This window comes from Pecten maximus, chromosome 4 (genome assembly GCF_902652985.1).
Source record: "Pecten maximus chromosome 4, xPecMax1.1, whole genome shotgun sequence".
Taxonomy (NCBI): domain Eukaryota; kingdom Metazoa; phylum Mollusca; class Bivalvia; order Pectinida; family Pectinidae; genus Pecten; species Pecten maximus.
The window spans coordinates 26,215,722-26,352,789 of NC_047018.1; the positions used below are offsets into that span (position 1 = coordinate 26,215,722).

At 37.5% G+C, this 137,068-nt stretch overlaps 3 protein-coding genes across 3 annotated transcripts; 1 reads left to right on the forward strand and 2 right to left on the reverse strand.

Moving 5' to 3' along the window:
- Positions 1–14,238: 14,238 nt before the first annotated feature.
- On the reverse strand, positions 14,239–81,539 carry LOC117325637 (regulating synaptic membrane exocytosis protein 2-like). The gene is made up of 22 exons (XM_033882025.1): positions 80,254–81,539; positions 64,959–65,123; positions 62,436–62,872; positions 59,720–59,939; positions 51,271–51,429; positions 45,284–46,253; positions 37,532–37,600; positions 35,182–35,298; positions 33,684–33,804; positions 30,033–30,079; positions 28,973–29,064; positions 28,453–28,634; positions 27,857–27,950; positions 26,594–26,948; positions 26,259–26,309; positions 22,286–22,390; positions 20,649–20,756; positions 18,682–18,784; positions 18,497–18,576; positions 17,334–17,447; positions 16,742–16,884; positions 14,239–15,795 (listed from the first exon to the last, which is right to left on the reverse strand). The coding sequence occupies exons 2-22, from the start codon at positions 64,986–64,988 to the stop codon at positions 15,625–15,627; spliced, it is 3,768 nt and encodes a 1,255-aa protein (XP_033737916.1). The 5' UTR covers positions 64,989–65,123; positions 80,254–81,539; the 3' UTR covers positions 14,239–15,624.
- A 3,746-nt stretch (positions 81,540–85,285) lies between these two features.
- On the reverse strand, positions 85,286–86,410 carry LOC117326471 (ribosome-binding protein 1-like). The gene has a single exon (XM_033883219.1). It carries the CDS (start codon positions 86,408–86,410, stop codon positions 85,286–85,288), a length of 1,125 nt encoding a protein of 374 aa, XP_033739110.1.
- Positions 86,411–119,100: 32,690 nt separating this feature from the next.
- LOC117325638 (peroxisomal membrane protein PEX13-like) lies at positions 119,101–131,179 on the forward strand. The gene is made up of 4 exons (XM_033882026.1): positions 119,101–119,216; positions 122,889–123,613; positions 124,547–124,669; positions 128,200–131,179. Exons 1-4 carry the CDS (start codon positions 119,131–119,133, stop codon positions 128,655–128,657), a joined length of 1,392 nt encoding a protein of 463 aa, XP_033737917.1. The 5' UTR covers positions 119,101–119,130; the 3' UTR covers positions 128,658–131,179.
- The last annotated feature ends 5,889 nt before the right edge of the window (positions 131,180–137,068 follow it).

Genomic DNA, 137,068 nt, shown 5'->3' on the forward strand with positions numbered 1-137,068 from the left:
GTATTGTCGTATGATTAAATCATGTTTTACTGTATAACATTGTATGTGTTTATTAAGGTGAAAATAAACACAGCAAATCAGCTGAAATACTAAACTATCACTTGTTTATATGGTGTTGATAAAAAATTGTAGCATGGAAATAACTTGAGACAGGTGAATTTGGATGATGTTTCAACAACTCCTGTGACATGTTCCTATTCTACTTTGTAGTACACTTTTAGTGTTTTGACATGTCTGAAGTGACAATCTTTGTATTATTATCAGTGAAAATAATAAGCTTTGAGAGCTTTTCACGAAGGGTCCAAAATTACTGAGAGACAAGGTATCCATATGGTTATCCAAGACAATTATGAATTCCTTTGAAGAATATGCAAGAGAATCAGATAAAAGATTACATTTCCTGTTTACAAAAACAATGCTTGATTGATAACCAAAGTATTCCTGTCGACACTGTCTGGGTTATTCTAAAGATGAAATAATGACTAATCATTCTTAAGTATTGCAATCTCGCAAAATACCAGATAGTAAGGAGGGCATGGATCTCCTTCGTTTTTATTGGATTCCTAAACTTCAGTTGACTTTATATTGAAGGACTTGTTCACAGTATCATTCACGAATTCTGTGATTAATGTCGACTAAAACTCTACTGACGAAAACATGAACACAAGGTTTCGAGAGATGCAGATTGTTGAAGATTATGGTGGAGTTGTGTGGTCGACATCCTGATCTCATGTTGGGATGTTCTATGTCCGATTCTTGTTGATATGCCTGGTAGTCCTGTTGTCACTACAATAGTTTTCATTTAGCAAATGTGATTTAGTCCAGATTTGACCTAGATTTGTATGGCAGACGTCGTCGTTACCTAGATTTGTATGGCAGACGTCGTGACCTAGATTTGTATGGCAGACGTCGTTACCTAGATTTGTATGGCAGACGTCGTCGTTACCTAGATTTGTATGGCAGACGACGTCGTGACATAGATTTGTATGGCAGACGTCGTCGTTACCTAGATTTGTATGGCAGACGTCGTCGTGACCTAGATTTGTATGGCAGACGACGTCGTGACCTAGATTTGTATGGCAGACGTCGGTGAAGCAGAAGACGCTTACTCTCTGGAGCGCCTGGTCTTATTATCTTGTACTTTTTCAGTAGTCTGCATGCAAATCAATGTTTTTGTCTTATTTTGGTATTGTTTCATCGATTTTGAGTTGAAAATATGGTTTTGTTATTATGTCGATTGTTTTGATACATGTTTTACATTAATATCAAGAAGATTTTTGTTTTATTCTTGGGTTTGAATTCCTGTCCAATACCTATAAGCAAGTGTGAGTTCTAGGTATGTACATATATATAATATCTTTATGCATTTTGATTGATGAGATTTCAAGCCACAGAAAAAGTTTATGGACCTCCTTTTAAGGAACAAATACTTCAAACCTAATATTCAAAACTGCCGTATCTTCCGATTTGATTAAAAAATTACATTAAAAAAAAGGTTTTCCGGATAATCCTTGTCTGAATCTTGTCCTACCTAGGGTTGGAACTACTGTCATTTTAACTTTTTTGTGTGATTGTATCGATATATACTGGACTTATCAATTAAGATTAAGTATTCTAGCGAAAATGATGAGATTTAGAATGAAAATACAACTTTAAATGGAGTATGATGCCTTCTACAAGGCAGGTTAAGGGGCTAATGCTTGGCCTATCTAGGACTAGTAAACTGTGGTGATGTCAGTGTATGAAAACTATCGGATGTATCCTACGATTTTACCAATTCTCAAAGTACTGTTATCATGAGATATGAAGGAAAAGAATCATTTAGAGAGGAAGGAAAATAAATGATTAAAACATACATTTTAATACCGTCGGTTGAAATCCAGAACTGCGCAAAAAAAAAAAAATAGCTTCAAAGTTACTGTAATTCTTGAAAATAACTTGAGCATGGACATCATTCCATTTGATAAAATACCACTACACGATACTAGATTATGTTGTGAAATAGGAAGACAATTCTATTTTCTTAGTAATTGTGCATTTCTGGATAGTTACAGATGATGCTCATGATATTTTCAGGAATTTTAGTGATGGCCAGGACATTATTTAGCCTGTTAACGACTTTTGTAACTTAAGTGACGACAGAAAGTGACAAAATAATTCGTCGTTTTTCGATTGGTTAGGACATGTGACATACACTAAGCCCATACAGAAAATATAGAATTCTTTTCTTATTTTGTAATAGCGGCTTTCTAGCAGTCGAGTAAAATTAACAATTTCTAGTAAAAAAAGGATGTGCAAATTTGAAAATAAACAAACACACCTACCAGTCAGAAAGGTTGACTACCTCTGGTAACATTTTAGGAGAGATTTATTAAAATCAAGACTAAACACCTGCCGTCTGCCAGACAAGTTAACAACTGGTACCAAGTCAGGGACAAAGTTATATAGCGACAACAAATGAATTATTTTCTTACCTGAAATTGAACAGCAGAAAATATAGAATTCCTTTCTTACCTGGAATTGAACAGCAAATTTCTAGCAGACGAGTTGAATTAACAGTTTCTAGCGAAAAAAAAGATGTGAAAATTTGAAAATAAACAAACACATCTGCTTTCATTCAGAAAAGGTTGACTACCTCTGGTAACATTTAAGAAGAAATTTATTAAGATCATAGTTTGTCTGCCAGAAAAGTTAACAACTTGTACAAAGTCAGTGACATATAGCAACCACAAATGAATTGTTTTCTTACCTGATTTTAACTCCCGGACATCTGTCTGGAACTAAATGCGACCTAAGGCTGTTAGTTTGAAAGAGCTTTCTTCCATAACTGTTTTATTTATCAAGGTTTAATTATAATTGCCAGCCATTTCGACCTTTACATTTTTGTGGATGTTTTGTGCCGATTTGGAAGATACTACAGAGCCATAAAGGCATTATACAACTGTTGCGGTCTTCATGAAGTTAATTCTAGGAGCATCCTGAACTCGTCGGGTTTGTCCCTCGAGGAGTTCTGGATTACCTAGGAGGCGACGATGAAACGATGTCCAAATCTTTAAGTAGAGCAATAATGTTCTAGCGATTGGATGCGATCCCGTAGATTCGAATAAGGGTATGATAATGTAAAGAGTGAAATAATGAAAATAATGAAAAGCGGACGTTAAAGATTACAAGAGATCATAGAGTAATCTTGGCGGCCACCATTCATTGAATAGTCTTCATTTGTTCTATGTTAAACTGATCTTTTCTCTCCATTTTTCATTCGTTTCCCGTAATAATTTGATATCGAGGAAAACATTCATAAGAAAGATTTCAGAACAACTATACGAAATAGTGATAACAAACTTGCCAAAATGGCTGTCTGTCGCCCAATTTGTTTTTCCCGATAATAGACCAGGAATTGGATGGGCATCACTAGGAACAAAGAGAAACCTACAAGCGAAGTTTGAAAATTATCCTTCCAGTTCTTCTCATGAAATGGCGAAATCCATGATGGCTGCCTGTTTGCCATTTTGTTTTTCCTCTCGGACCTCAAATTGAATAGGCACCACTGGTAACCAAGGGGAACGTAATGTTATATGTAGTTAGAGAAATACATTTACGTTTCAAGAGAAAACGATATCAATTTTTAACGGTCAACATTCAGTGCGGCGCTTGTGGGTCATTTTTCCGGTACCATACTCAAAATTGTATGGGCACAACTCCGGACCCAGGGAAACCTACATGTGAAGTTTGAGAAAGATAATTAATGTACTTATCAAGAAACGATTGTAGGGGAGTTTGATAGACCACCATCTGATGATGGTGGGATTAAAATACATTCCATAAACTCCACTTTAGGAGACCAAAAATATAATAGCGGAAAAAAGTTTGGACAAATGCTAAGTTGAACAACCAAATGGGGCTGGTTTGCCCCTAGGGACTAAGAGGAGGAGTCCCAAGAGGGGAAATACGCTCATTTTTGCCTCTTTAACTTTACCCAAATGTTTTGTAATTGCATCATATATAGCTAGGAGTTGATATGTTGTTGAATCTTTGGGTAGAAAACCTTACTGATTTTTGGAAATAATTTTGTTATCTTTGATTAATGTTGAAACATTAAAGTGAACCCACATATATGTATGAAAATAAAGATAAGTGCACTACCCCCTAGTTTAGCCATCTTAGTAAAATGATGATATACTTTGAACCAATAGAAATAGGGTCATCAGTACAAGGTCAAGGAATAGTGTCAAGGTGAAATGGTAAACTTTGATATTTTTATAGCTAATGTACCATTTAATGTTGAAGTATTGTCGTATGATTAAATCATGTTTTACTGTATAACATTGTATGTGTTTATTAAGGTGAAAATAAACACAGCAAATCAGCTGAAATACTAAACTATCACTTGTTTATATGGTGTTGATAAAAAATTGTAGCATGGAAATAACTTGAGACAGGTGAATTTGGATGATGTTTCAACAACTCCTGTGACATGTTCCTATTCTACTTTGTAGTACACTTTTAGTGTTTTGACATGTCTGAAGTGACAATCTTTGTATTATTATCAGTGAAAATAATAAGCTTTGAGAGCTTTTCACGAAGGGTCCAAAATTACTGAGAGACAAGGTATCCATATGGTTATCCAAGACAATTATGAATTCCTTTGAAGAATATGCAAGAGAATCAGATAAAAGATTACATTTCCTGTTTACAAAAACAATGCTTGATTGATAACCAAAGTATTCCTGTCGACACTGTCTGGGTTATTCTAAAGATGAAATAATGACTAATCATTCTTAAGTATTGCAATCTCGCAAAATACCAGATAGTAAGGAGGGCATGGATCTCCTTCGTTTTTATTGGATTCCTAAACTTCAGTTGACTTTATATTGAAGGACTTGTTCACAGTATCATTCACGAATTCTGTGATTAATGTCGACTAAAACTCTACTGACGAAAACATGAACACAAGGTTTCGAGAGATGCAGATTGTTGAAGATTATGGTGGAGTTGTGTGGTCGACATCCTGATCTCATGTTGGGATGTTCTATGTCCGATTCTTGTTGATATGCCTGGTAGTCCTGTTGTCACTACAATAGTTTTCATTTAGCAAATGTGATTTAGTCCAGATTTGACCTAGATTTGTATGGCAGACGTCGTCGTTACCTAGATTTGTATGGCAGACGTCGTGACCTAGATTTGTATGGCAGACGTCGTTACCTAGATTTGTATGGCAGACGTCGTCGTTACCTAGATTTGTATGGCAGACGACGTCGTGACATAGATTTGTATGGCAGACGTCGTCGTTACCTAGATTTGTATGGCAGACGTCGTCGTGACCTAGATTTGTATGGCAGACGACGTCGTGACCTAGATTTGTATGGCAGACGTCGGTGAAGCAGAAGACGCTTACTCTCTGGAGCGCCTGGTCTTATTATCTTGTACTTTTTCAGTAGTCTGCATGCAAATCAATGTTTTTGTCTTATTTTGGTATTGTTTCATCGATTTTGAGTTGAAAATATGGTTTTGTTATTATGTCGATTGTTTTGATACATGTTTTACATTAATATCAAGAAGATTTTTGTTTTATTCTTGGGTTTGAATTCCTGTCCAATACCTATAAGCAAGTGTGAGTTCTAGGTATGTACATATATATAATATCTTTATGCATTTTGATTGATGAGATTTCAAGCCACAGAAAAAGTTTATGGACCTCCTTTTAAGGAACAAATACTTCAAACCTAATATTCAAAACTGCCGTATCTTCCGATTTGATTAAAAAATTACATTAAAAAAAAGGTTTTCCGGATAATCCTTGTCTGAATCTTGTCCTACCTAGGGTTGGAACTACTGTCATTTTAACTTTTTTGTGTGATTGTATCGATATATACTGGACTTATCAATTAAGATTAAGTATTCTAGCGAAAATGATGAGATTTAGAATGAAAATACAACTTTAAATGGAGTATGATGCCTTCTACAAGGCAGGTTAAGGGGCTAATGCTTGGCCTATCTAGGACTAGTAAACTGTGGTGATGTCAGTGTATGAAAACTATCGGATGTATCCTACGATTTTACCAATTCTCAAAGTACTGTTATCATGAGATATGAAGGAAAAGAATCATTTAGAGAGGAAGGAAAATAAATGATTAAAACATACATTTTAATACCGTCGGTTGAAATCCAGAACTGCGCAAAAAAAAAAAAATAGCTTCAAAGTTACTGTAATTCTTGAAAATAACTTGAGCATGGACATCATTCCATTTGATAAAATACCACTACACGATACTAGATTATGTTGTGAAATAGGAAGACAATTCTATTTTCTTAGTAATTGTGCATTTCTGGATAGTTACAGATGATGCTCATGATATTTTCAGGAATTTTAGTGATGGCCAGGACATTATTTAGCCTGTTAACGACTTTTGTAACTTAAGTGACGACAGAAAGTGACAAAATAATTCGTCGTTTTTCGATTGGTTAGGACATGTGACATACACTAAGCCCATACAGAAAATATAGAATTCTTTTCTTATTTTGTAATAGCGGCTTTCTAGCAGTCGAGTAAAATTAACAATTTCTAGTAAAAAAAGGATGTGCAAATTTGAAAATAAACAAACACACCTACCAGTCAGAAAGGTTGACTACCTCTGGTAACATTTTAGGAGAGATTTATTAAAATCAAGACTAAACACCTGCCGTCTGCCAGACAAGTTAACAACTGGTACCAAGTCAGGGACAAAGTTATATAGCGACAACAAATGAATTATTTTCTTACCTGAAATTGAACAGCAGAAAATATAGAATTCCTTTCTTACCTGGAATTGAACAGCAAATTTCTAGCAGACGAGTTGAATTAACAGTTTCTAGCGAAAAAAAAGATGTGAAAATTTGAAAATAAACAAACACATCTGCTTTCATTCAGAAAAGGTTGACTACCTCTGGTAACATTTAAGAAGAAATTTATTAAGATCATAGTTTGTCTGCCAGAAAAGTTAACAACTTGTACAAAGTCAGTGACATATAGCAACCACAAATGAATTGTTTTCTTACCTGATTTTAACTCCCGGACATCTGTCTGGAACTAAATGCGACCTAAGGCTGTTAGTTTGAAAGAGCTTTCTTCCATAACTGTTTTATTTATCAAGGTTTAATTATAATTGCCAGCCATTTCGACCTTTACATTTTTGTGGATGTTTTGTGCCGATTTGGAAGATACTACAGAGCCATAAAGGCATTATACAACTGTTGCGGTCTTCATGAAGTTAATTCTAGGAGCATCCTGAACTCGTCGGGTTTGTCCCTCGAGGAGTTCTGGATTACCTAGGAGGCGACGATGAAACGATGTCCAAATCTTTAAGTAGAGCAATAATGTTCTAGCGATTGGATGCGATCCCGTAGATTCGAATAAGGGTATGATAATGTAAAGAGTGAAATAATGAAAATAATGAAAAGCGGACGTTAAAGATTACAAGAGATCATAGAGTAATCTTGGCGGCCACCATTCATTGAATAGTCTTCATTTGTTCTATGTTAAACTGATCTTTTCTCTCCATTTTTCATTCGTTTCCCGTAATAATTTGATATCGAGGAAAACATTCATAAGAAAGATTTCAGAACAACTATACGAAATAGTGATAACAAACTTGCCAAAATGGCTGTCTGTCGCCCAATTTTTTTTTTCCCGATAATAGACCAGGAATTGGATGGGCATCACTAGGAACAAAGAGAAACCTACAAGCGAAGTTTGAAAATTATCCTTCCAGTTCTTCTCATGAAATGGCGAAATCCATGATGGCTGCCTGTTTGCCATTTTGTTTTTCCTCTCGGACCTCAAATTGAATAGGCACCACTGGTAACCAAGGGGAACGTAATGTTATATGTAGTTAGAGAAATACATTTACGTTTCAAGAAAAAACGATATCAATTTTTAACGGTCAACATTCAGTGCGGCGCTTGTGGGTCATTTTTCCGGTACCATACTCAAAATTGTATGGGCACAACTCCGGACCCAGGGAAACCTACATGTGAAGTTTGAGAAAGATAATTAATGTACTTATCAAGAAACGATTGTAGGGGAGTTTGATAGACCACCATCTGATGATGGTGGGATTAAAATACATTCCATAAACTCCACTTTAGGAGACCAAAAATATAATAGCGGAAAAAAGTTTGGACAAATGCTAAGTTGAACAACCAAATGGGGCTGGTTTGCCCCTAGGGACTAAGAGGAGGAGTCCCAAGAGGGGAAATACGCTCATTTTTGCCTCTTTAACTTTACCCAAATGTTTTGTAATTGCATCATATATAGCTAGGAGTTGATATGTTGTTGAATCTTTGGGTAGAAAACCTTACTGATTTTTGGAAATAATTTTGTTATCTTTGATTAATGTTGAAACATTAAAGTGAACCCACATATATGTATGAAAATAAAGATAAGTGCACTACCCCCTAGTTTAGCCATCTTAGTAAAATGATGATATACTTTGAACCAATAGAAATAGGGTCATCAGTACAAGGTCAAGGAATAGTGTCAAGGTGAAATGGTAAACTTTGATATTTTTATAGCTAATGTACCATTTAATGTTGAAGTATTGTCGTATGATTAAATCATGTTTTACTGTATAACATTGTATGTGTTTATTAAGGTGAAAATAAACACAGCAAATCAGCTGAAATACTAAACTATCACTTGTTTATATGGTGTTGATAAAAAATTGTAGCATGGAAATAACTTGAGACAGGTGAATTTGGATGATGTTTCAACAACTCCTGTGACATGTTCCTATTCTACTTTGTAGTACACTTTTAGTGTTTTGACATGTCTGAAGTGACAATCTTTGTATTATTATCAGTGAAAATAATAAGCTTTGAGAGCTTTTCACGAAGGGTCCAAAATTACTGAGAGACAAGGTATCCATATGGTTATCCAAGACAATTATGAATTCCTTTGAAGAATATGCAAGAGAATCAGATAAAAGATTACATTTCCTGTTTACAAAAACAATGCTTGATTGATAACCAAAGTATTCCTGTCGACACTGTCTGGGTTATTCTAAAGATGAAATAATGACTAATCATTCTTAAGTATTGCAATCTCGCAAAATACCAGATAGTAAGGAGGGCATGGATCTCCTTCGTTTTTATTGGATTCCTAAACTTCAGTTGACTTTATATTGAAGGACTTGTTCACAGTATCATTCACGAATTCTGTGATTAATGTCGACTAAAACTCTACTGACGAAAACATGAACACAAGGTTTCGAGAGATGCAGATTGTTGAAGATTATGGTGGAGTTGTGTGGTCGCCATCCTGATCTCTTGTTGGGATGTTCTATGTCCGATTCTTGTTGATATGCCTGGTAGTCCTGTTGTCACTACAATAGTTTTCATTTTGAATTGTGATTTAAGCCAGATTTGACCTATATTTGTATGGCAGACGTCGTCGTTACCTAGATTTGTATGGCAGACGTCGTGACCTAGATTTGTATGGCAGACGTCGTTACCTAGATTTGTATGGCAGACGTCGTCGTTACCTAGATTTGTATGGCAGACGACGTCGTGACATAGATTTGTATGGCAGACGTCGTCGTTACCTAGATTTGTATGGCAGACGTCGTCGTGACCTAGATTTGTATGGCAGACGACGTCGTGACCTAGATTTGTATGGCAGACGTCGGTGAAGCAGAAGACGCTTACTCTCTGGAGCGCCTGGTCTTATTCTCTTGTACTTTTTTCTGCATGTAAATACATGTTTTTGTCCTATTTTGGCATTGTTTCATCGATTTTCAGTTGAAAATATGGTTTTGTTATTATGTCGATTGTTTTGATACATGTTTTACATTAATATCAAGAAGATTTTTGTTTTATTCTTGGGTTTGAATTCCTGTCCAATACCTATAAGCAAGTGTGAGTTCTAGGTATGTACATATATATAATATCTTAATGCATTTTGATTGATGAGATTTCAAGCCACAGAAAAAGTTTATGGACCTCCTTTTAAGGAACAAATACTTCAAACCTAATATTCAAAACTGCCGTATCTTCCGATTTGATTAAAAAATTACATTAAAAAAAGGTTTTCCGGATAATCCTTCTCTGAATCTTGTCCTACCTAGGGTTGGAACTACTGTCGTTTTAACTTTTGTGTGTGATTGAAATATACGGGCATTATCAATTAAAACTAATTATACTAGCGAAAATGATGAGGTTTAGAATGAAAATACAACTTTAAATGGAGTATGATGTTGTCTACAAGGCAGGTTAAGGGGCTAATGCTTGGCCTATCTAGGACTAGTAACTGTGGATGATGTCAGTGTATGAAAACTATCGGATGTATCCTACGATTTTACGAATTATCAAAGTACTGTTATCATGAGATATGAAGGAAACGAATCATTTAGAGAGGAAGGAAAATAAACGATTAAAACATACATTTTAATACCGTCGGTTGAAATCCAGAACTGCGCAAAAAATAGCTTCAAAGTTACTGTAATTCTTGAAAATAACTTGAGCATGGACATCATTCCATTTGATAAAATACCACTACACGATACTAGATTATGTTGTGAAATAGGAAGACAATTCTATTTTCTTAGTAATTATGCATTTCTGGATAGTTACAGATGATGCTCATGATATTTTCAGGAATTTTAGTGATGGCCAGGACATTATTTAGCCTGTTAACGACTTTTGGTAACTTAAGTGACGACAGAAAGTGACAAAATAATTCGTCGTTTTTCGATTGGTTAGGACATGTGACATACACTAAGCCCATACAGAAAATATAGAATTCTTTTCTTATTTTGGAATAGCGGCTTTCTAGCAGTCGAGTAAAATTAACAATTTCTAGTAAAAAAAGATGTGCAAATTTGAAAATAAACAAACACACCTACCAGTCAGAAAGGTTGACTACCTCTGGTAACATTTTAGGAGAGATTTATTAAAATCATAATTTGTTGTAAAGACTGAGCACCTGCCGTCTGCCAGACAAGTTAACAACTGGTACCAAGTCAGGGACATAAAGTTATATAGCGACAACAAATGAATTATTTTCTTACCTGAAATTGAACAGCAGAAAATATAGAATTCCTTTCTTACCTGGAATTGAACAGCAAATTTCTGGCAGACGAGTTGAATTAACAGTTTCTAGCGAAAAAAAAGATGTGCAAATTTGAAAATAAACAAACACATCTGCTTTCATTGAGAAAAGGTTGACTACCTCTGGTAACATTTAAGAAGAAATTTATTAAGATCATAGTTTGTCTGCCAGAAAAGTTAACAACTTGTACAAAGTCAGTGACATATAGCAACCACAAATGAATTGTTTACCTACCTGATTTTAACTCCCGGACATCTGTCTGGAACTAAATGCGACCTAAGGCTGTTAGTTTGAAAGAGCTTTCTTCCATAACTGTTTTATTTATCAAGGTTTAATTATAATTGCCAGCCATTTCGACCTTTACATTTTTGTGGATGTTTTGTGCCGATTTGGAAGATACTACAGAGCCCTAATGGCATTATACAACTGTTGCGTTCTTCATGAAGTTAATTCTAGGAGCATCCTGAACTCGTCGGGTTTGTCCCTCGAGGAGTTCTGGATTACCTAGGAGGCGACGATGAAACGATGTCCAAATCTTTAAGTAAAGCAATAATGTTCTAGAGATTGGATGCGATCCCGTAGATTCGAATAAGGGTATGATAATGTAAAGAGTGAAATAATGAAAATAATGAAAAGCGGACGTTAAAGATTACAAGAGATCATAGAGTAATCTTGGCGGCCACCATTCATTGAATAGTCTTCATTTGTTCTATGTTAAACTGATCTTTTCTCTCCATTTTTCATTCGTTTCCCGTAATAATTTGATATCGAGGAAAACATTCATAAGAAAGATTTCAGAACTATACGAAATAGTGATAAAAAACTTGCCAAAATGGCTGCCTGTCGCCCAATTTGTTTTTCCCGATAATAGACCAGGAATTGGATGGGCATCACTAGGAACAAAGAGAAACCTACAAGCGAAGTTTGAAAATTATCCTTCCAGTTCTTCTCATGAAATGGCGAAATCCATGATGGCTGCCTGTTGGACATTTTGTTTTTCCTCTCGGACCTCAAATTGAATAGGCACCACTGGTAACCAAGGGGAACGTAATGTTATATGTAGTTAGAGAAATACATTTACGTTTCAAGAAAAAACGATATCAATTTTTAACTGTCAACATTCAATACGGCGCTTGTGGGTCATTTTTCCGACCATACTCAAAATTGTATGGGCACAACTACGAACCCAGGGAAACCTACATGTGAAGTTTGAGAAATATAACTAATGTACTTATCAAGAAACGGAGACCATGATCGTAGGGGAGTTTGATAGACTACCATCTGATGATGGTGGGATTAAAATACATTCCATAAACTCCACTTTAGGAGACCAAAAATATAATACCTGAAAACAGTTCGGATAAATGCTAAGTTGAACAAAAGAAATGGGACTGGTTTGCCCCTAGGGACTAAGGGGAGGAGTCCTAAGATGGGAAATAAGCTCATACAACAATGTTATTAATATGCTTAAAACTATCCCTCAGAATATCACGGAAGGAAATGATGAGCTCAAAATGTCCATTTGTGAATTATATTATATATCATGTCTAAATGTTGTCATATACTAGGTCATTCAAGTTAGTATCGGTACCTTTCGTTAACGTTTTGTCTGGTTATCAGTAATATTTTAAACCAAAACAAAATTGTTTATATGTTACACAATTTTATTACATCAAAATATTTAATCAAACTTAATCAAAATTACGTATTAACAAACAAAAAACAAAACAAAAATATTGAAATACATTTCATGTTGCAAGTCTTAAAGTACGCAGACATATACACCACCACGCAGACACAGTCAAAACGTACTGACGTAAATATATACTGATTTTACTGTCGATAGGAAACATAATGAACATAATGGAGATATTGTCATACAAATGTACTTTCCGGCTGATATATTATCAAAGGCAATTAACCTCGGCTTTGAATACACTGTCAGAGAAATATACTGACATATACACTATCAAAGTATACAGTACAGTTAAACATTAACATTTTATGTTTTTACAATTATTAATTAAATTTTATTAAATTTTTATTATTCATTCTTGTTGGCTCGGATTGTAGCGCGCACTACCTTAATGTTGGGGGAAACCGTAGTACCTTAAATCATTTTACTTTCTAGAATCAAAATGTGGCCTGCAGGTTACGTCACGCCTCGACGGCAGTACTCGAATGTTCGGGCGTCTCTTATGTATCCTCTGACATATCCTTATTAGTCCTTTATCTGTCTGTTTTCCAGGGATATTCAACATAAGTCTGCTATGTGTTCTAATCAAACCTTTTCGAAACTGCCCAATTAAATCGCATAGTTCAAATACTAATAAATAACTCGATAACATATTTCTATTTCCAACATATTGACTTTACGAATCGCCTTGTAGGTAACCACCATTTCCAACGTATTGGTTGTAATCAGTTGTTATGTATTTTTTAGTGATGTCAATAAATGATTTTGTAAATATTTCATTATTTTGCTCTGGGGGAACAGCGTGGGTTTATGAGGAAAAAACATATCGGAATCTTGGGAATAGCTCAGTCTGTTAGATTGCCGGCCACATAACCTCAGGTGAAGATCCGAGGTGAATGGTTCGACGCTCCCTACCCATGTCGGTTGGTGTTTCTCTGGAAACTGAGAAAAATACAGGTCTCTACTGTTGTGATTGTGTCCTTGTGAAAAAACAACCTTTACCCTAATTGCTCTGGATGGCATGCGACGGGCCTCTCGTGTGTTGTTCAGTGAGGTAGTCACCAACTACTACCAGGAGACCGCCACCTCAAAATAGCCCTGGCTGTTCATTGGGCGATTAATCCAGCAATCAAACAAACAGATAACGGTATCTCCAGAAAAAGACCTTGAATTGAACATTTCATTAATATTTACCAACACAGCATGCCTGTTTAACTATTTTTTATATTTTAAAAGGACCATTTGTATCAGCTTTATCAGGCCTGCATGGATCACTCGGTTCGCTTCATAACCTCCACTGAGCTGAAGGAGGCTGACGTTGAACAGTTTTCAGTCAATTATTTGGCGCGCGAACTAAGTCTTAATTACAACACGTGGAATGTTAAAATTCTATCGATATTGGAAACTAAATGAACTGAAACTCACCTTTATGTGATGTTGGAAATGTGATAAGATATTACAGGTTTGTGCGAGTTTATTTGAGAGATAAATTAAACAGAGAATCTACAGTCTAGTACAACCCTCGTTTGTACATCTTAACGCTGTCTGTCTCTAGTAAGATATCACCATACAGGTTAACATGGTAGATTACATAAGAAACAATTCACATAATTAGAAAGTTTCAGACAAATATACATAAACGTTAAATGTTTAGTAATGTATTTGATAAAAAGAAGTTTTGAAAGTAAAATCCATATATAATGACACACGTATCTCTCTTGTCCATCTGGGAAAAGTAGTTTCTTATCTCTAGTACTTGTTTAGGGACCTTTTCAAGATATATATAACACAAGCCAGTAACTTCCGTAATAAAATAATCAAAGATAGAACACAAGAAGAAATAAATAGTATTAAACGATTCAATATTACACGTATAGGTACTTAGGTATTGGAACCAATTTCCAACTAGGAAGTCTGTACATTTTCATTTTAAAAGTTAATGCAGGAACCGCAGAGCTGTGATTTCCAGGTAGTCACGTCCTGTGGGTCCATCACACCCGGTCTATTTATATCGGTAGCTACTGAGTGGGAGCCTTGACGACCAGCGCTGTCAGTTCCATCACACCTAGTTACCAGGTAAACACATTAGCACCTATCAGCTCGGACATGATCTCTGTGTTACCTCCATGCGATCACATCCGTATGAGTAGCGTTCTTTTTACAACACAACCAAAAATCTGCCAGTATACAATATATCATCGGTATTCCAAATATGTTTTATCAAAATAAAATGCTAGCACATAATGGGATAATGTGTCTCATGCAGTACATACACTCTATGCTCTCTTCCTAGGTAGTATCTGTTACATACCCAATCAATGCCTCTTAAGGTTTAGATTGACTTTAAATGTGCGTGTATAGCCAGGTTTGAGTTAAAAGTCATATGAACGAAATTTGGAATACCAGGTACCCATGTTAACAATCGGCTCACCTTCAAACTCGTGTCGTGATTTAAGGCAATCTGTCTTTTGGCTTCTGTTAAACATAACATTATTTCACCAAATATATTGATTAATGTTGAGCACTTTGTATATAGTGATATATATAATATATATATATATATTTATGTAAATAATATGGAAAATATCATATCCAATCGAAACATGACAAAAGAACCTCTCATACAATATTAAAAATATTTAAGCATTACAATTCATGGTCCGTCAAATCCATCAAATTAAATACCGCTGTTTATGTAGAAATCCTCTTTGATCATAACGTGCTCTAGACAAAACAAAACAAACAAAGAAAAAAAAACAATCACCAACACTAAAATATATGTCGAAGGTAAAAAATAATAACTATAGAAAAAAAAAATTAAAAAAAAATACATCGCCTTTATCGATCAAAAACTGAGAGATTCGTTAGAACTGAAGTCCGTAGCACCCTGGGGAAATAGCTTGTACCAACTCAATGTGTGGGAATGTTGACCTAGGTCGAGTCCGTCCAACTTAATAACGGTCTCCCCAAGACATAACTTCTTGTCAAAAGCACCTTGTCTGGCCCAGATCTTCACCTATAAATGAAAAAAAAAAAATCGTCCAAAAGTCAAATTCGTATAAACTGGGACATCCAAGGAAGCACAACCAAATTATTTAGTAGCTTTTCGTGCACTGATTTTCCGACAACGGCAGAAAAACGTTTAAATTCCGCTGATCAGTACTTTCAAAATGGCGCTCTCAAGTTCGTGGAGTAACGTCACAAAGAGACGACCTCATGAATAGCCACTTTTTTTGACACTATTAACTTTTCGATGTTTTATTTATTATTTTTAGAACAAAAATGCAACGAAAAGAAAATTGAAAGGTTTCCCGTTGAAATGAACACATATTTCACTCGTATAACAGAATATATCGATATCTTTCATTCGTGCTTCGCACTCCTTAAAATATCGATATCCTATCATACTTTAAACGGGGAACCATTCAATATACTCTATCTATTTACGAGGAGAACTAAAACAAACTGTTTAAGAGATAAACTAAAGCAAACAATTTACGAGGGAAGCTAACATAAACTATTTATGAGGGAAACTAAAACAAACTATTTACGAGGGAAAACTAAAACAACCTTTTTACGAAATAAACTAAAACAAACTATTTACGAGGGAAAACTAAAACAACGTTTTTACGAAATAAACTAAAACAAACTATTTACGAGGGAAAACCGAAACAAACTTTTAACGTTGTAAACTAAAACTATTCCGAGATAAACTAAAACAAACTATTTAGGGGGGGGGGGGGTAAACAAACTATTTTTTAAAGGGAACCTAAAACGAACTATTTCGGGGGAACTAAAACAAATTATTTTACCAGAGACACAAAAGCATTATTTTTACAAGCGATAACCATCTAAATACAATCTTTATCTTTATATGAGTGGTAATAAACTATGTAAGATAAACCAAAAACAAGCTATGGTGCTATTACAAAACTGGTTTTGTATGAAGCCTGAAATCATACCTTTATGTGCCTGCCGTGAATGTTACAGGCAGAATATTTGATTTTACGATCAAATGAAGGCTCATATGATGCTTTACTCGTTGGTGTTTTCTTTTTTTGAATGACCTTTGATCCTTCTACTAAGTACGTCTTCACATATGTATCTGAAAGGTTAGAAAGGATAACAATGTGTTATATACAAGTTTTTCACTCTTCAGAACATTTTTTTTAAAAATATTTTACATACAAATGGAAGCGGATAACATAAAGGAACCCTCTCTTTAAAATATAAAATATGCTTTTGGATAACGTTGATTATAATAACATAAATATTAATATGTGATTTAGATATTGATATTTACATATTATTGAAGACAATATTGTAATCTGTAATCATTTGTTACATTGTTATTGGCACAATCTTCAGTCCGAACATTTCCTGTATATAACCTTATCACATACATAATTCACGTTGGACAAGCAGGCTAAGCCTTATGCAAAAAGTCGTTCACAGAAAAAAGGGGCTACAATGAGAGGACTGGTAAGGAGGGGGTGAGACACCAATTACTTGTGAAATATGGGTCTAAATCCGTGGTCTAAAGTTTACTCTTACCTGGAGGGGAATTTTCGCTCTTCCTGAGAAGTCCTGTCACACATATGATGTCAATCTCCAGTTTACCTTGAGTCACCATCAGGCCGAGACGAATATCGCCACACACCGATTGTTCTGCAAATACATGTATCTTATAGAAAATGGCAATATATACTTTCACTTATCATACAACAATGTCGAAACACGTTTGATCTTTTAACTTATATTAAAACTAATTATCATTTCTGATGGTCTCGTAGTTCTCTCGAGTTCTTACTGTGGCAAGAAATCGGAGGTCCCAACGGAAACCCACGTAGACCAGCAAGTGACCAAAGGTGGTCGGGTGGCACAGTGGTAATACACTTACCTTTCACCTAGGCGGCCGGGGTTCGACTCCCCGATTGGACGTGATAAGGAATGGGGTAGTGATGGGCCAATCATCGGAAATAATCAATTGATCAGTAATGAAATCGGTGTCAATCCGATTGTTTTTATCGATAATCGGTTGCAGTTTTTTTTATAGTACAATATGCATTAATGAAAGAATATTATAACTGATGCTTTATTATTCTTTGTTATTTTATTAAAAACACCTATTCAATGATTTTTAAAAAGAATCAATTTCGTTTTCAAATTTTTGTTACAAAAATAAGTTCCGAACATAGAAGATATGGTTTCACATGTGGTATTTTTTAAAGCAGAGAAATTATCTGATTACAGAATTGATGATCGCATCGATCTGCATCCAACTGATGTTCGATTTCAAATATTGTCCAATTATACAACACTAGAATGGGGTCACCTGCCCGATCACGTGGGTACTCCGATGAAGGACGAGCATGTTACCTCTACACCACCCAATCAACAAAAACTTTGTAGAAATATTGGAACATTTTCAATTTTAATGATGAATAAGACAAATATTGTCCACAAGTACAGCATAATGTATGAACAGATTTATACCAGGAATGGTAAGTCAACATAATCTGTTTTACTACAAAACCCTCTCTTCAGGATAGAATCAAATACAATAGCCATCACAGCTACGCGGTACTAAATATTGTCGCTCAATATAGAAAACTTATATTAACATATTTTGGTCTAGCACTATATTGTTAGTCATTAGGATATAACCAAAATGATTGAGTCTAAGATACCACACCTAGTATATTAGTTGGTATTACCTGAGGCAGGTTTGGGTGGTACTTGAGCCGGACCTAGCATTGAAGTTATATCATCTCCATCTGGGGAAGATGATCCAAATCTGAAAAATCGTAATGTGTAATAATTATTATTGTCACTTGATGCTATGACATCACGAACACAACTCCAGTCAATGATTTAGTATATTGAGCAATTTGTGACATACCTTTTACTCATTTCGTCCAAATCTGAGTTGTCCTCATAAATGCTTGCCCCAGTTTCACTACATGTGTGTGAACGTCCGGAGTTGGTTAAATCTAGCAGTTGCCCTGAAAACACGAGCATTCATTTTCAACTTACATAGTAAAGATGTGCGACATGTTCGTTCAGCGTCACACCGATCGATGATAATGGCGTAAACGAAAAGTCGCAAAAAAGAGACTTATAAAGTTACTTTTTCCGTTGCTCAAAAGTAATATAGTCCAACATAAACCATATTTTGAATATAGTTGGATATAATGTACATCTCTACACACCCTTCACTTACGGAATATCATCCGGATTTATGCTTTCAGTTTCTCAGTTTCTCAAAATATATCAGTGTGATTTCATCCAAACCTGGAATGTAGTTGTCTGGTAGTACGGACACTCACCACACTGGTCACATTGGTCAGTCGTGTTGTATTACCTTTGTATTGGTCAGTCGTGTTGTATTACCTTTGTATTGGTCAGTTGTATTAACTTTGTATTGGTCAGTCGTGTTGTATTACCTTTGTATTGGTCAGTCGTGTTGTATTACCTTTGTATTGGTCAGTCGTGTTGTATTACCTTTGTATTGGTCAGTCGTGTTGTATTACCTTTATATTGGTCAGTCGAGTTGTATTACCTTTGTATTGGTCAGTCGTGTTGTATTACCTTTGTATTGGTCAGTCGTGTTGTATTACCTTTATATTGGTCAGTCGTGTTGTATTAACTTTGTATTGGTCAGTCGATGAGTGGTATTACCTTTGTATTGGTCAGTCGATGAGTTGTATTACCTTTGTATTGGTCAGTCGAGTTGTATTACCGTCGTATTGGTCAGTCGAGTTGTATTACCTTTGTATTGGTCAGTCGATGAGTGGTATTACCTTTGTATTGGTCAGTCGATGAGTTGTATTACCTTTGTATTGGTCAGTCGAGTTGTATTACCTTTGTATTGGCCACTCGTGTTGTATTGCCTTTGTATCGGTCAGTCGAGTTGTATTACCTTTGTATTGGTCAGTGGTGTGGTTTAACTTTTGTATTGGTCAGTCGAGTTGTGTTACCTTTATATTGGTCAGTCGAGTTGTATTACCTTTGTATTGGTCAGTCGAGTTGTATTACCTTTGTATTGGTCAGTGGTGTGGTTTAACTTTTGTATTGGTCAGTCGAGTTGTGTTTCCTTTATATTGGTCAGTCGAGTTGTATTACCTTTGTATTGGTCAGTCGTGTTGTATAACCCTTGTATTGGTCAGTCGTGTTGTATAACCCTTGTATTGGTCAGTTGAATTACCCTTGTATTGGACAGTTGTATTACCTTTGTATTGGTCAGTCGTGTTATATTACCTTTGTATTGGTCAGTCGTGTTGTATTACCTTTATATTGGTCAGTCGTGTTGTATAACCCTTGTATTGGTCAGTTGAATTACCCTTGTATTGGACAGTTGTATTACCTTTGTATTGGTCAGTCGTGTTATATTACCTTTGTATTGGTCAGTCGTGTTGTGTTACCTTTATATTGGTCAGTCGAGTTGTATTACCTTTGTATTGGTCAGTCGTGTTGTATAACCCTTGTATTGGTCAGTTGAATTACCCTTGTATTGGTCAGTTGTATTACCTTTGTATTGGTCAGTCGTGTTATATTGCCTTTTGTATTGGTCAGTCGAGTTGTATTACCTTTGTATTGGTCAGTCGTGTTGTGTTACCTTTATATTGGTCAGTCGAGTTGTATTACCTTTGTATTGGTCAGTCATGTTGTATAACCCTTGTATTGGTCAGTTGAATTACCCTTGTATTGGTCAGTTGTATTACCTTTGTATTGGTCAGTGGTGTGGTTTAACCTTTGTATTGGTCAGTCGAGTTGTATTACCTTTGTATTGGTCAGTCGTGTTTTATTACCTTTGTATTGGTCAGTGGTGTGGTTTAACCTTTGTATTGGTCAGTCGAGTTGTATTACCTTTGTATTGGTCAGTCGAATGTCTTGGCGACATAGCTTTAGGTGGTACTATATAACCCAGCATGGCGTCGGCACTAAGGCTCAAATTTGGAGTTACCTTTTCTTCCTCTGTAAAACAAGAGTAATGAATTGTAAGAGAAAAGAGTTCACTAATAAAGTGAATTTTGGCATGGTAAAGACAAAAATACAAGGATAAACTTACTAAAAATTAGTATATATATATATATATTAATATTTTAGAGTTAAAACAAATAAAACCGGAGTGTGCTCTCATCATAAACCGCTTTGCGGCTTACTTAAACTACACTCCATTTTTGTGTTATACTTCCATAACATAAAAATGAATCCAAGTTAATCCTTGAATATATATTGGCCTTTGAATATGAAACATTTATTGACCCAGTCGATCGTATAAACTTTAATATTCATGGACACTATGGGGTCTTAAACATTAGCCGATCTTAACTTAAACGTAACAAGCATGGGCAGCTCACAACTACCTTGTATCATTACTCTACCTAACATTCAAGAAAGTAATTAACCAGGATTTGACCTAATGATTTGTATGGCGGTCTTCATGTAAACCTTACATATTTGTTCATATTTTGACCTCACTTACTCGTTTTTGAATTAGAATTACGATTTCATTATAATCTTGATTTTCTCTGCTTCTTTTTCCTACGCTAATTATCAAAATAACTTGTTACCTGTATCTGTCTGAGATTAATACAATCTTACATGTGTCTGTTCCGTGGACAGGGAAATCTCAACCCAAGTGTAAGAGTTTGACTGCTCAGCTCGAGGCTTGTCGAGAACTGACAAGCCAAACTGTTAAAGTCGGGTTTATATATTCATGACCATGTTTGATTATTTTTCTCATATACTTTCTATAAAAAAGAAGCAAATTGTAAGGTGTTCTGAATCTTTTCCATCACCAAAATGTGCGTCGAAATTGATGACGATATTAATCTGCGACGTGGCAACGCTTCATAAATTGATGACGCTACACTTTTGTGAGTGGCGCCATAGCGAGTGCCATTGGTCTTTCCCTACCCTGTGTGAGATCGATTTATACTATCCCTAGTAACCACGGGATCACCCTTTGAAGTTTGTGAGAACAGTTTATCTCAGTCAAACACTGATTTTTCATAACGCAAACACTTCTTTCGAAGGAGGTACAAGTCTTCTACTGACTATTGGACATTTCAAACATACAATGTTTGAAACAATAGAACACTAGAATGGAATGTTTAACGAAAGGCCACCACGAGATTGTCCAGAAACAAAAAGATATCTTATTTGAAATTTCATGCCAATTCTGATATTTTGAATAATATAACTATATTTTGCTATATTTTACTTACGAGCTTAGTGCTGTTCTAATCAGGAAAGACTTATTTAAACAAACAATCACCAAAGGATTATTTCACATCATTTACCTTATCTACACAGTGTATAACCCTAGAACGAACTCTTTTTTTCTCGTGTATTATTTAGATATTGATTTTTCTGGATGCCGTAGGATTTGATCTCATCAGAATGAAATTATCCTCCCATTAATACACAAGAGAATAACTCCTTAATATGCATGACTTAATAACAACCAGCTACACATATGACAGGGGTATAATACATACGTAGACTTAACCGTCGCTCGCTGCTAGCAAACGTTGATGACATTCTCGACACAGCCACTACCAGTTTCTGTTTTATCTTTGAGCTGAAGCTGCCACTACGTGGTACTGAAACAACAATCATTCCACCGATAAAAACAGCCACTAGTTGGCTTACTGGTATCAGGGTGAATATCTTTGTTACCTGATGAAGCAGCTGACTGTTTGTGTAAGCATAATGATGGCATTATATATATTACTTAAAAGCTATGAGAGATTACCTGATAATAAATCAAATATTTTATTCTTACATCAAAAGTGTGTTTTAAGCCTCATTAGACCGGCTATATTGACATTCCATATAAAACATGTCATTTATAATTGATACAAATACATTAACAAGCGAACATTACAGCACATACTAGAACACGGACAGGTCACCAAGAGCTCCGTCGTGTGACTACATATCCCTCAATCATCAATAAAAACCTTGCCTATATCACAGGTTGACGATTAATGTTTGGTCTTCGATATCAATCGCAAAGAAGCAAAATATACATTATACATGTACTATAATGTGTCTCGTTTCTTTCCTCCTCCTTCCAATACTAATTGGGCTAACGAATGTGTAAATCTTAAACACTCTCTTCACATGTCAGGGTCATTGAGAGAGATGTGGATTAATTTAAAGAATTTTGTTTGCTTAGTTATACAGCAGAACACACGCTACAAAATGGACAGAACACACCCTCTCATTCTACATATGACCAAACGACTTTTACCTTTGGTCTGTTGAATTCTTCTTTAAATATGATCCATTATGTCATTGTACCTTTGTATCCAAACGACAAACTTTAGTCTAGTGACTCACTGTTTAATTCCGACCAGCTTTGTGTTTTTGTCTTAACAAATTATTCGTCAGTGAATATTTTGACCTTTGACATTGATTTTGTGACCTCAACATTTTGTTGTGAACTGGACATCTTGTTCAAATTTTATGTAAATCGGTCAACAAATTCAAAAGTTATCAACCTGGAGCTAAATGTGTGGATAGATGAACAGACAGATAGGCATACAGACAGACAAATCGACAGAGTGATTACTATAGCACACCGTTATCTCCGATACGGAACCCTAATATTGAATATCTTCGCAAAATGCCTTTTGAAATTCAATGTTCAAGCTGAATAGAATTCGATCAAGTCGATAAAAGGTAAAGGGTACACGAGATAAAAAGTTATAAGAAACGACTTCCATCAACACAAACCTCCACCACCAACAAACACAGAATATACTGTGTAAGTAATATAATGTAGGGGGATAGGGTCATGCAAATCCTATTAGGTATTGCCTGCTTTAACCATTGGAGACCACGTATTTCATTTCTAGTTTTAGATAAAGCTCTCATAATCAAAGAATTTCTATTAAATTTATCGAAAATTTCGATTCTGTGAAATGTAACGGATCACCAAAACACCTGGTTTTGACATTGGTATGCTATTAAATGTTATAATTTCTACAGACGCTAGACCTCAACACGGGAAAAGAAACATCGCCTGTGTATGATTATGCATATCTTGACACCATTCACCCATCAGTAACCCGCTATAGTTACAAATCTATGGCGCGGGAAGGATGTCATAATTAAATATTTTTGCCTAGGCAAAATTATTTCTGCCTAGGTAAAAATCGAATATTGCTTAGGCAAAAATACTTCTGCCTAGGCAAAATTCGATTTCTGCCTAGGCAAAAATATTTAATTATGACATCCTTCCCGCGCCATACAAATCCACCATATCATGTAATCCACCACAGATAGTATTCTACCATAGACGCTGACATGTACTATCCTTAGTTAGTAAGTGTTGAAGTATTAACGACTACATCTTATATGGTGTTACATACTGTATAAGGACATGTTTTGGAATCACGGTCTATGCTAATGACACCCTTTGACGGACTATATGTATGGACTAGAACAAGCTCTAACATCTAGTCACCAATGGTATGTTCTTAAAATACACCCGGGTTTAAACAAATGTATAAAATTGAAACCTAAGGATTACAAATTGCCTTGTCGATCTCGTGCAACTTCAATTCATCACATAAGAGGTCAAAACAAGAGATTATGTCCTTTATTGAATTGTGCTTGTCCACGATATAACTATAGATAATTAATGACATCTCCCCAAGACGACGTCAGACGACGTTTCTTAGTGTCATCAAAAAAAGTAAGCGGTCAGAATCCTTAACAGCATCAACTATTGGCTATATAATTATTATCACGAGAATGACAAATTTGTACAGGTGTTGCCGACACCTGGGGTGACAGTAAATCAAGAAAACAAAAAAAAACAATACTGAATTCGTGCAAATACTTGATATCTGACCCAACAATTCTTGCATATATCTACACTATAGAAATGTGTTTTCAAACAGGTCCATATAGTAACCAAACTCTTATATCAAGACTAGCATGTCTAAACAGCAAATGAAAAATTAATTAATTAAACAGAAATGAACAAGATAATCCTAAAGGTAATTGCTGGCTACCTGGAAATAACCTTACTTCAAATCTTGCATCGTGATTTTTAAAAATACCTTGTCCATCATAGAGGAATAATACAAAAGGTTACAATTTTAAAATTAATTGTGTGTTGGGGGTACTTGAGCGGATACTGCAGTTTCTAACTTAAGTTTGTGGCGTTTTTTAAGTATAATATTTACCCAATGTTGTTGATTTTTCGACAATATTGTTTTTTCCGTTTTTTGTTTGTTTGTTTTTTTCTAGCATAAAACAAAGCAGAGTTCACACCACCGCCACCTCACACATACCTCACCTCCCCCCTCATCAATACAAATATTCAATATAATGTATATAATGTAACCCAACCCCAACCCCAACAACCCCCCCAATAAATACAAATATAAAATATTAATATACAAATATTCAACACACCAAAAATCAGTTAAAAAGATAGATATGTACATTTGATTATATAAGTTTACATTTGATATGTGACCCGTGTGGTTTTCTAAACCTTGAAATACGTCACCCACAATGGCATCTTATATTATATTAGACAATGAAATAAAAATTGCGTACCGCTTACATGTATCCATCAAACGTTACTATAACCAATGAGACATATCTTATTACCTCCCCTGTTTTGTGTGTATGGTCCTTTTCTCGGCATCTTGTTACGAAAGATTTACAATAGTAACTTTGGAGAATACAGCACGAACAAAATTAAGTTACATTACGTCGTTGTAATATTTTCATAGTTTTTGTTTTATTTTCAAAGTGTTATAACTATATGTTTGAAGTGTCATGGGGATATGACCTGTTTGTATTCTACATATGTCACTACTTCTGTTTTTATTTCAGAGTACTTTTTCGGACGTAAGACATTATCGTTCATTTAACCATGGGTTTCTTGTTGTCTGTACAGCTGACAAATACAACCAGTGATGTTAGCTTTGACGTCCAAGATTAAAACGTTTGAAATATGAGCATACTGAACCAAGATAAAACACGTCAAACTACTGATTTATTGATATATATACGCTTAACAATGAATTATATTTATATTATTTATTTCAAAATGTATGTCAGCGATACAAATGTCTTAATAGAAGTATCAAATGGCCGTTACAAAATAGTAAAACTAGAACTATCACCACAATATAGCACTGAGCATTGGTCACATTTCTATATAAACCACCTAACAGGGAAACACGGTATGTTTAACTAACATATCAAACGTATTGATGCTGTTTTGTGCAAATACATAAGTCAATATCATTTCCTTGTCTTATGAATATTTGTAAAAGAAATAGTACAAACAAAAACTATTGTTGTCTATATCGGATGGAATGGGGTGGGGGAGAGGGGGTAAGGATTGTTGGATACAAGAGGTTTCAATAAAGATAAAGTTTTCGTTTGGGATATAAATACATTGAGATACACATAAATATGTCCTTTCTGAATACATACACCTCTTAAAATTCCTCGATAGCAGAACTGTATCTTCTTCTTTACTATGACCTGCAATGGATTTATTTAACAAACGGATTTCTCCCTGTGAATCAGTTCTAATTCTTTCCCTACAGATCCACAGGGACATATATTACGTATTTCAGTTATATCACGGTATATACTCGCTGTAAACTGTAACGAGGGAACAGAAACAATATTTCCAGAATCTTTCTACACAGACATAGAAGTAACCATATAAATACCATAGCCAGTGCATCGTGTAAAAGAAAATCGCTTATTCCCCCAATGTTGTGATTAAACTTTTTAAATTACACATAAAGAATATTACTCACGTGAATGTCTATTACGTGACGGGGAAGACCAAGAATTTCTATCTTCGTTCAACTGTCTGCCTTCAGTGTTCAGATTTTGAATAGACAGCCGACTGGGACTAGTTGACCAATTGCTGGACGTATCGATAGTTGTTGTCATGGGACTTATTTGGCTGTTTGTTGTGGCATCAGAGCCCGATTCCCTCCTCCGTCTACGTGGGAGAGGGGAGCTATTTTCGTCGTGGTCCTCCAGATCGTAGGTGATAATCTCGTCTTTCGTGTTGGCATCCACAAGGTCTAAAAGTACTTCTCCAAGGAACATGTCTTCTGACCGTTTCCGGTCCCATAGTGTAATTTCTACAGATTTGTCGTTTACCTATGTAAAAAAAACACACACAAGTAAGCATCACGTTTAATCAGGAATTCCGCTAGATATACTGTATTACCGAATAACGAATTTCCCAAGGGTACACAGTGATAAAAAGTATCTGACTTTTGGAAATGTTGAAGGGAAGCAAGGAAGAGCAAAGAGAGTCTAAAGATAGATTTATTTATGTGTTGCTCTGTTATAGTTTGATGAAGAATACTGACCGCTGATTAACATGTATAAATATTCTACTTGGTTTTCTTAAAAGTTTGTTTCGTTTTTTTGTTTATGCATCTATTTTTTGCTGGTTGGGGTTGGGGCATTTTTGCTTTCCAAGGTCTTCTTGCGTCTCGCATTACAGATCATCGGTGATGTTCACAAACACACACAGGGGCTTGTGTCATTTTGATGATATATATGATCAATAACGTTTATCAATTTATCGGATCAAGCACTCTGAATATTTCCCCAAATATTGTTCGTCTCTGTTTTCAAATAAAAAGCCATAATATAGTCGACAAGGTAGCTTTGTACTGGGCATCGCAATTTTTGTTTATTGCGAAACCAAGCCTTAATGTAAGATGTGATTTGATTGGATGTCCTGGGATTCCAGGGCGCGACGGTTTTAACACGACTACATCTGACAAGGGTTCGTGGAGTGTAACGCAATCAGAACCCTTGGCTAGCGAAGATGGGAATTTGAGTAAAGGAGTGGATATTTTTAATACTTTCCCATAATAAGAAGGAACTAGTCAGATACTGCAAATAACCTTATATTTCGGTAACTGAATCTCTGTCGAACTATTCTAATCTGTACAGCCGTGTCAAAATCTACCACGCTACATGAATTGACGTAGTGATACATTTTCCTACAAGATATTATACCTCAGTGGTACATTCCCTACAAGATATTATACCTCATTGGCGCTGATTTCAAGTATGTTAAACGTTTCGTTCCACCGAGGTGATGACGTGTTGAATTGTGGTATCGTTTCGTATGGTGGATAGAAACTGAAAGGAGACGAAGTCAGTGGAGGGACATATCAATTTAACAATTGATAAAGAATGAAAACGAACGATTAAACGACCATAACATGTTTATACAAATCTCCACACACAACATGACTATTCAAATCTCCACGCAGCAACTTGATTGTACAAATCTCTACACAAAAACACAATTATACAAATCTCCACACAACAACATAATTATACAAATCTCCACGCAGCAACTTGATTATACAAATCTCTGCACAAAAACACAATTACAAATCTCCACACAACAACATAATTATACAAATCTCCACGCAGCAACTTGATTATACAAATCTCTGCACAAAAACACAATTACAAATCTCCACACAACAACATAATTATATAAATCTCCACACAGCAACTTGATTATATAAATCTCCACATACCATCTTGAGTATACAAATCTCCTCATATCGGCATGCGTTCAGTAAGTGGGTTACATGCATTCTCTGTCTACAAAGTGTAAGAGAAGACTTACCCTCTGCCTGGGAGTAGGTGAACGAGAGCTATGGGATTAATGACGGAAATTTCAAGGTGACCAGGCCATCGAAGGTCGTCTGCCTGTACTAGTGTGACCGACAGACATTCTTCATCCTCAGAGTATGCCACGCTCATCTGTAACTTTCCACTCACCAAACGCTCGTCTTTCTTCATTTCAATCTAAAGATACACACATTTACAAAAGTTAGTTTTCAGTTCTCAGAAGAGTGAATTACAGCAGACCATCCCATTACCCTTGGTTTTTAGCAATGTCAGTATTTCTCAGATATCAAAACATCCTTCAATAATCCCAGGAGTCAAAAAGGATTTTGGGCAGCCAAAAACATACTCTCAAGGGTTTACTGGATGTACAGATCAGGTATAAAAAAAATGCTGGATGACTTGTCTAATGTATTTTTTCCGAATCAATCAAATCAAACGTTAAATTAATTGATGAAAAAAGTCCGTACAGAATGTGAGTCTCGATGAAATCTCAGCAATGGCCGTGTATTACATACCGGTGTCTTGGGTAACATCCGTCGCTTTGGTTTATTTAGCGTCAACCTTGACGGTGGAAAGGGAATAGGCTGGACAATGGACGGATTGCCCTCTGAAAACGGTATGTGTAATAATAAATAATAAAACACTGATAATTGATAATGAACAGCTGTATCATAATTTCGAGAGGTTAGAAAATAGAGATATCTCACGCACATAATAATAAAGGGGAAAATATTTTCTAAGGCAGATCAAAGCAAGTTTAAGTAAAGAAATAAGACCTATCTAACGATTATGTAAAAATCAATCAATCAGGTAAAAAGGATACATTCAGTAATAACAACTGCAGTTTGCACAAAATAGCAGTGACTATAAGCCGCGATAGCTCTGTCGGTTAGAGCGCTGGACACGTAACCTCAGGTGAGGGGCCGTGATATCTCTGTCGGTTAGAGTGCCGGCCACGTAACCTCAGGTGAGGGGCCGTGATATCTCTGTCGGTAAGAGCGTTGGCAACGTAACCTCAAGTGATTAGCTCCCTCATCGTGTCAGTTTGTGTTTCTTGGGAGAAACATACCCATTTGTGCTGCCGTGAACCTAATTGCACTAAATGGCATGCGATGGGCCTTCAGTGAGGTAGCCATAAACTACTACACGGAGACCACGCCTCAAAATGACAATTGCAGCCAACAGGGCAATAAACCCAGCGAACAAACAAACTACAAGTAAATAGCCAAGTGTAAATAACACCAATATAAAATTGAAATATGATTTCAAAGAAACCTCACTTGAAACGTAATATGCAGGTTTGAAAAAAATGATGTACACAATTGACACAATATTGAATATTGGCACAATATGTTGGATATTTCACAAAACGCGCATAATTCATAAATGCTTCCTCCAAGGGGACCATCAGAAAGGGTACAGCATATATCGTGGCAACATTAAAGTAATAAAGACTAGCCTCAGCTTCTTGATATTACGGACAGACGGTCAGGGAGGTACAAATATAGGCACTCGTCTGGACCGCACATGTTACAAATAAAGGTTCATTTTAATGGCTCGCAATATCAAACCAACCTTGTTCTGTGTCGTCTGCTGTCTCTGTCACTTCCAACATACCATAACTGTAAACGTCATAAAAAAAACCTTTAATGTACCACGGCAGCAATACACATTTCCAATAAAAAGAAGACAAAGATGATAAAACCACATAAAATGATACGATATTGCTTTTCATTTTTTTTTTTATACATTTATGAATATATATCAACCTTCATGCCAGTAGCAGTGTGATAGAAAGGCATTAAAGAGTGAATTATGTAAATGTCAAAATAATATTGATTGGATAGTCATAGTGTTAAGATTTCAGACACGTGGGCACTGATGAGGCCACCTTACAGCAAACTCTCTAGGCAATGGACAGGAACCTTATCTACCCAACTATATGCACATTCTCAGGTAAGCCGAATGGTATTGAAACTGACATAAAACAATCGGGAAACATAATTCATTATGCATGCCAATTTAATACATCCAATTGGCGATAAAACTTGAGATTTGTAAAACGGTTATTACATGGAAACCAGCCTTCCAATCAAAACCTAATAATTTGTTTTCCATAAATATGAACACTTTACACCGGCCATTCTGTATGTAGTGTAATGCTGACTGTGTATGTATGGTATAGAACAGAAAATAAGGAACGAAAGACAGCTGGAAATAGAAATACACAAAAACACGTGTCTGATCCCTGGTTAACTCCAAAAATTAGAGAATAGAAAGGTTATGTATGTATCTTAATTTCTAAAGATGGCATTGTAGTAACGTGTATAACACTGAACAACGTATATTAATCTATTAAAGTAACAATTCAGATTGAAATGACTAACTTCCAACTTTATATTTGTGTAAATGTTTGTACATTGTGGTAGATTTACAACAACGTAGCTGTTAGACCTGTGATTTATATAGACAGTGTGTACATTATCTCGGTCAGACGTGTGATTTATATAGACAGTGGGTACATTATCTCGGTCAGACCTGTGATTTATATAGGCAGTGGGTACATTATCTCGGTCAGACCTGTGATTTATATAGACAGTGGGTACAGTATCTCGGTCAGACCTGTGATTTATATAGGCAGTGGGTACATTATCTCGGTCAGACCTGTGATTTATATAGACAGTGGGTACATTATCTCGGTCAGACGTGTGATTTATATAGACAGTGTGTACATTATCTCGGTCAGACCTGTGATTTATATAGACAGTGGGTACATTATCTCGGTCAGACCTGTGATTTATATAGACAGTGTGTACATTATCTCGGTCAGACGTGTGATTTATATAGACAGTGGGTACATTATCTCGGTCAGACCTGTGATTTATATAGACAGTGGGTACATTATCTCGGTCAGACCTGTGGTTTATATAGACAGTGTGTACATTATCTCGGTCAGACCTGTGATTTAGATAGACGGTGGGTACATTATCTCGGTCAGACCTGTGATTTATATAGACGGTGTGTACATTATCTCGGTCAGACCTGTGATTTACATAGAGTGTGTACATTATCTCGGTCAGACCTGTGATTTATATAGACAGTGGGAACACTATCTCGGTCAGACCTGTGATTTATATAGACAGTGGGTACATTATCTCGGTCAGACCTGTGGTTTATATAGACAGTGGGTACATTATCTCGGTCAGACCTGTGATTTATATAGACAGTGGGTACAGTATCTCGGTCAGACCTGTGATTTATATAGACAGTGGGTACATTATCTCGGTCAGACCTGTGATTTATATAGACAGTGGGTACATTATCTCGGTCAGACCTGTGGTTTATATAGACAGTGGGTACATTATCTCGGTCAGACCTGTGGTTTAAATAGACAGAGGTACATTATCTCGGTCAGACCTGTGGTTTATATAGACAGTGTGTACATTATCTCGGTCAGACCTGTGGTTTATATAGACAGTGGGTACATTATCTCGGTCAGACCTGTGATTTATATAGACAGTGGGTACATTATCTCGGTCAGACCTGTGATTTACATACACATTGGGTACATTTTCTCGGTTAACAACACGGACATAACATTAATAAAGCCCATCCTTTTGCTACAGTTTATGGCTTTCGTAAAGGATTTTCACTTAGTTGTTACATGTGTTAGAAGCAGCGACTAAAATAAAACTTTTGTAATCAATTCCTCGAGTGTCACATTGGCAACAGACAACAACAAACCATACACTTCTTCAGGTTGAGTTATCAAAGTATTGGCGAGGAAGATGAAGTCAGTATAATTTAGCTGCTGGTTGCCCATCTCAGATTGAATTAGACAAATAAAGCAAACACCAATAAAGGGACTAGTGTTTGGTTAACGCTCGCTACTTAGTATTAAGTCAGAGTATTTCATCCTTTACATACTGTCCTAGCTAAGCGATATTTACATGGCTTGGTAAGGATTAGACAGATTACCTAAAAAGGAATACAAATCATATGGAATATTAACACTAGATAGTACCGTTCTTGTGTGTGTTTTTTTTATTCTCGGCACAAGATGTAACAGGTACAAATCAATACAGTATGTATTTCAATGGTAGGAAATTGATACATCGCTATGAACGTCTCAACAATGGTTAAACTGGTTTTCCTTATTTGTGACAGTTTTTAAAGCAATCTTATATCAAAAGGATAGAGTTTTCTTGTAAGCTATTCATATAGGACATTTCCAAGTTAAATGCTGTAGAAACAAGATTGTTTGTTTCTAATTTGAGAACAGACTTCTTGCGGCAATAGGTTAGGCTTCATCACCAGATACGCCCACCTCCATTATAGCATTTTGCCCAAAGGATACTAATTAATTGTCTCCAATTCACCTGCATTGCATATATATTGTTGAATATCATTCACTACGAAAAAAACAAGAATTGAAGTGCCAAGTCGGTAGCAACGACAGAGGTAGGTTGGTGATAGATCAATAGCCGTGATGATATCAGCCTAAAACAACAACAACAGTCCAAACCTGTCACATGATCCCCGGGCTTTGTGGATAAAGAGACGCTAAGCCGGAAAGAAAACACAGGCTTATTTTACATTAATGGGTTGTTCTAGGACTCTGTTATAAATCCGTTAAATCACCGCCATTAGGCAGATAACATTTTCATTATTATTTTATTCGCCGATAAACGAGCCAGTTCCTCGATAACCCAGGAAAACCATCCTATTTCATACATGACGGGGTCAGTAATTAACTACTGGATTTGCAAAATAAAATTTTGGCGTTGTGAGAGATACGCTTAGAGAAAGTTGTACAGTTCAAGAAACCAGAATATTTTGATGTGTTAGAATGATTTCCTTTCCCCAAAATAAACAAGTGAACTATTTCAGTTAGTACTGATTTTAGCGCATTAACCAAATTTAACAGGGAAGCACTACGAGAAATTGGCGCATTTACATTTTCTTTAGTAATATTATACAGAAAAGTAAATTAACGCAATCATAAATAAGCGCAATGCTTCCAGGACTTAAATATTTACGTTTACAGTTAATCAAAACAGATTCGAGGAATTCATTCCTACTAGTAAATTCGATTTCTCAAAATTTGCTATAATTTACTGAATTTTACAATGTAAAGATGGGAAAATGACTTTTCACAAGGAAATTAATAGTGAATGAACTATACAAGGAGAGCTTTAATGAAGTGGTATACAAAAAGTGATTTACTTTTCTTCATGATGGACGACGACCAATTGGACGATTTCTGAAGTTTGATTGACAATCCTCTTGGTCTCCTCGAATGTCGTGTCCACTAGGGACTTACCATTCCACATCAGCACTTGGTCACCTGGCAACGGAAAATCAAACCAGATGTCAATCGGATATCTCAGACATCGTACCGCTGGAGTATCACAATGACATTTGTATGCCCTTATAATAACTCATTTATTATCCAATTCTCCATCAATAATTCACATAAAGAGTTAATGATTATTGTCTGTTTCCATACATAGTTCTAACGTAAACAGCGCAAAAATAGGTTAGTATCAACGTCAAATTAACCAGTATTCTTACAAGTGGATGATTATAGAATGACTTTGTAACTGGTGTATGAGACAAAGAAGTACTTCCAACAGTATGGAACACATAGTTTAGGAGGGATCAAGTCTTTATTAGAACATAGAGAAACACTTTACAGCCAGTGTAACTACTATTATCGGCTAATTACAAGACGCGATAGAAACGCTTTCATGTTTTCCTTTTTTGATACGGAATTTCCGAGTTTTGGCTCGCGCTTTCCGCGGGAGATATCATCCCTGAAATTTAGCCCCTCTTTTGTGAGGGTAGGTACCGCGTCAACACAGGAGTAGGGCTAGAATCAGAAGAAACGCTGTTGTCTCATTATTCTCATGGTGTCGGCACTTTTCTGCTTGTGCCGGTCTGCAATGCGGCAACGAGAAATCTTAATAAATTCGTCGAATATCCATTGATTGAAGGCATAAAATTATTTTCGCTGCCAAACAGGCAAATATTAATTTTAGAGAAAGTGGATATCGCTGATCGTGACTGGCCCCCAAACAAAACTTGGCTAATTGTTCTTGTCATTTAGTGGACGGGAAACCATCCCTGAGACGAGTGCCGTCCCAACGTTGTTCCTTTACATTAACTGGAGTTTATCAACACGTACATGTATGCAGTACTTACGAAGCTTACATATTTGATCATTTTCTAATATCGTTTTGTGTACCGGGTTTTGAAGACAAACAACTATTGATATTGTTTAGTATGCAAGACTTGAGATATGTTACGCAAGTCTGAAACGCACCAAGCTAGTAGTTGTACTTCTACTGGGTCCCTGCCTCATGTATATTGTTCTGGTCCTACAAAGCGGAGAATCGGAAGAGTATCTTATCTACGTTTTTGAAGAGATCGCAAGGGGAGACTAACTCGGAAATTCTGTCTTCCAAAAGTATTGGATTTACTTCTTTGTGTTGTATATATATATATATCATTATACATGGAACTTCTTTTGAATTTTGTTCAATAGACACATTTTGGAAACGCTAAAAAGAAATATAGGAAATTTTAGAATATTACATAAACACTATGTCATGGTGAAATAGTCTCGGTTAGGCACCTTGTGATAAAATGGAAGACAAGGTTTCTTTGTGTAGATGTTTTCACACCTGTTATTCATTTCAATCCTATTGTGATATATACCAACCTTCGACAATACCATAGGAGTCAGCTGGTCCATCGGTGTCGACGTAGGTTACAAAAGCTCCAAGTCTTTTACCATACCGACATTGGCCTCCCACAACACGCATGCCCAGACCATTACCTGTACAGAGATCACACAAAGTTGCAGTACGTGTTAACTATTAGAAATTAAATGGTCAATAGCCATACAATCTCAGATAATATTTCATTGATAAGCGTTATTTCCTAATATCTAAACCCTGGTGGTCAGGTAGCTCAAATGGCTAGAGCGTCAGTTTCGAGTTAGTAGGTCCAGGGTTCGAGTCCCAGTCTTGTCGTTGCGTTTACCTCTCCTGTTACATTTGGCGCCGAGCTAACAATACCCACGGCATTGGTATAGTGTCACATGTGTGTCTACGAGGTCGAAAACGTTGTTGAAGAAGGGAGGAATATAGCGGAACTGGACTGGGCTGAACGCCGGTGGCAAGGCAGCTCAAATAACGAGAGCGTCCGTCTAGAGTTAGGAGGTCCCGGGTTCAAGTTCCGGTCAGGTTTTTGCATTTTCCTCTTCTGTTACATTTTCCCTCTTCTGTTACATTTTCGTCACCCTTGAATTGATGCTTTGCACATGTGTATATCCCTTATACTAACAGTGGACGGGGAATCCCCACCCAGAGTATTCATACTAAAATATACAAATAACGGATAATGTACACACTAAGTGTGATATTATATATCATGGCATATTTATTTTGTTCTAAATATAGAAAATATATCACTTCCGTTTTGAGATTCATGTTATATTCCATTCCGAGATGTTTCTTTGTGGTAGCCATGCCAACAATATATTGGATTTTGCTATTTGCCTTTAGGTATTGATGATATCTGATTTTACTATCTTGTCTTCCTGTCAATGCTAGAATACCTGTTTTAGATACGATTGCAAGTAAAACACTACTGTATAAATAAAGAAAACGAGGGCGTAGTTGAGGTGATATCTGAGAAATGAACACGAAAGATTTTTTAATCAATAACGAAACAAATCTCCAAATATAAACACTACACACAAAACAATGTGATTTATGATATTAGGATTTATCCCTGAACACTACATACTTTATCTTGAGCATTGTGATAGCACTATTCTGGAATAAAATGTGTTACGTAGATCAATGTGTAGGAGTGCCAAACTGCCATTTTTCTTTTCTTTTTGACATCTACTAGGTATCAATACTTTTGGTCCTTAACATGAGTGATGAGGCCTAGAAGGAAGAAACAGCTGTATGATGCCGTTTTATATTTACATTTTGGTGGCAAAGCCATACTAAGCATACACTAAGTAAAAAGATTTGCAGTCTATGTGAGCATAATTGACACCCAAAACGTGACATCAATCCATGCCGCGCATGAATATATTCACCCATCGAAACTACTTCTATCTAACGTAAACAATCATATGGCTCTATGAAAAAAAAGTCCTAGGACTACGTCGTTTTTTTATGTTAATTAAAAAGTATCAAAAAGAAATTTTATACAATATTTTTTGTTGCCAATCTGCACGTGACAAATGAATTTTGAAAATATAGGCTGTTCCATTTGTCGAACCCCATTGACGAAGTCGCTGAATATTGGCATTTTATGCTAACTCAATTTTAATTTTCAAAAATAACAAAATAGTATGTCGAGAATGTTAATAAAAGCATTAAACTGTCTTTTTTAGTGTCTATGGTCGATATATATGCCAGAGCTTTCCTAACAATATGACGTTTGTTGGCAAAGCTCTGGCATCTATATCGAACATAGACACCAAAAAAAAGACAGTTTAATCCTACTAGTGAAACCGGGGGACTTTCGGTTTCTTTCCCGTTCATCTGTCTGTCCGTCTGTCTGTCTGTCAGTCCGCCCACATTTTCCTCAACCATTCTTCAAGATATGTTGATGGAAGTTGGTCTATTTCAATATGAGAAGCTGCAGATCAAATTGAAGTTTCAGGGGTTTTGGGTCCATGTCACTGTTACTATTTTTAGCGGGGACATGTATTGCTAAGCATTATCCAGCATGCCTGATCATTTTGGCCCTATTGTATCTAACTGTCAATTTCTAGAGTGTACGATCATTCCCGCCATATGAGGGAGACATTACATGCTAATGACAGGTATACTCTATGTTACACATGGATCCCTGATATAATTGATATAATGATATAGAGGAACTATATCCAATGCTATTGGCACAAGTGTTCACATAGAATCACACAATATACGTTATGTGAAACTCAAAACACCTGCATACAATGTGTAGTTATATATGTTAGATAACAGTTTGGAGGGTTAACACGAAATAAATAGCATGCAATATTAGTGTTGTATACTTACACCGACAATTCTGATCGTTCTTATCTCGGTATAGTAACACATCTCTTGTTTTCAAGGAGGCAAGGTATTCTGTTAGGGAAACAACAGTAGATATGTTTAATTTATATAGTAAAAATATGTTAAAATGGCAAAACTTCAGATAAAACACTGGAAGGTACAAAAAAGTGTCATCTACACGATCAAATCAATCGTGTTCTACATGTATATTTGCATGAGAAAAAATTGAGAGGATTCCAAAGCTTCTGAACATTAGATATATTAATATGACATCAACATGATTACATGTACGATAAATAAACCAGTTTAAGGTGATGATCATCACACATGACCTATTCTGCTCCGTAATTATTGAAATGTGTAACAACGACCAAGTGTTAGACAAAGTGACAGTTAACACAACAAACGTTTTTTTATGTAATGTATTAAAGTAAGAGGCAACACGCTATAGAAGAATTACAAAAGCAAACAAAAGTGTATAATGAATCAGCAGTGTTAACTCTGTGATTGGTGATAACATGGTCAGAAACATTAAGGTCCGCAGTGATCTCTTACATAAAATATCTGATTTATTTAAGGAGGTGATTGAAAATAATTCATTTCTCGAATAGGTTGTGTACATATAAACCATTGATTCGTGATGATATGTCAGTAATATTTAATGGTTCGTTAATGATTGGCAAATATATTCCTCGGGTAGAACACAGGCAAAATTGTACTGGATGAAATGCAATGAATATCCCATCTTTGGAGAATGCTTACTCTTGACAGCAATTGTACGGCATTTTTGAAGGATGAGGGTTATCAGTTCTGTGCTGATAGGATTTACATACAAATATGTTACAAGCATGTAACACTAGCATACTTAATACGTATACGTATATTGTTTCAGATGGACCATACCAACAATTTATCATATTATCTAACTATCTGGGGTAAATTATGGTTTAGAATGCAGTAAATAGAAAGTATCTGCCTGATTGAACCTGTTATCCTCCCACTCTCTTATGTAATGATGCACTGTTGGCAATTAAAAGTTAATATATGTATCGAGTATATCTATAAATTATATGTTATGATATACCACTACTGTATCTAATACTACGGCGAGCATGTATTTTATAACTACCTTTAGTGTAATCAGCGGAGTATACCTATACATTACCTAATTAATGGTAATATGATAGGACACTATCGCCGCATCTCTTACTTATTAATCTATTGTGTTTCTATTTGCTATTAGCCTATTGTGTTACAAATGCTGTGCCATTGTCATTGACCTTCATTATCGTATATTACTGTTTTTAACACAAAGTCCTACATACATGCCTATGGTACCAATTTAGACTTAATCTTATATTGATATACATGTTTTAGTTGCCAATTAATGTACATATCGTATGGGTTCTAATAATTATATAAGGTCTATTGCCGTACGTTGAAATATGCAATCGCATTGCTGATATTTGTTAAGTAAGCGAACCAGGTGAGTGAATATGACAGGGATATAGGAGAAAATGATCTTCAAACATAGAAATCGCACCTTTTTTATTTAGAAAATATTTATTTTGCTTTTTCAGTTAACGTGTTTTTAAAATTTTGTCAGAAAATAAAATGAAATTGTTAACGTATCTCCTTGGTAAATTAACAACGTTTTTAAACAGAAAATCGAGCTGGCAGAAGATCACAGTAAAACGACATTGCTTCTAATAGAACTCCTGGTTTGTGAAAATGATTCTAAAATTAATCGATATCTTCGTTTGTAGAGAAAAATAATTAATAACCATTAGCGACGTAAATGTGGACAGTTGTTAAGGAGTATTGTGGAAATTTAATATTTGAACAAATCAGTTATGTTTAAATTAGCTTTGTTTGTGTGTATTCAAACATTGAACATCCGAATTCGTCACATCTACGGCTTTCTTTACCAGATTGATTGCCTTCTACTGAGATGAATAGTTAACATCACCAAAAAGATTACATTTTACGTAAAATAACAATCCGTGTTCCTACCCGGTATTTATGAACGGAACATTTGCAATCCCTAGCCAAGGTATTAGCTACAGGTAAAACTAAAAAAGAACACAATACGTGGAATAGAGTTTTAGCATTTCCGGATTACGTTGGGTAATTACAGTGGCAACAAATAATAGCAAACGGCACACAAATTGATCGATACCATAAAAACTTGTGGTGACAAGAAAACGAAAAACACCAATGGCGATATAAAGAGTTGTCTACCATTACAGCTCAAGGAAGGTACATAAATATATGCAAACAATCTGAAGCACAGAGTCTAAGAATATTTAATTGGAGAGGTCACAGCTGCCACGTAGATTGATAAAATTCAACGGTATAAACTCCTGAATAATAAATAGGCTATTAAAAACCAGCAGTTTATAATCTTATTTAAACAGTATTTCAAATGGAAAATAAAACTCCTATATATAAAATCGGATTGACGTAAGACAATAGCCCGACAATAATAGCTGTAGAACTTGATTTGTGGAACAATAAGTTGATAAGTAACTCGACTCCATTCTCTTGAGACGTTAGTCGGTAACACACAAACCTTATAGGGATTCTCACGCTCTCCTTGACAACAGTATTTGTAAGTCCGTATATTGATCAGGGGCTTACTAGTGACATATGCTGGACCACATCAACTCAAACATAGCGGGACAAAGCAGTTTCTTTATACTCAATACATAATCCTAAACTATTTATATTTGTGATTTATGTACACATTCGTCTTATTATGAACAGGCGGAATTAAAATCAGGTAAGAGAGACTAGTAAACTGAAAATAAATAGGTATCCATGGTAAAATAGATATATAATATTAATACTTTTACATGTAATATCTAGTTACCAGAACTATGTATGTGTGTGATATCTAGTTGTCAGTACTCTGTATATGCGTGATATGAAGTTGTCAGAACTATGTATGTGTGTGATATTTAGTTGTCAATACTCTGTATGTGTGTGATATTTAGTTATCAGTACTCTGTATATGTGTGATGTGTGTGATATTTAGTTGTCAGTACTCTGTATATGTGTAATATTTAGTTGTCAGAACTATGTATGTGTGATACTTAGTTATCAGTACTCTGTATGTGTGCGTGATATTTAGTTATCAGTACTCTGTATGTGTGTGATGTGTGTGATATTTACTTGTCCGTACTCTGTATGTGTGTGATATTTAGTTATCAGTACTCTGTATATGTGTGATATTTAGTTGTCAGAACTATGTATATGTGTAATATTTAGTTGTCAGAACTATGTATGCGAGATATGTAGTTGTCATTACTCTGTATATGTGTGATGTGTGTGATATTTAGTTGTCAGTACTCTGTATATGTGTAATATTTAGTTGTCAGTACTCTGTATGTGTGTGATATTTAGTTGTCAGAACTATATATGTGTGTGATATTTAGTTGTCAGAATTATGTATGTGTGTGATATTTAGTTGTCAGTACTCTGTATGCGAGATATGTAGTTGTCAGTACTCTGTATGTGTGTGATATTTAGTTGTCCGTACTATGTATGTGTGTGATATTTAGTTGTCAGTACTCTGTATATGTGTAATATTTAGTTGTCAGTACTCTGTATATGTGTAATATTTAGTTGTCAGAACTATGTATGCGAGATATGTAGTTGTCATTACTCTGTATAGATTAAGTTACACATTATGACATCAGTCCTCCTTACTTCCATATCGTATTTCATTAATATGTCATTTCTAACACAATTTGATCAATGCAAAAACAAAACAAAACAAAAAACTATCGCCGTTAGGTATATGATGATTTGCTTTGGTGACATTATACTAGCATCAAAACAATAACATTTTTGTAAACAATACCCCTGGCATATTTTGATGAGTTATTCCTGTCGCACCAGGAGGTATACATCGCCTATGTTATTGACGGGGTTTTTCTGTTAACCTTATTCAACCTTCCATTACAAACAATGCGCCAGCCGTTAAGTCCACTTAACACCCATTCAATAATATCGATTTTCACCATTAAGATAGTCTATAGTTTCTCAAGGAGACGACACACGTTCTATGTAAATGTACTAAATCATCCACAACGATAGACAATCACTATTATATACTAGACTCTTTCATCAAGACGGTGAAAGCTTAACCTTGAAAAAACAATGTAGATATGTCTTTACTATGATTTAAAATACTCTTTCCTTATCAATTCTTTATCCTGATTTTCAACCAGAAAAAGAATTGTCCATATTTGTATGAATTGGTCAAGATATCTTTCAAGGTTGATAAGATATTAATTGATATAACGAGTACCAGGAAACTGACCAAACACATCGATAAATACCACGTACGTATGTCGCACACCCATAGCATCGATCTAAAATCTCAATTCTCACAAATCTATGCATAGGGGTACCTTATAAGTATGAACTTCGGTGTGACGGAATTACATAAGTCTGACTATAGAATGTGGTAGATTATACAATTGTTGTATGTGTGTGAGGGAATAGCACTTTTATTGTCACCCGAGACCAGCCTTTAAACCATTCCATTTTTTCTTTCGAACCAGTGTTCATATCCTCAACTATTCCTAATGATTTTCTCGAAGATAGTCTTTCGACATGCTAACTGCAATTTTCATTACTCGCGGTGTGTAAGCGCTGACTTTTTCAGAACAAAAATCCTCTCCAGCACTTCTTCATCCAGATTATCGAAACTTGTACAATGTAGATGAAGAAATTTTCCGAAATGTTCCTGTAGCATTCCCTTGAACGATTTCAGTAAACAAACTGTGTCTGCTTCATCTTGGTATGCATTGTCAAATCACAATGAACGAAAAAAAAAAAAAAAAAAAATCTCGCGAAAATATGAATGCGCTCATTCCAGGTAAATAGCACTTTTGACTCATTTTTGGAGGATGTGGTTCAAATGGCATTCCTTTTGTCCACTTTTTATATGGTGTAAAATAAAATAAGTATAAGTATAATAAAATAATGTATCTCTTAAATAATTTGACTGTTTATAACTTAAGAAAGAAGAAATATCCAATCCATATATTTAAAAAAAATTACCACCGTTTTTAGCTTTTTTTTTGGGGGGGGGGGGGGGGGGGGGGGGGGGGTCAGTTTTTGGAAAGCTTCTACGTCCAAAAGTATACACCTCATACCCTTCTTATTTGGTTTATACATTCATTAGAGGCCTGGGAGTGATATTATGGCAAAATCATGCATTTTACATTTTACATGCATTTGGTATTTTACTAATTAGTGGCACCAAAACCCACTTTAAAGATTTCTGGGGTAAGTTTTGGAAATCTTGTAAGTCCACACCCTTCTTATTTGGTTTATGCATCCATTAGAGGTCTAGGAGCGATATTATGTGATATACAATTTCAAAATGACCTGCTTATACAATCATTGATTGCACTTGTTTTCCGAGCCCTAACACTTTTTATTATACCTTTCCTTATGTTACACTATATCAAAGGTAGACGATAGAAATGCTATTTGAACCACATCCTCCAAAAAATCATAGTGATTTGACAATGCATAAGCGTTTTCGAGACGAAGATGAAGCAGATATAGTTTGTTTACTGAAATCGTTCAAGGGAATGCTACAGGAACATTTCGGAAAATGGCTTCAGAATTCAGGGTTTTTTCTCACTGGTTTGGGAAAGGGGCTTTTGGTCTCATTTTGGGAAGAAAATTGGTGAATTGGGAAAGATTTTTCAGGAGTAAACTGCATTTTGGGAATTTGGCTTAAATATGAAATGGTTTCAATTGGGAATGGAGTCCATTAACGGCCCCAAAAAGCCCCCCCAAAAAAGCTTGCATCATCTACAAGTTTCGATAATCTGGATGAAGAAGTGATTTTTTTCTGAAAAAGACTAACACACAACGAGTAATAAAAACAGCAGTTAGCATGCCGAAAGAATAGCATTCGGATTAGTGGCGGATGTGAACACTGGTTCCAGAGAAAAAAAATGGATGGTTTAAATGCTGGTATAATAAAACATTTATTGTATGGGTATTTCTGGGAAAAGCACTTTTATTTTCCCCTTGACATTAACTATTTCCCCCGGCTTCGCCTCGGAAAATAATTCATGTCTCGGGGGACAATAAAACTGCTATTTCCCTCGCACCCATGCAATAACTGTATTCTACCATCACCTTTGAAAACTTTGTTCCACTTTGAACCCTTTACAGAAACCTCATGTCTACCTTACACCAACTTATTTTGTTACTTGATATCCAGGTTGTATCCTATGTCACAACACTGTCAGTATCTTACCTTGTTATTTGATATCCAGGTTGTATCCTATGACGTAACACAGTATCTTACCTTGTTATTTGATATCCAGGTTGTATCCTATGACGTAACACAGTATCTTACCTTGTTATTTGATATCCAGGTTGTATCCTATGACGTAACACAGTATCTTACCTTGTTATTTTATATCCATGTTGTATCCTATGTGACAACACTGTATCTTACCTTGTTATTTGATATCCAGGTTGTATCCTATGACGTAACACTGTATCTTACCTTGTTATTTTATATCCATGTTGTATCCTATGTCGTAACACTATATCTTACCTTGTTATTTGATATTCAGGTTGTATGTTGTATCCTATGACGTAACACAGTATCTTACCTTGTTATTTGATATCCAGGTTGTATCCTATGACGTAACACAGTACCTTACCTTGTTATTTGATATCCAGGTTGTATCCTCTGACGTAACACAGTATCTTACCTCGTTATTTGATATCCAGGTTGTATCCTCTGACGTAACACTGTATCTTACCTCGTTATTTGATATCCAGGTTGTATCCTCTGACGTAACCTCTATATCTTACCTCGTTATTTGATATCCAGGTTGTATCCTATGACGTAACACAGTATCTTACCTTGTTATTTAATATCCAGGTTGTATCCTATGTCGTAACATTGTCAGTATCTTACCTTGTTATTTGATATCCAGGTTGTATCCTATGACGTAATACAGTATCTTACCTCGTTATTTGATATCCAGGTTGTATCCTCTGACGTAACACTGTATCTTACCTCGTTATTTGATATCTAGGTTGTATCCTATGACGTAACACTGTCAGTATCTTACCTTGTTGTTTGATATCCAGGTTGTATCCTATGACGTAACACTGTATCTTACCTTGTTATTTTATATCCAGGTTGTATCCTATGACGTAACACAGTATCTTACCTTGTTATTTTATATCCATGTTGTATCCTATGTCATAACACAGTACCTTACCTTGTTATTTGATATCCAGGTTGTATGTTGTATCCTATGACGTAACACAGTATCTTACCTTGTTATTTGATATCCAGGTTGTATCCTATGACGTAACCTCTATATCTTACCTCGTTATTTGATATCCAGGTTGTATCCTATGACGTAACACTGTATCTTACCTTGTTATTTGATATCCAGGTTGTATCCTATGTCATAACACAGTACCTTACCTTGTTATTTGATATCCAGGTTGTATGTTGTATCCTATGACGTAACACTGTATCTTACTTTGTTATTTGATATCCAGGTTGTATCCTATTACGTAACACTGTATCTTACCTTGTTATTTGATATCCAGGTTGTATCCTATGACGTAACACAGTATCTTACCTTGTTATTTGATATCCAGGTGGTATCCTATGACGTAACACTGTATCTTACCTTGTTATTTGATATCCAGGTGGTATCCTATGACGTAACACTGTTTGTTACATACCTTGTCCTTTAGTATCCTCATTGCAGTCAGTACTCTCCGCTGTCTCATTGTTCCCGGAAGATCTTCGCGATGACCAGGAATCGGATGACCACCTCCGACACCGCGTTCCAGGACTTTCCGGTGGCATAAGGTACGTTTGTTTAACTTTGTGTCCAGAAGATTGCTGATCTACAGAAAATCGTTTACGATCCGACTTGAATCCAAGAACACTGGATTTTGAAATATTGTGTGAGTGGCGCCTGCGCTCACTCGGACTCTTTCTGCCATCAACAGTCAGAGTGTTACAAGGGGACCTCGATCTCAATCCCGGAATCGACATACGATGGCTGGAGCCTATCAGGGGAGGACTTTGTGATCGCTGGACACTGTAGTTCCATGAGTCACGAGGTATGCCAGCTTGCAAAGGAGTAAAATAACAGTTGTTGGGATTTGATTGTGTAATGCTACCTTTCATATGTCGTTGAGGAGGAATATCCGTTTGTGGGTCATCAGGTTTGAAGTACCCAGAGACCGACCTACTGTGGACGGACTCGTCCGAATGACGTCTCGCTGTAGCATTGAGGTCACTTGCCACATTCAGACGTTGCATAGAATGAACATGGCCACAAGGACTAATATTACCGCCATTCACAACATAACCGGATGTTAAATCACCATTGTAAATATTATCCTGATCAGGTACATCCGTAAATAGTTGTCTCTGTTTCAGAGACTTCCGGCGTGAACTGTTACGGCGCTGGGCTCTTTTTTGTTTAGCATGAGTCCGTGCTCGTTCTGCGGAATCGTCTGTTTCACTATCGTTGTCTGAAGGCGACGACCTAAGTAAGAGAGAACCACTTCGTCGCCTGTTCCGGTTCTGTAAGTTTTTGGAACCACTACCACTCATAGCAAAAGCTTTGCTTAGTTTCCACAGATCAGAGCATGGTTCTGATGCAGAAAAACATGACGAAGAATCTACGCTTGTTTGATTCTGTAACATAAGAAAAGAAAGGCATACTCGTTAAGACTGATACTGTCACCTCGGGATAACAATGTGACTCAATTATACGTGTATACGAGGATCGTGACAGAACGACTCATAGCAGCTAGAGAAAACGGCAAACGAGGATAACGTTGTACATAATCTGTAATCAATGAAATCCAAATCGATAGTAAAGCCAAATACTATATCCTCAGACAGGTTACATGTATGTCTTCGGCACAAAATACCACACAGACTGGCTCTTTGACAAGCGGACTCTGGCAGTGACAGTTCCCTTGATAGCCCAATTTATCAATCATAATTCACAAACACGTTAAACCCGTCAGATTGTCTCCATCTCTTTATACATAATCTATATATAACCGATTTTCTGTCAAGTTATTAGTTTGGTCAAGTTAAGTAGAAAATTGTGATTGGACTGACAATCCACAAATTATGTAGATGATCTGACCATTTCATGTCGCCTCTCCCTAGTGTCTCCCGTCACACAGGCTGAGGGGAATTCGATTTTAACAGTCTGGCGTTGTTATTTCGTGACTATAGTTCGGTAAATCACAGAGAACAGTTTTACAAAGGGATTCGGTGGTGTGATATCGTCTTTAATTATAATAGATCTCGTCTCTTATAGTTTTCTACAAGGCCTCAGACTCTGTGTACATAATGTGTACGACAGTGTTCAGCACATCGATCTAGACCATGTATGTGTCTGTATGTGGTATTGTCAAAAATCAAATCAAGCTACAGAAGTTATGGTTCCAACAGCTGTCGTTTAAAAATATTCTACCTATTAAATAGGCCCCGTTGTCAACCCTGCTGATGTATATTTCATTTATTGATGCAATACACCCGGCGGGTGAATGTTAGCGTTAAATAGCAGGTGTTCCGTTCCGGTAATGGTGTTTATTGATAATTACTAATCATATATATTGTACACCATCTTCCAAATCAGATGGGAATGACTCGTTTACCAAGAGAACCTGTTTCAAACCATCACATGTATAATTATATATATCGGTAAAGACCATAGGATCATAAGCGGCAATATCCACGCGTGATTAAGTTTAATTACGGAGATCCCATCTGGGTTTTTACTTAAGACTTATACATATGGTGACATCTGTTTGGGAAAACACCACTCGTACAGGTTGTGATATAGATACACATCATTAGCGGTAATAGTTATATTGACAATTTACTCGTCCGCGCTGGCGCTATTACTTCATCGATCTCATTATACACTCGTACGATAGAGTTTAATTACCCCACGAATCAAAGAGAGGGAACACGTATCGAACCTGTCTGATATTGGTGTTATACTCGTAACGACAAAATTCAGAAAAAGAAGAGTGCAGATTTATTTACCTAAACTTAGTGTCATGAACGCAACGCCATTGAAAACGTTCGTAAGACGTAGGTTATAAACAATGGCCCTAGTTACTATATTTCCCCCGACCACAAATCAATGCGTGTCAGTGACATAATAGCGTAAACAATAGGGATTAAGTACAGGTAGAGTATCAATACACCTGACACAGATCTAGGTTGGGGAATTGTGTCCCAGGTGCTACCCGTGATAATTGATACAATACCTGGTGATTAGTATTAGAAAAAGGTAACGTTACAGGAATATGCTATTTATGACACTGTATGACAAGCGGGTAAAAACGTTTACATTATTGACTAAAGATCATGTTTTGTCGCATTTCAACAACGACACATGTTATCAGCTCACAGATCCTACACTGTATAATGATGATTATATAAAATGTTGTCCCTGTCACTCAACATTCTTGTCGTCAAATTAAACTCTCACAAACGAACGGATTTAGTATTTGCGTGAATTTAATATATTACACTTTTGATTTATAGTAATAATCTAAGAATTGAAAAACGCTCTAGAAGTATTATCGATTTTGCCCTGAATCATTGGATACACGTTAGTAACATTTGTTGTTGAATTTTTTTCAAATCTCGATTACATCGCCTATTATACTCCAAAGTACAAACCCATAGGAGAAACAGATTGTCGAAAAATAAAAAAGTAATGATTTTTAACGTTATAGTTTATACTCAAAAATGATAATAGTGATTTCAACGTGAGATTTTGTACGAAAAATAACATCAACACTCATCCAATGTTTTGTATATCGACTACGTACATTATAAAAACGCACAATAGTATATATATAAGGGAATGGGTATGTCCCGAACTAATATACAGACGGAGGAGAAGCAAACATTCTAGTACCATATAGCGATATCAGGGGAATATGTTTTGTATTTTGTTAGAAAAAAATACGTTTGGTTTTGGTTCTAAGTCACATCATAGCAAAGCTCGGGATGTGTTTATAGACAAAAATGATATGATAGAATAACCAAAGAATCCATACTACATCAACAATGGAATTTTTAAAGCTTCAGATCAGAGACGTTTATATATAAGTCTCTGTTCAGATGTAGTATAAAGATAGCTCAACGAAAACCTGAACACGTTGGGATCCGACATGTGTAGATATGATTTATACAAATAGGTATAATAAATGTATTATAACATGTATAAATTGAAAGTTGGAGCTTGCTTGGTTAAAATTATGACATTATACAGGGGCCGTATACGTCCCTCGTATTACACACATGGCGGCCGCTAGAGGAACATTCCGATTAACCAGACCGTATATTCTATAAGGCGCGTGAGTATCCTGGTAATATGCCGGTTTCAGTGACAACGTCTCCTTAATTACTTGAATCAATAGATCGATCGTGTACGCATAGATATCACATGAAGCGATATATACACAGCCTATAAATTAGCTACAGAGCCGACCCAATTAACGGCCACATAACCACACCATTTTGTCCCTACCTATCTACCACCTGGTGACGTCTGCCTAGACGTCGGGGGGCACGTGTACTTACATAACAAACAATTTCGAGTTCATACTATAGAACGTTATGTCTGTCACATAATCATTAACACTATATGGGTTGACGTTTTTATGATATTGTGACTTCATCAATGTTTGATTTTATTTTGTCATTATATTATTTAATTTTATCATTATAGTATATGATGTCATCATTATATGATATGGTTCCACCAGTATATCATTTGATTCCATAACACTGTGGGCTCGTTTTCGAAAGCAGGTTCATTTTTATGTTTGAGGGTACGGGTGTGTCACATTTCTTGATTGAATATAAGGAACACTTCGATAACTATGATAAACTTGATGTGACCGGGTGAGGTGCCCTGCTGGCTGCGTTCGGCAGTATGCTTCAGTGAGGTAGCACTATGAAGTCGGCATCCGATTCCCGCTATCAAAGGAGACGCACACGAACATATTGCTGCCTCCCAAAACACAAACACGCATGCAGCTCGCACAATGCAGGCCATCCTTAAATGTCTTTAGCTGTTGATAGGACGTTAAATGATACTAAACCATCTCGCAGACAGTGGAGGCCGTTCTTAAATATCCTTAGCTGTTGATAGGACGTTAAATAATACTAAACCATCTCGCAGACAGTTGAGAACATCCGTAAATTATGTCCTTAGCTGTTGAAAGGACGTTGAATAATACTAAACCATCTCGCAGACAGTTGAGAACATCCGTAAATTATGTCCTTAGCTGTTGATAGGACGTTAAATAATACAAAACCATCTCACAGACAGTGCAGACCGTTCTTAAATGTCCTTAGTTGTTGATAGGACGTTAAATAATACAAAACCATCTCACAGACAGTGCAGACCGTTCTTAAATGTCCTTAGCTGTTGATAGGACGTTAAATAATACAAAACCATCTCACAGACAGTGTAGGCCGGCCTTAAATGTCCTTAGCTGTTGATAGGACGTTAGATAATACTAAACCACCTCACAGACAGTGTAGGCCGGCCTTAAATGTCCTTAGCTGTTGATAGGACGTAAAACAATACAAAACAAAAAACATACACTGTACTTCATTGTCTCTTGTTTTCGTTATTTTACACTTCAGAGTTTGTCTATCGGTTTCAGAATGATTCACACACTTTGAAATGCACACATGACACACGTAAAATGCCAACAGTAAACATACCAATACTGTAGACCATGTGTACCACTCATGTTGTAGGAACTCGTGGTCGGTATATGTAGTCTGTTGAAGTCATCACTATAGGCACGGGACTCGTGGTTTGTATGTGTCGTCTGTAGGAGTCAGTACTATAGGCACGGGACTCGTGGTTTGTATGTGTCGTCTGTAGGAGTCATCACTATAGGCACGGGACTCGTGGTTTGTATGTGTCGTCTGTAGGAGTCATCACTATAGGCACGGGACTCGTGGTTTGTATGTGTCGTCTGTAGGAGTCAGTACTATCGGGACTCGTGGTTTGTATGTGTCGTCTGTAGGAGTCAGTACTATCGGGACTCGTGGTTTGTATGTGTCGTCTGTAGGAGTCAGTACTATCGGGACTCGTGGTCGGTTTATGCCGTTTTTCGGAGTCAGTTTGTGTTTCTCGGAAAGCTGAGAAACACGCTGGTCTGGGCTTCTTCTGCATTACATTTCACCCAAATTGCTTTGGATGACATGCGACAGGCCTCCCATATGTTATTCAGTGAGGTAGTCACCAACTACCACAAAGAGACCCCGCCACAAAATGGCCATGGCTGCTCACGTGGCGATAAGCCCAGCAAACAAAGTACTATAGGGACTAGTGGTTAGTAGCATGCCATGTGCAGCTGTCGATTTTGTAGGAATTTGTCGTTAGTGGCATGTGTCTTCCGAGGTGTCGGTTCTGTAGAAACTCGTGGTCAGTATAGCATGTGTCGTCCGACGTGTCGGTTCTGTAGAAACTCGTGGTCAGTATAGCATGTGTCGTCCGACGTGTCGGTTCTGTAGAAACTCGTGGTCAGTAACATTCGTCGTCCAAGGTGTCGGTTCTGTAGAAACTCGAAATGTTTATTTAGTATTAAAAGAGAATGCATATGCTCCTATGACCAACACATAAAATAGAAGAAAATAAAATACTTACATCTGTGTCCGACGTATCGACATCCTGGAATTGAATCTTGTTTCTGATAATTTGGTTTACCATAGACACCGACCTGTTTCCGTGAAACCATTTCCCACTTTGACATACGAATTCAAGTTTCAGTTGACAAATATTACACCTCCACTTGCCTCTGACATTCTGTATGGAATAAAACCAAATATTAGTGTAGAGTATTAGCATATTTCTGTATGAAAAGATGATCAAATATTAGTGTAGAGTATTAGCATATTTCTGTATGGAATGATAACGAAATATTAGTGCAGAGTATTAGCATATTTCTGTATGAAAAGATGATCAAATATTAGTGTAGAGTATTAGCATATTTCTGAATGGAATGAAGACCAAATATTAGTGTAGAGTATTCGCATATTTCTGAATGGAATGAAGACCAAATATTAGCGTAGAGTAGCATATTTCTGTATGGAATGATAACGAAATATTACCGCAGAGTATTCGCATATTGCTGAATGGAATGATAACCAAATATTAGTGTAGAGTATTAGCATATTTCTGAATGGAATGAAGACCAAATATTAGTGTAGAGTATTAGCATATTTCTGTATGGAATGATAACGAAATATTAGTGTAGAGTATTAGCATATTTCTGCATGGAATGATAACCAAATATTAGCGTAGAGTATTAGCATATTTCTGTATGAAAAGATGATCAAATATTAGCGTAGAATATTAGCATATTTCTGTATGGAATGATGACCAAATATTAGTGTAGAGTATTAGCATATTTCTGTATGAAAAGATGATCAAATATTAGCGTTGAGTGTTAGCATATTTCTGTATGGAATATTAACCAAACATTAGCGTTGAGTGTTAGCATATTTCTGTATGGAATGATGACCAAATATTAGCGTAGAGTATAAACATGTCTCTTCCCCGTGCTCCCGACCCTTCAGCACCATCAGAACTATCTCTTCTCGCTGTATTTAATTAGGGTGACTAGAGGAAGACACACCTTCCAACCAGTGTTGTATCGTTAACTGGTCGTAAAATGTACAGTTTACTCGACTTTTAAAAACGAGCGTCTGTAACAACGTCACCTGATCAGCTTCCTGTGGACTTTACGCGACATTGATTTGGTGTCACCCTCAAAGAGAGCGCGTGGTTAAATGGACTTTTGTATGGCCATAACATGGATACTAAATCGGTCTCTTTACACTCAGGGCAACGAGACTGATGTCTGTAGAATTGATTTCTATAAGTACACCCTTTCTAAGTGATATATAATAATCAGAAACAGATTATTTACAAATTAATCCAGCGTTCGGTCTTGTTTTGTCTTGAATAGTTTTTCACCGTCCTCGAAATTTCTCTAAGGTCATATGAGAACGGATGTCAACTGGTAGGCATGACCGATATGAAAAGGTACATGAACGTAGGCGAGAACAAGACTCTTCAACGTAATTACAACAGCATTCATAACAATGTAGGTACAGTTCTACAACATTCATATCAACGTAGGTACAGTTCTACAGCATTCATAACAATGTAGGTACAGTTCTACAGCATTCATAACAATGTAGGTACAACTCTACAGCATTCATATCAACGTAGGTACAACTCTACAGCATTCATATCAATGTAGGTATAACTTTACAGCATTCATACCAACGTAGGTACAGTTCTACAGCATTCATATCAACGTAGGTACAACTCTACAGCATTCATATCAACGTAGGTACAACTCTACAGCATTCATACCAACGTAGGTACAGTTCTACAGCATTCATACCAACGTAGGTACAGTTCTACAGCATTCATATCAACGTAGGTACAACTCTACAGCATTCATATCATTGTAGGTACAACTCTAGAGCATTCATATCGATGTGGGTACAACTCTACAGCATTCATATCAATGTAGGTACAACTCTACAGCATTCATATCAACGTAGGTACAACTCTACAGAATTCATATCAACGTAGGTACAACTCTACAGCATTCATAACAATGTAGGTACAACTCTACAGCATTCATATCAACGTAGGTACAGTTCAACAGCATTCATATCAACGTAGGTACAGTTCTACAGCATTCATATTAACGTAGGTACAATTCTACAGCATTCATATCATTGTAGGTACAACTCTAGAGCATTCATATCAATGTGGGTACAACTCTACAGCATTCATATCAACGTAGGTACAACTCTACAGCATTCATATCAATGTGGGTACAACTCTACAGCATTCATATCAACGTAGGTACAACTCTACAGCATTTATATCAATGTGGGTACAACTCTACAGCATTCATATCAATGTGGGTACAACTCTACAGCATTTATATCAATGTGGGTACAACTCAACAGCATTCATATCAATGTGGGTACAACTCTACAGCATTCATACCAACGTAGGTACAACTCTACAGCATTCATATCAATGTGGGTACAACTCTACAGCATTCATATCAATGTGGGTACAACTCTACAGCATTTATATCAATGTGGGTACAACTCTACAGCATTCATATCAATGTGGGTACAACTCTACAGCATTCATATCAATGTAGGTACAACTCTACGGCATTTTTATCAATGTTGGTACAACACTACAGCATTCATACCAACGTAGGTACAACTCTACAGCATTCATATCATTGTAGGTATAACTCTACAGCATTCATATCAATATGGGTACAACTCTACAGCATTCATATCATTGTAGGTACAACTCTACAGCATTCACACCAACGTAGGTACAACTCTACAGCATTCATATCATTGTAGGTATAACTCTACAGCATTCATATCAATGTAGGTACAACTCTACAGCATTCATATCAATGTAGGTACAACTCTAAAGCATTCATATCATTGTAGGTACAACTCTAAGGCATGTATATCAATGTGGGTACAACTCTACAGCATTCATATCATTGTAGGTACAACTCTAAGGCATGTATATCAATGTGGGTACAACTCTAAAGCATTCCTATCATTGTAGGTACAACTCTAAGGCATGTATAGCAATGTAGGTACAAATCTACAGCATTCATATCAATGTAGGTACAACTCTACAGCATTCATATCAATGTAGGTACAACTCTACAGCATTTATATCAATGTAGGTACAACTCTACAGCATTCATACCAACGTAGGTACAACTCTACAGCATTTATATCAATGTGGGTACAACTCTACAGCATTCATATCAATGTGGGTACAACTCTACAGCATTTATATCAATGTGGGTACAACTCTACAGCATTCATATCAATGTGGGTACAACTCTACAGCATTCATACCAACGTAGGTACAACTCTACAGCATTCATATCAATGTGAGTACAACTCTACAGCATTCATATCAATGTGGGTACAACTCTACAGCATTTATATCAATGTGGGTACAACTCTACAGCATTCATATCAATGTGGGTACAACTCTACAGCATTCATATCAATGTAGGTACAACTCTACGGCATTTTTATCAATGTTGGTACAACACTACAGCATTCATACCAACGTAGGTACAACTCTACAGCATTCATATCATTGTAGGTATAACTCTACAGCATTCATATCAATATGGGTACAACTCTACAGCATTCATATCATTGTAGGTACAACTCTACAGCATTCACACCAACGTAGGTACAACTCTACAGCATTCATATCATTGTAGGTATAACTCTACAGCATTCATATCAATGTAGGTACAACTCTACAGCATTCATATCAATGTAGGTACAACTCTAAAGCATTCATATCATTGTAGGTACAACTCTAAGGCATGTATATCAATGTGGGTACAACTCTACAGCATTCATATCATTGTAGGTACAACTCTAAGGCATGTATATCAATGTGGGTACAACTCTAAAGCATTCATATCATTGTAGGTACAACTCTAAGGCATGTATATCAATGTAGGTACACATCTACAGCATTCATATCAATGTAGGTACAACTCTACAGCATTCATATCAATGTAGGTACAACTCTACAGCATTTATATCAATGTAGGTACAACTCTACAGCATTCATACCAACGTAGGTACAACTCTACAGCATTCATATCAATGTGGGTACAACTCTACGGCATTTATATCAATGTAGGTACAACTCTACAGCATTCATACCAACGTAGGTACAACTCTATAGCATTCATATCAATGTAGGTAACACCTCTACAGCATTCATATCAATGTAGGTACAACTCTAAGGCATTCATATCAATGTAGGTACAACTCTACGGCATTCTTATAAAACCTATGAAGTGCACTGGTTATCAAGATAAGTACATTAAGAGTACTTAAATCTCGCTTAGGAGATTATCGAATCAACTGTGTTTTTCATAGAAAAGCTTCAGTTCATAACCATTGAGAAATTCAAGCTCTTAAAGGACTCGACGAAATCAGGCAGGTGAACAGCAACTTTTAACAGTAGGTACCGAACAGTTACTGTACTATACAATAGGTACCGAACAGTTACTGTATTATACACCTGTTTCTCACTGCTAGGACAATGGTAAGAGTGTGGATGTAATTTAAATCAATTTTATTGCAAATAATACACAAAAGGATTGGGCGCAAGTTATCACAATCTATCAATGTTCTCTCAGTAAACAATTATACAAATGCAAAACTTGGCCTAATGATAAACAACACACAATAATTGTCTATTATAGTATCTTAAACAGAGCAGAAAGAAATGGAAAAGGGAAGGGTTTCTGGGATATAAGAATAAAGGAACGCCGAATGAAGGTTTATCAGCTTCGAAAACTCTTCTCATATACACGACTCCTCTGCATCATTTTCATGACAAAAATCAAAGTTACGTGGTAAGCCATTTGATTTATACCAGACATAAAATTCTGACTGATCGCCCGGGTGATATTTAGCTTTTGAAGATTACAAAGGCGACACACAATTATCAAAGCCAATTTTTACTTTTATGTCGCACGATTCCATTTATTGTTGTCAAAGATAACATACGTGTGGGTTATTTATGAAGATTTTCAGACAAGTGGACACTTATCACCATATGGTGTCCCTGACAGTACCACTAATAAGGCCATGGTGTATTCCAACGATCCAGGACCGTAAAGAAAACCAATAACAAGGAACACTCCATTTTCGACGTTAATATGGCAAGGTCCAAAAATTCAAATGTATGCTTAACGTATATGTCTATTATTCTAGACATGGCTTTTGCCTTGTTATCATCGACGTGGTTAAATCTACCGTAATAACGAGAAAATGAAGACATTCTTTACATTGATAAGACATTATAAGTATTTTATTTCATCCTCTAGAGTACCCGGCCTTATTCTCCTGGTACTATTCCATGAGTACCCGGCCTTATTCTCTTGGTACTATTCCATGAGTACCTGTCTTATTCTCTTGGTACTATTCCATGAGTACCCGGCCTTATTCTCTTTGTACTATTCCATAAGTACCCGGCCTTATTATCTTGGTACTATTCCATGAGTACCCGACCTTATTCTCCTGGTACTATTTCATGAGTACCCGGCCTTATTCTCTTGGTACTATTCCATGAGTACCCGGCCTTATTCTCTTGGTACTATTCCATGAGTACCCGGCCTTATTCTCCTGGTACTATTCCATGAGTACCCGGCCTTATTCACTTGGTACTATTCCATGAGTACCTGTCTTATTCTCTTGGTACTATTTCATGAGTACCCGGCCTTATTCTCTTGGTACTATTTCATGAGTACCTGTCTTATTCTCTTGGTACTATTCCATGAGTACCCGGCCTTATTCTCTTTGTACTATTCCATAAGTACCCGGCCTTATTCTCTTGGTACTATTTCATGAGTACCCGGCCTTATTCTCCTGATATTATTTTATGAGTACCCGGCCTTATTCTCTTGGTACTATTCCATGAGTACCCGGCCTTATTCACTTGGTACTATTCCATGAGTACCCGGCCTTATTCACTTGGTACTATTTCATGAGTACCCGGCCTTATTCTCTTGGTACTATTTCATGAGTACCCGGCCTTATTCTCTTGGTACTATTTCATGAGTACCCGGCCTTATTCACTTGGTACTATTCCATGAGTACCCGGCCTTATTCACTTGGTACTATTCCATGAGTACCCGGCCTTATTCTCATTGCACTATTCCATGAGTACCCGGCCTTATTCACTTGGTACTATTCCATGAGTACCCGGCCTTATTCTCTTGGTACTATTTCATGAGTACCTGTCTTATTCTCTTGGTACTATTTCATGAGTACCCGGCCTTATTCTCTTGGTACTATTTCATGAGTACCTGCCTTATTCTCTTGGTACTATTCCATGAGTACCCGGCCTTATTCTCTTGGTACTATTCCATGAGTACCCGGCCTTATTCTCTTGGTACTATTCCATGAGTACCCGGCCTTATTCACTTGGTACTATTCCATGAGTACCCGGCCTTATTCACTTGGTACTATTCCATGAGTACCCGGCCTTATTCTCTTGGTACTATTCCATGAGTACCCGGCCTTATTCACTTGGTACTATTCCATGAGTACCCGGCCTTATTCACTTGGTACTATTCCATGAGTACCCGGCCTTATTCACTTGGTACTATTCCATGAGTACCCGGCCTTATTCTCTTAGTACTATTTCATGAGTACCTGTCTTATTCTCTTGGTACTATTCCATGAGTACCCGGCCTTATTCACTTGGTACTATTCCATGAGTACCCGGCCTTATTCTCCTGGTACAATTTCATGAGTATCCGGCCTTATTCACTTGGTACTATTCCATGAGTACCCGGCCTTATTCTCTTGGTACTATTTCATGAGTATCCGGCCTTATTCACTTGGTACTATTCCATGAGTACCCGGCCTTATTCACTTGGTACTATTCCATGAGTACCCGGCCTTATTCTCTTGGTACTATTCCATGAGTACCCGGCCTTATTCGCCTGGCACTATTTCAGGAGTCTTTTATCTAATCTATAATTCTGTTAATATTTTACCCTCGTTTAGTCGATTTTGAGTTTAAATCTTGTTGGTGAATATGTCGGTATTGTTTGTTGTTGTGATATGTACATTGTTGGTTGTTTAGACATTTCCATTATTGTTTTGATATATCTATTGTTTGTTGTTGTGATATCTACATTGTTGGCTGTTTTGATATATCCATTGTTAGTTGTTTTGATATATCCATTGTTTATTGTTTTGATATATCCAGTGTTAGTTGTTTTGATATATCCATTGTTAGTTGTTTTGATATATCCAGTGTTAGTTGTTTTGATATATCCATTGTTTGTTGTTTTGATATATCCAGTGTTAGTTGTTTTGATATATCCATTGTTAGTTGTTTTGATATATCCATTATTTGTTGTTTTGATATATCCATTGTTGGCTGTTTTGATATATCCATTGTTTGTTGTTTTGATATATCCATTGTTTGTTGTTTTAATATATCCATTGTTGGCTGTTTTGATATATCCATTGTTAGTTGTTTTGATATATCCATTGTTTGTTGTTTTGATATATTCATTGTTGGCTGATTTGATAGATCCATTGTTTGCTCTTTTGTTATATCTATTGTTTGTTGTTTTGATATATCCATTGCTTGCTTTATATATCCATTGTTTACTGTTTTGATATATCCATTGTTGGTTGTTTTGACATTTCCATTATTGTTTTGATATATCCATTGTTAGTTGTTTTGATATATCCATTGTTTGTTGTTTTGATTTATCTATTGTTTGTTTTTTTGATATATTCACTGCTTGTGGTTTTGATATATCCATTGTTAGTTGTTTTGATATATCCATTGTTAGTGGTTTTGATATATCCATTGTTTGTTGTTTTGTATGTCTATTGTTTGTTGTTTTGATATATCCATTGCTTGCTATAGATATTCATTGTTTACTGTTTAGATATATCCATTGTTTGTTGTTTTGATATATCCATTGTTTGTTGTTTGGTATGTCTATTGTTTGTTGTTTTGATATACCAATTGTCTTTTGTTTTGATGTATCCATTGTTTGTTGTTTTGATATATCCATTGTTTATTGTTTTGTTGTATATCATAATTAGGAGAATATAAACATATATGTCATTAATTACGAGAATGTAAACATGTATGTCATTAATTAGGGAACGTAAACATGTATATCATTAATTAGGAGAACGTAAACATGTATGTTATTAATAAGGAAAATGTAACCATTTATGTCATTAATAAGGAGATTGTTAATATTATGTCATTTATTAGGAGAATGTAAACATGTATGTCATTATAGGTAAATATGGAGCAACAATTTCGACATTTCGTATCACTGACGCCACTCGCACCTGGAGATGGATACCTCACTCCCACCTGGAGACAGATACCATCCTATAAAGAATACAATTCCCTACACTTAAAAAGAAGCTATAGAATAACGATAGTCGCCTGTTATAACCCCACTCGATACTGTAGGAATTGCTGTACCTACCTTCTGTTTTCGGGGATTCCAGTGAGGGGCGTCGGAGGACCCACATCTTACGCACACCCTCCGGCGACAATCATGACAAACCCTTCCGCAAATTCCATCGGCGAACTTTGTCTCGTGGCAGAGACGACACAGGCTTAGATCAATATATTTAAGCTTGCCCTTTCCAGTAGCCTGTTGCCGGACTGCGCGTTCATAGGTCTCAAGTCGCCGTTCCATCTCCCTGCAAAATATACATTATCAGTCCGTATAGTCAGTGGGAGATAAAGACACCGTTATGGCCACATTTCTCAATTACAATAATTATTCACATATAAATGAAACATTATTAATAAGTCGAGCTCATTGGTGAAGTATCTGACAGTAAAAGCACTAAAAGTTTAAACAAAGCGAGAATTGGGCCTGCTATCTTATGAGGAACATTTAACACTAAAATGACCGTCACACTAAACGGCCCATTAAAGTGGCTTTCGACTATAATGTCTGGCCATCAAACTACGACAATGATGAGAGTATGTTTCTGGTCTGTAGTAACGGAATCAATAAATTAGGACAAACCAAGGTCGTTTTTTTCTATCCTGAGAATTTTATAGGAACATTTAAAAACTACGAGAAGCATTATGATATAATGACAATTGTTCATCGTTAAAATTTGCATGCATTGAATAGTAATCATGAACTAACATGCTTAAAATGTTACATCGTCTCGTTCGCGCTATATTTACAAACAAATACAGCGCTATTCAGAAGATTGATATAGTACTGCACCATATATCATACAGCTGTCTTGTCCTTCAAGGACTCGTGTGATGTTAGAGACACCATACAACTGTCTTGTCCTTCAAGGACTCGTCTGTGATGTTAGGGACACCATACAACTGTCTTGTCCTTCAAGGACTCGTGTGATGTTAGGGACACCATACAACTGTCTTGTCCTTCAAAGACTCGTCTGTGATGTTAGGGACACCATACAACTGTCTTGTCCTTCAAGGACTCGTCTGTGATGTTAGGGACACCATACAACTGTCTTGTCCTTCAAGGACTCGTCTGTGATGTTAGGGACACCATACAACTGTCTTGTCCTTCAAGGACTCGTCTGTGATGTTAGGGACACCATACAACTGTCTTGTCCTTCAAGGACTCGTGTGATGTTAGGGACACCATACAACTGTCTTGTCCTTCAAGGACTCGTGTGATGTTAGGGACACCATACAACTGTCTTGTCCTTCAAGGACTCGTCTGTGATGTTAGGGACACCATACAACTGTCTTGTCCTTCAAGGACTCGTCTGTGATGTTAGGGACACCATACAACTGTCTTGTCCTTCAAGGACTCGTGTGATGTTAGGGACACCATACAACTGTCTTGTCCTTCAAGGACTCGTGTGATGTTAGGGACACCATACAACTGTCTTGTCCTTCAAGGACTCGTCTGTGATGTTAGGGACACCATACAGCTGCATGTAAGGATTTAGTGCATTTGTTTAATACTTCTCGTTTTGTTTATGGTAATGCATAACTGAAACACCAACTAGCCGCCTATATAGGGTTCAGAACATCGCAGAATGCCTGGTTACCATTAATCGAAAGAGAGAATTGTTTTTGACCACCTGCGTGATTCAGGTCACAGTACAAGATTTTGATGTACATATGATGACTGGACAAGGCAGGCTCGCTATGATGTGGCAAACTATACGACATATAACTCCGGTAAAGTATCATATTTACTAAGTTAGAAACAAGTCCATATGATTGATTTATTGATTGGACAACACGTTTCCACAGTTTTATTTGACACTGTATCCCTGATACACAGCTATTGATATTCTATACTTGTAAGAGATTAATCTATCAACTATATTAAAGAGGCTTACCCGCAGACGGACCGGTAAACGGCACATCTCCGATCACTAAATAAACTTCAGTACACGTTTCTATGTGACAAAATTAGAGGCTTTCCGACTTTATTTCTTAAAAACAATTACAGAATATGTATGTAAAAGACGTTTTAAAACTCAACCTGAGAGGGAAATGTATGGAATATAACGGCAATCTTCTTTGTAAATCGCCGCTGCCTTTGAAGTTATCACTGTGCGGCACTGTGCACGTGCTTGTTTCTTTGATGTGTCAATCAAATTAGACTCCACTTTATAGCGGGGACTTATTGCGGGTTGCGATTAAATAAATAATATTTAAAAAATGAGATTTTAATATCACTTTTCAGTGTTTTATAAGGAAAATAAAATGAAAAACTCAACAATTCCAACAATCTGTCATGTGTAAAAAAATCTTTTTCTATTAGCTAATTTTTCTGATCTCTCTGCGGGCAAGTCTCTTTAAGAATGCGACTTAACCCGGATTTGACCTAGATTGATATGGCGGGTGTCGTCGTGACCTAGATTGATATGGCGGGTGTCGTCGTGACCTAGATTGATATGGCGGGTGTCGTCGATGAAGCAGAAGACGCCTATCCTTTAAGGGCACCTGGTCCTACACTCTATATGTACTTTATCAAGCGGCTCCATACAACGCGATATTTTTGTACGTATTTGCCTTCGTTTTATCGACTTTGACTTACAATTACAATTCCATGTGGGTATTCTATGTTTTTGTCTGTTTTTTTTTCTGTCTACGTGATCAACATTACTCTCGTGATGGTTGCAGTAACATTTTTTCTATGACATGGATCTGCAGTAATGTTTGACCTTTGTTATACTCACATAAGTCGTTTCGCTTCGTCTCGTTCGAACATCTCCTCCCTTTTAAAAACTCGTTTCAGTACTTCAAGTTCGTCACCTGTGAGATGTGAAATATCAGGAGAAGGTAGAATTGGGGCCGAAATATCACACAACGTATCCGAATCAGACTTATCAGCATGTTGGGTCAGATTGAAGGATTGGCTATCAGTTGATGTACTGTAGGACTTTCGCAGAAGTGATGTTGAAACATTGTCGTAAGATTCGTGCTTTTTGGAAAACGGTGTGTTGAAAGTCACGTCATAATTACTCGGAGATGTGTTCTTGTTGAACGAGGCGTTGTGATTGGATGATAAATTGTTATAACAGTCAAATAGTTTGGGCGTTGACTTTTTGTAAGACCCGCGTTGATTGGCTGAGGAGTTGTTGTAAACATCCATAGTATTACTCCTGAGGAGGACCTGTTAAACAACAACAAAGATATCACGTTAATGTTGTTTCTGCATTTTAATCATTATGGTCAGACGCTCACATACAATTCATAGTTCAACAAAATTTAATCATTATGGTCAGACGCTCACATACAATTCATAGTTCCACAAAATTTAATCATTATGGTCAGACGATCACAAACAATTCATAGTTCCCCAAAATTTTGCTACTTCTAAAATGCCCATATTTTATTTCCATTTTGTAACTGTCTTTATCGAAGCTATCAATTGCATAAAATCTTTCCTACACAGTGGCGTAGGAAGTCGTCAAAAAGTGGGGGGGCAAAATTTTTTTTAACCTTAAATTTTACACACTAAACAAATCGTATGCCATCTCCGCAAAATTAGCCAATAATTATCATTTCAACATCCCATGATAGTTTTGATAATTTATGTAGTACAAAATAAGTTATTTACGCAAATCAGAATATATATATTAAATATAGCAAAACATGAATCACCAGGCCCGCCCAGGGCGGGGGGGGGGTCCAGTAATTTAGTAATAATGCGAGCGCCGTAGGCGCGAGACGATTTTTTTTTTTTTGTGGGGTCCGAGGGGCCGCCCAGCGGGTCCAGGGCAGCGCCCTGATATGGGGTCAAGGGGGTCTAAGCCCTCCGCGGAAAATGAATATAGTACATTTCCAATAATTCGGGATCAGGCGCGGATCCTGGAGTTTTCGAAAGGGGGGTCCAGTAATTAAGTGATCATGCGAGCGCCGTGGGCGCGAGCTGATTTTTTTTCCTTTTTGCGAGAGGTCTGGGGGCCGCCCAGCGGGTCCCAGGGTGGCGAAGCCCCCCTGTAGATCTGCAATCGAAAGGGGGGGCAGTAATTTAGTGATAAAGCGAGCGCCGTAGGCGCGAGCCGATTTTTTTTTTTGTATTTCCTCGTACCTGTCGGTAATTAGTATCACTCTATTCACGTTAAAACCGCGCATTCTTCTTCATGTTGTGTTTCTGTCTTTTTTCTCATTATGAACTCAATTAACTTCACAAATTATCATCAACTTATTGAATCTATGTGATGAAGTTGAGCAAAATTTCTTATAAAGATATAAATATTGACTTACCAGGCTGTTGCACAGGTCTGAGGATTGATATACTAGTATAAAAGTCGGAATGTTCCGGATGTACAAGATAAAGTTTTTATCGTTGCCTTCAAGAAAACATTATCGGCTCGGAAATATACAGATATTTATCGAAATGAATGTATAAATTCGCGTTTTATCCCCTTTTTTTAGATTTTGGATGTCAAAAAGTGGGGGGGCAAAAAGATATGTTTGCCCCCCCACTGAAAAAAGTGGGGGGGCAATTGCCCCCCCCCCCCTGCCCCCCCGCTTCCTACGCCACTGCTACATATGCAGTGTGGCATGTTCAGATCAAGAATGGACAATTGTATTTGTTATAGGGCGATAATTTGATAAATCATGTTATAGATTTAAACTTTGCAAGATTGGCTAACATTAGAGACAACTAAACACAAGTGACTAAAAAATAGTATTTATTTGTTGTTTTTCATCAAGATTATATCAAGGCCTAGGAACAGGGTATCCAATTTACTGTTATAATTTACTGCATATAAGTAGAAGATTGATTAGAACTCAAGATGCGCTAGAAGATGTAACCATGGAGACTTGAGGAATATCAATCTCAATTACGGTATGAACCCATACCCCAGATCTCTACAGGGAAACCATCAAACATGTATTTGGTTACATCTTGATCTGATTAATTTGAATGCCAAACATTGTGTATACGGATATGACATGCACGTGGACATAAGTTACTGATATTGTAAGTATTTAGTTTGTCAATGTGAAAAATGCATTTCACTATTATCATATATAAATCTTATTGACCAACCAACCAATGTTTATGTATCGCATTAAAGATAGAGATTCTGAAGATTTCCAACTTGTAATTATACAATGGTAAGCCAGGGACGTAAAAAATAGAGATGAACAACACTAGTCATCTGGGCAGGGATGAATAAATATCAGAACATCAATATAGATAACAATGCAATACACCAAGGGTTAGAAAAAACATGGATACGTACATCTTTGACCTTTTTTATATTAGCAGCCATATCCTCTACGATTACCTATGTGACGCGTGACATCAGACGTCATAGCATCCCTCGTGACCTCTCTGGCGAGTTACGTCAGAAGCCATGCGCCGTCACTGAGTCAATCGTTTTCCGTGGTCAATGGGTTTTAACACACTGTTGAGTACAATAGAAATAATGCTAAACGTTTAAATTTGTAAACAAACCAACATACACTGACATTTATAAAAAGCGACATTGTATATAAACACATTTATCTTAAAAAATGTTAACAACATGGCGGGGAAATATACAATACGTCTTTGGTACAGGTAGTATTGTTTAAGTAGGGATAGCAACGTACATATATAGCAGCATGACTTTAAAAATTAAAGGCGTTGTATAGGATTGACACATCTCTCGTCAGAAATCATTCACCTTCTTCTTCGAACCTAATAGAAAAAGTTCAACACTGACTCTTATTAAGTACCACTACAATACACTACACATTAGGTATCCATTGATATAAATACGGTGATAAATACTGAGTTATACCGGTACCGGTCTCGTACTAAAATGTCTCAACCTAACAATAAAATCCTGTCGTTATAAGGACACGCGTGAGACATACAATAAACTGACGCTTAACGAGATCCAAGTCATTTTAAAGTCTGAAGCGTTCTCCATATAACAAATCCGGCACCATTTACCAGTCTACTGCCATAGGAAAAATATAGACATTCATCAGCGAACTTCCTGTGAACAAAGACATTAATATTTCTGGATAGTTTTTTTTATAACAAAAATTGACATAACCAAAACGACCAAACCAAAAGTGGAATAACGTTTTACATACATGTAGCTGTTCAACAAAAGCTATCACTACCTAATTATCTTCAACATCATTGACCACGATCACTACCTAATTATCTTCAACATCATTGACCACGATCACTTCCTAATTATCTTCAACATCATTGACAACGATCACTACATAATTATCTTCAACATCATTAACCACGATCACTTCCTAATTATCTTCAACATCATTGACCACGATCACTACCTAATGATCCTCAACATCATTGACCACGATCACTACCTAATTATCTTCAACATCACTGACCACGATCACTACCTAATTATCTTCAACATCACTGACCACAACAGGTTTTTTTCAGGAAATGAATTATGCTATCTGTACATAACAGGTGTTCTGATACTAAATATTCAGCTGTAATCTCTCTGCGTTTAGTCTGAAGATTGTCTTCCTCGCCATAGACAATGTTTAACTCGGACAGTCCTTCCCGCCGTACGTACGATGGCTATCAGACATAGGACTCGTATGACAGAATAGTCTTCGCACGTCGTGAAAAACATCGATATTCTTTGAACTCGTGATATATATATGACATTCCACGGACAACAATTGATTGTCCTCTTTACCCATAATTCATTGCAGTATTTACATCAAGTGTAAGGTAAATTATGGTATATGTAGTATTCTACCATGTTTGCTATGTAACGCCAGTTTTGATTGGTTTAAAACCATGTATTATTTTCCAATAACCCACGCTCGTGCCAATAATACACGGTAGTGAGTCACGGCTGTTACAATTTTATATATCTAATATTCACACATTTGTAAAAGGTTAATATAGTCGAGTGGGCTAATGGGTTAGTCTTTCAATAAATTTTTATCACGATGCGAGTTCGAATCCTACGGAGGCCCCCCCCTTTTATTTTTTTGTATCCTTTTTTTTTCAAAATCAATGCCATATGATATATGCTCTTGATCGTAGTACTGTATTGCCTGTATATTTCATCAACAAATAATGCAATACTCCAGAAATAAATTACAAGGTTTTCTCGGGGTTTCTTTGCTTTTTTTCTATTAGAAAGAGGTCGATCTCAGAACTAAACAGTACATGGTAGAATAGAAATAATCAACTTTTACTCGTGTATTGTTGCAGGATATACAACGAGGACGAGGATATTTTGCAATTTTAATTAATAACTCAGGCCTGCGGCCTTCGTTATTAATTTAATTGCAAAATATCCTCGTCCTCGTTGTATATCCTGCAACAATACACGAATCATCGTTAATTATTTCTTAAATATATTGTATTTTACCTACAAATAAACTACTGTATATTCAGATTTTCTTTCACTTACAAGTTACATACTTGGGAATTACAGATTGTATTTCACCTACAAGTTACCATACTAAAATATACAATGTATTTCCCCTACAAGTTACCATATTAAGAATATATATTATATATCACCTACAGAGAACAATACACATACAATTATAAGTTTCTTCAATTTACAATACAAATTACTAAATATATATCACATGTATAAGATGAATGCAGTATCACAAGTCTACACATAAAAGTTCAACAAAGTTCAAATTCATTTAGTGATATCGATACTCTTTCTTACATTTATTCAAGATATCTTTAAAAAAAATTTTTTTTTTTTGAGATATTATATTTGTTTTTAAGGTATTCTTTATAAAGATGTCTGGTATTTCATATAGGATATAACAATTCACATCATTACTTAATTTTTCAAAATCTTTTTAATATAATTAATATATCCACAATAAAGCATACTGGATAATTTTGTATATCGCTTGTAAAAACTTGAATTTGTAAGTATAATTAAAAAACTAACAAAGAGTTTGGATGGTGGTTGAGAGACTTATCAATAGGTTCTGGATTATCTCCCCTTGACCTTTGACACTGTCCAGCATCTTGCAATCAATTGCAGTATGTAATGCAGTATGTATATGATGTCTGCATTTTTCAAAATAATATTATTATTTAGTATTATTTACCAAACAAATTTTTTAAGGTAATTCATATGAAGTTCTACATAAGTTTATGAATACTGAAAGTCATTTCTGCTGTTGAATAATAATATTATGAATCAACTTTTTTATTCCCCAAAACACCACAGTCGCATAACGTATAGGGAGACACCTAACGGTCAGTAAGCCTTTCTGTAGAAAGAAACACATCTCGAGTTTTACAAATTTAGACAATCTGCTATAAATTATTGTGATATCTGGTAAAGTACACGAACATTTTGTTTACATATCACTGTCTAAATGTATTTACTGGCCGACCGCCTTTTACAGCCATATAGCACATACATTGTAGGTGAAAAAAAAAATTAATACGACTGGAAGATTGAATACCAGAAATGACTATCAAATCGACCAGTTTTTCACATGAATACACAACATCATTAAAATAAACAATAGTAAGAGTGGTTTGTAAGTTGGCATAAACTATAAGCAACCACTGAATCTTTTACTGCTGAAAATGAACAAAATTGTTTTCAATAACCTCTTGGGCGATTTTGCGTGATTATGGACGTGTTGGCTTTATGATTAAACTTTTAAATGAGTTATTTACAAAAATGATTTTAACTTAATCTACGAAAATGAACCCCCTAGAGACTTGATGAGAAAATGTTACTAACCGTATGGATGGCAGCCATTGAATGTGTCAGTACCGTGGTCTACCTGTAAAACCGTTACCAGGCCGACTGTAGTGTGAAAACACTAACCCACAGGTAGCCGCTAATCTCCTCTCTTATATCATTTATAATCGGGTCATTATTTAACAAATCTGACGTGATCACGGTGTGTATAACAGCGTAAACGTGACAACTATCGGATTTCCTTACGTGGTAAAACTCTCCCACTCCTACCTGTCATATATATAAACTAATATTTGGGAGGTATGAACTAGAATTTTTCGATGTAAAGAATCAACTCCAAAGCTAAAAATAAAATACCACAGGGACCATAAAAAATCTCAGCTAAAATTGAAGACATTTGGGATAATTAATGCGGCTACCAGTAACGTACAAACGCATTCACACAATATCAAATTATCACCCCAGTCATGTGACAGAATACGGTTATTATTATATATGTCATGTGACACAATACGGTAGTCATTATATATGTCATGTGACACAATACGGTAGTCATTATATATGTCATGTGACACAATACGGTAGTCATTATATATGTCATATGACACAATACGGTAGTCATTATATATGTCATGTGACAGAATACGGTTGCTATTATATATGTCATTTGACAGGATACGGTTTTTATTATAATTAACAGATGTTGGGAGACACGGTGTGTATTTTAGCAGTAGTCATGAGACAGGAAGCTGTCCTGAGACATAGCACGGTCGTCATTATATATATTATGCCATTCGTGTGGCACATGTGACAGGAATGTGACATATCACTCGACCACGTAACCTTTAATATATACAATACTTATAAAATACATGTATAGTGACTATTGGCCTGTACTGTTAGGTCATTGTTGGTACACAGGCGTATGCATCTGGTAAGTATCTATAAAAAATATATATTAGCCCCTACTCGTACTAACCAGACGCCTGTGATTGGTACTACCATTCGTGACACGGTTTGGACTGGAATCGGTTGACAGTCGTAAGACTGTTAGCCACCTGTCCGAGGTGTGACAAACCTTACATCGTGACGTTAACCGGCATTCAAGTAACTATGGTCAGATCAATAATATACAAATGACTTCGGTTTAAAGTGTTGATTAAGGACATAACCATTAACACATGTCGATGCAAACACTCTTCAATGTTATTTCATCTTTCTTGAAAGTTAATCCGCAAATACTTTCCAGAAGAACGTTATCTTAAGTCTTGTAGAGTTCAATTCTAAGACATACCTCTTTGTAGAGTTCAATGCTAAGACATACCTCTTTGTAGAGTTCAATTCTAAGACATACCTCTTTGTAGAGTTCAATGCTAAGACATACCTCTTTGTAGAGTTCAATACTAAGACATCCCCTTGGTAGAGTTCAATACTTAGACATCCCCTTGATAAGAGTTCAAAACTAAGACATCCCCTTGGTAGAGTTCAATACTAAGACATCCCTTGGTAGAGTTCAATACTAAGACATCCCTTGGTAGAGTTCAATACTAAGACATCCCTTGGTAGAGTTCAATACTAAGACATCCCCTTGGTAGAGTTCAATACTAAGACATCCCTTGGTAGAGTTCAATACTAAGACATCCCCTTGGTAGAGTTCAATACTAAGACATCCCCTTGGTAGAGTTCAATACTAAGACATCCCCTTGGTAGAGTTCAATACTAAGACATCCCCTTGGTAGAGTTCAATACTAACATTCCCTTGGTAGAGTTCAATACTAAGACATCCCCTTGGTAGAGTTCAATGCTAAGACACCCCTTGGTAGAGTTCAATACTAAGACATCCCTTGGTAGAGTTCAATGCTAAGACATCCCCTTGGTAGAGTTCAATACTAAGACATCCCTTGGTAGAGTTCAATACTAAGACATCCCTTGGTAGAGTTCAATGCTAAGACATCCCCTTGGTAGAGTTCAATACTAACATTCCCTTGGTAGGGTTCAATACTAAGACATCCCCTTGATAGAGTTCAATACTAAGACATCCTCTTTGTAGAGTTCAGTGCTAAGACATCCCCTAGGTAGAGTTCAATACTAAGACATCCCCTTGATAGAGTTCAATGCTAAGACATCCCTTGGTATAGTTCAGTGCTAAGACATCCCATTGGTAGAGTTGAGTACTACAGTATAATATTATCTGGCGTAATATTTCAAAATAATATCATAAAACTAAGAATTTCTCTTAATTTCTCTTGTTTCAAACGCCTCTTTCCCTAAGGTCTTTCTTAGCATGACATGACTTTTGGCATTTCGTCGAGCGGTTGCCCATGTAAGAAAGTTTTGAGTTCTGTCCTCCGACCGAGACAAATCGCAATCTATGTAACTTGTAGCAGCATATTCAAACTCCACACCTCTTAAACATCGGAAACTGACAGAACTAAAGACAGGTTCTGAATGTCTAGTTAATTCTAATTAAGATTGTAAGCCTTGACATAGAATAGTAAGATGGCGAACGATAGAACTTGTTTGATTTCGGGATGTCATAGGCGAGTTATATCAGTGATATTCCTTGTATCTTTTACGTATGTGTGAACAGCCACTTAACATCTGTAACTGTGACAGGTTATCATGTCCGTGTGTAAGAGTGGACCAACTCGATACTTGACAATATTCTCTGATTGTCCGAGAGGACATGTGTCCCTTGTAATGTATATGGAAATCAAAGCTACCCTGTGTCTCCTTGTGAAAGACTGTTGTGCTATTCAGCAGTTGTTTACAAAAATCATTTTTCTATAGTCAGTGTCTAATCAAATATCTAAACGAGCTTGAAATCAGTGTCTCATTTAAGGTTTAAATCAATTTGATGCGATCTAATCATAACCAGTCACATTGTTAGAATTTCACATGAACATAGCCTTATAACAGGGACAATAGAAAGACAATGAGAAGTAATTTGTAGCCTATGACAGGAATGAATCAAGTCTCAAGGCTGGTGTGACCCAAAACACGTTATCATCGGGAAGATGTGTGATAAACGCATTTCACAGATCAGTCACGGCTTCTGGGAGACAATTTTAGAAATATAAACTTGTCACATAACTTCCTCCGTTGTTGGCTCTACCAAATGACAATAGAGTATTAACAGTTATAGATCGCCTTTGTGTTTAACAGAAATAAAGCCACTCAATCTCACTCGTATTTCAGTTATCAACTACGTGCTTGGAAATCTGTACCAATATCACGATGAGTTGGATGAATGCTATACCGGATGTTATAGTACGATACTGAACATTTTCGGTGTGGGCAGCGAAGAGTACGTTAATAATAACAATAAACCGATGGACGTTCGAGTGTACAGAAACGATGATGAATCCTACAAACAATGTAGTTTGTACACTCTGACTGATGGTTCCTAGTTTGTACACCCTGACTGATGGTTCCTAGTGTTTGTACACCCTGACTGATGCTTCCTAGTTTGTACACCCTGACTGATGGTTCCTAGTGTTTGTACTCCCTGACTGATGGTTCATAGTTTGTACATCCTGACTGATGGTTCCTAGTGTTTGTACACCCTGACTGATGGTTCCTAGTTTGTACATCCTGACTGATGGTTCCTAGTTTGTACACCCTGACTGATGGTTCCTAGTTTGTACACCCTGACTGATGGTTCCTAGTGTTTGTACACCCTGACTGATGGTTCCTAGTGTTTGTACTCCCTGACTGATGGTCTCAGCTTGTACACCCTGACTGATGGTTCCTAGTTTGTACACCCTGACTGATGGTTCCTAGTTTGTACCCTGACTGATGGTTCCTAGTTTGTACACCCTGACTGATGGTTCCTAGTTTGTACACCCTGACTGATGGTTCCTAGTTTGTACCCTGACTGATGGTCTCAGTTTGTACACCCTGACTGATGGTTCCTAGTTTGTACACCCTGACTGATGGTTCCTAGTTTGTACACCCTGACTGATGGTTCCTAGCTTGTACACCCTGACTGATGGTTCCTAGCTTGTACACCCTGACTGATGGTTCCTAGTTTGTACACCCTGACTGATGGTTCCTAGTGTTTGTACTCCCTGACTGATGGTCTCAGCTTGTACACCCTGACTGATGGTTCCTAGCTTGTACACCCTGACTGATGGTTCCTAGTTTGTACTCCATGACTGATGGTTCCTAGCTTGTACACCCTGACTGATGGTTCCTAGTTTGTACTCCATGACTGATGGTTCCTAGTTTGTACACCCTGACTGATGGTTCCTAGTTTGTACACCCTGACTGATGGTTCCTAGTTTGTACACCCTGACTGATGGTTCCTAGTTTGTACTCCCTGACTGATGGTTCCTAGTTTGTACACCCTGACTGATGGTCCCTAGTTTGTACACCCTGACTGATGGTCCCTAGTTTGTACACCCTGACTGATGGTTCCTAGTTTGTACACCCTGACTGATGGTTCCTAGTTTGTACACCCTGACTGATGGTTCCTAGTTTGTACACCCTGACTGATGGTTCCTAGTTTGTACACCCTGACTGATGGTTCCTAGTTTGTACACCCTGACTGATGGTTCCTAGTTTGTACACCCTGACTGATGGTTCCTAGTGTTTGTACTCCCTGACTGATGGTTCCTAGTGTTTGTACTCCCTGACTGATGGTTCCTAGTTTGTACTCCCTGACTGATGGTTCCTAGTTTGTACTCCCTGACTGATGGTTCCTAGTTTGTACACCCTGACTGATGGTTCCTAGTTTGTACACCCTGACTGATGGTTCCTAGTGTTTGTACTCCCTGACTGATGGTTCCTAGTGTTTGTACTCCCTGACTGATGGTTCCTAGTTTGTACACCCTGACTGATGGTTCCTAGTTTGTACACCCTGACTGATGGTTCCTAGTTTGTACACCCTGACTGATGGTTCCTAGTTTGTACACCCTGACTGATGGTTCCTAGTTTGTACACCCTGACTGATGGTTCCTAGTTTGTACACCCTGACTGATGGTTCCTAGTTTGTACACCCTGACTGATGGTTCCTAGTTTGTACACCCTGACTGATGGTTCCTAGTTTGATGACTGCTGTAGGTCGAGATCGCCCGTGGTGTGATTAGGTGCATGTTCTCTTAGTTATGAAATGTGAGTGATAACAAGATAATGACTATTAAGTACGGACTAATACGACTACCACTGGACTCGCTGGACACACTGGAGACAATGTTCAATACACGTTGTAGAAAGGTTGATATATTTGTCTGATGATTAACATATACGTTATACAGAGAGAAATTGATATTTATAGCAAATGTGCCACCTTAGTTACTGTATTAGCTACGTCACAGGTTGTTACAATAGACTGTCGGTTAACTCGTAACAGGAAGAACAATTTGTATTATAACTGGCTAATATGGTATTTAACTGTTTATCTTTTTGTATTGTGCATGTTATAGTTTTAATTATCCTATATTATGAAAGGCAAAGTAAGCAAAACCAAGTCCCGTTCGACAACTAATAGTAAATATTAAGGTAAAGTATGGGGTTGAAGGATATAGCAAGTTATAGAGATACAGATCGGAGAAATATCTGATATTTGTAAAATGTAATGTAAATATCCCCAAGGTTTGTCGTTACCCTGCTGGTGGACGTTATATCCCCGAGGTTTGTCGTTACCCTGCTGGTGGACGTTATATCCCCGAGGTTTGTCGTTACCCTGCTGGTGGACGTTATATCTCCGAGGTTTGTCGTTACCCTACTGGTGGACGTTATATACCCGAGGTTTGTCGTTACCCTGCTGGTGGACGTTATATCCCCGAGGTTTGTTGTCCCGAGGTTTGTCGTTACCCTGCTGGTGGACGTTATATCCCCGAGGTTTGTCGTTACCCTGCTGGTGGACGTTATATCACCGAGGTTTGTCGTTACCCTGCTGGTGGACGTTATATACCCGAGGTTTGTCGTTACCCTGCTGGTGGACGTTATATCCCCAAGGTTTGTCGTTACCCTACTGGTGGACGTTATATCCCCGAGGTTTGTCGTTACCCTGCTGGTGGACGTTATATCCCCGAGGTTTGTCGTTACCCTGCTGGTGGACGTTATATCCCCGAGGTTTGTCGTTACCCTACTGGTGGACGTTATATCTCGAGGTTTGTCGTTACCCTGCTGGTGGACGTTATATCCCCGAGGTTTGTCGTTACCCTGCTGGTGGACGTTATATCCCCGAGGTTTGTCGTTACCCTGCTGGTGGACGTTATATCCCCGAGGTTTGTCGTTACCCTGCTGGTGGACGTTATATCCCCGAGGTTTGTCGTTACCCTGCTGGTGGACGTTATATTTCGAGGTTTGTCGTTACCCTGCTGGTGGACGTTATATCCCTGAGGTTTGTCGTTACCCTACTGGTGGACGTTATATCTCGAGGTTTGTCGTTACCCTGCTGGTGGACGTTATATCCCCGAGGTTTGTCGTTACCCTGCTGGTGGACGTTATATCCCCGAGGTTTGTCGTTACCCTGCTGGTGGACGTTATATCCCCGAGGTTTGTCGTTACCCTGCTGGTGGACGTTATATCCCCGAGGTTTGTCGTTACCCTGCTGGTGGACGTTATATCCCCGAGGTTTGTCGTTACCCTACTGGTGGACGTTATATCCCCGAGGTTTGTCGTTACCCTGCTGGTGGACGTTATATCCCGAGGTTTGTCGTTACCCTGATGGTGTACGTTATATCCCGATGTTTGTCGTTACCCTGCTGGTGGACGTTATATCCCCGAGGTTTGTTGTTACCCTGCTGGTGGACGTTATATCCCCGAGGTTTGTCGTTACCCTGATGGTGGACGTTATATCCCCGAGGTTTGTCGTTACCCTGATGGTGGACGTTATATCCCCGAGGTTTGTCGTTACCCTGCTGGTGGACGTTATATCCCCGAGGTTTGTTGTTACCCTGCTGATGGACGTTATATCCCCGAGGTTTGTCGTTACCCTGCCAGTGACGTAATATCCCCGAGGTTTGTCGTTACCCTGCTGGTGGACGTTATATCCCCGAGGTTTGTCGTTACCCTGCTGGTGGACGTTATATCCCCGAGGTTTGTCGTTACCCTGCTGATGGACGTTATATCCCCGAGGTTTGTCGTCCCGATGTTTGTCGTTACCCTGCTGGTGGACGTTATATCCCCGAGGTTTGTTGTTACCCTGCTGGTGGACGTTATATCCCCGAGGTTTGTTGTTACCCTGCTGGTGGACGTTATATCCCCGAGGTTTGTCGTTACCCTGCCAGTGACGTAATATCCCCGAGGTTTGTCGTTACCCTGCTGGTGGACGTTATATCCCCGAGGTTTGTTGTTACCCTGCTGGTGGACGTTATATCCCCGAGGTTTGTCGTTACCCTGCCAGTGACGTAATATCCCCGAGGTTTGTCGTTACCCTGCTGGTGGACGTTATATCCCCGAGGTTTGTCGTTACCCTGCTGGTGGACGTTATATCCCCGAGGTTTGTCGTTACCCTGCTGGTGGACGTTATATCCCGAGGTTTGTCGTTACCCTGATGGTGTACGTTATATCCCCGAGGTTTGTCGTTACCCTGATGGTGGACGTTATATCCCCGAGGTTTGTCGTTACCCTACTGGTGGTCGTTATATCCCTGAGGTTTGTCGTTACCCTACTGGTGGACGTTATATCCCCGAGGTTTGTCGTTACCCTACTGGTGGACGTTATACCCCCGAGGTTTGTCGTTACCCTGCTGGTGGACGTTATATCTCGAGGTTTGTCGTTACCCTGCTGGTGGACGTTATATCCCCGAGGTTTGTCGTTACCCTGCTGGTGGACGTTATATCCCCGAGGTTTGTCGTTACCCTGCTGGTGGACGTTATATCCCCGAGGTTTGTCGTTACCCTACTGGTGGACGTTATATCCCCGAGGTTTGTCGTTACCCTGCTGGTGGACGTTATATCCCCGAGGTTTGTCGTTACCCTGCTGGTGGACGTTATATCCCTGAGGTTTGTCGTTACCCTAGTGGTGGACGTTATATCCCCGAGGTTTGTCGTTACCCTGCCAGTGACGTCATATCCCCGAGGTTTGTCGTTACCCTGCTGGTGGACGTTATATCCCCGAGGTTTGTCGTCCCGAGGTTTGTCGTTACCCTGCTGGTGGACGTTATATCCCCGAGGTTTGTCGTTACCCTGCTGGTGGACGTTATATCCCCGAGGTTTGTCGTTACCCTGCTGGTGGACGTTATATCCCCGAGGTTTGTCGTTACCCTGCTGGTGGACGTTATATTCCCGAGGTTTGTCGTTACCCTACTGGTAGACGTTATATCCCCGAGGTTTGTCGTTACCCTACTGGTGGACGTTATATCCCCAAGGTTTGTCGTTACCCTACTGGTGGACGTTATATCCCCGAGGTTTGTCGTTACCCTACTGGTGGACGTTATATCCCGTGGTTTGTCGTTACCCTACTGGTGGACATTATATCCCCGAGGTTTGTCGTTACCCTACTGGTGGACGTTATATCCCCGAGGTTTGTCGTTACCCTGCTGGTGGACGTTATATCCCGAGGTTTGTCGTTACCCTGCTGGTGGACGTTATATCCTCGAGGTTTGTCGTTACCCTGCTGGTGGACGTTATATCCCCGAGGTTTGTCGTTACCCTACTGGTGGACGTTATATCCCCGAGGTTTGTCGTTACCCTGCTGGTGGACGTTATATCCCCGAGGTTTGTCGTTACCCTACTGGTGGACGTTATATCCCCGAGGTTTGTCGTTACCCTGCTGGTGGACGTTATATCCCCGAGGTTTGTCGTTACCCTGCTGGTGGACGTTATATCCCCGAGGTTTGTCGTTACCCTCCTGGTGGACGTTATATCCCCGAGGTTTGTCGTTACCCTGCTGGTGGACGTTATATCCCCGAGGTTTGTCGTTACCCTGCTGGTGGACGTTATATCCCCGAGGTTTGTCGTTACCCTGCTGGTGGACGTTATATCCCCGAGGTTTGTCGTTACCCTGCTGGTGGACGTTATATCCCCGAGGTTTGTCGTTACCCTGCTGGTGGACGTTATATCCCCGAGGTTTGTCGTTACCCTGCTGGTGGACGTTATATCCCCGAGGTTTGTCGTTACCCTGATGGTGGACGTTATATCTCGAGGTTTGTCGTTACCCTGCTGGTGGACGTTATATCCCCGAGGTTTGTCGTTACCCTGACGGTGGACGTTATATCCCCGAGGTTTGTCGTTACCCTGCTGGTGGACGTTATATCTCGAGGTTTGTCGTTACCCTGCTGGTGGACGTTATATCCCCGAGGTTTGTCGTTACCCTGCTGGTGGACGTTATATCACAAAGGTTTGTCGTTACCCTGCTGGTGGACGTTATATCCCCGAGGTTTGTCGTCCCGAGGTTTGTCGTTACCCTGCTGGTGGACGTTATATCCCCGAGGTTTGTCGTTACCCTGCTGGTGGACGTTATATCCCCGAGGTTTGTCGTTACTTTGCCTTCAGGATAGGACATTGGGGATATGATTGGGAAGACTTGGCATTCAGAATAGGAAATAAGGGATAAGGTTGGGAAGGCTTGGCATTCAGGATAGTAAAGTCAGGAAACGATTAAGAAGGCTTGGCATTCAGGATAGGAAATTGATGATACGATTTGGAAGGCTTGGCATTTAGATTATAACATAGGGATACGATAAGAAAGGCTTGACATTCATGATAATGTATTGGGGATACGATTGATGAGGCTAGGCATTTAGGATAGGAAATTGATGATACGATTTAGAAGGCTTGGTATTTAGATTAGACATCGGGTATACCATTTGGAAGGCTTGGCATTTAGGATAGAAAATTGGGGATATAAAAATGGGAAGGCTTGGCATTCAGATTGTGACAATGGGATACGATTGGGAAGGCTTGGCATTCAGATTAGAACATCGGATATATGATTGAGAAGGCTTGGCATTCAGGAGAGGAAATTGATGATACGATTTGGAAGGCTTGGCATTTAGATTATAACATAGGGATACGATAAGAAAGGCTTGACATTCATGATAATGTATTGGGGATACGATTGATGAGGCTAGGCATTTAGGATAGGAAATTGATGATACGATTTAGAAGGCTTGGTATTTAGATTAGACATCGGGTATACCATTTGGAAGGCTTGGCATTTAGGATAGAAAATTGGGGATATAAAAATGGGAAGGCTTGGCATTCAGATTGTGACAATGGGATACGATTGGGAAGGCTTGGCATTCAGATTAGAACATCGGATATATGATTGAGAAGGCTTGGCATTCAGGAGAGGAAATTACTAATAGGATTGAGAAGGCTTGACATTCAGGATGTGAAGTTGGGGATACGATTTGGAAGGCTTGGTATTCAGATTATAACAATGGGATATGATTGGGAAGGCTTGGCATTTAGGATAGGAAATTAGAGATACGATTGAGAGCTTGGCCTTGAGGATAGGAAATTTGGGATACAATAGGGAAGGCTTGACATTTAGGATAGAATATTGGGGATTCGATTGGGAAGGCTTGGCATTCAGGATGGGAAATTAGGCATAAGATTGAGTAGGATTTGCATTTAGGATAGTAAATTGGGATACGATTTGGGAGGCTTGGCATTCAGATTATAACATAGGGATACGATTGATAAGGGTTGACATTCATGATAGTGAATTGGGGATACGATTTGGAAGGCTTGGCATTCAGGAGAGGAAATTGAGGATACCATTTGGAAGGCTTGGCATTCAGGAGAGGAAATTGTGGATACCATTTGGAAGGCTTGGCATTCAGGATAGTACATTTCGGATACGATTGTGAGGCTTGGCATTCATGATATTGAATTGGGGATACGATCGGGAAGGCCTGGCATTCAGATTATAACATTGACAATACGATTGGGAAAGCTTGGCATTCATGATAATGAATTGGGGATATGATTTGGAAGGCCTGGCATTCAGATTATAACATTGGCAATACGATTAGGTCTGGCATTCAGTTTATAACATCGGGGATACGATGAGGAAAGCTTCCTTAGACGAAAGTTCCCGTTATCGGCAGTAAACCTTTGGTACACAATACCGATATGTTCGACAGTAAACCTTTGGTACACAATACCGATATGTTCGACAGTAAACCTTTGGTACACAATACCGATATATTCGGCAGTAAACTTTTGGTACACAATACCGATATGTTCGGTAGTAAACCTTTGGTACACAATACTGATATGTTCGGTAGTAAACCTTTGGTATACAATACTGATATTTTCAGCAGTAAACCTTTAGTATACAATACCGATACGTTATTCCTGTACATTTCTAGTTATATAATAATCAGAACTACCTGCCACATTCGTGTCATTTACAGAAAGTGGTTAGAATTGATTTCGTGAAGACTGCGAATCAGTACATCTTTATTGGCCCAAGCCTCTAAATGACCTTTTCCTGTTTAAAGGTACACTAATGGCAATTATTTAAACGTAAACAAAGTTTATCGACAGAATTAATACGGAGACAATGCTTTAAACTGGTCTTCATAAAACAGGTGACATCTGTATGCTTTGTGATAAAAATGTCCGTCAAAATCGTCGAAGGTTTCAGAACTATCATGAACTTAATATCAATATGCTTGAGTATCAATACAGACAAGCATACCAGACCCTGGCTACTCTGACAATGATGACATTACGGGAGCGGTTTGACAGGGTCACATTTACATCGCTCCTTCATTACAGTAGCACAATTTTGTCATCGTCGGATCGATCACCTTATAGCTCAAACATTGTAACAAGCGTTGACAGTCGTCTTATCAACAAACAGATTCCCCGATAAGTTGATCCGGTTTTAACTTCCACGTTACCTTAATTGGTAGATATTACAAGTTAATGTAAATACAACATACCTGTATTTATATATCCCATATCCATACATCCACGTGTCGTACATAAGCACGCGCACTCTAAAGATACGTTTACCGTTGTTTCCTGTCACAGGGAATTCAAAATAGCGTATATTCCATACAATAGACAAAGGGGGAAATCAATGCTGACGAAATACCATGGGAGGCTTTATCCGGTAAGATAATGATTGATCATTATAAGAGAGGCTAGTTGTCGTGAATGTTGAGTGAGATCAACACCCCCGGACACAATAGTACTTCACAGTCCACACAGCGACAGCTCATTGCCAGCCTATTAGCGATATTAAACGAGGCATTCTCCTGTATCCATTATATATCGCAAATATTGTCATAAAACTCGGCAGATTATCTCCGTCTCGTCAACAGGTACTGGTTCCTCAGGCACAGATGGTTTCACGGCCTCGCCGGTTAATCGTGACGTCATCAGTCGCTGATATAATAGCCATGTGGTACAGTTCTTTGTGTTATAAACACCCGCTCGATCTTGTCCTTTGTTATATACCATTGTTTCCCTAACTACTAAATCCGACGTTTCATTTGAACTGTCTCTCAAAAACCACATGGTCAAAAACCCTCTTATCATTTCCTCTACTCGTCTTTCTCTGCTCCAATTAGTTCTTTAATTGGTCTTCGTGTTCGTTGAATTCAGCTGACTATATCTCAATATATGTCATATTTTTGTAACTCTCTCTCCTTTATATATTGCATTACCTATTTTGTTGCAATTCCGTTGACATATGTCCCCATTTCAGTTGTTAAGCCTGGTTTTATGATATCGTTATATATATAATCGGATTCACCGCTTTTTATAAATTCTTAGAGTTCTGACATTTTTTAATTATCATCATTTGCAATACAATGTATCTGTGTACAGCTTTTAATGCTAAAAAAAGCCAACCGTCTTCATAAGCCAGTCTCTGTGTTAAACTGTCATTGTTTTCCCATTTGCCTGTTGTTCCGTCGACCGTCTGACGAGTAAACTCATATCATCATTCTCAACCCACCGTTGAATTAACTGGTGCCCAAACCATTGTTACAATCAATTGCTTTTAGCTGTACTTGTTGTGCGGAGTCAGCCCGCTAATATGTCTAGTTCAATGAGAGCTGTTAGTCGGGCGAGCCATAAAGTGGTTAATACATGCCCATCATCAAAGTATACATTGTTCTTCATTTGTTAGCGTTCAAAATCCATAGAGGCGTATTCAATCAAAATAATCGTTACAACAATCACTCTCAATTGAATTCGATCACTGCAACTTTTCCATTTACATACGGAATTTGAATCACCATGTCTTCATCGGCATATTCGTTCTGTCTCGTCTTCAGTAACATTTTCCAATTACACGACTGTGTTATCCTGGTCAGTCATATATAGGTAAGTGTCCCCAATATATGGTTCTTGCACTCGACACCAAAGCTTTGTTAGCTTTTCTAGTTTATTCAATTTTATATTTGCAAAATATATCTATACATTTCAGTTTTTAATGACCATCAATTCGGAATTTAGAGTAGGCGAAGATGTATTTTTAAAAAGTCGTTTCTTTAAAGTATTAAAGTATTATTATAAATAGGGATTTGTCACATATTCCCGACCCACAGTTGACATATGTGTATAATCTATATCACTATGATACATTTGTACCAACGACCCGAGGACGCATACAGGTAGGATTGTCATACCCTGACAACACCCTGCACCTTAGATGCTAAGCTCTAGGTCCTGTTTGGTCCTGTTTGTCCATCGCTCTCCTGCCTCTGCTATGACCGTATAACTGCATGGTAACAATGAAGTGGAGTGTAATCTGGAATGTCAACACAACTCTTTGTCGTAGAACTAATGTACAATATCGCTGTGATAGACGTCTTTCTGGGTTAGATAAAAATTACACGACATAACGTGTCTATTCCAATAGTCTTCCTGGCCATGCACTATTGTACGCATCTCTAGAATGTAGTCGTCTGATTCAGTCAGAAGCTGTTGGCATCCGAAACTGAAGTTTTCTCCTGAAATATAGTTGTTTACAGATGCCATTATCTAATTATCTAAACGTTCATTGCGTATGAATACAACAGTGAGATTTTCGTTTTCGATTTACGTGTACATTTTTGACAGATCTGGCCTCACAAATAGATACCGGTGACACGCATTTTATATTTCTTATGGCTATGGTAGGTAAGGTATTAACTTTTGTTCTAGTTTGGAATCCTAATCACTTGCGTTCCGACGTCTCTGATCCAGTACCAAGGACTTACAGTGTCTTTAGTGGTAGACTATCCGTATTATCTAATGTGTTATTACTTGGTTCATCATTGTATTTGAAGTTTAGACCATCTATGAGATACTAAACAGCACTAAGAGGCCCCATGTCTAACAGAAGAGCTCGATGACAATAACAGGTAACAAGAGATATCCCTCCAGAAGGCTATCAGACATAGTTTTAATGCATGTTCCATAAAATGCATTCCTTTAATACTCAATGTTTTGCTCGTAAATGATAGTCGCTTCAAACTCGGACCGTATCACTATTAGAGATCGCGGGGGTACCCACATTATTGTTGATCCTGATGTGTCAATTATTAAGATATTTTACATATGCCGTAAATTAATTTTATTTTTGATTGATACATCATAAACGTATAAATTCATGTTGATAGTTTGTTATTATCTTCAGCCGAAAGACCGTAAAAGCCGTTAAATCAATCAGTCAATCAATAAAAGACAATTTTTAAACTTACGAATAAATGTGAACTACAGGTACTATTTGTTTAGTAACCATAGTTACCTGCCATATTGAAACAAATCAAACAATATATTTAAAAAAATATCTAATTAAACACAAAGTGGTTAATAACGCTACATAGAAAACGTCTTTATCACACTGTGTCCATACCACAACACGCTACATAGAAAACGTCTTTATCACACTGTGTCCATACCACAACACGCTACATAGAAAACGTCTTTATCATACTGTCCATACCACAACCCGCTACATAGAAAACGTCTTTATCATACTGTCCATACCACAACACGCTACATAGAAAACGTCTTTATCACACTGTGTCTATATCACAACACGCTACATAGAAAACGTCTTTATCACACTGTGTCCATACCACAACACGCTACATAGAAAACGTCTTTATCACACTGTGTCTATACCACAACACGCTACATAGAAAACGTCTTTATCACACTGTGTCTATACCACAACACACTACATAGAAAACCTCTTTATCACACTATCAAAGGATGGTAGCTTTGTGATTGGTCACTGCCCAGCCATATTGTGGGTTTTGCACATGCGTATAAATAGTCTGTCTACATTGATTGGCTCGCTAGCATACTTTAAACACGTAATTGGTTACCTGCCTTTTGTGATGTCACCATTCGTAGGGGTACAATAGAGAACATTAATTGAAAACAAAATGTGCTTGATAAAATCGCGGAGATTCGAATGTTTAAACATGATTGTTGGACATTGTTCGGCTATTCCACGCATGGCGGCGCTGGTGTTTGGTTATGGTTGGAAATCGATAAATTCATAGACATGCGAATGAGGAAAACTTCACAGTACCACCTGACCAACAAATTAACAGTTGTTCGCTCGTGGACTCGCACTTAACACCAAATTATATCTCTCTTACATAAAATCGCAGCATAACTACGTGAGCTTCTATACATACAATGTACCAATAGATCTCAAACATTACTATAAACGCTTACTTATATATTATGCTGTTGCCTGGTAGCCCCCCTAGCTTGTAAATGTTTAGTATACTCTTGTGAGTTATAGAATTCAAGCTTTTCAGACGCAATGACTTGGTACATTTTGTTATCTCATATATATATATTCTGATTTGATATCTCTGTAGCGAAGGTCTCCTCAACTGTTCTCTAAAGACATCCTTACCACCGATGGACACATCAGTATAACGTCGGTAGTCTACTAAACAACAACCGTGTGGGCATTCCAGTGAAAATCACTAGATTTTTCCCTAAGCTTATTCATCATTAAAAATTCAAATTTTCAACAACAGCCAGTTCAATCAAGACACTATATGGCTGCCATATTGTATTTCAAAGACAGCCGTTGTTTGGAAACCTGTTAAGCTTGTCTTCAATCCACTTGTGTACTCTTGTACCTAAACACACGGTTTGCGGGACAATTGCTGTTTACTGGATGAGGTGAAGAGTGGTGGTGTGTCACTACCTGGTATAGTGATTGTTTTGTTTCTATCTGAATATTCCTTGAAATCACCAACGCCTAAAATGAAGTTGTTTGAAGATGTTTTGATCGTTATTTCCTGTTTTAGTATACAATATTTTTCGCGACTTTGATCAAACAGTTTGCAAGTTTGGATTGATTAATATATATATTCATCAAAAATCGTCTTACATTGCATTTTACAGTCATTTGTGTCCATATCAATGGCCGTATTTAATGCAACTATGGCGTGACAACGTGTAAAAAGGTCTCATTTATGTGTAAACGTAAGTTTAATATTATCAGTACAAGATTCATCCTGTATACCGGAATCAAATATAAGCAAAATATACAAAATAAATAATAATCGAATTAATAAATTGTGACAAAGTTCTATTTATACAGAATTTCTTATTTATGATTATATGAAAGTTCTTGATCCATCCAATGCCTTTCTAGTCATTTTTTGGATGAATTAACTGTTTATCAAATATAAAAATAATAACGTATGAACAAATATTAATGAAAAGTTGAATGTCGAATAAATCCCCTCTTGCGCGAGGACACCAATTATTTATGTGTGTACTTTCATGTTTTGATTAATAAAATTATTTTGAACCTGAAATAAAACAAAACAAAAACAAAACAAAATCTGTTGATACCGATATTACTTCTTCTGGCCGAGGTTCAATATTTTGACTACATGCAGCGCAAAAACGTTTTTCTGGATGTCCAGCTTACTTTGCTGTGGAAATAGCCTTTTTTAGTGGACCCTTGTCCCTTGCGTTTGGGCATTGTTGTTCCAGTTATTGAGAGGACCCTTGTCCCTTGTTGTTGAGCGTTGTTGCTCCAGTTTTTGAGTGGACCCTTGTCCCTTGTTGTTGAGCGTTGTTGTTCCAGTTTTTGAGTGGACCCTTGTCCCTTGTGTTTGGGCGTTGTTGCTCCAGTTTTTGAGTGGACCCTTGTCCCTTGTTGTTGAGCGTTGTTGCTCCAGTTTTTGAGTGGCCCCTTGTCCCTTGTTGTTGAGCGTTGTTGCGCCAGTTTTTGAGTGGCCCCTTGTCCCTTGTGTTTGGGCGTTGTTGCTCCAGTTTTTGAGTGGCCCCTTGTCCCTTGTTGTTGAGCGTTGTTGCGCCAGTTTTTGAGTGGACCCTTGTCCCTTGTGTTTGGGCGTTGTTACTCCAGTTTTTGAGTGGCCCCTTGTCCCTTGTGTTTGGGCGTTGTTGCTCCAGTTTTTGAGTGGCTCCTTGTCCTTGTGTTTGGGCGTTGTTGCTCCAGTTTTTGAGTGGCCCCTTGTCCCTTGTGTTTGGGCGTTGTTGCTCCAGTTTTTGAGTGGCCCCGTGTCCCTTGTGTTTGGGCGTTGTTGCTCCAGTTTTTGAGTGGCCCCTTGTCCCTTGTGTTTGGGCGTTGTTGCTCCAGTTTTTGAGTGGACCCTTGTCCCTTGTTGTTGAGCGTTGTTGCTCCAGTTTTTGAGTGGCCCCTTGTCTCTTGTGTTTGGGCGTTGTTGCTCCAGGTTTTGAGTGGCCCCTTGTCCCTTGTGTTTGGGCGTTGTTGCTCCAGTTTTTGAGTGGCCCCTTGTCTCTTGTGTTTGGGCGTTGTTGCTCCAGTTTTTGAGTGGCCCCTTGTCCCTTGTGTTTGGGCGTTGTTGCTCCAGTTTTTGAGTGGCCCCTTGTCTCTTGTGTTTGGGCGTTATTGCTCCAGTTTTTGAGTGGCCCCTTGTCCCTTGTGTTTGGGCGTTGTTGCTCCAGTTTTTGAGTGGCCCCTTGTCCCTTGTGTTTGGGCGTTGTTGCTCCAGTTTTTGAGTGGACCCTTGTCCCTTGTGTTTGGGCGTTGTTGCTCCACAGCCTTTTTGAGTGGCCCCTTGTCCCTTGGTTTTGGGTATTGTTGCTCCACAGTTTCAGAAAATCCGCTGCCGATGTACACCCAAAGAACATCTGTGACGCATTATGAACCTAAAGAGCCCGTAGTCTTTGCTTAATGTGTGTTGTTTTTTAAGTTTAAGAAATCGTGATAGATGTGTTGACATTTTGAATGTGCTTAATGTAAAACCCCAGAAGGATAACAATTTCTATTAATTCATCATTGTCAACACATTGTCTCTATTGAAAACCGGTTTTTCTTGAGTGTAGATGTACGCCGGTTTAGATGTGAAGAAAATCGTGCCCATAGTCAGAAACTACATAACACAATTAGTCAATTTGAAATATATACATGTAATATATACATATAATTCATTAACAATTGCTGATGTAGAAAGATAATATATATTCATATAAAAATTTCTGTATGGTATACGATTTCACTGACAGCTGTGTTTATGACAATATATTTTTATTTGTCTGTGTTAAGAGAATGATCTAAGGACTCTTTTTATTTCAGCACAGCAGGCTGATCAGTTTGTCATACGATGGATATGTATTTGATCGAGCCTCGTTTTAAGTTAGGGACTACGTGCAATCTTAAAAAAGAATAGTGCCTGCCCAGGGGACCAATTTCGCCCACTCTATCGCAGGTTCTGATTTTTTTCTTTTTTCCTGTCTCTCACGACACGAAGCCACCGTGGTGTGCTTCTCTGTCACAACACATACTGACGATCTGAAAATAACTCATGTCTACGTAGGTGTGTGTCTAAGACAAAGTGCCTTCTCTACTCCCGTATTACCCTGACTGTTGAGACTTTAACCAATATGGAATTTAAAACAAATCCCAAGCCACGTGTCGATCCACGCACTGTCACTCACATAACCATAACGAAATCTTAAATGATCTCATAAAGAATTCCTTTTAATCGTGAGAAAACTGTCGTTATCATAAATGTTCAAAATAGCATGTTTCTGTATTCCCACAACGCCGTTTTAAAGCCGAGTATTCTACCTCTAGTACGCATTGTTTCTATACCTATTCCATACGTAGAATTACACAATTACTGTGAATATATTATCTAATGCTACTATCGATTGTCGATTAGACTTAACGACATGGTGACAATTAGCAGGATCACTGGGTCTTACGGATTAACCTTCTGTATGATTATAATGTAACATTCATTGCTCTCATGTTCTTACATTGAACATTCTACTGGCCAATAGGGATCGTATTTGGTGAGATTTTAGTAACCAAGTACTCGAATTAGTTACAAAGTCATAACATTTAATTCCATTACCGTAAATTATATAAGTACATGCCTTTAACAAGAAAATGAAAGGATTCAGAAACGAGTACATGATACCTTTGTAGATCCGTCTCCTAATATTCCTAGAATAGTGATGTAACATTACTGTTAATATTACGTGTAATTAGTTACAGAGCATGTGCGGGGAAATAAGACAGAGAAATGGTGGGGTTTATATTGGGATGGCGATGGGGTTCAAGACTATATTTGTTGCGACATCATCACATAACGATAAAGGATAAAGTAATTAGGGCTGTACATGTTGGGGTAAGAAGTGCATTATATATACAATTTAAAGTTGACAAAATACACTAAAGGTGGTCTCATACGACTTGTTTGTGATTGTATGCCCTATATAGCGCAATGTGACTTTAAAACGACAGAAAATAACTTGACGGTTAATAGATAATATTCACATTTGTCTGGCATTGTCATACTATAGTCTGTTTGAAAGCTCTGGCATTGATGTACGTTTAAATGCTATCCATCACGCGCTACACTTATCAGCGTATTAATACAACACAAACCGGAACTACACGCGACGCGACCATGTTCCAGCTGTTCCAACGACTGACAAAAAATCTGCTGACTGTCGATAAGGCGGGAATTATGAATTTTAATTATGAATTATAGCATTTAAATGATAAAAAAAGTAAAAGGAATGTAAATATAAGCGTTGAACTGTTTTTGTATGGTATTTGTGATCTATTTGAATGCCAGACCTTTGCTAGCACATTATGTTGTTTGCTTGCAAAGCTCAGACATTCAAATAGATTATAAATACCATACAAAAACAGTTCAATGCTTAAATGTTCAGACGCCGAAACATTAAGTATAGGCATCGTATGACACGGGTATTAGGACAAGATAGCCTCAAATTACTATGTCGTGTTACCTATTGTTCTTAATAAAGTGACTGAGTTTTTAAAAACGACTGACTGTTAAAGTTTGGATAGTCTGATTGTATTGAACTGAACTACCATCAAGCAAGATGTTGACATTGTAATTAAGGAAAGACTTAAAAAAAACATTGAGTTTTTAGGTGCTGGTAGTAAGTTTCCGTATGAGGAAATGTTCGGTAGTTTCAGGAGACTGATAACAAGAACACATAGGACTATCAATTAAGTGTCATATGCACACGTGACTGTCTAAGGAGCTGCAGTTCCTCCTTAGTCCGCGGTGGTATAACCGTATCTCCCTCTGTAGTAGCACTCGGAACTCCTCGGATGTAACTGCGCAACATCTGTTGCACAGCCGAGGAGTTCCGATTGCTGTAGTAGAAAGGTGAGAAAGAAAAGGACGAATATTGACATATAAGAATCTTTAATGTTATGAATTGACAAATTGTATTCTATGTCCTCGGAAAGTGAAATGTATGTTCTTTGAAGAGTAAGGGGCCGCGGTGGCCGAGTGGTTAAGGTGTCCCGACACTTTATCACTAGCCCTCCACCTCTGAGTTGCGAGTTCGAAACCTACGTGGGGCAGTTGCCAGGTACTGACCGTAGGCCGGTGGTTTTTCTCCTGGTACTCCGGCTTTCCTCCACCTTCAAAACCTGGCACGTCCTTAAATGACCCTGGCTGTTAATAAGACGTTAAACAAACAAACAAAAAATAAACAAACATTCTTTGAAGACGTTCTGCCAATAGTAAATTTTAAATTCCTAAGGAGACTAAGAAGTTTTTAAGAGGCTTATGGTCAGTCCAACTTTAGTTAGATGAGATATATTTGTTATAACACCTATGCCTATATCAAAATATATTAGAACACGTAAACTTAGCGCTTTCATTTTTGTTTCAATCTTTATGATGATTAACATGTCTGTGAATTTATCTATTATATTTCAATATACTGTATCTATATATATATACACTCTACATGCGAGACTTCCTTTTCCAAATGTTCAGCAGGATTCCTAAATCCGTCTGGTGATAATTTAGTAGCGAAAGTTGCAAATTTGTCACATCCTAATGAAAAATCTTATCATTTTTTCTAGATTTAGAATTCAAATGTATGTACATCACCTGTGTCTATATACAATATACCTGTGAGGCCCCCTCCTCGAGCTGTTCATTTTCATCCCTTAATCTATCTAGTGATATTTTAGAAGCAAAATCATTTATTTCTTATATTTTTAATCACTCATGAAATCTAAATGTTTTCTCTGTCCCCCGGGTATTCAGGAATATTATGTGTGTGGACCCCATTCCTACATGTGGAATTTTTTTTTTATATAAATATTTTGCTTTCATTCCTTCCCCCGGTCTTCAGGTGATGATTACCTCGATTTGCTGCGATCCCTAGATTTGTTTTTTTGTTTTTTTGTTTTTTTTTGTGTTTTGCTTGTCCATTTCCAATTTGTATGGCTTGTTTGTACTAGTACTATTGTAGTAAACATACGCAGTAGCAGTATTGTGTAGTATGTTGTCAGGGAAAATATCAACACATGATCAAGGCTATCTTCATATCATTACTAGCAGGTTTCATCTTAATCTAACTGATACTAAAGAAGAAATCAAAATGTCTGCAAACCTAAATTGACAATCATATTATAAAAATGGCCGACTTAGCGTCCATGTTAGAATTTTGACGGACCTGGAAAATAACTCGACTTGGTCTTGATCATCTCAGAAACATTTCAGGCAAGAATGAGATGAAACCCACTGCTGGCAATGGAGAGGACGTTTAAAACATTTTCCCCCTGATGTTGGCCTTCTTGGATTTTTAACTGACGCTAAAAATAACATCACTTGGACAGAGCCATATCAGGATCCGTCAGGCAAGTTTGAGCTGAACCCCACTGGTGGACTCTAATGAGTCTGAAATGTATTTTTCAAGAAGGCGGCCACCTCTGATTTCGCTCCGACCAAAAAAATAACAACACTTGGTCAGGCCATTTTAAGATCGTATCAGGCAAGTTTGAACACATTCCCCACCTGTGGACCTTGAGAAAAAGTTTGAAATGAGAAAAGCTCACGACGACGACGGACGAAGCACGTCGAGTCAGATACCTAAAAAATATTAGCTTTGGTATCCTGTTTCTAATTTAAAGTAGTGTGTTTAGTCTATTTTCTATGTCATATATACGGTAAATAAAAAAAAATGAAAAAAACTTTTTTCAGCGAAGTGTTTCTTTTCCCATACTGAGGTCCACATGACAGCTGTAGGCGGTAAAAAGTAAGTAAAAAACATTTATTCCACGTGAAATTGTTACATATAGGCGATAAATGCATAAAAGGAAAAACAGTATTCTGGTTATTTTATATAAATTTTTCATGTACTATTTTGTTTGCTAAAACGCACGCGACCATGTTCCAGCTGTTCCAACGACTGACAAAAAAATCTGCTGACTGTCGATAAGGCGGGAATTATGAATTTTAATTATGAATTATAGCATTTAAATGATAAAAAAAGTAAAAGGAATGTAAATATAAGCGTTAAACTGTTTTTGTATGGTATTTGTGATCTATTTGAATGCCAGACATTTGCTAGCACATTATGTTGTTTGCTTGCAAAGCTCAGACATTCAAATAGATTATAAATACCATACAAAAACAGTTAAATGCTTAAATGTTCAGACGCCGAAACATTAAGTATAGGCATCGTATGACACGGGTATTAGGACAAGATAGCCTCAAATTACTACGTCGTGTTACCTATTGTTCTTAATAAAGTGACTGAGTTTTTAAAAACGATTGACTGTTAAAGTTTGGATAGTCTGATTGTATTGAACTGAACTACCATCAAGCAAGATGTTGACATTGTAATTAGGGAAAGACTTAAAAAAAACATTGAGTTTTTAGGTGCTGGTAGTAAGTTTCCGTATGAGGAAATGTTCGGTAGTTTCAGGAGACTGATAACAAGAACACATAGGACTATCAATTAAGTGTCATATGCACACGTGACTGTCTAAGGAGCAGCAGTTCCTCCTTAGTCCGCGGTGGTATAACCGTATCTCCCTCTGTAGTAGCACTCGGAACTCCTCGGATGTAACTGCGCAACATCTGTTGCACAGCCGAGGAGTTCCGACTGCTGTAGTAGAAAGATGAGAAAGAAAAGGACGAATATTGACGTGTAAGAATCTTTAGCGTTATGAATTGACAAATTGTATTCTATGTCCTCGGAAAGTGAAATGTATGTTCTTTGAAGACGTTCTGCCAATAGTAAATTTTAAATTCCTACGGAGACTAAGAAGTTTTTAAGAGGCTTATGGTCAGTCCAACTTTAGTTAGATGAGATATATTTGTTATAACACCTATGCCCATATCAAAATATATTAGAACACGTACACTTAGCGCTTTCATTTTTGTTTCAATCTTCATGATGATTAACATGTCTGTGAATTTATATATTATATTTTAATATACTGTATCTATATATATATACACTCTACATGCGAGATTTCCTTTTCCAAATGTTCAGCAGGATTCCTAAATCCGTCTGGTGATAATTTAGTAGCGAAAGTTGCAAATTTGTCACATCCTAATGAAAAATCTTATCATTTTTTCTAGATTTAGAATTCAAATGTATGTACATCACCTGTGTCTATATACAATATACCTGTGAGGCCCCCTCCTCGGGCTATTCATTTTCATCCCTTAATCTATCTAGTGATATTTTAGAAGCAAAATCATTTATTTCTTATATTTTTAGTCACTCATGAAATCTAAATGTTTTTTCTGTCCCCCGGGTATTCATGGATATTATGTGTGTGGACCCCATTCCTACATGTGGAATTTTTTTTTTTTATAAATATTTTGCTTTCATTCCTTCCCCCGGTCTTCAGGTGATGATTGCCTCGATTTGCTGCGATCCCTAGATTTGTTTTTTTGTTTTTTTGTTTTTTTTGTGTTTTGTTTGTCCATTTCCAATTTGTATGGCTTGTTTGTACTAGTACTATTGTAGTAAACATACGCAGTAGCAGTATTGTGTAGTATGTTGTCAGGGAAAATATCAACACATGGTCAAGGCTATCTTCAAATCATTACTAGTAGATTTCATCTTAATCTAACTGATACTAAAGAAGAAATCAAAATGTCTGCAAACCTAAATTTACAATCATATTATAAAAATGGCTGACTTAGCGTCCATGTTAGAATTTTGATGGACCTGAAAAATAACACGACTTGGTCTTGATCATCTCAGAAACATTTCAGGCAAGAATGAGATGAAACCCACTGCTGGCAATGGAGAGGACGTTTAAAACGTTTTTTTTCCTGATGTTGGCCTTCTTGGATTTTTAACTGACGCTAAAAATAACATCACTTGGACAGAGCCATATCAGGATCCGTCAGGCAAGTTTGAGCTGAACCCCACTGGTGGACTCTAATGAGTCTGAAATGTATTTTTCAAGAAGGCAGCCACCTCTGATTTCGCTCCGACCAAAAAAATAACAACACTTAGTCAGGCCATTTTAAGATCGTATCAGGCAAGTTTGAACACATTCCCCACCTGTGGACCTTGAGAAAAAGTTTGAAATGAGAAAAGCTCACGTGTACTGTTGTGAGGTATGGGGAACTCGCTTTACGCTACATTATGATATCGTCAGGCAAAACAACAAACGTCTTTTCTGTTCCAAGTCTTTATAAAGAAAACAAATGTATCTCACAAACGAAAAGAATTACAACAAAGGGGAATAACTCATATACATATGGAGTTAGATTATCTCCCCTAGACTGTACAATTATGTGATCTCGTAACACCCATACAACCTACATACACAACATCCCCGCCCACAAAATAAAATTTGGCATACACAATTTTACCATGGGTGTACGAGATTATCATAAATGATGAAAAGGTAAAAATAATCGAACCAAATAAATATACTGTATTTGACCTGTTACGAAAATGTTAGAAAATTGTTGAAAATAAAGTACTATAACCAGAAGATAATGTCCAATAATTTGTATCAATGATATGTACCTGGTAGTATAAAAATCATTCTCATACAATGCAATTCCTGATAACTAACTCTCACACTTGCACTTTCCATTGAGCTCAATATGGATCACACATACAACATCCAGACAACAATAGCAAAGATGAAAGAGATTTTACATACAGATGACTTTAGATATTCAGCTAAGCATATCAAGTTAAACTTCTGTAACATTCTATCAAGCTCAAGATTCAATAAGACAATATCGATACATGTTTAAGAGACATCCAAATAGTTTGTTCTGGCATTACTCAACTAACTGCTTATATCATTGCAGCATCATCATGTTGCGTCTTAAGACCATGTGATTAAAAGTTATAAGAGTAATGAACCGTAATAAAACTTTCAACTAATCAAACAATATATAACATTAACCTACCAGCTTTATACTTATCCTTATCAGCCTTGCCGTAGCTTCATATACGCGCTGAAAAATATCTCGGCATGGCCTTATGGTTCTTCAATTAAAACACAAATATAATATCTAAATATTACTAAATACATACCAAAGCACAGAATTCCATGGCAAACTACATGACATACAACATAATACCATCCTAAATCTATCCAATGACATATATGCTCATCCTAGTATAAATTGTAACCAATATGACATGTTTTCACAGTAATATCAGCAGAGATTTCGCTCTTAATTAATAGTGTATTTCTGATATAATTAATCTAAGAAAACATTCATAGTATTTGGAAACAATGATGTTTTGCAATATAAAACTGTCTGGATATGGCTAGAATCTAGGCAATATTGATTCTTAAACAAAAGTGAATCAAGGGCTAAATAAAAGGAACACAATTTTTTGTTTTTGACAATCTAAACCATAGCTCACGTTAACCATTCTCAATATATTTGTAAATTTACGAGTAAATAAGTTTATTATGATCTTGCTTTATTGAGGCACTCATCACTTGAAACATCTGCTTGAAAGTTCAAAGTTCTGTATTGTGTAAGCTTTAGAGACTGGAACTGTTCTTCTGAAAACGGTGATAAACAAGGATCTCATCGATCAACTATCCTTGTGAAAAAGGCAACAGGGAACAAAAACTTCAAAACACATCTGGTCCATATATATAGCCACTGCATACTGAATAAGTTGGCATCCGCTGCACAAATTATGACATGCATGTTATTACACATCTTCACCAGATGACATCCGTGTGTTCAATGATGATACATATATTGCATTGTAATTATAATTCAAAAAGGAATTCTTTTCCTTGGAAAATAAAACTAGTATTGTACGGCACGGGCAAGCACAAGTGTCGTCCTTCTCATCTCATATTAGAGGGATATCTTGGCCAAAAACTTCGAATCGCCGACAAATGTTGGTGACGTGAATTTAACACATCCAATGTTTTCTAGATTCACATGTAGTCGTTCCATTGATATATCAGTATCAACATAAAAAAGTTATCAGTAATAAATTATGAGTATAGTAAAGTTTCAAATATTTCCCGCCAAAAAGCACATGGCAGCAATATGTCTCTGGTCTGACCGGCGAGTCGTGACCGTCGACGAGTAAAACTCGCCGGCCACACGGGCGAAAATTCAATAAAAAGTTACATAATGGCACAGTGTCACATAACTAACCGCTTTGGATTCTCCACCATGTACTGTTGTGAGGTATGGGGAACTCGCTTTACGCTACATTATGATATCGTCAGGCAAAACAACAAACGTCTTTTCTGTTCCAAGTCTTTATAAAGAAAACAAATGTATCTCACAAACGAAAAGAATTACAACAAAGGGGAATAACTCATATACATATGGAGTTAGATTATCTCCCCTAGACTGTACAATTATGTGATCTCGTAACACCCATACAACCTACATACACAACACACGACGACGACGGACGAAGCACGTCGAGTCAGATACCTAAAAAATATTAGCTTTGGTATCCTGTTTCTAATTTAAAGTAGTGTATTTAGTCTATTTTCTATGGCAGATATACGGCAAATAAAAAAAAATGAAAAAAACTTTTTTCAGCGAAGTGTTTCTTTTCCCATACTGAGGTCCACATGACAGCAGTAGGCGGTAAAAAGTAAGTAAAAAACATTTATTCCACGTGAAATTGTTACATATAGGCGATAAATGCATAAAAGGAAAAACAGTATTCTGGTTATTATATATAAATTTTCCATGTACTATTTTGTTTGCTAAAACGCACGTGACCATGTTCCAGCTGTTCCAACGACTGACAAAAAATCTGCTGACTATCGATAAGGCGGGAATTATGAATTTTAATTATGAATTATAGCATTTAAATGATAAAAAAAGTAAAAGGAATGTAAATATAAGCGTTGAACTGTTTTTGTATGGTATTTGTGATCTATTTGAATGCCAGACCTTTGCTAGCACATTATGTTGTTTGCTTGCAAAGCTCAGACATTCAAATAGATTATAAATACCATACAAAAACAGTTCAATGCTTAAATGTTCAGACGCCGAAACATTAAGTATAGGCATCGTATGACACGGGTATTAGGACAAGATAGCCTCAAATTACTACGTCGTGTTACCTATTGTTCTTAATAAAGTGACTGAGTTTTTAAAAACGATTGACTGTTAAAGTTTGGATAGTCTGATTGTATTGAACTGAACTACCATCAAGCAAGATGTTGACATTGTAATTAGGGAAAGACTTTAAAAAAAACATTGAGTTTTTAGGTGCTGGTAGTAAGTTTCCGTATGAGGAAATGTTCGGTAGTTTCAGGAGACTGATAACAAGAACACATAGGACTATCAATTAAGTGTCATATGCACACGTGACTGTCTAAGGAGCTGCAGTTCCTCCTTAGTCCGCGGTGGTATAACCGTATCTCCCTCTGTAGTAGCACTCGGAACTCCTCGGATGTAACTGCGCAACATACGTTGCACAGCCGAGGAGTTCCGATTGCTGTAGTAGAAAGATGAGAAAGAAAAGGACGAATATTGACGTGTAAGAATCTTTAGCGTTATGAATTGACAAATTGTATTCTATGTCCTCGGAAAGTGAAATGTATGTTCTTTGAAGACGTTCTGCCAATAGTAAATTTTAAATTCCTACGGAGACTAAGAAGTTTTTAAGAGGCTTATGGTCAGTCCAACTTTAGTTAGATGAGATATATTTGTTATAACACCTATGCCTATATCAAAATATATTAGAACACGTACACTTAGCGCTTTCATTTTTGTTTCAATCTTCATGATGATTAACATGTCTGTGAATGTATCTATTATATTTCAATATACTGTATCTATATATATATACACTCTACATGCGAGACTTCCTTTTCCAAATGTTCAGCAGGATTCCTAAATCCGTCTGGTGATAATTTAGTAGCGAAAGTTGCAAATTTGTCACATCCTAATGAAAAATCTTATCATTTTTTCTAGATTTAGAATTCAAATGTATGTACATCACCTGTGTCTATATACAATATACCTGTGAGGCCCCCTCCTCGAGCTGTTCATTTTCATCCCTTAATCTATCTAGTGATATTTTAGAAGCAAAATCATTTATTTCTTATATTTTTAGTCACTCATGAAATCTAAATGTTTTTTCTGTCCCCCGGGTATTCAGGAATATTATGTGTGTGGACGCCATTCCTACATGTGGATTTTTTTTAATTTTTTTTTTTTTATATTTATATAAATATTTTGCTTTCATTCCTTCCCCCGGTCTTGAGGTGATGATAGCCTCGATTTGCTGCGATCCCTAGATTTGTTTTTTTGTTTTTTTGTTTTTTTTTTGTGTTTTGCTTGTCCATTTCCAATTTGTATGGCTTGTTTGTACTAGTACTATTGTAGTAAACATACGCAGTAGCAGTATTGTGTAGTATGTTGTCAGGGAAAATATCAACACATGATCAAGGCTATCTTCATATCATTACTAGTAGGTTTCATCTTAATCTAACTGATACTAAAGAAGAAATCAAAATGACTGCAAACCTAAATTGACAATCATATTATAAAAATGGCTGACTTAACGTCCATGTTAGAATTTTGACGGACCTGGAAAATAACACGACTTGGTCTTGATCATCTCAGAAACATTTCAGGCAAGACTGAGATGAAACCCACTGCTGGCAATGGAGAGGACGTTTAAAACATTTTTCCCCTGATGTTGGCCTTCTTGGATTTTTAACTGACGCTAAAAATAACATCACTTGGACAGAGCCATATCAGGATCCGTCAGGCAAGTTTGAGCTGAACCCCACTGGTGGACTCTAATGAGTCTTAAATGTATTTTTCAAGAAGGCAGCCACCTCTGATTTCGCTCCGACCAAAAAAATAACAACACTTGGTCAGGCCATTTTAAGATCGTATCAGGCAAGTTTGAACACATTCCCACCTGTGGACCTTGAGAAAAAGTTTGAAATGAGAAAAGCTCACGACGACGACGGACGAAGCACGGTGAGTCAGATACCTAAAAAATATTAGCTTTGGTATCCTGTTTCTAATTGTAAAGTAATGTATTTAGTCTATTTACTATGGCATATATACGGCAAATAAAAAAAAAAAAAAAAACTTTTTCCAGCGAAGTGTTTCTTTTCCCATACTGAGGTCCACATGACAGCAGTAGGCGGTAAAAAGTAAGTAAAAAACATTTATTCCACGTGAAATTGTTACACATAGGCGATAAATACCTCGCCTCGCATAGCAGGTTTATGCATAAAATGAAAAACAGTATTCTCGTTATTATATATAAATAAAGATATAATGGCCATTCCTTTTTTATTAATCATTTTGAAACTTTTACATGTTCATTAAATTGCATGAAATAACAAATCACTGTTGACCCGTAAGAATAATTTAGCGCTAACAAAGATGACGTCATCTACTCAAACGGTTTCCTAGTTGTCAGCGAATACGATATGGAATGGGCACTACATCTTACACCGTAGTAAGATTTATTTTTACATAGCATTGTTTTATGTCACATTTTGCTTGCAAAGAATGAATTTAGCCTAGAATGATTATATCAGGCGAAAACGAAAAATAACGAAGTTCTCACTTTAAATCCAATCTCTTCGAGGAGTAAGTATCAATTTAATTCTAAAGAAAAATGTTGGTCCACCAGACGAGGCCTTCGCGATGGTTAGTCCTTTTTGTCGTTTTCCTTGCCAGAGCCCCGAGCCAACAATGATCTATAAAAAAACATGTCAGGTAATGAGCTCTCTAGAGAAATCATTGAGAATGTCTGTCCATGTTACTCTAGACGTGTGATCATTTATAACCGTGTAAGGTGACATGTCCAATCCTAAAGAAATGAGATGTAGAATTATTGCTTGCTTCTACATGCGATATCAATGATATATTTTCGGTTGAAATTAATCTGAGACCAACATGGTATAAATGATGCCACAATTTACATTACGTATATTACAGCCTGCATGGTCTGTACAACAGCGATAACTACTGTAGCGCTAAAACTCTTTTTTGCAATTTTATCAGTTGACAATATTTTACACGTTTTTTTTCTGTTGGAATTGTATCACGAACAGGATATCCCTTACTTTTGAGCAAGTCGATATTCAGTTCGTTAATTGGTTCATTACCGTAATTTGACAGATAACACGTTTGGACCTGACCAAACTCACATGTCCATTGTATTCATTTTAGTTAGCCAAAAGCCGTTTGAAAGTGTTAGCACAGTTGTTTCATTGAATATGGTTGATGTTAACTTATTGCAACACATGTTGTTGACTTCTATTACATGAACGCACAAGTCAAATGTAACTAATTTAGTGCCTTTTGATTTTGTGAAGCAGTGTCGAGGTAAAAATGAATGTCAGACGGACACTGCTACATTTTGAAGCGTTTTACCCTGGTCATTGTATTGAGAAGATGTAGTGAAAAGACTATTCCGACTCTCAACGCTATCAGATTAATTAAATCTTAAAGAATGAAGAATTTGGTCGGACTCTACTAAGTTTAAGGAAACCCGCCATATTCTGATTCAGTCATTGCATGGAAAGGGTAGGTGGTATATCTTATCAATAAACGGGCCACAAATCCACCGATTGCAAAAGTGGCAATCGAACATGGCCGAACTGTTAAGGCATGTCAACATGTTACTAAGTTTGATGGAAATCTCTCGGACTACACATACTCCCAAACAACCTAAAATTCTACTTGCACACATGTATTAATGGCAACCCAAGATCACATATATATGGTTTGGTCGATGCCTCCATAATATTTATATCTGTTTTTTATGTCAATGCCATGAAATTGCGAAAAAAATGGGGACGGAGTTATGAGGAAGAGTACCGGGAGCTGGCAACGATGTTTGGTGGATTTGAGGTATAACTATTTGCCGAAACGGACTTAGAATTACCGAAACGGAGATAAACAAGAGATCCCAGAGGGATGTTGGCGTCCACCATTGAATGATCTTTATAGATTCCATGTCAGATTGATCTTCTCTCTATTTTCTCTTCCTCTTACTAATCTGTGTAAATTGAGAAACATCCCTCCAGTACTTTTCAAACAAATTGGTTTGGTTTAGTTTGTTTAACGTCCTATAAACAGCAAGGGATGTGCCAGGTTTTGGAGGTAGAGGAAAGCCGGAGTACCCGGAGAAAAAACCCACCGGCCTACGGTCAGTACAAAGGGAACCTATATATGAAATTTGAGATTTAGCGATAATGGCTGTCTGTCGGCCATGTTGTTTTCAGATTGGTCCCAAAATGCAATACGGGGGACTAAGAGGAACCTACATATGAAATTTCAGGAGGATCGCTTCTGTACTCTCTGAGAAATAGCGATAACAAACTTCAATTGTCAAAATCTAAGATGGCTGCTTGTCGGTCATGTTGTTTTCTGACTGGTCCCAAAATGAAATATGCATACATTGTAACTAGGGACCAAGGGCAACCTACATATGAGATGGTGGGCTAAAAATCAGATGGTGGGCTAAAAATGGGGTCTTAATTGGTATTAATTTCAGAGAATGGACTCAAATATATGTTTTCCATTGCACAACTGTATCGTATGTAAAAGTTTAGGGGTTTATTTTTCAATCATTCGTGATTAACAGCCCGATTCCCGTCTGAGTTGAATATTAATTCAATAGTTCTATATGTTGTTGAAATAGCATAATTATTAAGACATAAATTGAAATATTAAAGACACTTGAATAAACTGTATATTATTCAATAATCAGCACAAAGGAAGCTGCATTGAAATCATTTAAATTTTAAGAACATCTTATTTTGATATGCATATGTTACACCATAACTTTTTTACACGTTTTATAATTCCAACATCCTCATTATTCGAATTCCACACGAACTTGTATAATACAAAATAAGAATGAAAGATAATGATATAATATATTATCCATGGTTATACATATTACATAATATGCAAGAAATAGTGAGTGCGTGGCACAGTAGAATGGTGATTTGCAGTTTTGTGTGGTATTTTATATAAATTATACAAAGGTAACGCAATCACCAGTTTGTATTATGACTTTACCTTGATAAGTAAGGTTATGAACTATATATGATTGACTACTCAGATTCAATTTCTGTATGAAATATTTATTTAATTTTTGTTGCTATTATAGCGTGTATTACATAGATTTACTGGGCAATACGACTTTCAACATATTTCAATTATACTAATTACTCCATCCTACTCTTTAAGTCACCTAATACATTCACAGGTAAAAAGCGCGTTGCGTGCCCATCTTTCAAAAGCGCTGACAATAGGTTTTAGCGCTAAAAAAATGCACACTGTGTATAAATAGTGAATCAATCACCAGAATGTCCTGACCTTGTCGATTGCATTCATTAAATATACTAAACGCTGTTCAACATAAGCTGTTCACCCAAATGCTTAGGGTTACATCTTTATAAAATGACATTACGTGTGTCGTCCATGTAAAATGACACGTTTTCTATACCGGAAGCCTGTCAGATTCTTGTTAATGGTTGCTTTGAGTTTTTTCGACATTATCTATGCACATATACTTTTATCTACATCATAAACACGTTATTTTAGTTTACATTATGTTGACTACACGTTGTGTTCTCGCTGTTCCAGCTAAAAGGTCTTTAACTATATTCCGTTGTTTCTGCTTATATACGTCTGGTCTGTATCTCCGTATAGATACATCAGATACTGGTCAATACCGTATGGATGCGTAACACACTGGTCAATATCGGTACGGACACGTCAGACCCTGGTCAATATCGGTACGGACATGTCAGACCCTGGTCAATATCGGTACGGACACGTCAGACCCTGGTCAATATCGGTACGGACACGTCAGACCCTGGTCAATATCGGTACGGACAATTCAGACCATGGTCAACATCGGTACGGACACGCCAGACCCTGGTCAACATCGGTACGGACACGTCAGACCCTGGTCAATATCGGTACGGACACGTCAGAACCTGGTCAATATCGGTACGGACACGTCAGAACCTGGTCAATATCGGTACGGACAATTCAGACCCTGGTCAACATCGGTACGGACACGCCAGACCCTGGTCAACATCGGTACGGACACGTCAGACCCTGGTCAATATCGGTACGGACAATTCAGAACCTGGTCAACATCGGTACGGACACGTCAGACCCTGGTCAATATCGGTACGGACAATTCAGACCCTGGTCAACATCGGTACGGACACGCCAGACCCTGGTCAATATCGGTACGGACAATTCAGACCCTGGTTTATATCGATAGGCACGTTTCAGGCAACGGTCCGTATCGGACACCTATGGATGTTGGAATGTAGTGGGGATACAGACAGGAAATTCCAAACAGAGTCAAGTTATTTTCGGTGAGATATTGGTTTCCGGCACACACATCCATTTTACTTTGACGTAAGGGCACCATAAAACAGATATATTCAAAAGTCTACGATGTACGTAAGACACTTAAAGTAGCACATTGAAAGGATGGAGAGAAATACGTCATTCAACAGCAAAGGAACTACATGTGTGAAAAACTGACAACAACAAGTCGTCTATTCGGAAACACAATGACAAAAAAAACCTTGTCGTTATCAATAAGTGATCGCAGGAAGTCACCTGATGTATATCGTACGTCATACTACATTCGAGTAATTAACACTACTGCTATCGAAATGTTAATTAAGTCCAAAAAGTCGCTCAGATTTCCCAATTCATTCGTATTCCATATATATCACCAGTAACAATTTCCTAACACTTTTTTTTTGGTTGAAATTAGGAAAATAGGTTATTTCCCATTTTCCTCTTCCTTAATTACAATATATTGAGGTAAAATTTGATGTTGAAATATTCAGCTTAGAAAGTTACTTAGACTTTATCCAAACTTATTACTTCCACTTTTAATACTACTAAATCAAGATTGCAATCGTAATCTATTTGTTGGAGAGTTTATCTGAACAGACACCAGAATGTTTATATCGATCGATGGAGTACTGTAGGAGACACCACGAAATGTCCTCACCTTGTCGATTGTATACATTAAACATGATAAACGCTCTTCAACATCAGCCACCCTTACCTACACCATAACCGACATAGGTGATATGTTTTGACTAATGACAGACATACTTAGAATACAGGTTTGTGTCGTTATCACTTCCGAGTTACATCTTTATAACATGCCATTTCTTTGAGTGTGTCGCCCATGTAGAAGGACACGCTTTCTATACCGGAAGCTGGTCAGATTCGTCTTGTTATTGTTTATTTGGAATTTTCCCGACTTTCTCTATGTACATATATCCCTTATCTACATCATAAACACGTTATTTTGTTTACATTATGTTGACTACACGTTATGTTCGTGTTGTTCGTCTTTAACTATATCCCGTTGTGTCTACTTCAGAACTTCCTCACGGATAATAGTGAATATAGCATTGGTCGTGTTAATGAACACGTGCTCTCGCATACTGTCCAGAGAAGATCTATCTCAACTAATGACCAGTAAATTAGCATGAATATCAATCACTAATCGATACCGGCCTAAACAGTCCAAACCGCAATGTCGTTAATGGGCGATAGAAAAACGGCCATACTTCCGGTCAAATTGTAGAGATTGAGGTTCAGGTTAACCTTGCTTCAGGCAGGTGTACTCATTGGGTAATTAGTCATATAACAATATAACTGGAATAGACTGGGCATTGTCAGATTTCGGAGCGGACACGTCAAACACTGACCAGTATCGGTACGGACGCGTCACACATGTACACTGGTCAGTATCGGTACGGACAAGTCAAACAATGGTCAATATCGGTACGGACAATTCAGACACTGATCAGTTCGGTACGTACACGTCACACACTGGTCAGTATCGGTACGGACAGGTCACACACTGGTCAGTATCGGTACGGACAAGTCAAACAATGGTCAATATCGGTACGGACAATTCAGACACTGATCAGTTCGGTACGGACACGTCACACACTGGACAACATGGGTACGGACAAGTCAAATACTGGTCAGTATCGGTACGCACAAATCAAACACTGACCAGTATCGGTACGGACAGGTCACACACTGGTCAATATCGGTACGGACACGTCACACACTGACCAGTATCGGTACGGACAAGTCAAACACTGATCAGTATCGGTACGGACAGGTCACACACTGGTCAGTATCGGTACGAACAAGTCAAACACTGATCAGTATCGGTACGGACAGGTCACACACTGGTCAGTATCGGTGCGGACAATTCAAACACTGGTCAGTATCGGTACGAACAAGTCAAACACTGATCAGTATCGGTACGGATAGGTCACACACTGGTCAGTATCGGTGCGGATAATTCAGACACTGATCAGTATCGGTACGGACAAGTCAAATATTGGTCAGTATCGGTACGGACAAGTCAAACAATGACCAGTATCGGTGCGGACAATTCAGACATTGGCCAATATCGTTAGTGAATGTTGTTTCGGAACATGAAGTCATATTACTAATTTTGACAATAACGGTTTAAGTTCTCTTAAGTGTTTAATGACTACCCTAACCTGGTTGAGTTTAGGTATACATTAAAATAAAACTCCAAGCTAGTAGAAAATACCCCTTCCGTGTAAGCCATGTACAATGTTCTCTCATATAGACCTCTTGTTACACACTTTGTGCGTCCTTAGTGAATAATGAATCTTGAAATCTTGAAACAGTGAAATGTGTCAGCTCCCTGAACGCATTTCCGACGTAATGTATGACACGTTTGGGGGTAAACCATTGGACCAATGACCAGGCGAACACAAATATAACGCGAACGCATTGCCTTATCGTGCCACAGTCTGGCCCATACAGACAACTAGGCCTTTTTTTTAAATCAATAGCCGTATCAATGACAGTCCCTTAATGATCCCGTTATAGAAACTCTACTTGTCATGACACGGCAACACAGCATGCCAGGTGATCCGTCTAGAATTGTCATCTTTATTTCTACCATTCAAGTATTACATACACTTCGATAAGAGATATCCCCCTCGGTCATCACGATATGTTCTCCTTTGACTAACACAATTTCAGAGCGCCACATGTGGCACAGGGAATGATTGTTGAAGCCTACCATTAAATGTCGCGAAGTTAATGCCGTGTCGGTAATAGGACTATATAACAAGGATACCAGGCGTGGGTTGGCCGTAATAAGGATGAAATACGGTAAAGCATAAAAGTAGCGTTTAAAAAGGAACCGTTAGTTTTCCGTCATTAAAACTGATTTGTCACGCGGTAGTTAGTGATGAAGACAAATGCCATTGCAATAAGGCAATACTGTGAGTAATCCGAACCATTATGTTATCCAAAAATCTGTTACGGCTAAAGGAAGCTACAATTTTGTAATCGTTATTTAAATCAAAAATATCATTTTCATAATGACTCCGACCATCAGTTGTGATAAAGAAATCACAACCAGGAACAAACAATTATTAAAGACCTTGCAAGTTGACATCAGAGATAATCTCGTCCTGTCAAAATAGGCCATGGTAAGGAGAGAAGTTCCACATAACTCTCTGACACAAGAAATAATGGGATATTAAATCAATGTTTCAGATGCCCTTAAAATATCCAAGCAGAATGCCTCAGAAGTCTTCACTATATCCATTCAGAATGCTTCAGACGTCATTACGATATCCAATCAGAATACTTCAGAGGTCTTTACAATACCCAATCAGAATGTTTCAGATGTTATTGCAATATCCATTCAGAATATTTTGACGTCTTTTCAATATCCAATCAGAATTTGTTCATTTCAACAAATTTTATTGACATTTGATGGTATTAGTCAAAAGGAATAAATAACAGGCCAAGCATATATAAATTCTCTCCTATGTTGGCAATTGAATTGTATAAATATAAAATTAATATATAAATTTACTATGAAATGAAAAAAATACATGTATAACTAACATTTAAGGGAGATAACTCAAACATAAACATTCACACATCATTCATACATTTTGATTATATATACGTGTATACATAGTATTTGATAATGAAATATTTAATATGAACTTTATCTATAAGAATCATTATTGACAGGCATTGACCAATCCAATCAGAATGCTTCAAATGTCATTACAATATCAAATCAGAATGTTTCAGACGTCTTTGCAATATCCAAATATGAATAGAAAAACAACATTGCGAAAGGAATAGAGGAGAATGCACCAAAAGACATCGAAAAAACAGCGGACCCTTATCACCTAAAGGCAATGGATAGTAAGTTCATACCATACTTAGTTCTAGTGCAGAGTAATGCAACCTTGAAGAAACACCACTTCTGCAAGGACGCTCATGTTTAACAAGGCATCTCAAGCGATACGAATAAACCCTTCACGCCCGCTATACAATATTGACCAATACGCACCAAAAGATGGTAAGAATTGTCGCTAAGGCAAACACTGCTAGTTATTCGCCAATAACCAATTCTATTTCATCGGAAATATATAACAATTTTCCAATATTGGTAAAGAGAAAGTCGTCTTTTCCACAAACTCCGTGCTAAACTTCTTCTTTTTTTCATGCTAATTTCCGAGACTAACATCTCTCTCATTACCGCACGTTTCATATCATTTTTTCTGCAAAAACCGCTGAACAGTGTGTGGTTTCCAACATCATTTTGGTGTCTTTCACCCACCGTACAACCGGTAAATAATCACGTTGGGACAATCCTGGCTTTGAGGGCCGCATGGCGATTGGTCCGCAAGAGGCAAGTTGCTTTTTCGTCGATAATATAATTTACACAACAATGCATGATCTGATATGTTCTCTCGGATATGACTGTCCTTTACTGACAAATTTAATGCATTAGGTAAGATTCAGTGGTCTACTAAAGGACGATATCGGCCATTTTTTGACGTGCCGATAACCGCCATTCCTTCGATCCGAACAAGTATAGGTTTTGTAGACGTTCAAAACATAACTTGCCAATCATTTAACCGAATGACCATTCATAACTGATATCAATAGTGCACGAATGTTTACGATTTCAGGACAATGGTAAGAATATTTTGGCAATCCTTAACTACTTAGGCAAACAGTGTGGTAGTACTAGCATCTCAGGATGGTAATTATAAACAGCGAATTGGAGCTAATGATTTTTCTATGAAAAGTGTTTACTAGTACATTAACGTTACAGATATTTACAGACATTTTCCACTGAAACATGCCTAAATAAGGACAGCTCTGTCACAAGGCTGTATTCCTTTACCAATTCTAGTGCTGTAGCGATGACTTGGCCACAATTTTTGCAACCTTGATACTACAAATCAACGAGGTGTATTTGGCTATCCTCCAGTCGCTACCTACACGTTCACATAGTATCATAAACTGCTCAATATCGAAATTAAGACGTCTTCGGATATGTCATTTGTGTGACTCGATTTCTGCAAATAGGTCTATATAACTTCCCGTTCTTATTCTCTCCATGAAATTGTTTTGTTCTCAAAGCCCTAGCAGTCAAAATCAGCTATTTTTTTCCTCTTGAAATTGTCTTTCCGTTAATTTTTATATGCTTTGAAGGAAGCTTTTCCGTCGGGTTCTTTATCGATTCCATGTACCCTCCCTTGTAAATAGGTTCGAACTTCACTTTGATCATGCTCATTCTGATACACAGAGACTTCGTTCCTCAGAAACAACATGACCTAAACTTCAACGTCCCCGAAAGAAGCGCCAAAGCTTCCCGTTAGACAGGCAGTAGCCAACTTCCCAGAACTGTTATGTTTCATCTTGGATGCATCCTATTTGCTATGTGAAGGAACGGGAATACCATTGCACCATGTCCAGAAATAGCAAAAAAACGAAAACGAACGTTGTTCATTGCGGCCTTTTGAAACAAATGAAAGCCGTTGTTTGTATAGCGATAAATGTCCATGTTCCTGTAGCTTTTCAATAACATTGGACGGACACGCCAGTACCTTTTCCACGCCATCCGATACATCGTCGTCAATGGTCATATCCTCCAGATTTGGCAACAAGCTGTCACTTGGAGGTACAATGTTTTGAGATTTTGTCGGTATGTACCTCATGCGCCTGCTTGTGACATCAAGTTGACGAAACGTCAAACACTGGTAGGCATGATTGGTAAACAATAGTTATACGGAAGTCGGTACAGTGGGCACAATAATAGCACATAAAGGCCGCGTGCTTTAGCTTTACATATTTATCCTTGGGGGGGGGGGGGGGGTCCTAGAATAAGGAAATGTCTTGTGGTAGGTAAAAAAGGGATTGAACATATTCGAAGGATTTCGTCGTAAAAATCTCAGAAAGGAACAACCTCACTTTTGGTTAACGATTACAAGTGAGACGTCACATCCATGTTGCACGATTGCCATGTCAGTAGCTATAAATTACCAAAATGTTCAACTCGTGTACAACTAGGAGTGACTAGATATGTTTGTATACGGGTTGATGGAATTATGATCAACGGCACATCAACGTTAAAGTTACGACAGTAATGGTCGATTTTGTCCTCTTGTAGAACACTGAATCAATGCATTCAGAAAACGGTAGTTATGTCCATAATGACCTTCTGTATCGACGTGTTACTTCAGATCATGTATTGCCTCAACGTGCTCGTTTAACAGTTGTTTGAAATCATCCCCCTGTTAATTCTAGTACATCGAAGGAGCCAGTTTTTGTCCCGCTGTGACAACTTACTTAACCCGCCACTTCGCCGACTGTTTTTCCTATTCCATTGATTTCACAGTGCGTGATATATATTGTTGTTTTATTTCAGGAAGTTTAGAACGTAAATCTTACGTAAGGATGCGGACTACCAGTTATTACAATAACATGTACGAGGTCGGTACATAATACATATAAACTAGGTAATATCTTCGTGGTTCGTCCATCCTGGAAATATCGCTGTCTCATCAGGATGACAATTTACAGATACTTTTGGTGCCACGTCACAATTCAATTGGTTGATATTATTGATAAACTACAAGATAATTAGTAATGCATATGTAACAGAGCGCACGATTAAGTAACTTTAAATCACTGCCTCCGCTAGGGATCGAACCCTTGACCTCTAGCGTTACTAGTCTTTTGTTCAACCGATCGAGCTAAAGAGCCGAGCTAGTATTTACCAGGGTAACACAAACACAATGAAGCCTGTGGTAATTCCTACTTGCGGCGTTAAAGCTTTTATTTATAATGATTTGCCACAGTGATGCAGGCAGTCACGATTTAGAAGTACTGAGAAAGTACATGAATCTTTGCCGCCATGTTTTCTCCAGCTAATATAGACGAATGTACATGTAGTTTTATATCTCTGCTAGTCTTTGCTCCTGTAAATACCGTCACACTAAACATCGCCTCACGATTAAAACAAGACAATAAGATTTAAAACCAATAAAATATCATTTCATTAACTAAATTGATTCATGTCTAGCACCTTTACATTTAGCCAATTATCCATACTTTACAGATTTTTTTGTTCATATTAGGCCATAGCGAAGTCTGACTGGATCCTAATAATTCAGAAATTGACCGCCTGTATTCTCCAATACATATATGGCACATCATTAATTAACACCATTGAAGTAGCAAGGGGAAGGGCGCCCCACCCGGTTTCTCGGAGGTGGACACAATTCCTGTCACTCCATGGTAAATCATGGATGAGACCTAAACTATAACTGGGGTGAAGTCTACCATGAGCGCATTAGAGAGATTAACATGTCAATAGTGTTTGTCTCAATATGCAGTATCTCCATGCGTGATTCGGAAGCTCTCCTTATCAACAATGGTTCATTAGGATTTACTTTAAAATATTTCAGTCTGACTTAGAAATCGATTAATCATGTATCATTAAAAGGCTTCCAGTACATTCCGGCACAGATATGAGTTGTTAGTTTCCCTGGAATTTACCATGATCACCTCAGATGACTTACTGGGGAGTTACCAACCCTTGCTGCCCCCATTAACTGATCGTAAAAAGCAAACCAATTTGAGATTTGATTTTTTCTCTTTTTTTTTTCTTTACAAATTTCTTCTTCCGAAAGCATCCCTTGATACTGTCTCACTTTTGGCATATATAGTTTAGCGCTCATCGATGTGAGTAAGGCGATCATGTGTCCTGGTCATACCAGAGTCTATTACAATGGAAGGTTTTAGGGAGTGGGACGACTGGTTCGCCTGTTGTCAGTATAATGTGACAACAGTGACATGTCCAGTCTTATATTTAAAAATATCAAGAAAGACCTTATATTTAGGCGTTTCTGGCCATTTAAAAAAAATAATACTAGACATGCCACTGTGGTATTTCCGGCTATTTTTAATAGAAGACTAGAAATGCCCCTGTGATGTGACCGAGCGGGGTGTCTTGCTGAGTGTCTTCGGAAGTATGCTTCAGTGAGATAGCACTATAAAGTCGACATCAGCTCCACGCTATCACAAAATGACAAACATAAACATACCACAGCTTCCTGGAACACATACATACCACAAGTATGCACCTCACACACAGGGAAGACCCATGCGGCCAACCTTGGCAGATTCTGGTACCCCGAATTCAAAATGTACCGCGGTTCACTTTACCATTATGATGAAGTGACCCCTCCCCCATGGTAAAGTGAAGCATTTCACTATTTAAATACAAATTCGTTTTTTTTCACCAAATCCATTTAAGATCACCTCCTTTCATTCCTCTTAACACATTTACACATAAAAGTATGTTTGGGGTCAGGAAATTTCAGGGTGGGGCGGGACACTTCACTATACCATGGCCATGGTAAAGTGAAGTATTTCACTATTTTCTTACTTATAAACTTTTTTCACCATTGTACAATAGATACTACGACTTCGTTGTGTGTATTGTACAGTAGATACTACGACTTCGTTGTGTATATTGTACAGTAGATACTACAGAACTTCGTTGTGTATATTGTACAGTAGATACTACAGGACTTCGTTGTGTATATTGTACAGTAGATACTACAGGACTTCGTTGTGTATATTGTACAGTATATACTATGACTTCGTTGTGTATATTGTACAGTATATACTATGACTTCGTTGTGTATTGTACAGTAGATACTACAGGACTTCGTTGTGTATATTGTACAGTAGATACTACGACTTCGTTGTGTGTATTGTACAGTAGATACTACAGGACTTCGTTGTGTGTATTGTACAGTAGATACTACACGACTTCGTTGTGTGTATTGTACAGTAGATACTACGACTTCGTTGTGTGTATTGTACAGTAGATACTACAGGACTTCGTTGTGTATATTGTACAGTATATACTACAGGACTTCGTTGTGTGTATTGAACAGTATATACTACAGGACTTCGTTGTGTGTATTGTACAGTAGATACTACAGGACTTCGTTGTGTGTAGTGTACAGTAGATACTACAGGACTTCGTTGTGTGTATTGTACAGTATATACTACAGGACTTCGTTGTGTGTATTGTACAGTATATACTACAGGACTTCGTTGTGTGTATTGTACAGTAGATACTACAGGACTTCGTTGTGTATATCATACAGTATATTCTACGACGACTTCCCGGTAGTGAATACTTTGACGAACATGATCAAATAGAAATACATATCAATAGCATCGTTAAACAATGAACGTCCGGTTTCTGCTACATTAGACTTCAAAGACTTCCACAAAGAGATTTCCTGCTCCATGGATTGGGTACGTGTGCATGTTAGTTTCACCAATGTTGGCGCATTGTCACGAAACATAAAAAAATAAGTTAATGTGATTTTTCTTGAAATATTAGAACATTGTAATAATTGAACACGCAAAAGCTAGGTATGTAAACATGTATGAGGAATATGGATTATATAATTAAACCCGATAGCAGTAAATAAAGCGTTATAACAAGTGAGACTAAACTTAGCTGTCACCACAAAAGTATCCAATATACCAGTCAACTATGTAAAGATATACATGTATACATGGTGTCCTTGGCTACCTTGGTAACAACACGTTCACTATATTAATTATCGACAAAAATCACTTTTAATCCGAAAACATCTACACCTGGATACGTCTAGATAAGAAACAACAACAAAAAACAAAAACAACCCCCTATCGCTCCCCCCCCCCCCAACCCCCCAACCCCCTCTAAAACAAAACAAAAAAAAAACAAAAAAACATCAGGACATATTTGTTTTAATATTTAAAGCCACATCGCTATGTACAACCCATTAAGGTAAACAATAAAACGGCCATACACATTAAACAGGAGTATTTATTTTGATGTATTTCAATTCCTGTTGTTCAATACAAACTGTATTTATGACACAACTGTATATTGTTGAATTTGATGTGACAAAGTAAAGATGACTATTCCTCTCCCCTATTGTACAAACACATAAACAATATGCAAGCATTTTAATCACATTATTCACATAAAGGTTCAAACACAAACACAAACGAACAAGTATTGAATAGCTCTTCCTACTCATCAAGTACGTCAAATTGTCTATGGACAAAACAATACCAGAACAAAATGTACGTTAACTGTTCTATATGAATTTCCCAAGTCAGATATTATATCAAAATAACACAGCGTCTGGAGCTTCCAATCGTCGTCGTAACAACAGAGAATTTAATTTCTGTGACAGTACTGTTTGTTACAGAAAAAGAAACAGTTGGCATAGCAACGCCGAATACAAATTGCATTAAAACCAGCTGATATAACGCGCTCCTGTCACCGTAAATACTGTAAGAGTGCAATCTGGAAGGCTTATGCTCTAGCATACACGTGTTGATGTGTCGTACTGTCCACTGACCGTCCATACACGTGTTGATGTGTCGTACTGTCCCCTGACCGTCCATACACGTTTTGATGTGTCGTACTGTCCACTGACCGTCCATACACGTGTTGATGTGTCGTACTGTCCACTGACCGTCCATACACGTGTTGATGTGTCGTACTGTCCCCTGACCGTCCATACACGTGTTGATGTGTCGTACTGTCCCCTGACCGTCCATACACGTTTTGATGTGTCGTACTGTCCCCTGACCGTCCATACACGTGTTGATGTGTCGTACTGTCCCCTGACCGTCCATACACGTGTTGATGTGTCGTACTGTCCCCTGACCGTCCATACACGTGTTGATGTGTCGTACTGTCCCCTGACCGTCCATACACGATTTGATGTGTCGTACTGTCTACTGACCGTCCATACACGTGTTGATGTGTCGTACTGTCCCCTGACCGTCCATACACGATTTGATGTGTCGTACTGTCCACTGACCGTCCATACACGTGTTGATGTGTCGTACTGTCCCCTGACCGTCCATACACGTGTTGATGTGTCGTACTGCCCACTGACCGTCCATACACGTGTTGATGTGTCGTACTGTCCCCTGACCGTCCATACACGTGTTGATGTGTCGTACTGTCCACTGACCGTCCATACACGTGTTGATGTGTCGTACTGTCCACTGACCGTCCATACACGTGTTGATGTGTCGTACTGTCCACTGACCGTCCATACACGTGTTGATGTGTCGTACTGTCCACTGACCGTCTATACACGATTTGATGTGTCGTACTGTCCCCTGACCGTCCATACACGTGTTGATGTGTCGTACTGTCCACTGACCGTCCATACACGTGTTGATGTGTCTTACTGCCCACTAACCGTCCATACACGTGTTGATGTGTCGTACTGTCCCCTGACAGTCCATACACGTTTTGATGTGTCGTACTGTCCACTGACCGTCCATACACGATTTGATGTGTCGTACTGTCCACTGACCGTCCATACACGTGTTGATGTGTCGTACTGTCCCCTGACAGTCCATACACGTTTTGATGTGTCGTACCGTCCACTGACCGTCCATACACGTGTTGATTGTCGTATTGTCCTCTGGCCGTCCATACATGTTTTGATGTGTCGTACTGTCATCTGACCGTCCATACACGTTTTGGTGTGTCGTACCGTCCACTGACCGTCCATATACATGTTGATGTGTCGTATTGTCCTCTGGCCGTCCATACACATGTTGATGTGTCGTACTGTCCCCTGACCGTCCATACACGTGTTGATGTGTCGTACTGTCCCCTGACAGTCCATACACGTGTTGATGTGTCGTACTGTCCACTGACCGTCCATACACGTGTTGATGTGTCTTACTGCCCACTAACCGTCCATACACGTGTTGATGTGTCGTACTGTCCACTGACCGTCCATACACGTGTTGATGTGTCGTACTGTCCACTGACCGTCCATACACGTGTTGATGTGTCATACTGTCCACTGGTCGTCCATACACGTGTTGATGTGTCTTACTGCCCACTGACCGTCCATACACGTGTTGATGTGTCGTACTGTCCACTGACCGTCCATACACATGTTGATGTGTCGTACTGTCCACTGACCGTTCATACACGATTTGATGTGTCGTACTGCCCACTGACCGTTCATACACGTGTTGATGTGTCGTACTGTCCCCTGACCGTCCATACACGATTTGATGTGTCGTACTGTCCACTGACCGTCCATACACGTGTTGATGTGTCGTACTGTCCCCTGACAGTCCATACACGTGTTGATGTGTCGTACTGTCCACTGACCGTCCATACACGATTTGATGTGTCGTACTGTCCACTGACCGTCCATACACGTGTTGATGTGTCGTACTGTCCCCTGACAGTCCATACACGTTTTGATGTGTCGTACCGTCCACTGACCGTCCATACACGTGTTGATTGTCGTATTGTCCTCTGGCCGTCCATACACGTTTTGATGTGTCGTACTGTCATCTGACCGTCCATACACGTTTTGGTGTGTCGTACCGTCCACTGACCGTCCATATACATGTTGATGTGTCGTATTGTCCTCTGGCCGTCCATACACATGTTGATGTGTCGTACTGTCCCCTGACCGTCCATACACGTGTTGGTGTGTCGTACTGTCCGCTGACCGTCCATACACGCGTTGATGTGTCGTGCTATCCATGGACCGTCCATATACATGTTGATGTGTCTCACTGTCCCCTGACCGTCCATACACGTGTTGATGTGTCTCACTGTCCCCTGACCGTCCATCCACGTTTTGATGTGTCGTACTGTCCTCTGACCGTCCATACACGTTTTGATGTGTCGTACTGTCAACTGACCGTCCATACACGTGTAGATGTGTCGCACTGTCCCCTGACCGTCCATACACGTGTTGATGTGTCGTACTGTCTACTGACCGTCCATACACGTGTTGATGTGTCGCAATGTCCCCTGACCGTCCATACACGTGTATATGTGTCGTACTGTTCACTGACCGTCCATAGACGTTTTGATGTGTCCTACTGTCAACTGACCGTCCATACACGTTTTGATGTGTCGTACTGTCCATTGACATTCCATACACGTGTTGATGTGTCGTACTGTCTACTGACCGTCCATGCACGTGTAGATGTGTCGCACTGTCCCCTGACCGTCCATACACGTGTAGATGTGTCGCACTGTCCCCTGACCGTCCATACACGTGTTGATGTGTCGTACTGTCTACTGACCGTCCATACACGTGTTGATGTGTCGTACTGTCCACTGACCGTCCATACACGTGTTGATGTGTCGTACTGTCCACTGACCGTCTATACACGTGTTGATGTGTCGTACTGTCCCCTGACAGTCCATACACGTGTTGATGTGTCGTACTGTCCACTGACCGTCCATACACGTGTTGATGTGTCTTACTGCCCACTAACCGTCCATACACGTGTTGATGTGTCGTACTGTCCACTGACCGTCCATACACGTGTTGATGTGTCGTACTGTCCACTGACCGTCCATACACGTGTTGATGTGTCATACTGTCCACTGGTCGTCCATACACGTGTTGATGTGTCTTACTGCCCACTGACCGTCCATACACGTGTTGATGTGTCTTACTGCCCACTGACCGTCCATACACGTGTTGATGTGTCGTACTGTCCCCTGACCGTCCATACACGTGTTGATGTGTCGTACTGTCCACTGACCGTCCATACACGTGTTGGTGTGTCATACTGCCCCCTGACCGTCCATATACATGTTGATGTGTCGTACTGTCCCCTGACCGTCCATACACGTGTTGGTGTGTCGTACTGTCCACTGACCGCCCATAAACGTGTTGATGTGTCATACTCTCCACACACCGTCCATACACACACATATTGATGTGTCATACTGCCCCCTGACCGTCCATATACATGTTGATGTGTCATACTGCCCCCTGACCGTCCATACACGTATTGATGTGTCGCACTGTCAAGTCTCTGTCCATATACATGTTGATGTGTCGTACAGTCCCCTGACTGTCCATACACGTGTTGGCGTGTCGTACTGTCCACTGACCGCCCATAAACGTGTTGATGTGTCGTACTGTCATCTAACCGTCCATACACGTGCTCATGTGTCGTACTGTCCCCTGACCGTCCATAGACGTGTTGATGTGTCGTACTGTCATCTGACCGTCCATACACGTGCTCATGTGTCGTACTGTCCTCTGACCGTCCGTACACGTGCTCATGTGTCGTACTGTCACCTGACTATCCATATACATGTTGATGTGTCGTACTGTCCACTCGCCGTCCATATACATGTTGATGTGTTGTACCGTCCATTCACAGTTATAAACACTAGGACAATTCAGCATTTGATGATGGGAAACATTACTTTTACTCATTGAAATACAATTGATCTAAATTTACCTTTAACTTCAGAAACAAACCGTAATTTTCATCAATATTAATGAGTTGCATACACTATTTAAAAAGAACAACAAAAAACACGCACTGTATTCAGGTATCCCGGACAGATGTTATATATAAACGCTATATACAATGGCAATTACAGGATCTACAGACAGATCAAAGGGATATGACGTATAAAAACATGTTAATGAACTTTTCAGTATATGGCTTGTTTGTGAAGCTTTGTGGATTCAGTATATGGCTTGTTTGTAAAGCTTTGTGGATTCAGTATATGGCTTGTTTGTGAAACTTTATGGAAACATTTGAAGAATGCCGAACAACGATGATAAGCATCCTGTCGAAACGAGTCCTGTTAACAAGTTGAAACGGACAAATGAGATTGCCATACAACTACTTATAGAAACGTGGGAAGGACTGTAGTTAAGGAGAAGCTATAGACTAGCAAGACACATATTTATATCTTATGTTCAGTTATTGAAAATTGAAATTCTGGTAAAAAGACCGGTCCGGGATATGTGAGACACAAGTATACCTCAATATTTCATTTTACACATATGATCACATATCGCTAGTATATCCCCAATTTTCCATTGTTCATATGATTACATATTAGTGGATTATACCCCACTATTTTACACATATGATTACATATTAGTGGATTATACCCCACTATTTTACACATATGATTACATATCGCTAGTATACCCCACTATTTTACACATATGATACATATCATTAGTATACCCCACTATTTTACACATATGATACATATCATTAGTATACCCCACTATTTTACACATATGATACATATCATTAGTATACCCCACTATTTTACACATATGATTACATATCATTAGTATACCCCACTATTTTACACATATGATACATATCATTAGTATACCTCACTATTTTACACATATGATTACATATCATTAGTATACCCCACTATTTTACACATATGATACATATCATTAGTATACCCCACTATTTTACACATATGATACATATCATTAGTATACCCCACTATTTTACACATATGATTATATATCCCTAGTATACCCCACTATTTTACACATATGATTAATATCGCTAGTATACCCCACTATTTTACACATATGATTACACATCAGCGGTATTCCCCACCACATCAAATTTCATAGATATCAGTAAGGTATACTTACTTATTTATTTCGAGATATAGGCGATACTGATTTATCACATGTGTATCAACATTTCAACACGAAGTTGAGATTATTGAAATTAGATATCCCGTCACGATCCTTTATTCACACCTATTAAGGTACAGCTGCACACGTGTTGCCAAGTATAAACTCGTACACAAGTTTGATTAAAATTATCTAGAAAGCATAGCAATAGTCATATTATGTTTTGTTGTAAAGGTTTTCTTCCTTTGTCTTGTTAAAATATATCTTTATTATATATTCGGTGGTAACTAAGTTAGCATGTTTTTTTCATATACATGTACTTGTAAAAAACGAATAAAAAGTGGACTTTTTTGTCTTCTCTAGCTTTCAACAGTTTTCTGTAAATGTTGGTAACCATTTTCAAATATTGTGAGATGCAATCTCTGAAGTCAAGTGTGTGTAGTAAGGGAAGCAACTCTTGTTAAATGTGTCTTGACACCGATTCACCACAACTCCCGGCCCAAAATATACTTTGTTTGCATTGTAAATATATGCACTGAGTATTAGGACTTTTTCTGTAACTGGTGTTTGTAATATTCGCTAAGCGCATATTTAAAAAAAAAATCTACGTGGGCTCAGTCACAAAAGACCGTTTTATAAATCTTGATGAAACAAGACGTTGCGCTTTGTCCCTCCCCGTCATTCTATATCCGTCTTCTGTCCGTCCTAACATGTCTACAGTCCGTACTTGCCTCTCTCCCGCCGTCCTAACCCGTTAACGTTACCTGTAACCCGTCCACCGATCCATACCTGTTTCAAACAATTCATTTCCATATATAGGAACCAGTGAAAACTACTCCCTTGTACTGATTTACTCCCGATATTTATCTTTATTATTATCATATTATTATTTTTTCGTATTTCAATAACTTTGCTGTACTAGGCTAACTACTTGCCTACCTTTCTAATGTTTCTTTATCCGTGGGGACTAACATACTGTATCAGTTCAGTCAATGTTTTTGAAGGTAAATAGTTTTCAGAGAAATAAAGGAGGAATGTTGTGCCAATGAATTGTTTTATTCTGTACATGTTTAGTTTTACAAAAAAAATGCAATGAAAATATTTATATTAAAATATATATATATAGATCTATGCCGGCGCCCCTTCTGGGCGTCGAACGTGTCTACTTTCGTTTTCATTCTGGCCTTGACCTTCGAACCAGTAAGAGATAAGCGCTCGTGTGAGATGGATCGGACTATGTAAAATGGCTGCGCCTCCGAAGCCTTGGGAAAGTCCAGGAGTAAACAGATTACAAAGCTCGCCTAGTGTACCATCAAACAACATGTCAGGGTACTTATTTTGTTGAAGACATGCTTTGCTAGATGTGTGTGTGTGTATGTTGATTTTTTTTCAGATCAGACATTCTGACAAGTACGATTTAATTTGAATCTAAATCCTTATGTATTGCGTCAGTACAGTACCTGGTCCTAAATTTTAACTTTTAAGTCGGGCAATTATACCAACATGTGTTTCCTAATATGAAATATGTTTATATGAATGTATTTGTTGATACCGTATTTTCTAGCTTATGCTATGTTGTCTACTAGTGAAAGGCCATGATAACTAAAAATCAAATGGTCTGTTTATCTTTATCTTTCCCAAATCTTGTCTCGTATGGAAAAGACAGGTCGCTATTGTTTTTGAGGTTTGAGTGATAAACGGTTAATCTTTAATTGATTTATTTTCGAATTTGTCCTCATACTAGATCATACTAGATACTAGACTTGATCTGCTAAAAATTACTTAAGGGGCCTCGATAGCTCAGTCGATTAAGAGCGCCAGCCATATAATCTCGGATGAAGATACGAGATGCATGATTGAGCGCTCCCTAGCAATGTCAGTTTGTTTTTCTCGGGAAGCTGAGAAACGGACTGGTCTTTGCTTAGGTGGTTGTGTACATGGGCAAGAAACTACTAAGAGAGGGTTCGGTTTGGAGAAGTTGATCAAAAAATGACCGTTCGAATTCCGGATATAATTGCATACATACCATACCTCCCGTCGTAAGACAAAATCTCCCTTATTTTCAAGTCATTTATTTCCTCCCGGCAGGAGAGCCTAAATTCACGTTTTTGTAATTCCCTCCGGTAATTTTGCCGATGCCATAAAATGTCCATATTCATGTCACGCAAAAAACTCCCTTATTTTAGGCAAAACTCCCTTAAAATAAATCTCATCAATCTCCCTTATTGGTCTCCTGAAAGTATGGCATGTATGTAATTGGTCGCACGATGTTTTGTTAGAATGTACCCGATTACAAACCGGCACGTTCGTACGAAGACAATTTGGTTTGTCTGGATAATATGAATATTATGAAAGTTAATCAATGTATATATTGCAGATTATAAATTATAAGAAAGTGAAATGGCTATAACTGTAGTTTTAAACAGTATTTTTATAGGGATTGGATTTCACTTTTATGTTAACCATGCTTTTATGGAGCAATTCCTCTAAGAACATATTCTATGGGGCGCGCTAGCGCCCCATTTAGAATATATTCTTAGAGGAATTGCTCCATAAAAGCATGGTTAACATAAAAGTGAAATCCAATCCCTATATTTACACTTACGGATGTTGTTTCTATAAGTCTTTGTGATTACAATATGTTTCTTTGTAAATAAAAAAAATCATATAAAAGTCGGACACAGTGGGAGGAGTAAATTATTAGAACAGCCATTGGTGACGCTTCACAACAAATTGAGACTTTTTTTCCGCGGTAAAAAATAGTTCTGTTTTTTATTATGATATTAACATAAATAACAAAAACATTTAGATAGATTATCATATTTAATATTGTCAAACATGTTATTTCAAATTAAAAAATAACCCTTTGTAACTTAAATTGTAAATGTAAACAAAGCCATGTGCTTGGCAAAAGTAGTTCCCGTACCCTGTCATATTTTCATACGCAAGTTCAAAGGTCAATGTTTCCATGCAAGAATGGTAAACAAATCGGTCTGGTATTGTTATATAGTGACAAAACTTTGCAAGTGTAAATATACATGTATAACAGCACTTTACAATTGACCTACATTTTGTTACATCCAGTAAAACTTCGTCATATGGATGGAGCTGATATGGAATATTTTACACATTGAATAATATAAAAGGGTGTGTAGATTTTTTGTTTCAATATTAATTACAATTGATCAGTTGATACTGGTCATATTTCCGACATCGGTATTGTCTAAAAAACATCACAGGCTTCATTTACGAACAACCCCCTTTGGGCCTCATTTAAATTAGATGCGAAACTCAGGCTTCTAGCTCTACTTGCATTGAGAAGATAAATGAACCGCCATGCTTCAATGAAGTGTGGCATTGTTTCATAATTGTTGTGTTGGTTATACACTAGGCCTACTGCCATAATACCCCTTGGGGTATATATTGGATACCTGTACAAATCACCTACAAGTATATGTAGGTCCCGAGACAATTAGGCTTCACACAATACCCATCACAGGTGTTGTTTCACGGTTGACTGGCCTGAACTCGTGTCATATTCGCTCAGGTAAGGCCGGTTTTTTAACAGGAACTGGACACAAAATCGGTCCGGTGTTCGGAATTCAGAGGGATCGGTATTTGGAAGTTTTTTAAAACTATAATAAAGAAGGACCAATTCCGTACAATATCAAATTGTTCGGTATTCAGAGGTGTTCGGTTTATAGAAGGTTCGGTTTTCGGAAGTTGCACTGTATATGGTTATTGGGTGGGGATCTCAACGGTTTCAAAAATATAACAAAGAAACTAAGTCCCTAGGGATGGGGAAAGACCACAGGGACTATTTTTTCATCATGATTGCGTTTATTTCTTTATGCCCAACAATGCTATATATGGTTATAGGGTAGGGATCTCAACGGTTTCAAAGATATATCAAAGAAACTAAGTCCATAGGGGTGGGGAAAGACTGCAGGGCCTCTTTTTTTCATCATGATTGTGTTTATCTCTTTATGCCACACAATGCTATATATATGGTTATAGGGTGGGGATCTCAACGGTTTCAAAAATATTACAAAGAAACTAAGTCCCTAGGGGTGGGGAAAGACTGCAGGGACTATTTTTTCATCACGATTGTGTTAATCTCTTTATGCCCAACAATGCTATACTGGTATATGGTTATAGGTTGGGAATCTCAATGGTTTCAAAGATATTACAAAGAAACTGTCCCTCGGGGTGAGGAAAGACCCCAGGGCCTATTTTCACATCATGATTGTGTTTATCTCTTTATGCCCAACAATGCTTTGTATGGTTATAGGGTGGGGATCTCAACGGTTTCAAAGATATATCAAAGAAACTAAGTCCCAAGGGCTGGAGAAAGACCCCCAGGGCCTATATTTATAACCGAATTGTATTTATCTCTTGATGCCCAGCAATACTACATGTATATACATGTATGGTTATGGGGTGGGGATTTCAAAGGTTTAAACTAGTAGCGATTTAAAGGATTTACCACAAAATCTGCTATTGGGCTCCGCCCCTCCAGTCCCAGGGGAGCCACACCCTCCATTTATACAAAGTTTGATCCCCTTTGCCAATAATGCTCAAGACCAAATTTTATCAAAATCCATTCAGGCATTCAGGACAAATAGGGATTTAAAGGATTTAACTCAGTTTCCCCTATTGGGCCATGCCCTTCCAGCCCCAGGGGAGCCACACCCTCTGTTTATAGTGTTTGATTCCCTTTGCCCAATAATGCTCCAGACTAAATTTCATTAAAATCCATTTAGGACTAGTAGCGATTGATAAAAAGAAGTTGACAGACGGACGGCAGATGATGGGGGCCGCACCACAACATAAGCTCAAAACAAAATCTCTTTAACTTGGTTAAAATGCTAAATTAATTGAGAAAGAAATAAAATGTACTGAAAGATTCATTGAAAATATCTGGTACATTGTATTTTGGCCTCATAAACACAGTCATATTTTTCTACAAAAAAGGGTAAAATTTTCTCTGTGTTGTTACAGACCAGGTGCACCACTCCCGCCATGTTGTACAGGACCAGCAGCAGGAATAAGCAGAGAGCCACCTCCACTGCCTGGCAGACCGTCCCAACAAGGCATGTATGGCAGTCGTATGTCCAGTATGTCTGGGTATGGAGGGGGATATGGTGGCATGGGGTATGGGTCCTCCTACATGAGTCCATACAGCAGTTTAGGTGGAGGCATGTATGGTAGTCCGTACAGCAGTATGGGTGGATATGGAATGGGCTACAACAGATATGGGATGAACGGACCCGAAGATCAGTATAATGGATTTACCCGGCAGGCAGAGGAGAGTTCCAGACAAGCCTTTCAGTCTGTTGAAAGTATTGTAAATGCATTTACATCTGTCAGTATGATGTTGGACTCAACATTTCAGGCAGTGTACAATTCCTTTCGAGCAGTACTTGGAGTGGCAGACAATTTTTCAAGACTGAAAATGCAATTAGGACAAGTTTTTTCTGCACTGGCTCTCTTTCGAATGATCCGATACATGTACAGGAAGTTGTTGGTATTGCTTCGCCTCAGACCAGCAGGATATGCAGAGGAAGCATGGACACAAGCCTCAGATACTGTAGAACAGCTTGCTGCTGAAGCTGCAAAAGATCCAAAGAAATCCTCCTGGCCAATCCTTGTGTTTTCTGGAATCATCCTCGGTGCACCTTGGTTGATATGGAAATTTATCAACAGAATGGCCGATCCAGCAGAAGGTAAAATAACCTGTAGTGTATGATTGATTGATAACGTAGTATTTGTGGGCACCATTTCAGTTTATGAGAGTGACATTTTAATGTCAACAACATTATATTTATATTTATAATGTTTACTATATTGTATTTATGTTTGTATTTTGCTATATCAATTTATCAAGATTTGCCACGTATTCATTTGAATTAGTAAAATGTCCACTTTATATGTTCTACCTTATTTACTAATAGTTATTTATCCAGCAAAAAGCCAAGGAGAACACACATCTAAAAGTAGGTCATGGGTGTATAAATAGGTTTTGTTGGCACTTCTATAGATGGAATCAGTTACTGCAAGATTGTGGTAGTCAAAGTTGAGGGTTCAAAGGTCATACTTTTCCTCTTTTAAAGTAAAACATTAATTTTAGTACAGAATATCTCATGAAGATCTAAACAGATTTCAGTTTTACACCCACATCAGGTAGTACATAACTTAACATCATTTTTACGAGATTTTATGACACAGGCAAAGAAGAAGAAAAAAATCAAAAGTGCCAGCTACAAAAGGCATATACATGTAGCTATAAAGTTGTTTGTAGGTAGGAAGGTAACAACAGATTAGGTAGGAAGGAAACAACAGATTCGGTAGGAAGGCAACAACAGATTAGGTAGGAAGTAAGCAACAGATTTGGTAGGAAGGAAACAACAGATTTGGTAGGAAGGAAACAACAGATTTGGTAGGAAGGTAACAACAGATTAGGTAGGAAGTAAACAACAGATTTGGTAGGAATAGAAATACATTAAATGTTGATGAGGCAGAAATCAACAACAAGCAATTAGCACAATAATACAAACTATGTGGAAACAGTATAATTTGGTTGATCCTTTATTTATTTGTTTCTTGGACTAACACATTGATGATTTCATATTCTTCAGTTATTGTTTATATTTCTACAGAGAAAAATTGGGCATCAGGTGAAGAAGATCACTTTGTGGCTCGAGCCGAGTTTGACTTTAAAGGTGAATCAAGCAATGAGCTGTCCTTCAGTGCTGGACAAAACATCAACATCGCTCCTAAAGGTTAGTCCCACTTACATCAACATCGCTCCTAAAGGTTAGTCCCACTTACATCAACATCGCTCCTAAAGGTTAGTCCCACTTACATCAACATCGCTCCTAAAGGTTAGTCCCACTTACATCAACATCGCTCCTAAAGGTTAGTCCCACTTACATCAACATCGCTCCTAAAGGTTAGTCCCACTTACATCAACATCACTCCTAAAGGTTAGTCCCAATTACATCAACATCGCTCCTAAAGGTTAGTCCCACTTACATCAACATCGCTCCTAAAGGTTAGTCCCAGTTACATCAACATCACTCCTAAAGGTTAGTCCCACTTACATCAACATCGCTCCTAAAGGTTAGTCCCAGTTACATCAACATCGGTCCTAAAGGTTCCCACTTACATCAACATCGCTCATAAAGGTTAGTCCCACTTACATCAACATCGCTCCTAAAGGTTAGTCCCTGTTACATCAACATCACTCCTAAAGGTTAGTCCCACTTACATCAACATGGCTCCTAAAGGTTAGTCCCAATTACATCAACATCGCTCCTAAAGGTTAGTCCCACTTACATCAACATTGCCCCTAAAGGTTAGTCCCAATTACATCAACATCGCTCCTAAAGGTTAGTCCCACTTACATCAACATCGCTCCTAAAGGTCAGTCCCTGTTACATCAACATCGCTCCTAAAGGTTAGTCCCACTTACATCAACATCGCTCCTAAAGGTAAGTCCCACTTACATCAACATCGCTCCTAAAGGTCAGTCCCTGTTACATCAACATCGCTCCTAAAGGTTAGTCCCACTTACATCAACATCGCTCCTAAAGGTAAGTCCCACTTACATCAACATCGCTCCTAAAGGTTAGTCCCACTTACATCAACATCGCTCCTAAAGGTTAGTCCCACTTACATCAACATCGCTCCTAAAGGTAAGTCCCACTTACATCAACATCGCTCCTAAAGGTTAGTCCCAGGTACATCAACATCGCTCCTAAAGGTTAGTCCCAGTTACATCAACATCGCTCCTAAAGGTAAGTCCCAGTTACATCAACATCGCTCCTAAAGGTTAGTCCCACTTACATCAACATCACTCCTAAAGGTTAGTCCCAGTTACATCAACATCGCTCCTAAAGGTAAGTCCCAGTTACATCAACATCGCTCCTAAAGGTTAGTCTCAGTTACATCAACATCACTCCTAAAGGTTAGTCCCACTTACATCAACATCGCTCCTAAAGGTTAGTCCCACGTACATCAACATCACTCCTAAAGGTTAGTCCCAGTTACATCAACATCGCTCCTAAAGGTTAGTCCCACTTACATCAACATCGCTCCTAAAGGTTAGTCCCAGTTACATCAACATCGCTCCTAAAGGTTAGTCCCACTTACATCAACATCGCTCCTAAAGGTAAGTCCCACTTACATCAACATCGCTCCTAAAGGTTAGTCCCACTTACATCAACATCGCTCCTAAAGGTTAGTCCCACTTACATCAACATCGCTCCTAAAGGTTAGTCCCACTTACATCAACATCGCTCCTAAAGGTTAGTCCCACTTACATCAACATCGCTCCTAAAGGTTAGTCCCACTTACATCAACATCGCTCCTAAAGGTTAGTCCCACTTACATCAACATCGCTCCTAAAGGTTAGTCCCACTTACATCAACATCGCTCCTAAAGGTTAGTCCCACTTACATCAACATCGCTCCTAAAGGTTAGTCCCAATTACATCAACATCGCTCCTAAAGGTAGTCCCACTTACATCAACATCGCTCCTAAAGGTAAGTCCCACTTACATCAACATCGCTCCTAAAGGTTAGTCCCACTTACATCAACATCGCTCCTAAAGGTTAGTCCCAGGTACATCAACATCGCTCCTAAAGGTTAGTCCCAGTTACATCAACATCGCTCCTAAAGGTTAGTCCCACTTACATCAACATCGCTCCTAAAGGTTAGTCCCACTTACATCAACATCGCTCCTAAAGGTTAGTCCCACTTACATCAACATCGCTCCTAAAGGTTAGTCCCACTTACATCAACATCGCTCCTAAAGGTTAGTCCCAGTTACATCAACATCGCTCCTAAAGGTTAGTCCCACTTACATCAACATCGCTCCTAAAGGTTAGTCCCACTTACATCAACATCGCTCCTAAAGGTTAGTCCCACTTACATCAACATCGCTCCTAAAGGTTAGTCCCACTTACATCAACATCACTCCTAAAGGTTAGTCCCACTTACATCAACATCACTCCTAAAGGTAAGTCCCAATTACATCAACATCACTCCTAAAGGTAAGTCCCACTTACATCAGTTCTGATGTGTAGTATACACTCGACAACCTTCCCTAATATGTTCCTGATTTTAAACACTTAATGTAGACATGGATTATCAGTAAATGTAGACATGGATTATCAGTAAATGTAGACCTGGATTATCAGTAAATGTAGACATGGATTATCAGTAAATGTAGACATGGATTATCAGTAAATGTAGACATGGATTATCAGTAAATGTAGACCTGGATTATCAGTAAATGTAGACATGGATTATCAGTAAATGTAGACATGGATTATCAGTAAATGTAGACATGGATTATCAGTAAATGTAGACATGGATTATATGTAGACATGGATTATCAGTAAATGTAGACATGGATTATCAGTAAAAGTGATGTTATTGTTGATAATTTGAAAATCAGAAAAGCAGGTTAAAATATGTAATTTATATTTAAAGGTATCAGTTTGTCAAAAGGAGATCTAGTGATCTTTACTGAGTGTTGAAATTTAGAACAAATGCAATCCTCCTATGGAATTTCCAAGAAGTTAGTAATTATGTCCAGTTGTGTGTTTCCTGTTTTACAATTTGTATTTTAAATGCTGGTGTGTATTATAGACAATCATGCTATTGACATTGTCAATCATTACATGTAACATACATTAACTTTTTGGTATTGAATTGATCACATCTGGTGACTATATGAAGAACATGACAGTTCAGGCAAATTTTATAGATTGAGAGTCTAGCCAGTAATAGAATGTGTGTTTGCTTGGATATTAAGTTCGAGTATTATTTCATAAAAATCATAATTTGGCATTGTTTATATTAATGCCTTTAAAGTGTGTTTTTTAATGTTTTTTTATGAATGAAAGCACACTGATAGTTGTAAACATTTGTCCAAATGTTGGTAAAAACATAGATACATGTACAGTGCAACTTCCGAAAACCGAACCTTCTAAAAACCGAACACCTCTGAATACCGAACGAATTGACATTGTACGGAATTGGTCCTTCTTTATTATTGTATTGAAAAACTTCCAAATACCGATCCCTCTGAATTCCGAACACCGGACCGATTTTGTACTAGCAAACAAATTGGAACACTGACTTAAATTGTTTGAGGGGGTTGGGGGAGGGGGCTGACTGGTATTGTAGAGTTTCTTGTATAGTAGAGTTTCATAAAAAAATATTTAATCTTTAATTTTATAACATAAAATCAGGTACTTATAGTTGCTGGTTTTCATATTTTGTTTTCTTTTTAAAATTTTAGAGCTACAGCCAAGAATGAAGGGTTGGCTTTTGGGTAGTATCGATGGAAAGAAAACGGGCATCCTTCCTGCTAATTATGTGAAAGTGTTGGGCAAGAAGAGAGGAACTCGCTACACTGAAGCAGTTGCTCTAGAGAATGCCCTTACTCCACTCAACCCTACACAAGCTATCCCCCAGATTGATCCCCAACAAGAAAAGTCCTGTTGCAAAAGTACACCACAACAAGAAAACTCATTTCCTCAAAGTGTGCCTCAACAAGAAAAGTCCTGTTGCCATGGTTCCAGTAAGCCTGTGTCAGTGTTAGACAGCATACCAGAGGGTCAGGCTTTGGAAGACGTCTTCCAGAGTGACCGTAACCAAGGAAGCATGCCTAGTACTGATTCCAGTGTCAGCAACACCACCATCAACGATATGAATGCTGAGGACATTTTGGGTGGGAATACAAATAATCTTGATTGATACTTTGTGAACCACCAGTGTAAGCTGTTTAAGTCTTTCATTTATGTACTGTAGATATTTTTCAGGAATATCAATATTTGTGATTAACTGTTGTGGTACCCCATCTAAGAACATTACCAAAAAAAAGGTGTATAATATTCCTACTATCCATTGAATGACTTGTTTCACATAGCAATGTCAGACTTATCGGTTAAATTTTTAGTTCAGTTTGGCAAATGAATACATGCAGGTGAAAAAAACAGAGAATACCCGTATTTTATCTAGCAAACAAGAAAATATAGGGAAACAATGGCGAAAGGTATGACATTAGTGCTGCAACGATACGCTTCCCTCACGATACGATACGTATCACGATACTTGTCTCACGGTACGATACGTATCACGGTACTTGTCTCACGGTACGATACGTATCACGGTACATTTACATTAGTTTATCCTGTCTGAAAATTGGAGGGATACAAACATAAATCCAGGGGTACTATCATGAATTCACTAGTCAAGGTTACTTATTTCTACAAATTTAGACATCACATTACAGCTGTAATTATAAAAAATGTTAATAAAGTTTAATTAAAAAAAATTGACTCTTAAAAGTTTTGACATGCTTATTATCAATAAGGCATTTTGACAATTGACACATTGGGTTAATACAGAACGTATATGTTTTATAAAGATTAATTGTTTTCTTCTTAAATTATCTAATTTAAATCTCGAATTAGTTGTTTTCAATTAGAATTTTACTCAATTTCCAATTGATCTGGGCCTGTTCGTTTATGAGGACAAACCGGTTCGTCAGTATTCAAATGTAATATTTCAAACATTCAATTCAATTCAAATTTATTCCGATAATACTGATAGTAACGTTACTGCAGTAGGCCTATCTTAACGGACTAGCAAATGTTAATACATGCCTAAGAAGTCTTTGTCAAGGCTCGTCTGAAAGTAGTATAAAATCACCAGGTCTGTCTTTATTTCATAAACTAACAACACTGGTCCAACCTTTTGTACCGCAAAAACGAAAACGGCCCTGTGAACATTTACGCACGATAAACATGATTGGTGTACGCTGTACGATCTGTAGCAAAATTACGCCTTTAATGAAGTATCGAGAAACATTATTCAGGTTAGGAAATAACCTAGATCTCTGAGTCGTCATCAGCCAATCAAAATACAGGATTCCTGACAGTAGATCGGGAAGACTTCTTCTCGACAATTTTGATTCTTAAATGATTTTAAATAAATTTAAACCACCTGTTTCAGCTAAACGGATCCAGAAAAGTTCCTATATATATAAAATTTAAATGAGCGATACAAATTACTGCGCTGAAAATTGGAAACGGCCTGAACCGTGAGCGTACCGTGATGCGAGATCAAAATACTGTGAACCGAACCGTGCCACTTATACCGCGATATACCGTACCACGGATTACCGTTGCAGCACTATATGACGTGTTGTAAAATTCATACGAAGATTATGTGAAAGGATGATGCAGACATATACATTGTATAGGAATCTGATCAGTTTGAATAGTCTGTATCAACAGATTTTGACAGAAAAGGTCAGACAATCATGTCTTCAGTACATCTGCTCTACTACATGTACAATATGTCAGCTGAAAAACTTCACTGTGTTTTGTTGTATTTCAACATAACCCAAACCCCCACCGTTCTATCTTGACATATCAAATCCCTTTTTATAAATGGTAGAGTGTCTTTGAACAAATTGATCTGATGCATTAGCTATTTGAGTGCCATGTCTGGGCTATGTAATGATACTGAGTTACAAATGTCAGTCCTTGGATTGTAAGAATTTATACACTTGTCATCTCAGACGGGGTAGCTCGGCAGTAATGGATTGGGAATCATTGTCAGGATATATTTTCTTAAATCACTGTTAATCCTAGACGTTTTTTTTTTGTGAAATAGAATTATGAATTTTTTATCCTTTTTGCATACAATACAAACAATATGGTGGTACATTGTTTGGTCAACTTGTCATTTTTTTTATTTATAAACAAATATTTTGTATTTGAAAATTGTCACTCAAAGCGATACAATATATCCTGTAGGTAAATGGCCATACTTTGCTCAGTCTGTCCACAACATTTCTGAAGTGCCCTATGTAGTGAGTGTGACCATAGTTCATCTAACAAAAGTTAGAGGGGTATATTGGAATCAGCTAATCTGTCTGTTTGTAGAAAATCGTTAATGTTGTTTGGACATCTTTAATTTGTGGACAAATTTCAATGAAAACTACACAGGAATGTCTGGGATGAAACTTTTGAGAATGATTAAAAAAATAGCTGTGGTCAAACAGAGAATAAAATAACAACCAGATTGTTACAGGTCTTTGGGTCAACAGGTGAAAAGTGTTCACAATTTTAGATTTTGATACCTTTGTCAGTAAGGAGTCCCATTTTTATTAGACTTTTAATCACAAAATCATACCAGCACATGAATGTTTATTTTCTGTAAAGGACAAATCAACCTTATTTCACAAGAATATATGAATATAATATCAATAACAACTCCTCAGTACTTTCAGTACTTTGATTTTCATGATAAAAATAATGTATCCTAAATGTAACCTACATCAAATTGTTTTGTTTCATCTACTCTGGGTGCATTTACATTCACAGCTTGATTTTGAATTTAGGCATGTAAATTTGCTTTTATTGTTTTTTTTATTTTGTTTTGATGAAACACATAATATTCAGAGCATTGACATTTATTAAGATTTGTTTAAAAAAAAAAAAAAAAGACCATTTGCTGAGTATGTGATGGCAACTATATTAATTTATTGATTGATGTTATTATGAATTATTATCATTTGTTTGTGATTTAAAACTGTAAACTTTCAAATGTTTATGTATCAGTTAATTTGAAAATTATGTAATAAATCAGATTTGTATGAAATGTAACTTTGTTGGTTTATTAAGTTTTAGCTCACCTGGTCCAAACTAGCAGTAAGTTAGTTTTAGCTCACCTGGTCCAAAATAGCAGTAAGCTTATGGCATGGTAGGCTATCTCTTGTCTGTCCGTTTGGTCAACTTTTTCTTCAAAATACTATTGGCACTTCATATCAAATGTTACTTTCTACAAATGGTACGTGGTAAATGTGTCGACCTACCGGTCCCTTGGTCAAGCTTTGACTGATTGAGCGATTTGTATTGTTTACAAATACAACGATGTGACAGAAATGTAAAAAATACATCCGTTGCTACCTAGTTGTGCCAATTCAGTTTTGATTTTGGATCAGAAAAACAAAATAGCTGATAGCCATCTTGGATTTTGATAATTGAAGTTTGTTATCAATATTTCTAGAAAAAGTACTGGAGAGATATTCCTTAAACTTGTGTGTAGGTTCTCCTTGGTCCCTTGTTGTGCCAAATGCTATTCAGAAAGGCGGCCATCTTGTATTTTGAGAATTATATATTGTTATTGCTATTTTCTTTAAAAGTACTGGAGAGATATTCCTTAAACTTCACATGTAGGTTTCCCTTCGTACAAAAACAAGAGGCCCATGGGCCTTGACAGTACCCTAAGTTTTGAAATATTTCAGTTAATTTAATTGACCCTTTTTGGCCCCATTCATCAGTCCAAAAGGTCAGTCAGTCAGGGCCAACATGTACATTCCATTAAGCTGTCATCCCATGCTGAAATGTTAACAATGAGTTCCAATAGAAATCAAACAAGTAATTGTCAAAAATGTGATTTACCTATATAAACTATGGTCTAGTTTACCCCCTCCCCAGATTTTGGCTCTGCCCCTCCGGCCCCTTGTTGGGTGGGAACCATATAAATCACAATTTGGTTGACCTCTATCCATAGAAGCTTCCTGCCAAATTTCATTGAATTTGGTTCAGCGGTTTTGGAGAAGGAAGTCGAAAATGTAAATTGTTCACGGACGAACGACGCACGACGGGAAAAAATGTGATTAGAATAGGTCACTTGAGACTTCGTCTCAGGTGACCTAATAAAAACTGACTGGGAACAAGTCACTAACGTGCTGTCCGTGTTGTGTAGGGAACCATATTGTCCACTTCGTATGATACTTGACCGGTTTCGTTACTAAGACGTAACTCATGAGAGGTAAAGCATAAGCTCACTTGCCCTTCAGGTGACATTGGAAACGAGTGCCATAGCTTAATGAAAAGCTGGTCCGTTTTGGTGTTGATTTAGGAGGGCCCTGGTGGGCGCCAATTTTGCGTTTCCAGTCACCAATAGGGACATGGATATGAGAGACAGATGATGGGTTCATGTCAGGCAGGAGTAACGCTAGCGCATGATGCGGACTGCACTTAGTGTCTGAGAAAACATAGGTAAAAACTGACTTGGGGAAAAAAAACCTAACGTGCTGTCCGTGTTGTGTAGGGAACCATATCCACTAAGTATGATACCTGACTGGTTTCGTTACTAAGATGTTACTTGTCAGAGGTAAAGTGAGCAGAGTTTGAAGCCCTTTATATGGAGTTGCACAAAAACACAAGTTGACTTATCAAACTCGCACTGCTTTCAACTAGAGAAGTGAATGCCATTACCTGTAACCTTTTTTTCTGACCCAAAAGGTCAAGGTCAGAGGTCAATGTCACCATAACTTAAAATGAGGATTGCGGTGTTAGAAAATTGTTCAGCAATACTGTGTAAGTCAAGTTTATATAAGCAAATATATCAGAAAAATTCTATTAAGTAGTTAGGACTATAAATAAACAGTTTTAATGGAAACACAAGGCAACATGAACAGATATTGAAAACTCGCTTTGATTTTTATTTTCAAAAATAATTCACAAAACAAATTTCTCCTTTTGCTAACACTTCTCAAGTATTAACAATATTTTTTAACATTGGTAAACTGTGACAAGTTTTACTGAAACTTTACAGATAAAATGATATGCACATATCATATAAATAAAACAAAATTTCAACAGACATTTGAATATGTACACTTGGAACCAAACAAACTTAAATGACAAGGCAGTAATATTCCAGGCAATGTACACCTGGTTCACATCCTATGTTTGGTGACATCTAAACCTCATACCAGGGAGCATGTGGAAATAATCTACTAAACAGTACATGTACAGAAAAGAAACATTAACAAAATTCTGTGACATGCTTTCCAAACAAAAGGGCTACACAAATACCATCAATGAAGTTCCATTACTTTCATTCTCATCTGCATCCCGTACAATATTTGGAATACAAAAATGATGAAAAATACATTAGCGGATCTGAACCATTGCAAGAAACTCACAGCTAATAAGGTTTTAATATCTCGATTCTGTACTTAAATTCCATCATATCAATCTCAAAGTACAAGGTACTACGAGGTATGCTCTAACTCTCAATAAACATTCTGTAAACATCGATATCAGATATTTTATACATGTAAATACACATAGGTTATATTCTGAAGTAAAAAACACAGGGGCATGTAACGTGTCTAAGGGATTACATCAATAGAATCTTAAAATATTTTTACAAGCTTAAGTCCCTGTGCTGAAAAATGTGTGCCAATACCAGTTTATGTACTTTAAAGCTTGATGTTATTGATATTATTGATCAAAGATTTATTCCAAAAAAGACCAATTCGCCATACACTATCAAACGCCTTTTCAAAATCTATAAAGGCGCAAAACAATTCTTCGAAACCCTTCCTGATTTTCGAGAATGAGTTCAATTTTATTAGCATATTCATTTAAACGGGGATCGAACAAACTACCATTATTTTTAAAAACAGGAATAATAGATAAGAAAAATAATTTAAGTAATGGGTATACCTTTGATATTAGTATTGTCACATCAGAGAAGATTACTGAGGCTGACATCAATTCTGTGAAAGGAACAGAGCTCATCGAGAGCGAAGATGACGATGATGATGGAACTGACCCGGAAGTTTACATGCGTCACAGATCGCGAGGCCCTCGAATGCCTTGACAACATGAAACGTGTGCACATGTGCTGTGCGTGCATACATGGTGTTGCACATTGGAAATACGACCCCACATAATACGAAACCCGTATAGTACGAAAACATTTGAGGGGTCCCCTGAAATTCGTCATAGCCGGGTTGGACTGTATACATAATCACGTTTTGAAAAGTAGGAAATTTAAAAGTAGGAAAACATCTTCTCTTAATATTTATTTTCAAAAATTCCAAAGAAACTGTTAATGTTATATATCTAAATGGAGTTCATTTGAAAATCGTACGCTTTGCATAAGCATCTAGTATTTGTAAACTACAAGACAAAAACACATTACGTTATAAAGATGGCAAATATAAATGATATATTAGCTATTTAAAAGTGATTTTCTCCTAAGCTTAGCATGAATCAATATCTTCCAAAATTCCGTTACTTTGTAAACCGATGGTCGGTAATAAAAGTATGAGTAGATATATTGTAACTCTTGATTCTGAATAAATTGACACAACAATATAAGATGATTTTCATCTACATCTTAATAACTTTCACATGGCGTATCTACCAGTATTAAAATTCAACGAATGTGCACTCAACTTATATGTACAGAGTGTATAATTATATGTATATTGCTGTTTGGATATACTTTTCTATATAAAGCTGTATATATTTCACTATTTCATTTATCGCATTAAACATTTTTTGGGGAAAATAAACAGTTATAATTAAAGACTTTAATTTTAAGACTGTGATAAATTCAAATAATAATTTTTGACATAAAAATCATATTCAGAAATATAATATTGTATTGCATTTTTTTTAGAAATGATATATTAAACTTTAGAAAAAAATACACATATAAGTATATGATGTTTAATTTAAAATCCTTCAATTTACCTACAAGTGAGTATCAACAGTAAACATTTACAGGTAAATTTACCTGTTGGCATTGAGACTCCTTTTTGGAAAAAGACTATAATCACTATCAAAACAAACTGCCCTACAGGTGAATTCAAAATGTTGGCGTTCAGAGATACACCCCTGTCCGTGTTGTGTAGGGAACCATATCCACTAAGTATGATACCTGACTGGTTTCGTTACTAAGATGTTACTTGTCAGAGGTAAAGTGAGCAGAGTTTGAAGCCCTTTATATGGAGTTGCACAAAAACACAAGTTGACTTATCAAACTCGCACTGCTTTCAACTAGAGAAGTGAATGCCATTACCTGTAACCTTTTTTTCTGACCCAAAAGGTCAAGGTCAGAGGTCAATGTCACCATAACTTAAAATGAGGATTGCGGTGTTAGAAAATTGTTCAGCAATACTGTGTAAGTCAAGTTTATATAAGCAAATATATCAGAAAATTTCTATTAAGTAGTTAGGACTATAAATAAACAGTTTTAATGGAAACACAAGGCAACATGAACAGATATTGAAAACTCGCTTTGATTTTTATTTTCAAAAATAATTCACAAAACAAATTTCTCCTTTTGCTAACACTTCTCAAGTATTAACAATATTTTTTAACATTGGTAAACTGTGACAAGTTTTACTGAAACTTTACAGATAAAATGATATGCACATATCATATAAATAAAACAAAATTTCAACAGACATTTGAATATGTACACTTGGAACCAAACAAACTTAAATGACAAGGCAGTAATATTCCAGGCAATGTACACCTGGTTCACATCCTATGTTTGGTGACATCTAAACCTCATACCAGGGAGCATGTGGAAATAATCTACTAAACAGTACATGTACAGAAAAGAAACATTAACAAAATTCTGTGACATGTTTTCCAAACAAAAGGGCTACACAAATACCATCAATGAAAATCCTTTACTTTCATTCTCATCTGCATCCCGTACAATATGTGGAATACAAAAATGATGAAAAATACATTAGCGGATCTGAACCATTGCAAGAAACTCACAGCTTATAAGGTTTTAATATCTCGATTCTGTACTTAAATTCCATCATATCAATCTCAAAGTACAAGGTACTACGAGGTATGCTCTAACTCTCAATAAACATTCTGTAAACATCATATCAGATATTTTATACATGTAAATACACATAGGTTATATTCTGAAGTAAAAAACACAGGGGCATGTAACGTGTCTAAGGGATTCTACTGTACTATTACATCAATAGAATCTTCAAATATTTTTACAAGCTTAAGTCCCTGTGCTGAAAAATGTGTGCCAATACCAGTTTTTTTACTTTAAAGCTTGAAGTTTATACATATTCACCTCATTTCTGAGGCTAACAAAAGCACAATTGTGATAAAATATAACAATTGTATAATCTTTAAAGTCAAAACAATGCTAATCCAAATCCTGTAAATACCAGACAGTTATACATATACCTTCTAGACCAAATGGGTGTTCTGTTCATGTATTGACAGAAAAATTCATGACATCATAACCAAAAATAGTACAAAATATCTAATGCCAGCTGTATCAGACTGTAAATCATGGGTCTA

Bases quoted from the DNA above. Each gene is read 5' to 3' on its own strand.
- LOC117325637 (XM_033882025.1), bottom strand. From the start codon at position 64,988: ATGGCTGCTAATATAAAAAAGGTCAAAGAT. The intron at 51,430-59,719 runs GTAGGTACAGCA...TATTCCATACAG, and splicing joins GGAATCCCCGAAAACAGAAG to AATGTCAGAGGCAAGTGGAG. The intron at 28,635-28,972 runs GTATGTAATACA...GTGTATCTTTAG, and splicing joins GGATGTTACCCAAGACACCG to ATTGAAATGAAGAAAGACGA.
- LOC117325638 (XM_033882026.1), top strand. From the start codon at position 119,131: ATGGCTGCGCCTCCGAAGCCTTGGGAAAGTCCAGGAGTAAACAGATTA. The intron at 119,217-122,888 runs GTACTTATTTTG...GTGTTGTTACAG, and splicing joins CCATCAAACAACATGTCAGG to ACCAGGTGCACCACTCCCGC. The intron at 124,670-128,199 runs GTTAGTCCCACT...TTAAAATTTTAG, and splicing joins CATCAACATCGCTCCTAAAG to AGCTACAGCCAAGAATGAAG.
- LOC117326471 (XM_033883219.1), bottom strand. From the start codon at position 86,410: ATGTTCTTTGGGTGTACATCGGCAGCGGATTTTCTGAAACTGTGGAGC.